The sequence below is a fragment of the Hydra viridissima genome, unplaced genomic scaffold (genome assembly GCF_058129835.1).
Source record: "Hydra viridissima isolate aposymbiotic clone 2 unplaced genomic scaffold, HvirCarnegie_v1 scaffold_7, whole genome shotgun sequence".
In the NCBI taxonomy this organism is placed as follows: Eukaryota; Metazoa; Cnidaria; class Hydrozoa; order Anthoathecata; family Hydridae; genus Hydra; species Hydra viridissima.
In genome coordinates, this window is record NW_028324306.1 from 3063143 (window position 1) to 3207321 (window position 144179).

A 144179-nucleotide genomic window follows, 5' to 3' on the forward strand; every position below is an offset into this window, starting at 1 on the left:
CACATCGTTTTTGAAAAAGTTTAACTTGTCACTTATTTTGTTCATCAAAGTGATAACAGCAATTCCTTTGTCAAAACTCAGTCCAACGGACAACGATATTGTCGTGAGAGAAAGAGCAGCAAATTTGATGTCTTTCTGAGCAAAAATCTCATGGTGACCTTTTATGTCATAACAATTTGGATGATCCAACTCTTTTTTTGCCACGACAATATTTTGCGATGTCTTTTTTTGCTTGTTTTTTATTGTCTCAACCAAATTTTCCAGCTCTTTGATCCTTTCTACCATGTTTTCCAAATTTTTGGTTCGATCCGACTCTTTGAATTTCTCCAACACTTTGATCCTCTCATCCATGTGTCCCAAATACATTTTCGAGATCTCCAAACTCGAATCCTCTGCCGAGGAGACGTTTTTGAAAAACTTGTGAGGGGCGTGCATTTTTTAATATGAAAAGAAAATGTTTTAACTCATTTTATTTTCATTTTTTCGTGTTTTAACATTTCGCGTTAATGTCTGCTCAGTTTTGCAACAGCAATTCGGCAACTTTAAGATGACCGTTCAGAACGGCCAAGTGAAACGGAGTTTGATCGTCTTTATCTCTCGCGTTGATATTGGCCCCGTTTTGCAACAGAAGTTGGACAATTTCAAGATGACCTGCTTTAGAGGCAAGATGCAACGGCGTTTCGTTTTTGTCTGTTTGTGCGTTAATGTCGGCTCCTTTCTCCAACAGCAGTTTGGCAATTTCAAGATGACTGTTTTGAGGGACATGCATTTTTTTGATATGAAAAGAAAATTTTTTTAACTCATTTTTCTTCGTGTTTTTCACATCTCTTCCCCTGGTTCCATCTCATCGCCTGATTCAATCTCTCCCAAATCCAAATCAGCACCCATGATGCTTTGGAATAAAGTCTCATTTTTTGCAATGACCACTTCCGGAATCCTAACCTGAATGGACTCGATCTGAGAACTAATGAAAACACCTTCAATTCTCAAAGACGCAACAGCAGAACACCTTTGACGAACATATGCCAATGGATCTGTTTTCACCAACTTCTTGTTCTCCTTTTTGAAAAACAAAGAAGAAACCTCAATGTTTTTTTCACTTTTCTTTGTGAACAATTTTCCGAAAAAAATGGGCGCTGCATGTGGCATCTCAGATTTGTTTTTAAAAATGGACAGATCCTCCGTCGCTATTTTTTTCGTTCTTCCTCCTTTTTTCAAAGCTGGAATCATTTCCTTGACTTTTTCGTGAAGAAATTTTGATATTTTTTCTGTTGTCTCGATGAACTTTTTCTCGGTTTCACTCATTCCGTTTTTTTCGTTGAAACCGAGAAAGGACATCGAATATCCCTCCAGCTCGTTCGTTCCAAAACTGCAGTTCTCAAACACACCCAGAGAAAACAAAACGGGGGTTCTTAAAACAAAAGGACCTTTTCCAGAGTGGTACTCGTAAAAAAGAGGAATCTTTTGGTACTGAATGGGTTTGGTTGCGGAATAAATCTCTCCAACCGACAATTTGCTCTCATCAAAATTTTCAATCGTCACGAAGTTCATCTTTTTAATATGAAAAGAAAATTTTTTAACTCATTTTTTCAAACGGATCAATTCTTTGTTGTTCACCCATGAGTTGAACGAGTCTGGATATCCCTTCCATTTGACCAATGATCTGCTCTTGGTTTTGCGAACAATTTTTTCAATTCTGAATATTCTCTGATCCGTCTTTTGCATCTCTTGCTCGTAAAAAGTGCCTTGAATGTCTTCACCGTTGACATCAGTGACTTTGTACGTGGGTGGATCCGTTCGCTGAATTTTTGACACTGTGAAAACCTCCTCGGTCCATCTCGGCGTGTACCCTTTTTCAAAATGGGGCTTCTTTTTTGTGATCCTCACTTTGTTTCCCATTAAAAACTTCGGTTCCGGCCTTTCTTTTGGCATCTTTCCATTCAGATTCATCCAGACATCATTTTTGTTTTTTTCATCGCTGGCTTCAACTGGAGTCATTTTGATGGACGAGTGCTTTGTGCTGTTGTATTTTTTCACCATCTCATCCAAGACGTCAATGTATTTATTGGTGCTGTTGGCTGAAAAATATTTAAACATTTTTTCTTTCATCCTTCTGTTCCATCGCTCAACGACACAGCTTTTTTCCTCGTTTTCAGTGGAATACAATTGAACACCCAGCGCTCTCACGTGCTTGTTGTAAAACTCTTTTCCTTTGTCCACCCACATTTTGACACACTTTATTTCACCAAAAATCTTTTTCAACGCTTCAGCCACTTCAAGACCCGTTTTGCTTTTCAACGGAACGATCCACCCATACTTTGAAAACACATCGATCATCATGAGCAAATATTTTACTCCCTTGTTGAATTTTGAAAACGATTGCATGTCAACCAAATCGACAGCCCATATTTCATCGATGTCGTTCACAAACACTTTTCTTTTTTTAAAATGACGAATGACCGGTTTGTGAAGCTCCTCTGCAAGCTGATCCGTCCATTTTTAACTTGAAAAATTTTTTTTTTTTTCGCAGAGACACCCAGTCCAAATTTGGCTTTGGCTTTGATGATGGGAGCGATAAGTTTTCTTTCGTTCATTTCTTTTTGAGTGGGGTTTGGAATGGAGTTCATTTCTTCAAGCATCATTTGATCAGCCAAATTTCTGCTTTGAACATCGTTTAAATATTTATATGCCAAATCGTGGTGGTAAGCTGCATTGTCCACTCGGTCCACCGGTTTGCTCCACTCCTGATACATGTCGGTGGACGTCAGCCTTTTGTCCAGGTTTGTGCCAGGCCCTGCAAAATTCATTCCTGGAATGTGTATTTCTCCTGGAAATTTTGCCCACGGAAGCTTTATTTTTTTTGAAAAATTGTTGATCAATTCGACCAAGTCTGCTCCTTTTGCCTCCGAAGAAACAAACTTGCATTTGGTCGTTCCGCAAGAGTCGCAAGTCCCTTTGAGCATTTTTCTGTTGTTTTTTGACACATCGTTTCTCAAATGAATGGTTTCGGTTTCTCTTCTGCATTTGACACAGTACATTTTTATTTCAAAAAAAATTTTTTTTGTTGAAAAAAATGGAAGTGACCGATTTGTCATGGAACATTGGAAAAAACAAAAGGAATAACAACGAGCTTTTACCTAGAAGCATTCGAGGAATCATCGTTGGAAAGTCCGGTTGCGGAAAAACAACGTTGCTGCTCAATTTGCTGCTCAGACCTGGATGGTTAGATTACAATCATTTGCAAGTCTTTGGAAAATCCCTTTTCCAACCTGAGTACAAAATACTGAAAAGTTCGTTCGAAAAAAAGTTGCCAAAAAACGTCATCCTCGATTTGTTCAAGGTACAAAACGAAATGGAAAAATTGAATTTAAACCCTGAATGCGTCATCAATGACCTTTCAAAAAATTTTCAAGAAACCGATGACATGGAGTGTCAATTTTTTGAAACGGCTGACGATGTGCCTGAACCTGAAGATCTCGATTCGTCCAAAAACAATTTAATGGTCTTTGACGACTTGCAATTGACCAAGCAAAACAAGTGCGAAAAATATTACATCCGAGGAAGACACTCCAACGTCGACTGCTTTTACCTCGCCCAAAATTATTTCATGCTCCCAAGGCAAACGATCAGAGAAAGCACCAACTTTATTTGCCTCTTTCCTCAAGACTCAAAAAACGTTGACCACATTTATCGAGACCACGTTTCGAGCGACATGAAAAAAGAAGAGTTTAAAAAGTTTTGCAGACATTGTTGGTCTGAACCTCACGGATTTGCAGTGATTGATTTGTCGTCGAAAAAGTACGATGGAAAATATCGAAGCGGATTTGACAATTTTTATTTTCCAAAGGAGGCCATTTAAAAAAAAAAAATGACGCCCAATAAAAATGTCAGGCATCATCATCGATGTGGATGGAACATCCAACGTAATAATCACAGATTTTTTGGACAAAATTGTTTTTGAAAAAGACAAAAAATATGAGATGGCTTTTCTCGGTCTTGAGACATACAACAGCTTTCCAAACATCACCAGCAAAAACAATTCTTTCCGGTTCAGCATGACCAACGGTGCCAGTTGGGAAAACGTCACCATTCCAGAAGGAAGCTACGACATCATCGACATCAACAATTATTTGCAAAAAACCGTCTCAAACACGATCAAAAATTACGCGTCTCAAAGCGCAAGTTACGTCACCACAAATAAAATCAGTTACTCTCCCGAAAACATCAAAAATGGATCCAATTCAAACACTTTAAAATCAAACATCAAACTTGGATTGAACTATATGATGGACCTGAACGTCGAAAACAGCATCGCATCCCTTTTGGGTTTCACAAAAAGACAATTAGACTCCAATTCCGAATACGAGTCCGACGACATTGTCAGAATCACGAACGTCAACACGATCAGAATCGTCAACAACGTCATCGGGTCAGCATACATCAACGGCTCACAATTAAACTGCATTTACTCCTTTTACCCCTCTGTGGGTCCTGGCTTTAAAATCATCGAAAGACCCACCCATTTGGTTTACCTCCCTGTCAAAGTCCCCGAGATCTCAACGATGATTACACGCGTTGTCGATCAAAACGGGAATCTGATCGATTTTCGCGGCGAGGACATCACCATCCGTTATCACATTCGAGAAATCAAATAAATATTTTTTTCCGACATTTAAAAAAATGAACAAATATATCACTGTCAAATTAAACGTGTCTCAGGGCCAGATCGAAAAAATAAAAAAAATCAATGATGGAAGGAAAACCCGTCAGCATCCGGATTTCGAGAGAAGATTTCCACGGAAACGACGTGTTGCTTGTGACACAAACACAACACCAAAAAATTTTGAACGCTCTCCATCGAGGAGTTGGAGTCACCATTAAAATGAGCAAGACTCAAGTGGAACACAACGCAAATGTGAAAGGAGGATTTATCGGAGCTCTTTTACCTTTATTGCGAATGCTTGCTGCTCGAGCCGCTCCCGTTGTTGCCACTGGTTTATTAGGCGGAGCTGCCTCTTTGCTTGGGTCCACTGTGATCGATAAAATTTCAGGAAGGGGTATTGTTTACGTCAAAAAAAATGGATACGGAATGAAAATGGGCACCCACAGAGGAAACGGATTATTTTTAACACCCTGGATCAAAGGAAGCTCAGTCAGAGACGGTATTTACATCAAAAGCGGAAGAAGATACGAATCCATCGGAGCCGGATTGCTTCTCGGACCAAACTCCCCATTCTCAAGCATCCCTTTTTTAAATTTAATTCTGTGAAAAAATTTTTTTTCTTGGCCAAATAAAAATGAGAAGCATTGAATATTTAAGGAACAAAGGATTAGGTCAGCGCGAAATTGAAATATACAAATCCATTCTCGAAGAAAAACACGAACAACAACAAAGACAAAAAGAAAAATTTCTTTTTCGCGAACGATTTCAACACCTTTACAACCAATAAACTTTTCATGACGCGTTTTCACGTCATCAAAAGAACGGGCATCAAAAAATTTTCATCAACCTTCAATCATCAAAAAAATTTTCATGCCCTCAATCATCAAAAAAAACACAACGGAGAGAGAAAAGCAAAATGAGCCAGAACTCCCCTTTTATAGTAGTACTTGATAACTTTTTAATGGCTGGAATAAAAAAAAAAATGAACAAACTAAAGCAATTAACAGTGTAAATAAAATGCATTAAAACATTTTTTGATTCAAAACTTTCCACATTTACGTATTTATAATTTGACTTATATGAGGATTTACTGTCTGTAACATAAAATTGTTATTTCTTTTTATAATGATAAAAAAAATTGTACGAAACCAAACAAAGAATATCAGATACATTTTATTTAAAAATAGGGAAAAAAAATCTCATAAAAGCAACAGAGCTAAATGAAATTTGTATAAACTGTAATACTTTTGCAAACAGATTTCTAAGAGGTTTTTAATACTCAAAATGCAGTTTCTTTGCCAGATTTTAGAATGACAGTGGTTCATAAATTTTTTTAAAAAATGTTGCTCAGTATTATACAATTATATTCTTCCGTATCGAATAAATATTAATTTGATATAGTCATAAAAATATTATTTATAAAAAATTTTTAGGTCTATGTTTTTATATAGTTATTCAAGTGTATATAGAAGCATAGACCTAAAAATTAACGGAAAGTGCTTTAATTCAAAGTCATAGTTTTAAAAACTCCCACTAAAAACCATAGGCGCTGGAAGTGTTTAAAGACTGGGGGGGGGGGCAGAAATGGGTGGGGCTTGGGGAGTGGTACCCCTCCCTAAATGGGGTGTTTTGGGGGCGTTATCCCACTGAAATTTTTTTAGCCATAATTAACCCTGCTAAATGCAGATTTGCAATACTTTTTAAATCATTATATTTAAATATTTGGTACAAAACAAAATCTACCAAAAACAATTACAGTTACTGTAAAAAATGCCGAAATACGGATGAACGTTCATGGGTTTTAGCCACTAACTCCTCCATGAGTGCTGTAATGTCAACCTTGTCTAGGTAATCTTTGTTAATGTGCATTAAAGCGAGGTGAGTGAGACGACTGTGTGACATTATTGACCGCAGCCAAGTATTAAGCCGTCTCAATGCACTTAAGGACCTTGCAGAACCAGCTACGGATATTGGAACAGATAAACACAACTACCAGTTCCAAAAGCGGTTTCACAAGCACAATCACCAGTTTCAATTTGGCCCGTGTCTGAACTAATGGATTTGGATATGGATATTACATACATTTCACCTCTTAGTATTTGTTAAAAAAAAATATTTTCAGTAGTCTTGCGATTATGGAATGCTGCCGTTAAAATGATCACACTGCGTATGCTAGCTAACCTAGGCAGCTATTTAGTACATTCGTCTGTTCCATGATTTAAATTTAACATATTAAATGCTTACTAACCTCGCTCTTGAAAAGAAGACGTCTATAGTTTTTAAACGGGGTTTCTTTGCTTCTGACATTTCATTGATTTGTTAAAGAATTGTGCGATTAAACATTAAAACAAATTTTGCTTTTTTAAATTTTATCTCATTTTCATGCAGTCTGTACTCTATACTCTGTACAATGAAATTTTTTTACTAATCGAATTCTATTGAAAAATTCTTAATTTAGTTCTCTTTTTTGTCATGGAATTTGAAACAATAAATTTTCAAAAGTTGCGTTTTGACATTTTCAAAACTGAAAATATTTTTTTTGCGACTAATTTATATGAGGGCGATATTTTCTTTTATAACAGAAAAGTATTTGACTCTACATATTTTGGTATTAAAACTTTTTAAAGCTGAACTCCAAACTAACATAGGAAAGTTCACGGTAATACACATCAACATCAGGAACTTAAATACAAATATCGATATGCTAAAATACTTTCTTATCGAATACAAAAGTTCTTTCAAAAAAAAAGAACTTTTGCATTCTTTTGAATGCAAAAGTTTTTTTTTTTCAGAGTGCATAAACTTATCGCTGTTTGAACGCGGGTAGTGACATTTTGGAAGGGGGGGGGTAGAAAATATCCTCTGCCCCCGGTGCAGAAATGTTGGGTGGGCAGTTGCCCATCCTGCACCCTATGTTCCAGCGCCTATGCTAAAATCCCTAATATTCGCCATTTTGAGAATAATAAATTCTTCACGTTTAAGAAAAAAGCTACACACAAACAGCATGGTTTTTACATTCAAAAGTATGTTTATCTTGCGCAATTCGCCTAAGTTCAATAAAGTTTATCTGGCGCAAAGGAAAAAATTCTTTCGTCCTAAAATACTACGTTGCAAAATCGGAATTATGAAACGAACTATAGCAAACCGTTTATAATAATTTATGAGATATATAGTACATATAAACAACAATTCGTTTGTAGGCTAAATACTTATCTTAAAAAATTTTACTTTTTTTTAATTAACTTAAAAATAGTCAGTATGTCTATATTTTAATATTTTTTTTAATTATCATAAAAAATTCTATCATAATCAATCATAAAAAAACAAACAAAAAAATAGGGGGGGAGGGGAGAGGAGAAGCAATAGCGCTGCATTTTTTGGTAGACGTTTTCCTCCACGCACTGAAAGGGTTTAAAAATTTGTAGGCCAGTATAACAGTATTATTGGTAATAACCACATTGGAGTTAGGAAAACTTTTATCCATTTTTATCGCTTAGAATCATCACTTGAAAATTGATACTAATACTTTACAAGCTTTATCGATGTATCTATTTTTTTTCACTTAGATAATTCGTCTGACAAGCATACACACAACAATTTTTTGCCATGATATATAAATTTAATCTGAAATTTAAAAATATAAATTATTTCCTTTAAATTAACTCTGAGACTCCACGTTTAAATTATATAAATTTATTTAGATTATATTATGTAATAACAATTTACAATATATCATATTCGACGTTACAGTTTCTCTTTTAAAAACTGAACGTGGAGAAATAATTCTGTGCAACCGAAAAACAATTGGCCTTTACAAAAAAAATTCGGTTGCACAATGAATAGGCCAGTAGTAGAGAACGCAATGCATTAAATAAATTAAGACATATTTCTTACACAAACAAAACTTGAGCTTTTCCAGCTGATAAGATTTTATTATTCTGAGAAATATGATTCTGCGAATAAAAGTTTAATCACGCGCTTGTTATTCTTGCTTATCTAAAAGGTTTTCGAGGTGTAAACATTGAATCAAGCGCAGTTATTTGAGTGAAAAAGAATTCAAGTTTAACCAAAACCAAAACTTTACAAAAGAAAGTTATGAGTGTCGATATTTCTTCGGTGCAATACGACGACGAAAAATCAGGAGAATCGGTCTTAAAGAACCATTACGGTATTCTTCAAAAGCTTGTTTTGGCTTTCACCCAGTTTGGACAAAACAAAATCAACGTTGATGCTGCCGTCGCTGTGAACAAGCGCATTGAGTTTCTTGTTTGCGGTCCTACTAGAGTTGGAAAATCAAGCCTTATAAAAGCATTGACTGGTTGCAACGTCCCTACGTCAGCCAGTCTAAATCCGAACACAAAGTTTGCAAAGGCATACAGTTTTCAAAATGAAGAAGTTACTTTTTGGGATACCAAAGGGTTTGAAACTTGGGACAAGAGTGCATTAGATGACTTCTGGCGAGAACACTTTACCGTTAAACGCATTTTACCTTCGTTTTGTCTTTTCTGTGTTGGGACAGGTGCGCATGCAGATTTGAAATTGATACGTTACATGTTTCAGAGTTACTTGTTCCGCTATGAAATACCAATATGTTGGGTAATTACAAAGGCTGGAGTGACAGACATAGACCAAACAAATACGTATATTGAAGAAGGGATTGCGTTGCTCGGTAAGGTTACTGCAATAATTCGACAAACAATTGCTTGGAAGACAGAAAGAGGTTTCATAGTTCGCGTCAACTCAGTTACCACAAAAATAGCTATTCCCATGCATCCACCGGTAACCATAAAAAAGTTTGGAGTCAATACCCTTGTGTACGTACTAGCCACGAACATATCTGCTTCATCGCAGCAACATCTAATGAAGTTATATAAAGAGAATGAAGGTTACTTGTCATACTTTGCAGCTGGTTTATTTGAAACTGCATACAAAATCGGAATTCCAGTTTTAAATTTTTTGGACGATGATAAAAAAGAATTATTTGAAAAGGCGTCAGGAAAACCAATTCCTGTTGAAATCAGTAATTATATTGCAGAAGTATTAGTTGAAAATGGCTATGAGATAATATCGCTGATCAAGAACGATCGAGAACTATGAGATATTATTGCTGATCGAGAACGACACGCACTGAAAACATTTTTATTGATCATTTTCTAGTGAAATGGGTTTGACAATTTATTTCAGAAAACTTATCTAAAATCCTGAATCAATATAATTCTCTTGAACTTGTAACTAAATTTTAAAAAAATATACTATCCATTTGATTTTAAATGTAAAATTACATCATTTAGTTGGACAAAACTTAAGAATTATGACAAATAAATACTGTTGGCTCTCGACATCTCGAATATTTGACATCGAACTTTTTCCTAACCTATCGGCAATTACGTACTTGTTGATTGCTTTATTTTCAAAAAATTGCAGGAAACCTTCCGCAAGTACTACCATGAGTGAAAATCCTTTTAGACCTGAATCTACAAGTTCGTGAATTTCTTCATTCCATAAAAAATAACATTTATATAAACACAGTTCTATTAATAATTTTATTTCTGAAACGCTTAGTTTTGTTTAGTCTAATAGCTTAGCCTAATTTAGGAAAGCAGGTTACAGGGCAGTCTTTAAATCCAGTGCAAATCTTAAATCTTTGCTAACTTCACGCAAAAAAACAAAACTACTATTAAATAGCCATCCCGGAGTATACCTAATAGAATGCGAGTGTAAACAAAAATACATCGGCGAAACAAAAATGAAAATAGCAACAAGAACAAAACAACACCAAAAGAATGTTTTTGAAGAATCATTAGAACAATCTGCAATTAGGCATCATAAAATTAAATGTTCATGCAATATAAAATGGGATCAAGTAAAGACGTTAGAAGTAGAACCCAAAAAATTTGAAAGTAAAGTTCGAGAGGCAATCGAAATTCAGTTCAACAAATGCGGACCTAAAAATGGAGGTATGAATTTAGATCACGGTCAATATGTAAAAACGCAATTCTGGACGCTATATTTTTTATACCTGCGTAATATTAAAGAAGCCCAATTAAAGCGAACTTTAAAGAAGCCATTAAAAAGTGACGTTACCGTTAAAGTTTGTTTGTAATTTAATTTAATAATTTGTAATTAAAGCTGAAGATGCCAGTATCAATAATCTAGCGAAAATTTCTTAGATAAAATAAAAAATTAGTATTAAGAGAATTCGTATTTATTGATGTTCATATGTAAAAAAAAAAGTTTTCTAGGATGTTTCTAAGTACTACCGCATTTTATTTAAAAAATCGTGTTTTTACGCAAAAATATCACTACAAAAAATTAGGTGATGTGGGATTGGGAAACATTTAGCATCTATTCCAAATGTTTAAAATGCTTTAATAATCACACAAATTATATTTTAACATTAAAAAACTAATCATTTATTCTATATAACCAAGGTGCTATCTGGTGCAGTGATGCATGGTATAACGGAAATTGTTATTTGAATTGAACTAAGTCAGAGAATAACTCTTTCTTATTGAAATAACCAACAAGTTTTCTATGATTTTCAACGACTTCTATTATTTCGTTTCGTACTTCCTCATCCTAAAATTAGCCAAACATTCTGTATAAAACATCTGAATAAAATTTTAAATACTTTTTTAAAATACCTTTGTCTCACCTTTGTGAGTATCTGAAGATAATCCGAACATAACTTGATTGCTCGCTCTGCAACATCGTTTGTAACCTTGACTGTTTTAATAAAATGTTTCGTCTTTAAGAAGTTTCCATCTTCCTCCCATTCTAAAGGAGGAAGTTTGAGCCATTTACCGTTATCGCTTAAGTTATAAAAGAGCAACCAAGATCTTTTCTCAATATATGACAATATCTCTGAGTTCTTGTGAATAGATGGAAGATTAGGTCTTCCAGAGTTGATAGCAAGTGGCTTTCCCGCATTTATCATTTTTAACGCAATATTAGCCTTTTCTTTAGCAGAAACCTTATTAGAAAAGAGACTGAAGACCGACACCTCCTCAGTTAGATACCATGAGTGCCTGTTAAGAACTTTTTGAGCTTTCTGAGCTGCATTAGAGAAGCCTGAGATCTGCCCCAGAGCGCCTAGATCATTTCATAAATGAATATTGTTAATTGGTGCATCAGAGCCTTTTGTTGTTTCTAACCAAGCTTTAACATATAAAACTGAGCTGAAAGTCAAAAATATTTTTAACTTTGCTACATCAGAATCGAGTAAATCTTCTTTAAAGATGAACATCTTTGGTGCATATAACAAGTGTGACATCCATGTGGCATGATGATTTGCTCTACAGGTTTTCCAGATTTTAGGTTCTGGTCTGCCTAAAAGATAAAGTGCTAACTCTGCAGCTTCCTTATAATCACCTCGGCGATGCTTACATTTTACTTGTTTCTCTAAGAACACACGAGTTTTGTCTGCTTTTGTTTTAAGGAAAGAATTTTCAAGATCTAGAAACCTGTTTAGTTTTTTTAGTGGAGCCTTCTCTGTGCATATCCATTCTTGTTGAAAATCTTTGAAACCTATATTATAATTAGCTTTTTTTCTTTTTTAAATAAGGAGTTCCAAAATGCTCCCAAGATCAATTCTAAAATGTGATGGCGACAAGCCAGCCAAAGAAGAATTTTCATTGATTTACAATCCTCTAAAAGAGTTGCAGCTCCATTTTTAACTTCTGTATTACATGCAGTCATACCAAAAACCTGGGCAACAATGTTGGTTTTCTCTAAGTCTTCCAAGATTCCTTTGCAAATAGAAAGTCCTGTACCAGACTGTATAGGTTTTATTGATAATATTTTTCCTTCAACGCAATTAGGAAAACCACTGACCAAAACAGGTAAATACTCAAACCTTTGCCCTGAGATTTGTTTTAAAAGTTTTCCATCCCAATGAAGTGTCAAATAATCTGATTTAATCTTATTTTGAAATTCTGTTGTTATTTTCCTTGCCATTACTTGCCTATTTAGCTTTCTTGATCTTCTTATAGTATTTATTGAAAGGCTAACATCATCAGGTTTAACACCACCTGTATAAAATTAAAAAATATATATTTCTTTTTAAATTTGTATACAATAATCTTGTTTATTTATTAATAAAAAACGAGCCTAAAACTAGAATTGCAGAAGTATTCATCATCAGCTGAGGATTTGATAACTTAGTTCTATCTGCTATCATTGGGTGAGAAATGAAGTTTTTTGGCAAAACCAGTGTGATATTATCTGATCCGGTATCTTTTTTTTCTCCTTGCTGCTTTTTAGAAATATTAAACTCAGGATCATTTTTAGGAGAGTTTGGAGATGCAGAACTCATAGAATGGCTAGATTTAGTGACATGAGAATATTCATCTGAGTCACTATTATAACCAACCAACTTAACAGTTTCTTCATCATCTATTTTTCTTCTTTTTTCTTTTTCAGTTGCCACCTGTTTCTTTTCGACACTTTCTTTTTTTCTCCTAACATTAGAATGTAACAAATTATCTTTTACATCAATTCCTCCAGTTTTTATTCCATTTTTAAGAGCTGTAAACCAGGCAATATCTTCATCTGCACCCTTAGCTGATCTGGTTTTTCTAATGTCATCTTTCCAACTAGGAGAACTAATATCAAAAATGCCATCTAATGATTAAATAAAGTTTTTTTCAAGTAAACTCTTCTTATTAGTAATCCTATTTTTAGATTTTGCAAGCAACCTCCATTTGTCATGTAGCCTAAAAATATTGTCAATACTGTACTTGTCTTGTTTATAAGGAATGCCAGCCTTATCCCAAAAGAGCTTGACTGATTTAAAAGTAAGCAATGCAGCTAACTTAGATTTCCAAATGTTTCTTTGAGTGTGCAATGCCTCCCTAACTTTAGTAAACACTTCATAAGAGCTATCGATAACTTGCAAGTGATACCTTGAAATGGATGATGCAAATAATTTAAAACTTTAAATAAACTTTCAAAAACATAAAGTTATAACTTCAGTCTTAATACAGTATTAAGCCTAACCTGAAAAATTTATAAACATTTCTGGTAGTGGGCAAAGAGCTTGTTTTTAAATCTTCTAACGGATATCCAACCAACCATATTTTATTATTTCTTTTTTAACGACTTTTTTTAATTTGGTTGGTTCAATGTCATTTTTCTTTGGTTTAATTAGTGACATTTTCTTTATCAAATATTTACTTTGAATTACATAAACTGGAATTATTGAAAACAAGATAACCGGGGACCCGGCAAATCGGCTGTTTTACCGGGTACCCGGTATCGGCCATTTGTTGCAGTACCCGGCACCGGGTATCTTCTTTTTTATCTTAAAATGATTTTTCTTTTAGTTTCTACCAATAAACTTCTTGATATAATTCTAAGAGCGTTATGTAGTTGTTAACCACAAAGTTCTATTAACTTAAAACAATCTCACTTAAAATATTTCTTAATATATTTTTGCAAAAAAATTTATACGAATACAAAAACTGTAACGCTAAATAAAATAATTTGAGAATACGAATAAAATGAATGGGAGTAAAAAATATTTAATGGCTTCTTTTTATTCTGTTAGAACACAAGATAATTTTTCTTCTTTCGAATGCTGATAGGGCTTTTTATTTGTAGCGCATTTCGAGCGTATTGTTAAAAAAATTATCGTTTTATTTAAAATAATCGAAAACGTACGATATCAAACGTACTTTCATTATCTTTATAGAAATTTTATTTGAAAGAAAAATTATGAATAGCATGGAAGTTTTTTGATATAAGCACGACTCCTCATATGAGCAAGTGCAAACTATGTGATAGCTTAGTTACGAGAGGAGGAAAATCTTTAAAGTTTTATGGAGCTACAGCAATGGTAAAACATTTGCGTTTAAAGCACCCCAAAGAGTTTGAACTTGCGGGAAAAAAAAAGGTTCAATCATTTCCGTCTATTTCTGAAACCTCAGTTGTTTCTACCACCAATACAGTACAAAGTAACATTATTCATGATTTAAACAAAAAAAAATTATAGAATATTGATGACCACAGATCTATACGAATCCATAAAATAATAAGCAAACTTATCACATTGGATATTCAGCCATTTTCTATTGTTGAAGATACGGGATTTAATGAACTGATTAAAGATGCTTACCCCAATTACAACTTACCATGTAGAACATATTTCAGCCAAAACGTAATCCCTAGCATGTATGATGAACTGTTTGAAGATATAAAAATAAAAATCTCCGCGGCAAACTATTTGTCTCTGACGACAGATATTTGGACAGAGGATACTGCAAAAATCGCATTCTTAAGCATTACTGGACATTGGATAGATCCAACTAAATTTTCCTAAGAAACTGCTGTTCTTCGAGTAATTCATTTTCCAGAAAATTACACAGGTGTTCATATAAAAGAGTATTTACAAAAAGGTTTAAAATCTTTTAAAATCCCGTTAAGCAAATTCATCTTATTGTTACCGATAATGCAAGCAATATGAAGGCTACAGTAAAAAACATTGGAATGACATCAATTCCATGCTTTATCCATACTTTGCAGCTATGTATTCATGACTCTATATTTCGCCAAAAAACCATCAAGGAAATTTTAACTTTATGCAGAGGAATAACGATCCATTTTAATCATTCACCAATAGCATGTGCAAAATTAAAATCAATTCAGCAGCAATTAAGTACTGAACCTCACAAAATGAAACAAGATGTTCCAACCCGCTGGAACAGTTAATTTGAAATGCTACAAAGAACGTTTGAACAAAAAGTTCCTTTGGCCACTTATGCAGCTGAGTTTGATGAAATTAAACATCCTACTAATTATCAATGGGGAATAGTCGAAAAACTTGTTTACATTCTTGCTCCATTTGAAAACTTAACAAAAAATGTGGTAGGAGGGACGAAACTTGCGCAATAATTATACCATCTGTTCTTGCATTAAAAGTTTTATTACAAAAAGCCTCATCAAGTGATAAATACGCTGGGATTATGACGATGATTGATGAACTAATAGAATCTGTTACCAAAAGACTTGATAAATTTTTGCTTAATAAAATGTTATGTGTATCAACATTTTTGGATCCACGAAATAAATTACTTTATCAGCATGCAGATAAAAATGTTATTATAGAGTGGGTTGAAGAAGCATTGATGATTGTTTTAAAGATGTAGCTTTTATGAGAACTGGAAGAAAGCAGAGTGAAAAACGTTCCGAGGCAGAAAGAGAACTAATAGATATTGAAGTTGCTGACATAATTAAGAAGCAAACAATATTAAGGTCTGCAATTACTCAAGAAATAGACAACCATTTATCTCTGCCTCTTTTAGAAAATACAGGTTGTCCGTTTTTGTGGTGGAGTAAATGTGGAATGCAATTTGAAAAACTAAAAAAGATGGCATTAAAATATCTTACAGCACCTCCGTCATCAATAGAAAGTGAAAGGTTATTAGTGCTGGTGGGGACATATACGAAGCAACAAGGAGCAGACTAAAAGCAGATAACGGAGAATACCTAATGTTTGTTCATTACAATCTAAAGTTAATAAAACAATTAAAATAAGATACAGCAAGTAAGTGTTGTTTAAGTTCTTTTTATTTGCTTAAATTTGTTTTATTTTAATCACACTACAGGTGAGAAAATCTACCCTTTTTTTTCAATTCTTTGTCTCTCTTAATCTTTTACTTTCCCTAATAAAACTTTCAGTGGCAGAACTTCAAATTTTGCCCCCTTCCACACAAAATATTATTTAGGCCCGAACCACCAGGAGAGAAAAATAATTTTAAACTAAGTATAGTTATTAAAAAACTGTTACACAACTTTTAAAAAAATTTAGACCCCTACAACTCAGGCCCCTTACCCTGCATTGCGGAGTTTTGCTAAATGGAAGTTCCGCCACATAACTTTTGGTTAGTTAGCGTAAAAAGCGTATTTTGTGTGAATAGTTCAACCCTAGAGATTTCACAGGTTTGTATTCCAACTTTTAAAAAAAAATGGATTCGGTGCCGGGTACCCGGAATCGGACCCGGTTTTCAGCCGGGTAACCGGTGTCACGTTAAACAAGTAGCCCGTTAAAAAATAGACAAAATGTTGTATCTGCGCATGCGTTAATTTACGGATACTTATTTTACGCCTATAGGCGTTAAATAGTATCCCGTTAAAAAAGTAGACAAAACGTTATATCTGCGCATGCGTTAGTTTACGGATACTCATTTAACGCCATTATAAGCGTTAAATAAGTATCCCGTTAAAAAAGTAGACAAAATGAGCAATCTAGACAATATTTTTAACACCAAACGTAATTTTAGTTAAGTTAATATTGAGTTAAAGTTTTATAAAATCCTTATTGAAATATATATGACTTTAAAAATAATCTTATAAGAACTTAATATTTGCAAACATATTTAACGTAACAATACGATATATGAAAATTCCTAAATTAGGAGCGCCGCACTTCCCTTGATTAACGATCTTGTATTGCATTGTGTCTTATGTTTATAGATTGTGATATAAATGTTACAATAAGTTTGTATTTTGTTATCTGGCGCGCACACCACACGGTGCCTCCTGGATAAGTAATGTTATCTGTTAATGTAATAGTATTTCTAAGAGTTATTTTAATTAAAAAAATTTTTTAAAAAGCAGCTTAATCTATAAATTTTCTGCTGATGAAAATTTTCGTATAAGTGTGAAAAGTTTAAAGTCTATTAATAAACACTGAATAAACCTAGGAAGCTATTTCTGATCTGAAAAACGAGTTAAGGGTTTGAAATTTAACGAGTTCTAGGTTTTGATCTAAATATGATCTCAAACCTTCCATAACGTTACAATTAAAAACCAGCATTATCCAAATTAAACTGTCCAAACACACTTACATGGGATAATGTGTAAGCGATTAAAACATGTAGAAGATTACAATTACGAGGAAACAAAATGAGAAATGTAAAAAAAAAGACATGATAACATTAAATTGTTAAAAATTTATTTTCCAAAATAAATTTACATTCAACTTTGTATTGTTATTAAACTTGTGTCCATTTAAATATACCTCTCCTTGATTGTCGGTTGTTTGCCTTCTCAAATAAACAACAGGGATTGAGGTTTACCTATCAAATATACTTGGAATCTTTTTCTTTAATTACTCCTAGCCATAAGAGCTTAAGTTGTCATACCTAAAACTCAATAAAAAAAAAAAAAAAAAAAAGAAGAAGAAAGTTTTCATTATAATTATAATCAGAGTTATTTACCAGATAATTATAATAAATTGACAGATGAAACAAACAAAAAAGACAATTATGTTTAAATTTAAAAAAGTACTTGTAACCTGAAATGTAATCAGGCAATCTAAAGTGACAATAAACTCTAATATAAAATTGTGTAAACTCTAGTCTAGTTCCATCTTTACTACTATAACTCTAGTTCTAACTCTAACTTATAACTACTACTTGTAACTCTACTTGTTGTATTTCTACTAATAACTCTAATCTAAAACCGAATCAATCAAAGACACTTAAAATTAGTTTTTGTTTAAAATAAGTTTTTGTTAAGAAATTATTTTTATGTATTTAACAAAAAGATTTCAAGTCATTATGCTCACAAAACAAAAATTAATAAATCAAATATCTAACTTTTATTAAGGTTTTTAAAAAAATTATTATTGCAGTGACAGAAATTATCACATTGAAATGATAATGAGCATACTTTTTTACTATATGATAAAGAAATGTAAGGAAATATCTCCGTTTTTTTTTCTCTCAATACACTGCAGGAAATGAGAGCTCATACAAATTTTATCCCAGATAATTAAACTTGAATCAAAACCATTGCATAAAGCAGTAGCATTTGCAATAGCATAAAGCCCACAATCATTTCCATTGTCTTGCTTTTGACATCTTATGACCTCCACATTCAAAGAAGAAATACATTCATTTATTAACAACGATCGTGCAACTCTGTGTACCAGTAATGGAGCAGTGCCTTTATTAAATTTAGTAAACAGTGAATCATAATACTGAACAGAATTAGAACCATTTTCAGATGTTAAATTACTTATTAGAACCCAATGCTTATTTCTAACATTAAGTATCTGAACAAACTTTCCAGATTAACTTTGAAGATTTACTTAACGGAACAAGGCTACTTATTTAACGATAGATTTCACCTACCTAATGGAAACTTAACTTCATATCTGCGCATGCTTATCGCATGCGCAGAGCTATCTGTCTACTTTTTTAACGGGCTACTTATTTAACGTGACAACGGGAATTAAATTTTTGGGGCTTTCCAATATGGCGATTTTGGCGTCAAAAAATTAAAAGTTTTGTTCGGAGTTGCGCTATCCAATCATTATAGAGATCAGTGGAAATTAGACGTTAAAAAAGTTGCATTGTTTCATTAGGGTATGTAAAATATTTAAAATTAGCTTATACTTTACATTAAAAATGTTTACTGTCCATGTTTACTCAGTTGATGATATTATTTTATACTTTATATTAAAAATGGCTGTCAATGTTTACTCAGTTACTGAATTCATAAGCTTTACTACTGATATATGGACCAGTAGTTCAAATGAAAGCTTCATGAGCCTGACAGGTCACTGTTTAGACAATACATTTAATCAGAAAACTGTTGTACTTAGAGTAGCTCCATTTCCTAAGAGGCATACAGCAGCAAATATTGCTGAATTGATTGAAGATATTATGGCTGAATTTAAAATATCACCTTCAAAAATTCATTTATTAGCTAGAGATAATGGTACAAATATTGTTAAGGCTATTAAAGATAGCCCATATGATTTTATGGCTTGTTTTTACACACACTGCAACTAGTAATTAATGAGTGTATTTTTGAACAAATAGTTGTCAAGAATGTCATTGCAAACTGCCATTCAATTGTTGGGCATTTCAGCCATCCTCCCCTAGCCTGCCCTAAACTTAAAGCTCTTCAAGAAGCAAACAATGTTCCTAAGCACAAACTTATTCAAAATGTCCCAACAAGGTGGAATAGTACCTGTCATATGTTAGAACGAATTTATGAACAAAGGAAACCTCTAACCGTATATGCACCTGAAAATGGTAAGCTTCCTTTATTAAATGCAAACAAATGGATGATTATTGGACAGTTTTGTGTTTTGCTAAAAGATTTCCACAAAACAAGAGTTCGCTTGAGTGAAAAAAATTCTATTGTATCAAATATTATACCACAGATACAGTTTTTGAAACATTTCATTAATAAAGCTTTAATTGATGAAAACTAATTCAATGGAGAATAGTTTCAAACAATATACTGATAACTATAACATCTTGACAACATTTCTTGATCCCAGATTCAAATTAAAAATGTTCAAAAATGAAAACACCTTTTCAGCTGCCAAAACAAGTATTGAAAACATAACCATTCAACTTATTAAAACCCATGAAAATATAAAAAACATCAAAGTTACTGAAAATGATTGGTCTGCAGCTTGTGACATTGAAAATATTGACTCAGAATATGAAAATAATGGTACAGTACTAAATGAATACAAAGATATAGTAGAAATGGGTTTTGACAATTGCTTTGAAGAACTTGTAGGATTTAATTCTAAATAAATCAGTCAATCACAAACTTTAATTTCAAATGAAACTTTATTAAACAAAATTCAACTCTACTCAAATGAAGACCTTATTGATAAAGAAAGCAATCTTTTGTTGTGGTGGAAATCATGGAAAACCAAAATGCGACTATAAGCAAAGCTTGCTTTAAAGTATTTAAGCTGCCCACCATCTTCTGTGGAGAGTGAAAGACTTTTTAGTATTGGTGGAAATGTATATACTGCAAAGAGAAATAGCTTAACAGGAGCTCATGGTGAAATGTTAATATTTCTGAACTATGATATGAGAAATTTAAAATATTTGATTTTGTATATATTATTGTAATTAGTATAGTATAATTCTTTTAGGAGTATCTATGTTCTATTTTTTCATGAAATATAATTTATTTAGGAGTTTAAAAGCTTTGATACTATGAGGAGGTCAAATGAAAAAAAAAAATGTCATGAAAATTGTATAACTTTTTAGAATTAGAAAATTATGGGGAAAAAAAATTGAAAAAAATAATTGAAACTCTCTTTGAGAGCTTTTGCTCAAAAATAAAAAAAAAAATGCCTCCCAATGTCTTAATCAAAATTTCAAAGCATACTCTGTTGTGGATTTGAGGGTTGCGCAAATAAAGAGTATCGTCAGCCAGGGTAACTTTGGTCAGTTTTGGCAGTTTTTCTTAAACATCTCTGAATCTTATTAATTTTTTACAGTTTTCTCTTGTGGTAATAACATTATAGGTCTTGGCTATAGGCCTCTATATTTAATTTTTTTAATTTTTTTATTACAAATATTTATTTTTAAATGCAGAAAAGTGACCAATGTTACCCCAGGTTTTTATCATGTTTGATCAATAATACCCCTGCTATGGAGTAACATTGGTCACTTTTTGGAGTTTTAAAAAATCATCAGTCCTTAAACACTTAGAGAAACATGAAAGAAACATTTAAATGAACAAAAAATTTTGCAAGCTCCCTGTTAATGTGCAAAAGTCATTAAAAGTCATTTTCTAGTAGGTCATTATTGTCATCTGAGGATGATGACACTTGTTCAACTTTTGCCCTTTTCTTGTTATTCTTGGTGTTACTGTTATTCTTGGTGTTATTGTTATTCTTTGATGTGGTAGGAGTTGTGTTATTCACCAGATCTTGCGGTGTTATCGCTTTGCCAGGTGTGATCTTTTTTCCTCTGGTGCGATTTGTTTTCCCACCCTGTCCACAATGTTTCACTAATAGACCTGCTATATCTTCATTGAATACTTCCTTATCAGTACTACCGGTACCTCCTCCAATATCTTTGTTAACCTGTGGCAAACGCTCTATGACCATTTCTTTATCGACGGGAAGTATTCCACAAGCCTTGAAGTCAGATCTCAAATTATCGCTTTTAAATTGACGTTGTAGTAGAGCAAGAAGACCGAGGAACTGATTTTTTGGTATTGATTCTTTGATGCGCGTTTCTATCTTTAGCGGACGGAAAACAGCAACGTCCAGCGGTTGAAGTAAATGGGAAGCGTATATTCCGAACTGTCGACTAGCCTTTCTCACGCTCATTCTTCCAATTAAACATTCTTGCATAGCATTGGACAACGTTTCTTGACTGTATGAAGTTGCATATGCTCTTGAACCACGCTTTCGCTTATATTTCCTCGGTATTTTCACCAGCTAAGAATTCAAATGGTTCAATAAATGTATCAGAAGTGTCAAAAAATGCAAAAATAAACTCAATGTAGTCTAAGAAGTAACTGTGCTATATGTTTAGATTTCAAATTCACATTAAAAATGAAATGCGGCAGTACTTAGAGATGTGCTACAAGAATATTTTCATAACAAAAAATGTTTTTTAGAGTAAAAGGAACAATATTCGAAGCAGCTAGTAGCAGAATTACCTATTTTGAAAATTTGTTTGATATTGTGGCCAACCCTAATATATATATATATATATATATATATATATATATATATATATATATATATATATATATATATATATATATATATATATATATATATATATATAAATTACCTTTCCGTCTCCTGCCAATACAACATAAATATATATATTTATATTGTGTTAGAAGAAGTGGCGTACCAACATGTTTTGGGGCCTAGGGCGGCACTGGGTAAATGGGGCCTATATATATATATATATATATATATATATATATATATATATATATATATATATATATATATATATATATATAGTTATATATATGTATATAATTATATTAATTATATTTCTTATATTAATTATATTTATTAAAATTATTATGATAATTATATTTATTATATCTATTATATTTATTATATTTATTATATTTACTATAATTATTATATTTGTTTTAATTATTATATTTATTAATGTTCACAAATAAGCTAGATATTATTTGGATTTATGAACCATAAGAATAATATGGGGAATTTAAAAAAAAACGATTTTAATTTTAATGTTTTCGGAATCTGGGGCCCCCAAAATGAATGTTATCATGGTCTCGGGCTTAAATTTGTCCATTCCACCTATGGTAATAGCTCCTTCCATATGGGAAATTCGCTAGGACGAGCAAATAATATCAAAACTAAATGTTTTCGTACTACTGATAAAAATTATTGTTTACCAAAATAGGCTAGGTCTACTCATTTTTAAGGTCAAAATTAGTTATTAAAAACCAAGTAATTAAATTGACAATACGGATAGTGTTTAAGGACAGGCCCCTTATGTGGCTTCAACATAAAACGACGTGTGATATAAAATTATAACCTGATAACTAAAATCTTTTCACGTAGCCTTGTTAGGCCTATATGCAGGAATAAAATGATAACTTACCATGTAACTTGGTGATGACGAGCTGAAGACGTGATTTGCTCTCGAATTATTGAGGTACTGAATGATAGAGTATATTAATCACATTAACGAAACAACATAAACATCTGTCAGTCTGCCTAAACCATCATGAACCATAGACTCGTAGGTAGTGCGGGCGAGTCTATTTATTAGTACTCGCGGGTTTGGGGGAGGAAGCTTCGCGGAGGGCCTCAAAAACAGTCACGGTGGTTGTTATTTGCCAAGATATCATTTCAATTTCTTACATCTCGGTTTGTTTTCTGTGGATGTTTATTTTCTTGGCAAGCAGATACGATCATGTTTCAGGTTCATTTTTGTTGTAAACAATTATGATTACAGAACAAAAATGTTGACTATTACAAAATCCGGCTGAAGTAAAAAAAAAAATAAATTGTATTAACATTTGGGGGCCTAATCCCAGACGGGGCCTGGGGCGGACCGCCCCCCCCGCCCCACCTTCGGTACGCCACTGGTTAGAAAGAGGCTGGAAGGTGGTTATAGAAAATATAAAGGTGTGAATATATAAACTATCCAAATGCAATAACTGAAAAAAGAGACACGATTTACTAAAGAAATATACTTCACAGCATCCACACAAAAAATAGTGCATGAGTATAAAATTTTATTAAGATTTTCGTGATGCTGGTGCGTTTTTTATCACACCCTGAATAAATTTATGGGCTGTCTTCTCCGATTCCTTTACATATGTCTTTCGGACAGCCACTAAAAAGAGAAAATTAATGAAGCAATAATAGATCAAGAAAATCATTGTTTTTTTGGAAAGCAGCGTTAGAAGACACTTACCAATTATACATTTATAAAGGTTTTATAAATGTATAATTGGTAAGTGTCTTCTAACTTCTTTAAAACTTCTCTATCCGCCTCTCTGTCTATCCATGTTGAAATTTATCATCAGCGAACAATGTAATTTCTAAATTCGATTAGTTTCTCAGAAATCTGTAAAATATGTGCTTGTAATAACCTAGCCATAGGGCTTTTACGGAAATAATTCAAAATTCTTTTGAACAATTAGTTGGCATATAGTCAACGCAGAAATCCGAAAACATATTTAATACCAGTAGCTATGAGAGGAGACTTTATATTTCTGATGTTACTTATACGACTGGCAACTAAAATCGTAATCTGTTTGCTTGCAAAATTCTTGTTCTTCGTTAAACTATTTTAAACTTCATTACTACTCTTCTTTCCCAAGAACCTTTGATAATGCACCTTTCACAAGAATAATATCCAGTATTAGCAACAGTCCATTTTAAAAATAATCTTGCTGGAACATCACAGAGAAAAGTTCTAACTTTAACAGTGTGCACAACTGATTTTCTTGTCAGACCGAATAACTTTAAACCACACAATTCTTGTCATTCTTCCGTAAATGGATATAAAGACGTAATTAAAAATACAGTTGAGGAATGAATTAAAGCATGGATGTATAAGAATGGACGTGCAACTTATTAAAGTTTAATCTTTAAGTATTAGTTTAAACTTGTATAGCATTTGTTCAATAATAAAGTAACTACTTCACGTGTTGACAAATTACTAAACAAATTACATCAAGATAAAGAAAATTAGTTGTCGGCACGAACAGATTTTATCATTTTTTCAATGTTCAAAAAAAAAAGATGTATAAAAGATCGAAAGATCTTTTATACATTTTTACAATAAAAGTAGTCAAGCAGTGGTTTCAAGACAAACACCTATCGGTGATGGATTGGCCGCCTCAATCTCCGGATCTCAACCCTATCGAGAACCTGTGGGAGATCGTCAACCGCAGAATTAATCGTGAAGGTGTTCGTAATAAGGATCAACTGTTTGAACAAATAAAAAAGGCCTGGGCAGCGATTCCGCAAAGTTTCATTGATCACCTGATCGAATCTATGCCTCGAAGATGCAAGGCTGTGATCAACAACAAAGGACTCGCCACGAAATATTGATAGCGAAATACAGCTTGGTCAACATTTTGTCGAGTTGCACTTGTTTTGTCTAGAAGGAAATCAACTTTTTTTAATACTTTTGATTAATTTATTAATTTTCGTGTACAAATAATGAACTTTGTGATGAATAAAACTTGAAGAACTTTGTCTTTAAACAGTTACATAGTTATTTCTCTAAATTGAAAAAATGCAGCATTTTTATATAAAGAAACTAAATTAGCATTATTTGGTTGCAAATGTTTTGTCCTATACTGTATATATATATATATATATATATATATATATATATATATATATATATATATATATATATATATATATATATATACACACGTCTTTTTAAGCCGTCATTAATAGGTGTTAAATAAGACAACTTTAGGACGTTTTAAATAAGACGACTTACAGTTTTTCATTTGACAGCAGTTTAAGACATCTTTAATACCAATTTCAAGTCGTCTTAAATTTGTCTTTAAGACGACTTGTTGTTGGGTGGGAAACGTCAATGATTAAAGACATCTTAAACTGGTTGTTCCGACAGACGTCTTGTTCAGATGTCTTACGGACGTCTTAAACTGATTGTCAGAAGACGTCTTAATGAGGTGTGGAAAAACCATCATAAACACGTCTTTAACTAGTTGCAGACGTCTAGACTATTTAAATATAAGTTACATACGTCTTAAAGTTGTCTCATGTTGGGTGGGATCAGTTTAACAAAGATGTGGGCATAGCTAGAAAGAAGTGGAATTACCAATTCATGAAACATCACCCCTGCCTTAGTGTGTATTTTTAATAATAAGTTTATAGAACTTGTTAATAATCACAACATCAAAATAATCACAACTGCTGATTGGATCTAGTAAGTAGATAAAACTGGAATAAATACAGTAAAGGTAAAAATCAGAAGGTATAACAAGTAGTAAAAGAAATTTAAATACCACTGGAATATATTGTATGTATGCTTCTGGATCTTTCGTACCTCCACTTCTAATTTTTAAACGCAAAAGATTCAAAAACGAGCTCAAAAACAGAGCACCACCTTTGGCAAGTTCTGGATGCTCTGATAGTAGTTGGATAACAATAGATTTGTTTACTTCTTGGATTATCTTTCTCTTAACCTTTTAACAGAAAATTCAGAACAAAAGAAACTACTTCTTGCCCTTCACGGTGTATAGGAACATACTCTTAGACATTGCAACACATACCCAGAAATTTTTTTTTGATTATCATTAGAAAACATTTCCTCATTCAAAATATGTTACAGAAAACTTTTATTTGTGGGGGCTTGGGGAGAAATCACATATTTTAGGGGAGTGCCCAGGAATTTTGTTGTTCAAGACAGGTAACTAAGAGACATGGGGCATACTCAAATTTCTAGTATGTTGATACTGGTGTCGAATGAGGATGACTCGCAAAAAATTAGGGTACGTGGAGCTAAACCAACCCCACCCCGGCCCCTAACTGCCTCCTTCCTAGAACTACGTCTCTTTAAATCATAAAAAAAATCATCATTTTTTTTATTTCATTATGAACTAGATCAAAATTCATCGGCAGATTTCAAATTTCATCAAAAAGTCTCCTTTTGTTTTAGATTTATAACCATGCAAAGCTTAAAATTACCCTCAACTACCCCCTGAAAATCTTTAAATGGTCTTCATTTTTAAGCGAAAAAGTTTTTTTTTTTGATGTAATTTGAAATCTGTCAATGAATTTTGATTAATTTAACATAAAACAAAAAAAAATTGAAAAGTGTTTTTAAGAACCATACCATAAGGGAAGGAGGGGGTTTCAGGGATCTTTTTGAACACCACAAAATCGTGTCTATGCCCCTGTATTTATAATTTCAGAAATGCTTGTTGATAGATTTCTAAATTTATTTGTTAAAGTATTTTAAAGAGTTTGTTTAATATTGAAATATACATGCGGTTATCTAATTTTCAGTACTTTTTCTTTACATTTTTATTGAAATAAAAACAAAGCAAAGCCACCTTTAATTATTAACAACTAGTAAAAGCTTGCAGTTGCTAATTGTTAATAATTGCATAATAAATCCTCACACGTGTTGACATAGGAACTGAAAGTATGTTTACCGCTATTTTATTGACGTTTGATTGATATGGTTGATATATCATGCCAATATTATGAATCCATATCAGAAATTTATTATTTGAAGCATTCATTTAAAATGCCCAAATATGCAAAAAAACATGTTAATTTTGTTAAAAAGTTTTGCATTTGATGCTTCAGGAAAGGCAAGGATCAAGACCAATAGATAATCCTAAAACAACTAATTTAATGAATGCTCAAACCTTGTCAAAACTACCCAGCTAGCAAAAAACGTTCGAGTACTTTCGAAAAACGTTTTTAGAACGTTCTAAGAACGTTCTTAGAACGTACCCGACCGTTTCTAACGTTCTACGAACGTTTCTTGAACGTGTTGTGTTAGCTGGGTATATTCTAGGTAGATTTTTCAGCGGATAATGCTGACCTTCCTACCATGCTTTGCTCAAAATGGAGAAAAAAGCTTGCAGGTACTGATTCTTACTTCACAATGTAGTCGTGTTATGAAGGTAATTATAATTATATTGATGTTTAATTTTCTTTAGTCAAAGTTTAACAACGTTCCTTTGGTTTTCTATAGTTGCCATACATATGTTGTAAAATTTAGACCTGAATACCAGAGTTATCAGAGGGAACATCTTAGCTTTGGAAACTTTTTGTCCAAAGCAGCTTACTGTCTTCTGTCGGAAAGACTGAGGCTAAGAAACCTTTCTTTTCTTTAGATAAATTGAACAAACTTCAATTAAAATTACATCTAAGGCAAGTTTTTGTTGCTTAAAAATACTTTTAAAAACAAATTTGTTATGAGTTTAAAGCCATTTTTTATAATAACGTTATTATGATTTCTAAGTAATCACAACATGATTGAAGTTGCACAACTTCTGAGAAGTGAGGCGAAAAAAGGCCTGGGTAAAGCCAGGTGAACCAGGTCCATCACAACTCAAACGGAATATTCACTGTGCAAAGGTTATGCTGTGTATATGGTGGGATATGAAAGGTGTGGTGTACCATGAGCTTCTGACACTTGGTGAAAAACTCTGGTCATAAAACGACCAGATTGGGGTAACAAACATGATAAACTCATTTTTCAGCATGATAACGCTCGACCACATGTCGCAAAACCTGTCAAAAGCTGTTTGGAAAATATCGGATGGGAAGTGTTACCCCACCCGCCGTATTCTCCGGACATTTCTCCTTCTGGCTACTACTTGTTCGATTGCACGAATACCGATTTGATTGGACAGCGCTTCACTTCTTCAGAAAATATCGAAAAATGGGTCTCTGATTGGATCACTTCTAAGGATGAAGCATTTTTTCGACACGGAATTCGTAAATTGCCGGAAAGATGGGCAAAAGTAGTGACTAGCGATGGGCACTATTTTCATTAATGTATTCATCCATTTAGTTTTTGAAATAAACCTTCAATTTTCAATTAAAAAGCGCATGAATTAATTCCTAGACCAAATAGAAATTCGAATCGTAAAGTGGAAGTGGATCAAATGCTGGAATTTCTTTTCTACTATAATTAACTGTTCCAACAATTGATGTTTTTTTTTGCAAAAGTTTTGTTGAAAGATTGACACTTGTAAAAAAGTTATCTGTAGTAACATTATACCCGCGGCCTAAATAAGGTTCCATTAGTGACATGACCAGCAAAAGTAATATATAATCGTTATTTCCTTATTTTCTTTTTTTGTTTTTTTTTTTAGTTATTTACTCCTTTGTTTTCCAAAAATTTTACAAAATACTAAGTTTTAAAATTTGTTCCTTTCGGAGTTTTCAATATTCTGTATTTTTTTTCCGGTTACTCGGAATTCTTCACTTTTTGTTACCACGGAACAACGAATTGAGGCGCAATGATTTAAAATGGTTCTACTTTTCGTCTTCAGTTAAATTGCGCCTTTCCAGGTACTTTACACGAAACTTGTGCTGCAGTACTCTTCCCACATACTGCAACACAAATTTCTGTTCAAATTTCATGCAAAACTTTCTTAGTGTGGCGCATTGGCGATATTATACATTTACGATAGCAGTCACTCTCTTGCTAGATCAACATTCGGAAGGTTCAGCCGTGTAAAGAAGTAAATTTTTGAGTAAATAATTGTTTCTCTATAAAAATTGTGGGATTGAGAATTTTATTATTCAATTTTCCCTTTCGTCCCAAACCCTAAAAAGCCGCCAAACTTTAAAAATAAAAGAGTTGATAAACTTGATTTTGAAAGGGGCTTTACATGCTCTTTTAATAGCTTTTTTGTTAAAAGAATATGCAAATTTGTTTCTCGAAGAGAGAATATCCACTAAGAGTTTAATACATTCTTTTTCTCAGTTAACTTGTTCTAATGTAGTTATCATATGCTTCTCAGTTGTTATGCGTACAACAACTGAGAAAATCAGTACTTGTTTTAATGGGTAATTTGATGTAAAAGTGGGACAAAAAATTAAATTTTTTTTTAAAAAGTCTAACTGCAGGTCAAATACTGTCTGCTGAAAAAATGTTTGAATAAAGTCAAAAATTGATCAGTGGGATTAAGTTTGTATGTCACTGCTGAAGAAATTTTTAAATGAATAAATTAAACTAACGTTCTTACACGAAAGAAACTTGTCCATAGATTTTCAATACCAACCACTGTTACTGGGACAAGAAGTTTTCATCAATAAACACCTTAATCTACTTCAATCATAAAGATGAAACGGTTATTTGAAAATCTGAGGATGATGATGTTGCTCTAACATTTGATTTCCTCAATAAATAAAAACAATAGATAGTTCAGATTGACAATGTTACAATATCACAAAACCTATTGTGCAAATATGATGAACTTTACTGGCCTCGGTATGGTTTCCAATATTGATAAAGAGAATAATGATTTCCTTGTAAAGTTCATGCATCCCCCATTTTTCGAGATATAAAAATTGTATTTTCAAATTCTACACTTTAAAAAAGCGTAGAAGTTTGTTTTGAACATTTTGAAATTAAAAAATGATCAAGCTTTTGAATTGGGCTATTTTCTCTTTATCTTTGGATTCACTGCCCTAAAAAATGGTAAGATACCAATTTTCAGCCTATATCTTCTACTAAAACTTGAAAGGGTACCTCTAAATTATCCATAATAGAGTACATGGGCCCAAAAAATGGCATTTTCAGCCTAAAGTTTAAAACAGCACATCTTTGTAATGAATCAAAATACCAAAACTGTCTTTTATGATAAGGATTCAATTCACTTCCATTGATTCAGTTTCTCATTAGAAAAGAATATTGTATGTTTAACAAATGATGTTGCAGTAGCCATTTATGTTTAGCATCTCTTTTTTGTGAAAAAATTCAACCCCATGAGAGTTGGGCAACTTCAAGCATTAGTGAGAGTGTAACCATGATAAAAAACAGAAAAATTGTCTTCATTTTAAAATCAAACAATGACTGTCAAAGGATTTTATGTCATTTTCTCTGCATATTTGGATTCAGAACCCTCAAAAATGGTTAGGTACTAATTTTCAGCTGTTTTCTTCGACTTCAACTGTTTTCTTGAATTCTAAAATTCATCATAGTAGACGTGAATAAAAAAATGTAGCATTTTAAGCCAAATTTCAAAATATAACTTTTGAATCATATGGAGTTGGGATTTCAAATTTTGCGTTTTTTCATGTTTCATCGATAAGTACCAGTTGATAAAATTTAATGAAAATCTGAGGGGGGCGGATGGAATGAGTGTCCTACTTTTAAATGGAATTACCCTAATAACATTTATTCTTGATTGCGTCATGAGCTATCGTTTTTTGATTTCTTTTAAAACTTTAAATATATCTCCGCTCTGTATAGTCTCCTTGAAAGCTTGACCAAGTCTAGGCAATGGTATCTTTGACTATTAAGAGGATTGTTTTTATTATTAAAAAAATAGTTCATTATGCTATGTATTTTACTACGGATTGCGAGTAGAAACCAGCTGTTTTAAATAAATTTCTTTCTTTGTCATTTATGACCTCAATGGAAATCCAAACTTATTCAAGGGCTCTTCAGAGCATAATGTTAAGATAAAGAACCCTTTTTTTTCTTTCATCATTCAGAATCCTAAGCTATATCTTACTTGTTTTGTTTAATACATACTTAAAGTCTTATCTAATCGACAAAAAAAAACCCGACCCAACCTGGGAAACCTGGGAAAGAAATCTGGAAATATCATACTAGATAAAGTTGCGAAAAAATAATTTTACAAGATCACAATAAATTTACAAGATTACTTAAGGAGTATTAATAAAAATATGAATAAAATTGTATATAAAATTATAAATGTTGGTCACAAGATTCCCTGATAAATTTGGAATTGACGAATGATTATGTATTTTACATCAATTTCTACTTTCAATATTTTTAACAATAATGAAAAGAATTTGTCAGATGACCCCAAAACCAAACAATCTATTTTTAAGAAGGGGTGAGGTGATAAGAAATTATTTTTATATAATTAAAAGTGGAGAAATTTTTGTTGACAATTACGACACTTGAAGGAAAAAGAATTGTTATTATCAGGGTTTGAACAAGAAATATAGCGTGTAAAGAAAAGTAGGTGAATTAACATTAATAAGTTAGAGTACTATTATAACACAGAACCAAGAGGTATCCCCATTCTCCCATAAACCCAATGTCTGATCTATAAATCACAAACTCTCCACTTGCCTATAAATGCACATAAAAAATTGCTGAAAAACCCCGTTTCAAAATACTATTCCCTATTTGCATTTAAGTTTTGAAGAGTTTGAATTAACAAGTTTATCAGTGATTACCTACTTGCAAAAAAACTCCGATCGTTTGTTTTTTGCTCTTCCCAAACCTTTAGAAGTTTTTAGCAGAGTTTTTATGTTGTTGAATGCTACTTACAAATATCTAAATTTTAAATTCGCTAATTTTTGTGTTCAGAAAACAGATTTTTGGTAAACTTCTGTGAAAAACATCTTTTAATAAAACAAACCCTTTAAGGGTTCTTAGAGAAAAGCTGAGGTTCTTAAACCCCACCCTTTTTAAATATATTTGATTAATTCTTTTAATTGATTTTTATCCGAAATACCTTTTTGATCCAAGAAAAACTAATAACTATTTTTTAAAAAAGGATTTTTCGGTTGGACGCAATGAATTGCATAAATTCGGTTTAGATAAATTTTAATAGGAGCCGAAAATATCCGAGTATTAAACGCTGATGCTTTATTAGCATAATATTTAAATATTTGTTGAATTTTTCTCTTATTTTATTTTATTTTTATTTATAGTTACTTTATGTGTGTTAGATCTTCATAGTCGTTAATTGTTTTGTTTTTTCAGCTTTCACTTGACGTTGATTGCGAATACGAAACCAGCTTATGATTCAACAAACTGAATGAGTAAAACTCTAAAAAAAAAATAATAACAATAATAATGATACTTTCAATACAAAAGCTATATTGCAAACTTAATCTTTAAGTAAAAAAGGAAACTCTGTCGTGAGAAAATAACTTCGGATTTTGTCGAACATCGAGAGTGTCAGCTCGTTTATTATTTTTGTTAGTGGAGAGGCCACGCATGTTTCAAAAGTGTCCCAAATATTTAACAATTATGAAGTATTCAAAATCGAATATTTGATCGAAGATTTTGAATCGAAGATTGTAAATACGAGTTTAAAACCTGACTGTCTTAAATATTTAAATCATTTATTCTGCGAACTTATTTAGCGAATATCAATTAATTATGAAGTTAATACCAAATATTTATGACTTAGGGGAGAAAAATTTTTCTTTACATGACCAATATGCATGGGTACCACCAGCCAGATAACTTTCTAAAGCTGTTTAATTTGTGATGAAGACGCCGTATGAACATCATAAAATGTCCCCATCAATTCATATAAGGTTAGCACTTTGGCGATAATCATATTTAAAAAAGATTCAATCGAAGTTTGTTTTTAGATTTAAAAAAAACATTATATAATTTGAAGTTTTTAAAAAAAGTATCTTAGATTTCTGAAGTATTTCAAAAAAAAAAAAAACGTTATAAATGAAACTGTATAAATGAAACGTTATAAATGAAACTGTATAAATGAAACGTTATAAATGAAACTGTATAAGTTTTTTTATCGACACTTTAAAGGTGTTCTGGTGAGGGAGGGAGACCTCTCAAAGTTGAAAGAAATTTTTTTTTGGCTAAATTAAAAGTACATTATTTAAGAAATGAAATGGTGAAAACCTTATTTAACATTCCTTATTTGAGTATTTAATATACTGTAATTTGAAACATGCAATTACTTTGTTGATGCTTTACTTTTGAAAATCATTTTTGAGGAGCTTTCCTCCATTTCTTCAATTGTTGTTAAATCAGCTTATAAAATTTTATTATGTAGAGAAATGTGTTCCTGAGATTAAAAATTCACGCGCTTTTTATTCCTGCTTATCTAATAAGGTTTTCGAGGTGTAAACATTTAATCAAGCGCTTGTTTACATTCTGAGTGATCGGAAGAAATTTACGTTAAAAGTATTGTGAAAAACAATTCAAATTTGAACGAAACAAAAAATTTACGAAAAGAAGTTATGAGTGTCGATATTTCATCAGTAATTTACGATGACGAAAACAATAAAGAATCTGTCTTAAAAAACCTTGTTAAAACTGATGATACGAGTGTTGATATTTCTTCGGTGCAATACGACGACGAAAAATCAGGAGAATCGGTCTTAAAGAACCATTACGGTATTCTTCAAAAGCTTGTTTTGGCTTTCACCCAGTTTGGACAAAACAAAATCAACGTTGATGCTGCCGTCGCTGTGAACAAGCGCATTGAGTTTCTTGTTTGCGGTCCTACTAGAGTTGGAAAATCAAGCCTTATAAAAGCATTGACTGGTTGCAACGTCCCTACGTCAGCCAGTCTAAATCCGAACACAAAGTTTGCAAAGGCATACAGTTTTCAAAATGAAGAAGTTACTTTTTGGGATACCAAAGGGTTTGAAACTTGGGACAAGAGTGCATTAGATGACTTCTGGCGAGAACACTTTACCGTTAAACGCATTTTACCTTCGTTTTGTCTTTTCTGTGTTGGGACAGGTGCGCATGCAGATTTGAAATTGATACGTTACATGTTTCAGAGTTACTTGTTCCGCTATGAAATACCAATATGTTGGGTAATTACAAAGGCTGGAGTGACAGACATAGACCAAACAAATACGTATATTGAAGAAGGGATTGCGTTGCTCGGTAAGGTTACTGCAATAATTCGACAAACAATTGCTTGGAAGACAGAAAGAGGTTTCATAGTTCGCGTCAACTCAGTTACCACAAAAATAGCTATTCCCATGCATCCACCGGTAACCATAAAAAAGTTTGGAGTCAATACCCTTGTGTACGTACTAGCCACGAACATATCTGCTTCATCGCAGCAACATCTAATGAAGTTATATAAAGAGAATGAAGGTTACTTGTCATACTTTGCAGCTGGTTTATTTGAAACTGCATACAAAATCGGAATTCCAGTTTTAAATTTTTTGGACGATGATAAAAAAGAATTATTTGAAAAGGCGTCAGGAAAACCAATTCCTGTTGAAATCAGTAATTATATTGCAGAAGTATTAGTTGAAAATGGCTATGAGATAATATCGCTGATCGGAAACCAGAAAAGCCATAACCTTATGAATTCAGTGATTTTTGCAAAAGCCATTTTTGAAAATCGCTCTGAAATTATATCCCTGATTAAAAACCTCAACATTGGCTAATTGAAATCTCAGATAATTAGGGACGACATTCATTTAAGCTCAAAATTAGAATACTTACGCGCTGACCAAACAAAAAATGTGACTTTTCCTCATGTTAAAAATTGGTTATCATCCTAAAACGTGGTCAGATTCCCCCTTCTATTACCTAAGTGTATGAACATGCAACGTTGTCCATCCCCCCCTCCCTTTTAAGAATTTCTATATGTGCCCATAATTATGAAAGTGGTCCAAGTCATATATTTCTTGTTTCGAGATATTTTATGATTCGCATTTGAATAAATTAAAAAATTCCGTATAACTTTGTAATTACAACCACTTTTTAAAGGTTCATTTTTGACGATATCGTAAAAATTACATTGAATATATTTAGTTTAAAATCATGTCGTGTGAAATAAGTAATAAATGCATTTTTTTTTTAAATTTTGACTTGGACCACTTTCATAATTATGGGCACATATCACTCATGTAGATTTGAGGGAAAGCAATGCTCCCAGCCTGTTTCCAATAACTTATTATAGTTTTATCAATAGCTAGAGAATTAGAAAAAAGGATAATAAAAAAATTTTATCTACTGAAAAAAGTTTCACTCCTTGCCTTCTTTCTAAATTTGAAATAGCATATCTCTCCCTTACAGACTTTCCGCTCCCTCATCGTATGGTAGGAAAAATTTGTCCTTCCCCAATACATACTTTTGATCAAATATCTTCCAATGGTTTAGGAAGGGTACGGATACTTTGTTAGTACATTCACTGAGAGCTGTGTCAATTTACAATTCATCATTAAATTAAAATATATAGAAAACTAAACAGTAAATAACTAAGCATAATTAAATGGTCAAAACATAACAGCAAGTCAGTATGTCAAGATTCAAAGCAGAGTTTTTTGGAGGCAGCTTGGATTTAAACCATATAACTAATTTGCGTGAACACGAAGAGCAAACACCCATAATGTATTTTAAAATTCAATTTTACCATTAAATTGAACAAATAAAAATGGTGGGTATCATTTCAATGGGATCAAATCAAAAACTGTGCTTCAAAAGTGAAACGTTTCTTACTATTCAAGAAAAGGTAACTTAGAGAAGCACAATTAGACTTAAATACTCGTATCATTTAATACGAATAAATTAAACATTTAAATCTGCTGTTGAAGGCGTAATATAAACATTTATTGTCAATTGTTAATGGACTATGTTCTCTAACATAGCATCTGTCTTATATTTGACTTTAATGCCCTTTGGAAATTTACAATGACTAATTAACTGCTCACCACCAAAAGACAGCCCCAAGTAAAAGCTATCAATTAAAACAATATAAAAACAAAGCAGTTGTTGCAGAACAGCAGAGGTAAAAAAAATATGAAATGAAAATATTAATCTTCGTTTATAAAGTACTTGGTTTTACTTACTTTTTTTTGTATTTAGTCATATTTAAAAAGAACTGGTATTGGACTATCAATTGGAAAAATCTGATGAAGAATTAAATTATTTTACCAAGATTTTAAAAAGTTAAATGACGTGAAGTAACCACACTAACCCTTCAACCATCGTAAAATATACTATCAATCAAGTTATTTGAACAGCTTAAAAACTAATTACTTGTAGTGAACTTAATATTTTCTCATGAGAAACCCATCATTAGACAATTTCTTAATTCAGAATATATATAAATAAGGCTGATTATCAGATAAGTAAAAGTTGCTTCGTATTGTAAAAGGTTCAATAAGTAAAAGGTTCGTTATCGTCAACAAAACCAAAAAAAAAATTTAACTCAATATTACATAATTATTACCATTATTACTTCCAATATTATTATTACCTTGCTAAAACATTTAACTTATCAGAAGAATATTAAACAAAAGGAAAAGATTATAGTATTTAGCATTTTTCAACTTTTTCTCTGTCTAAAATTAAAAAGTAATTTGAACTGCAACTATTTAAAAGCATCCTCAAAAAACAAAAGATTCTGTAAAGTTCGGGACGCTACTCAACTTTCTACAACCCAACCCCACCCAGCCCACTACTAAATGTCACTAGTAGCTGGGTAACAAATTTTAATTTTGCAATATTTCAAATTCCAGCTGTGACACTTTCACGTTTGGCCATTTTTTAATATTAATAAGCAGTCATGGAAAGATGAAAAGGAAAAAGTCGGAACTAAGGATGGACAATACTTTGAATAAAATAGATTGTACCAATTTCTCTAAAAGAAGTTTCAAAGTTAAAAAAAAATCTTCGAAACCTATTAGTACTCCCAATGTTAATTTTTATTATATCATTTATCCCAAGGTTGTTATATATTGCGCTCAATGGTTCTCAATCAAATGCATGAATTAATTGAACAGGTTACATATATTTGTTTTATGATAATTAAAAAAACTTACCAAAATAAAATTTTTCAACAGTGAACAAGAAAAGTAAGTTAAGTACATAGTATTCAGGGGGAGGGGGATTGTTTCTGATGTTAAAAGGTGGTTACAGGCCTTATTGAGGCCCAGTAGAAGGCAGCTTCTACCAATTTCTAACAATTACCATTTTTCTACCAATCATGCTCTGCCGAATTTGGCAAAGAGATGTCTTGTAAAACGCATTATAAGTAGGACTTCTACTTCTCATGGTATCATATAATATTTTTTTTCTTTTCAGGAACAAACTATTAATGAAGAGCCTTAATCAAATGAACAAGTTGACTTAGTGAAAAGACCAATCGAAAATCTCTTTAAAATTTACCTCATCAACTGTCTTTAAGTTGTTGATTTTCCTTTGTAGCAATTTGCTGAGCTCATTTAAAGCAGTGCAAGAAGCCACTGTACGGTTTGCCGAGGAGCAACATCAAATTTCACTAATGTGTTTACTTAAGAACTTTTTTATATAACGAATTATTGCATACATAAATATTTTCATTTAATTAACAAAATCGATTCTAAAAGATTTGGTTCTAAGTGAAGATATAATATTACTCGGCTGAATCAAGATTTTATAATTTAATTCAAAAAATTCGACTATAAAAGATTGTAAATTATTCTATCCTATTCTATTTTAATAAATGCTTTTAGATAAAGACTCCGCGACGGAATGTGATCTTTTTTGTGATCTTTTTTGTTTTGCTTATTACTTAAATTTAGCGTTACGTTATTAATAGGCAACCCTAATAAAAAAACTATTCAAAAATTCGATTTTAAAAGAATACTGAATTTTCTAGCCATTATATTGCAAACCAAAATGCATTTAACTCTTAATGATGTTTATCGGCGCGGCAAAAAAAATAAAATAATGAAATTTAGTCAGAAATATTTTTTTTCGCCGGTTAAAAACTGCAGAAAATTGAAAAAACTTTATTATAAAAGAAGAATAGAGGTAAATGCTAACCAATTAAATAAAAACGATCTTGCCTACCTCTCTCCCGATGAAAAATTCTCCTAGCGTAGCTCTTTCTTGACCCTCACGTATTCTTTTTGTGAAATGTTAGTCAATCTCCCCCTAAAGATTGCTTTAATAATCTTAAACTTCCCGCTCACATTATATGCAGAGTACAGAATATTTACAAGGATTTAACTTTAAAAGCTTAAGGTTAAATAAGATACGATAAGTTTAAAATAAAATGAAAATTTGAAAGACGCTAGAGGAAGATAGGGAAGGGCGGAGCTAGTTGAGTATAAAGGCAAGTTGGGCTACTAAAGTATCTCAAAAACTACGCATCAACTGAAAAAACATTTAATGGATGAAAGATAGGTATATATAATGGTAAAACAATGCGCATCAAGGGGTTGTTGGACGGCGATCAAGTGAAATGCACGGGCACTTTTTCGATTTCAGACCAAAAAAGTCTTACAGCTCTTTTTATAGTCGGGGGAAGTTGAGCAGGTTTGAAAAAAGTTAATAAACTGGCATCATCGGATTTAGAGAACCATTTTCGTTGGGTAAAAATTTATGGTCAGTACATACTTTTAAATTAACCATTATCAAATAATCTTAAAAATTTAAGATAAGATCTTAAGTCTTTTTTTTTTTTTTTTTTTTCTTTTTTTGAAATATATTAATATGGTTTAAAACTTTTAGATTTTGCTTCTTTTGAAAATATTTCTATTTAAATATTTACTTAGTCAATAAAATATACAAGTTAAAAAGTTTATAAATATAAATTTAATTTTGAATTACGCATTAATTGTTTTCTATGTTTATTATAATGTTATTGTATATCTGTAATATGTTTTGATTATATGTACTATGTATAAATAATTTATTTATAGAGTTATATATATTTTCGCTTATTATTAGTATATAACTGTGATGTGTACACATACACAAGATGGTGTGTATACAAAGCTGTATATACCCCATCTCGTGTATGCATATATATATATATAGTAGCGTGCAAAAGTAACCGGACAAACGCATAACTTGAGATAACTTTTGAATGAAAAGTCCAATTTCCTTCAAATTTTCACTGGAATGTCAAAAAATTGATTACAATTCTAAAAACAAATTACTTTTTACTAAATCTAAGCAATCAAATCTTAAAAGTTCATTTTATTGAAATATGTGCGTGCAAAAGTATCTGGACAGAACTAAAATAATAATATTCTAGTACTTTTGTTGGCTTTTATTTAATGTTTAAAAACGGTAAATAAAACATAAAGTATTTTTAATTAAAAAGAAGATTGTTTAGAATAAATTTTAAAAATGACAAACCGAATATATACAAGCTTAGCTGTCAAAGAAGCGGTATTGCGTGCAATTGAACAAGGCAGAACTACAAGAGACATAGAGGATCAATTTAATATAGGAAAATCAACAGTAGCAGATGCATATAAGAGATATACGGAAAAAAATAACAATAGAGTTTCTCTAAAGTCAGGAAGGCCTCGAATTACATCTGAAAGACAATATAAAATTTTAATTCGCGCAGTTAAAAATGATCCAAGCAAAAATGCTGTCTTGTTAAATGCTAAAATGAAATAATTTTGTAATGTAAAATGTATCAACACAACAAAGCGTTATTTGAGGTCTGAAAATCTATTTGGAAGACGTCCTTCAAAGAAACCTTTTATTTCTATAAAGAATCGAAAAGCACGCATGAGATTTGCAAATGAACATTTGAATCGGTCAAGAGAACAATGGTCGAAAGTACTTTTTAGTGATGACTCTAAGTTTATGTTATTTGGATGCGATGGTATCATATATGTTCGTCGACCAAAAGGCCATAGATACGATCCTAAATACCAGCTACCTACAGTAAAGCATGGAGGTGGAAATGTTATGGTCTGGGGTTACTTCAATAAAGATTGTGTCGGTTCTATCAATTTGATTGATGGCATAATGGACAAAAATATGTATAAAGATATCATTAAGGATCTTATGCTACCACATGCTAAAGATAAAATGCCTCGAGGAAGGATATTTCAGCAGGACAATGACCCAAAGCACACTTCAACCCTTGTAAATGGCCTTTGCAAAGTCCTAACATTAATCTTATTGAACATCTATGGGAACGCCTTGGTCGACAAATTTCAGGTCGAAAACCAACAAGTAAGCATGATTTATTTAAAATTCTGAAACAAGAATGGGAAAAGTTCGACAATAATGTGATTATGAAGCGGGTGGACTCAATGCCGCTGTCAAGCAGTAATCAATGACAAGGGTTTCACGATGAAGTATTAAATTTACTTTAAATTACAGCATTTTTGATTAAAAAAATGTTTAAAAAAAAATCTACTTCAAGCATTTTTTTCTGTTCGGAAACTTTGCACGCGCAATAAAATGAACTTTTTAGATTAGATTGCTTAGGTTTAGTAGAAACTCATTTAGTAGAAACATCATTAGGTTTAGTATCAAACTCAACTCATCAAAACCTCATGTTTTTAGAATTCTAATCAAATTTTTTTTTTGACATTCCAGTGAAAATTTGAATTATATTGGACTTTTCATTCAAAAGATATCTCAAGTTATGCGCTTGTCTATATATATATATATATATATATACATTAAATGATGCTTTTACTCGTAAGCAGCTTAATATTGTAGCAAGGTTTATTTCGGAGGTAAAAAAAGGTGTAAGTGCAGCTGCTAAAGGGTTTAACATCAAGATAATGGCATTAACAAGATACATTTCAAAACTAAACTCTGGTAGCTATTGATCCATGGGTCTTTTAAAACCTAGGCTAACTTTTTCCCATGAAAGCTTCTTAAAAAAATATTTATTGCAAATGGCGTCTATATTTTATGAATATACTCAAAAAGATGTATATTGTCTTGTCGAGGATGTGCTGTTCAAATACCATAATCTTAGAATCAAAATACCAGAATATTGGATTGAAAATAAGATGGCTGGTAAAGAATGGATAACTAGTTTTTTAAAAAGAAATCGTAAACTATCTATTAGGAAACCAGAAGCAACTACTCTTGGTAGAGCAACATCATTTAACACTGAAAATGTAAAAGTGTTTTATGATAAATTAGATCAAGTTATGGATATATAAAAATTCAGTGCTTCACAAATATGGAACGTTGACAAAATTGGTGTATCTGAAGTAGTAAAGCCTAGTAAAATTGTGGCTGCAAAAGGCAAGTGAAATGTTAGTGTTATAACATCTGGGGAAAGAGGCACCGATTCACAGTGCTAACTACTGGTATACCATAGGAAATACAGTGCCCCCATTTTGTATTTCCTTGCAAAAATTACAAAGATTATTTTGTTAACAATGGTCTTCCGGACTGAATTGGGTTAGGTAGAGAAAGTGGCTTGGTTACAGATGAAATTCAAAAAATTTATGCAACATTTCATTAAGCATGTGAAGTCTTCAAATGAACATAAAGTTCTATTGATTTTGGACAGTTAATCTTCTTATTTACATTTTGAAAAACTAAACTTAGCGAAGGAGAATGGAATAGCCATGTTGTCTTTCCCACCACGCTGCAGTCATAAACTACAGCCACTGGATATATCAGTAATATTTTGTTAAAAAGTGTGTTAAAGAAGTTTTGTTTAGTTTTAAGATTGAAAAGTATTATTTTGTTTTTAGTGTAAGTATCTTTTGCCTCAGAATGATTAATTCTTATATTCATACCTTAAATAGTCAAATCTTAAATATATCTTAAAAAGTCATGTCTTAAATATTCATGTCTTAAATATTCATATCTGAAATATTCATATCTTAAATAATTTGTTGAGATTATAAGTATATATTTAGTTTAAAGCAAAGCTTTATTTGGTTTTCAAGACCTCAATCGTCTGAGTCTTAGCATAAGAAAAACAACCTTCATTTTTTTATATAACTTTAAGAGGTGTCTCAAGGAATCAATAGAAATATTTGTTACAGTTAAATTAATAAGAGTATTAATTCCAAAGGGTTTTATAACTAGTTGTTCAGGCAATCGAGGAATAGCTATTTTTGTCTCTGTTGAATTTACAGGTACAAAAAATCCTTTTTCTATTTTCTAAGCAATAGTATCATTTATTAACTCAGTTACTTTACCAAGTAAAGCTATTCCTTTACTAATATAGGATGCTATTTGCGTTAAATCTGTAAAACTAGACTTTGTAATGACCCAACAAATAGGTATCTTAATTGCTATATTTGCTTTTATAATAAATAGCGTACTATTATTATAGTGCTTATTTCACAAGTTTTCTATTGAATAAAATTTTAATGAGGTTGTTAGTGTATTTGGCAAGCGAAAGATGTGAGACCGCGGTAACTGACAATTACAACAACGGAATAAATCTTGATGGCAACAATGATTTATATAGTTCTATGGTGACAATTTATCTTTCAATTTTGAGACTTAACGAAGTTGTTACAATATATTTTTGATTTAGTAGTGGACTCATTTTCTTTAACAACTTTTACTTCTGGTTAAACTTCTCTAAATCTCTTCGCTTTTATTTGATATAAAGTTATACTCCCTTGTCGAAACTAGTCAATTTTTTTGCTTATGTGTAGGGTTTTCGGTATATAAACATTGAATCAAGCGTTTGTTTACATTTGGAGTGAAAAACAGTTCGATTTTAGCCAAAACTAAAACATTTAACCACAAAGTAAAAAGTAATTGATATTTCTACAATACAACGACGAAAAATCTGGAACATTCTTTTTTTAAGAACCAATATGCTCTGCTTTTCATGATATTTATCCAGTTCAGACAAAATAAAATTAAGATTATTGTAGCGGTTGCTGTTAACAAACGTATTGTGTTTCATGTTTGTAGAGGTACTAGAGTTGGGAAATCATGCCTTATAAAAGCATTAACCGGTTGTAATGTCGCAATGTCAGCCTGCCCTTATCCGAATACATAGTTTGTTAAGGCATATAGCTTTGAAAATAAAAAAGCAGAAATAGACCAAACAAATATAAGACAGTAATACTTCATTGTAAACAATATATGCAAAAATGAATAATGATTAAAATATTTTATAAATTATAAAATTTTTTGACTCTTGTTAAATAATTTCTTATACTTGATATAAAATCAAAGATATGTTTGTTTAGTGACATTAAAAAAATCCAAAAACATTGTCACGTTCGATAAGCGTTCGTTTTATTTTTTTTCAACTAACTTGTGTCGTTTTCATCAAACTTTTGATTTTTTGATGCAAATAAAAAACTTCATTAAGTAATTCATTTAAATATTTTCATCGTAAATTTGTATATTTGTTTTATACATTTATCATATATAACTAGAATTTCAACCGTAGTTCGGATAATTTTTACATTCGTCAATATTTTAGGAATACCTTAGTTACAAACAAAAAAGTATTATTTGTCCAAGGTTGATATTGCTGTAAAACAAGGTTGATGTTGCTATACATACAAACAGCCTGCTCTTAAATGTATAAACAGAATTGTCACAAAGTCATGGGACAGAAAGAAAAAAAATTTTTAAGTTTGTAAAGAAAATAAAACAATTTGTAATAGTTTCCTTTTTAGCTTGCTTTTTAATTTCAAAAATATTAGAACAAAAAAACAAACAAAACAAAGTTTATTTAAAAAAGCTTTTGAATATATTCTTTTTGTTTGTTGAAGTACCATTTTTAACACCATTGCCTACCAAATTTTAGTCTAAGTCACAGTGTATTTGAAATGTATTTAAAAATTCATTTTCCTATCTAAATGTATAAACATTAGATAGAAAAATGAATTTTTTTTAGTCCGTTTATTCAAATATCTACAAGTTTTTTAAAAAAGGTCGTTTGTTTTCTTCTATCTAGGTAATGCTTTGTAATATTTTCAAGTATTAAGAAATACTTTGAATGTTAAAATATTACAAAATATTTTAAATACTACAAGTAATATTATATTTTGTAGTATTTTCAAACATTACATATTTTCAAATGTGTAGTTATTTGAGTTATAGTTAGCTTAACTGCTTAATCTTCACTGAAGATCAGGATGATGCAGATGTCCACTCTTGATTTAAAGAAACTCAGCTATTATCTTTCCATGGCTCACAAGTTGATGCCTTAACAGGAGAAGAAGCAAATTAACTTGACTAAGTACTTTAGTGTTAAGGATAGTTCATATCTTTTTTGGTGTCTACTGATGAAGCAAAAATTTGGAAGCCTATGATGCTACTTGGTTCTAAGATTGATAGTTATATCTAAGATTGATAGTTATATTTTTTTGGGAAACGGAAGTTATTAGTTAAGTTGAATTGACTTGAAATGAAGTGAGTTATATACATTTTTTCCAACACACGATTTTTTCTTATATGTAGCAAATATTCGTTATAAACGTACCATTTTCATTTTTTTTTTTTAAGAAGTTGATTTATTTTTCAAACTTGTAAATTATTTAATAAAAAGTACTAAGCATCTTCAAAAGTAACCAAACGTCAAATATTACATCTAATATACATCCAATATGCAGGCTTAACGTCGAACTACAAAGAAGTCATTGCTCGTCTGATTTATAGATTATAAATAAGCATCAAAGTGTCATTAAAGTTATATCAAGTTGCTTTGTTTTGTAAAAATTTTGTTTTTTGAACCTTTTGAGACTTGATTTAAGTTCCATACGAGGCTTAAACTGTGCTCCGCTTTTTTACACAACGATAAAATCATCAAATTTTTGTGAGCCTTAGTTTCAGACTTTAACTCGCATTAGCAGAGTGTAGGGACTTTTATTTCATTGTTCAAAACTATCAAGTTATCTGCCACGTTTTTTTTGTTTAAAAAAAAACTTCAACTTTGTTTCATAAAATATTTTCTGCTAAAAATCTAATTCCACTAGCGTAAGACACCATTTGGAGGGTAATATAATACTCGAGTTATCTTTTTTGATAAGCTTGTTTTGGATTGAGAAACTTTAAATTGTGCCTTAAGAATTGCCAGATCAGAAGCTTCCTTATTCCGAATTGCCAGATCAGAAGCTTCCTTATTCCACAAAAAAGCACGAAGTTTTTAAAGTTAATTTTGATTAATTTTTAAAGAGTTTTTTAAAACTTTAATTTTATAAAGAGAGGAAGATTTGTCCGTTTCAACTTAATTAGTACGTTTTATATGCGTAATTTGAGTCCAACTAAGAATATATCTCCTCTCTTTACGCAACAAGATTATGTTGCCTAAAAATGCGAGATAAAGCTGTACACTTATGCGCAATGGCTGTTTGAAAAAGAAAACCATGAATATCTCTTGTTTGATTCTATTTTATTCTTACCTCTTTGTCTATTTGTTTATGGTAACATACAGTTGCTTTTTTTTTCTTCTAAAGCTATATGTATACTATACTCCTTGATATCATATTGCTCAATTTTACAACTTTTTTTATAAACAGATGTAACGAGCTTTAACATCTTATTAAAGTTGTTAATTAAATAAATAAAGTCTTATTTTTTTTATGCACTATTAATTTTTTTTTAAAAAAAGGGATGAGTCATTTTTTGTTTTATATTTATAAACCTCTTGTTATTGTTATTGGTCTTGTTATTATCCAAAATATAACATGTTTACAAACAATTTCTTGTGCACAACTATCTCTAAATTAGAAAACATATAATTGCTCTGATTTAACCTTTTTAACTTAAGTTTTACTGTTTGATTTTTATTGTATCAAAAGAAAAGAAACAATAAAAGTCTCTTCAGATGTTTTAATGTTGGTGCTTTAATTATGAGCATAAAGTTGTAAATTATCAGTATTTCCCATCAGTACAAGGCATATAACTAAAGCATGTTTAATCTTTTAAATTAGGAACCTCAATACTTTAGGGAGCTAGATAGAAATTTTTACATAATTAGCTAACAAATGTTTAAAAGTGCTATTCAAGGTATTTGCACATATAAATTTGTAATCTTAAAGCACATTAGCAGGTTTTCGGAAGGGAAAATTTGCTTGCAAAAAAAAAAAAAGTAAAACAAACAGTAAGTCTTTATTTTTACTCTTTCAAAGAAATTTTTTTTAAAATGTTTGTTTTGTACATATAAGTGTAAAATATGTTTGAATTTGAAGTGAAATTTGTATTTTAGTGCATAAAGATTTAAAAGAAGTAAATCTTATAAATGTCATTATGTCACTCAAACAAAGCTTGTTTTGGTTTTAAAAAAAGAAACCAGTGAAATTTCTTGTTCAATTATTGTCTGAATCATAATAAAAATATAGTTCATTAGGAACCACTGGTGATGTCATCATAAGAGGCTTCAAAAGGAACACATATCCTAAAAAATAAAAAGTTAAAGTTAATACTGATGCATTAATAAAAAAAAATGTTTGCCAAGCTTTCAAAAACTTAAAGTTTTATGGAGTTAATTAAATATTTTAGGATTTTAACAAAGGCTCAACTATTTTTTATCTTATAATAAAAGAGATAGTTTTAAAAGAAATGTATTTTTAATTTTACTTGTGTCTAAATCCTAAGATGTTAAAGCTCTTTTAAAGATCAATCAGCTATTATTTGTTATTGTTACAGTAACAAGTAGTGTATAAGGTCATTATGGAAGTTGATTTGGAACGCGATTCAATTGAAGTAGAACTTCAAGCTGAGAAGAAAGGTCTTCTTCTTAAATATCGTGAATACATTGTATTTAGTAAGGTATAGTTTAAAAATTATCTATGCAATTTAATTTAAAATATTTCATTTTATACAAAAATTTTATATATCCATTTACAAGAAGTTTTGCACATATATATGAAGGTGTGCACCAGAGCTTTAGGATTGTTTTGAATGGTACTCAAATTTATGCTTTCAATCACATTTAGCTAACAAATACAAATGTTAAATGATTTTTTTTAATAGTTAGGTTCTAAGCTACAAAATCATTTAATGATGTTGTTTGTTTTTTTTTGTCGCTCTTTTAAATTTTTTAAAATAAAATATATTGAAGTTTTCCCATAATAGTAAGAGACTCTATTTAATAAAGATTTTAGTTCAAGAGTTATTTCACAATGTAAGTTCTTTGCATAAAAACGTTAAAGTTGTATGCATGTTCTTAATTTGTTTCATTTATTTTTGTTTTGTAATAAATTCTGTTTTTAAAAGTATGTTTTTATTAATTTTCTTAGAGACATAAAATTAGTGTCCAGCGTCGATATAATGACTTCAGTTCATTTTATGAAGTTTTGTTGATGCGATATCCATACAGAATTGTACCAAAGTTACCACCTAAGAAAATTGGAGGTAAGATCTTCGATTCAACAATTAAAATTGTGTAGGTCAAACAAAGTGATAGCATGCAAATGACATAGAAAAGATAAAAGCTTATATATATATGTATATTTATATGTAAAATATTTGAAAGGTATTCGAAAAGTAACACAATTTTAACAGGGTGTTTGAAAAGTAATGCACAATTTCAACATCAGCTAGCAAAAAGAAAAAATAATTAAACTACATTAAATTTCATTTCAAAAACATAGCTAAATTAGAAATATTTTTTGTAGTTTATAATAGATGCTCGAAATGGCCTCCATTTTTTTGCAAATAGTTTCCAAACAGGCTACAACAAAAATGGATAAATATTAAACATCTTGAAAAAACCCATCCAAACAGTGACTTTCTCTGAATGCAGTGGCATTGTGTAAGAAGCATTTGGATTTTCTTTACACCATATAATGCTTTTCTTTGTATTTATTTTGCAATTGATTTAGAAGTGGCATTCATCAATCCACAATACTGAGTCCAAAAGTTCCTTGTTTTGAAGCAACCAATTAGCAAAATGGAGTCAAAGTGGTAAGTATGGTAAACTTGTAATGAAAGATTTGAAGCTTTTTATCAAGGATATGATGAATGGATGTTTTAGGGATTTTAGTATCATCTGCAATTTGTTGAGTGGAGCAACAACCTGCCTCCAAAGTAATATGATGCAGTGATTCCATCACAACTGGTGTTTATTCTTCTAAAGATGAGTGACTTAATTTCTGCTGGTCAAGAACATTGCCTGTTTCTTCAAATTTGTCAACTAATCTTTTGATGCTGTGTGTGGTGAATGGATCTTTTATTAAATAACATGCTTGTTTGAACTTTCGTAGTGTTGCTGTTGCAATTTCACTCCCATTTCATAAAAGTATTTAATGATGAAAATACTGTCTTCCGTAAAAATATTGTTCATGTTTGTATTCTCAAAAATAACAATCTACAGCATAATATTCCTTCCTTAAATGTTTACAAAAAGAACATTCTAGAAATATTCTAATTGGCTAATTAGTAACAGACAGATGAAATTGTGCATTACTTATTGAACACCCTGTATATAATAATCCTTATATAGGCAAAGTATTAGTACTGATTTCCTCACTAGATTTGAAAACAAATCAAATTATAACTTAATATCAACTTGGCACTAACTGCCAGTTGATGGAGCTGACTAAAGGAGCTGATATTTCACTAATGAGGGTATGCGTAACAAATTTTTTTACAAATTTGTTGTGTTTAATATTTTTATGAAATCTATTACACATTAAGTAATCTTTTTATCTATATTTCCCCATTACCATTTTGTCCTAAAATCAAAAATACCTTATAATATAATTGTCATCCACAATGCATATCATGTATTCTTGTACTTCAAACTACATACTACTACAAATGTTTGTTTAACTATGTTAGCAACCGTTTTTAATTTTAATATTAACAGTTTTTTTACTTTTAAACCGTATTCCTAATGTGATAAGTATTTACATATAGTCAATTTCTTCATTAACTAAGCTATCAAACAACATTTCTTCATTATGGGTTTTCAGTTTTGAGATTAAGTTTTTTGAAACAAAATTATTTGGATTTTTTCTTGCTTTGTTAACTGACTAAATTTTGTGTCCATTTTCACTTTCTCTATTGAGCAATTTAATTTCCAGATAATAGTTTCTGATCTCTTTTTTTTTTATCCATTTTCATCTGCATTTTTAAAAACTCCTAATCCTCATTTCCAAAATTCTTTTTACAATTTGTTTTAATTCTTTGTTTTTTTTTTATGTGTCTTTATTAGTTCATTTTAAACAGCAGGAATGTAATTCACAATAATTGACTTTAATTCTTTTATAATGCCATTGCTTATCAAGAGCTCTCTAACTTGATATACAGATACTGTCATCTCTCAGAGGGTTTCTCCTAACTAAAAATCTGCTAAATCTACCATGGTAGGTAGGAGATATCATTAGTAAGGTCACATTTAACATGATAACATGTATCAGACATGCAATTTCCCATGTTTTCATTTTATTGGTGTCAGAATAATAGAACTACACTGATGGAATGGCAAACAATCTTTCAGCATCTTTTTTTGTCACTTTCTAGACTTCTTATTGGACTATGAATATTGTCTGGTTGATGCCAAAATCTGGCTCTAAATGACAGTTAAGAACATTCTAGGTAATTCTGCAAAGCACAACACTCCTCTGTTGCTCTACAAAAAATTTTATTAAATGATTTCTTAACAATCTCTTATTTACATTATCAAATGTGTCAGGTTTGGTTTTTGAAGGATAGAACCTATTTGAATTATAAAAGAAACAGTTTTCTTTTATCAGATGAAGCAATAATGAAAGTCATAACCTGATTTTCAATATCTTATTTCATTGAATGTTTTAACCCTTTCTCTGCCGGTGGCTCCTATAGGAACCAGCAGTTTGTTTGGATTTTTTTATTAATATAACCGAATTGAAGTAATCATGTTTGATATTATTTTAAAGTGTTAAGAATGTAGTTTGCTGCATAGTAAGTCTTTTACATTAAAAGTGTGCAAATAAAAATCATGTCTAAAAAATGTCTGTAATATATATTTCAATAAAATCCTCTTTTATGTGATCTCTATTTGCTGGAAGATTTCGATCAATTTCAGTTGTCATTGATCTACAATTAAATTATCCTTATCTTAACTCTTACCTATTCTACCTATAGCCAATGTACAACTGGGACCAAATGAATATATTTTGAGAAAATCTTTATGTTTTTTTTTGATAATCAGTTGCTTATTTAACTATAAGGAGACATAGAACCTTGCAGAGAATCAGACTTAAATTTTGGTGTGCACTTTATTCCAAGCTCGATGCACATAAGTTCTTTGTTTGTTTAATGCTCCTTTATTTAATACATAAATTGAACTAATTAAACCCAAATGAAATCTCACTTTGAAATCTCAGTTATGTGTTATGTAATTTAACACTAAAAAAAAAAATAGTTTTTTGTTAATTTAAGAAAAAAAAATCTTTAAAACAGAGCTTACAAAAATTTTATATTTTGTGTTTATACTATGATGAATAAATTTTATTATTTAAAAATATTTGTTAGTTTTCATTTTCTCATGTTTTTTTTTTTTGTCTTAATTTTAATCTTTTATATTTGTCTCAATAGAATTCATGTTGTTAAACTTATTCATGTAAAGCTGTTAAATTTCTTGATCATATGAAACTAATACAAGGGTTGGATTAAGGCATCGCAAATTGCGATATCTGTGAAAATATCTGGTCTTCAAAGTTTCAGTTTATGGAAATCACGAAATTTACGGAATAGGCGAATAAACTTTATTAAAGTTTATTCGCCTATTCCGTAAATTTCGTGTACCATAGTGCCTTACCGCAATTAAAATGCATGAATTGATGTGTTTTGAATATTTTGGTGCTCTGTTACTATCTAAGCGCTAGAGGAATTTAATTATCTTTAGTAAGGTTTAATGCACATAAAGATTAAATCTTAATTTTGTTATCACTGCATTAGTTTTAACATTGCAGAATGCTGCAAGCTATATAGTACATTTCTTATTTAGAGCTATTATGTTTCTAATTCATGTAATTATTGTTCAGACTACACAGAAAAGTTGAATTCAATACAATGGCTGCCTAAAACAGCTATATATGCTTTGAAAAAAAAAAGTTAATTAGAAAACTAGTTATAGAAATTGTCATTCTATAAAAGTTATATTAAATATATTTAATTACTAGTTTCAAAATTTCAACATTATTTTCTGTACTATCTTGCTATATGTTATATGTTATATGTGATCGTAGATAAAAGGTATACATTTGAATTTTTATAAAGCAAGTAATGAGTTCATTGAAGGGCGAAGAAGAGCATTAAAGCGCTTCCTAACACTGATCATGAAACATCCATCAATGTGTGATGATCATATAATCAGCTACTTTCTTTCATATACTGGATCAGTGAGTTGATTTTTAGTTTTGAAATTTATTTTTGTATAGAAAGTATTTTACTTTTTTTTATTATTTTTTTTTTTTAATTAAATGTTTTTTGTAAGTTTTTATTTTTTAATGAAAAAGAATTTTTTTTTTTTGGTATATGTTAAGCAACTCATTTAGCATTTAAGAGGTTCTTTTGTGCCTCACAAATAGATTTCTGTTTTACTGATTTAAAAAGAAGAAGCTATTTTTTTTTCATTATAAAATTTTAGATAAATCTAAATTTATATTTGAGGTGTTAAGTGTGTAGGTTTAAAATTTCTCTAAATAAAAAAAGAATTGCACATCGAGTTTAGGTCTAAAAGTTCCCTTAAAAAAAAAAAAAGCTGCACATCACATTTTGCAGTTTTACAATCTTATTCTGAAGCTTGTAAAGGTTGCTTCTTGTTTAGAAATTCCTAAATAACTAAATAAATATATATCTTCTTGCAATGTAGATAAAAAAATCTTATTTTTTCTTTTTTCATCAGGATGTTGGTTCAAAACTAAAAGAACAGTTCAAAGGCATTCCAGATGAATTTATAACTAACCCACTATCTTCAAAAGCAAAGGTTGAGCTAATTAGATTTAATTTATATCTTTTATTCATGCTATTGCTAATTTGAGCAAAAGATTTTTTAAAAAATGCTTAGGATCTGGTACCATCAGATACACAAGGAAATTTAGCAAATAGTCGACAACAGATATTTACCATACATCGGTGTTTGATGCAGGTAAAGGAAGTTATTGATAGGCTAGCTGATAGAACTGGTGGTAGGTACTTTTTAAAAGTTATTTCGTCTTTTTTTCTATTGCGCATTTAAAAAGTATTTTTGTATAAATCTAGTAGTGTTGTAACTACTCCTATATATACAAATTATACTACTCCTATATACAAATTGTTTCTAGAATTTTGGTAATAGCTTATAATAATGATGGCTACTTATTAATTTTTTGAATTAGGTGCTATTATGAATCTGATTCTGTCTAAAGGTATAAGAGTTTTTTTTGTTTTACTGACATACTTGCTGTTCAATATTAAGGAAATGCACAAGATATGATGATATTCAGTAGAAATTTGGTGTAAGTGTGAAGCTTTATTATGTTTACTATCTAATCAACTGTTGTTTTAACAGAAATTTTTTCATGTCTGATTTTGTCATAAATAATCAGTGTTTTGGTACATGATTAGAGGGATTATGAATAAACCAAGTGAGATAATTATCCTTGTTCTAATTTAGAATTATGTCAGAGGAGTCAAGTGCAATTACCAATTGGGCAACTGGCGGAAGGAATACGTGGCAACTTTTACAGAGAGGCTTTAAGTCTCTTGTTGTGCCATTTGCAAATCTTGCTGACAAATGTGCAATTTATGTGAGTTTGGTTTTAGAGTATATTTGAAATTACAACTAATATTATTTTGTACAGTTTATTGTTGGTTTGGCTGTTTTTGGGCCTATTTTAGCATTTAATTATATTTAATGAATAAATATACAAGTTACAACTTATGATATTGCATAAATAAAATATCATCATTTGTTGAATCTTATTTAATTACCTTGATGCAATCAAAAGCTTTGTCTGTAGTAAATGAAATGTAACTACATTTTTGATAAATAATATAAAAATGTACTGCCTCCATTGCAAAAACTAAATTAAGATTAATTTATGATAGCAGTTGTTAATTTTTGAAATTACTGAATTGAAAAATATTTCAAATATAACAGGAAATTAAACATTTTGTATTGGAAAGTTAAAAAAAACAAAAAAACTTCACTTCATTTTTTTAGAGTACCAAAGAAACTCAAGATGTCGCTGATTGCTTAGAAATGTTTCTTGATTTAACCAATGGCTATAAGGTTTTATTTGTTTTTCATTTCTGTTACTTTGTTTTTTGGCGACAAGTCATTTTAATTTTGTTTACTATTTCCAAGAAATATAATGTCAAAAATCAGATTGAGATTGACTTTGATATAACATTTTCTATAGGATTTGCTTGAAAGACATGAAAAAGGAGTTCTTCGTGACCATCAGTTAGCATTAAGTAAGATGCAGCAATATAAGCAAAAGCATCATATTGCAACTGTTAAAAATACTGAGTCAATTGATCAGCTGGAACAGCGGATTTATCAGCAAGAGGTAATTGCTATTATATTATTTGTTTGATTTTAGAATTTTTTTTTTGTTCAGTTTGCTATTTACATTAGTAGGAAGTTAATTTAGTTCAATGTTGTTGTAGATCAGTTCTAATATCAACAGTTGATTTTGTTTTTGTTTTTTTTTTTCTAAAGAAGCTGGAATAAATTACTAATTTTATTTGTTTCTAACCAAATCTACTTTGGTGTGATAAATAATAAATTGTATTTACTGACTTGCCTCTGGATAAGGGCATTGTAGAATGAGTTTGGGGGGGGGGGGGTGAAATGAGTTGCAGTACATTTAAAAATACACATTTATTTAAAAAAATATTTTGTTTTTTTTTTTTGCTTTGTTTTTTTTAATTTTTTGTAATAATAATATTCTTCTTCTATTTTGTGTTGCTATCATTTTAAAAAAATGAATTTTTATTTTACAATATATAATATTACCATATATTGTAAATAATACATTTAATATATGTTAAAATGATATTAATAAATGTTTGTGTTTGTACCAGTGTCCTTTTTTACAGTGATAGTTGCATTAACTCTATGACTTATAGTATTTTGACTTTATGACTTCTTAAAACCTTTATTACTGGGAATTAAAAATAGTTAAAATAATTCTTAACTTGTAATTAAAGTTTAATTATATCTTGAAATAATTTATCTGTTAAAAAAGAAATATTGTATCAATTTGCAAGTGAAAATAAAATTACCCATGTAAATTTTTCTTACTCTCCTCGGTTTTTGTTTTTGCATGTAAAATGAGGTATTTAAAATAAAGTTAATTATATTGAAATGATATTTCAGTTAAATATTTCTTTAAGCTGATATTTATTTTTGTTAAGGACGCTATTCACACCATGGAAAATAGAAACTACTTCTCTTTGTATTGCTTGCAAATGGAAACGCAACTTATACATTCCAACCTTAACATGCTAATTGAAATGTTAAGAGTCATGGTGGATGTTGAGATAAAAAAACACGTTGAGGTTGAATTTTTTTCGTTAGAAAAAATTTTTTAGTTTTTTTTGTTTTTTTTAGAGAAGTTTTTTTTTTGCTTTAAGAATCAATCGGTGATTCCCTTTGCCTGCACATATATGATGTACCTAACTTTTTGCTTTAAGAATCAATCGGTGATTCCCTTTGCCTGCACATATATGATGTACCTAACTTTTTGACAGTTTGTTTGCCACTTTCATTCTTTACTAATGAGATCATTCACTGTCAGGCTTCTAAACTAAAAAATAAAATTCTAATTCTAAAATTTTTTTTATGTTTTTTTTTTTTCTTTTCATGTTTGTTGAAAGTTTTATCATTTTCCTACCTAGCTTGGAGCACTATGGGAAGAGATCCGTGTTCCAGTTGATAATTTAACAGCATCAACCATACGTAGTCAATCACCACTTCCTCCCTCTGCACCGCCTGCCTTTTTTGAATAAATCCTATTAATTGTCTTTTTTTTTTTTTTTCATTATTTTTTTTTCTTCTTGAATCACTTAATGCTGAAATTAAGAGGTGTTTTCTATTATTTTCCTTTCAAGTCTTCTATTATATTCATTTATAGCTAATTAATGCCTTTTTCTTGTTTGTTTTATCTTTTTTGCTCTTTAAATTTTTGTGTATAAACAAATTCAATTTTTATCCCTTTTTTTATCTTCTTTTACATTTGCTTTTGTTTAAAAGGAAAAATGTGTATAAAATATTGTGAAGAATTTATATCTTTTTAAGTAGAGAAAACTATTGCTACTGATGCTAATTTTATGGATTTTGCTGGTCTTGACAGTTCTTTGAAACAAATAATCAGTTTATATATATAAATTGTAATTTTAAAAAGGAAATTAGCTGAGAAACATGTTAAGGACAGCTTTACTTTGAAAATAGTAAATATAATATAATTTTATACTTTTATATATTGTTAACACAGTTCAACTGCAATCAAAGTAGTGTTGAATATTTAGTTTGACTTTTTAAGATTTTTAGTAACTATCCCTCCTGATTGCATATTGATAAAGGTTTTTACATAGACTGTTTTTTTTATATATATATTTCTGTTTGCAAACATTCTAATGTTATAACTTCTAAAAGAAATTTATTTTCTAAAAAGGCTACAATTCTAGCAAAATCATTTTGAAACTTTACTAATTTTTACTTGTTAATGATGTTTTTGCACTGTAAGTGAGAAAGTATGTGAGAATTGCTTTTCAAAACAGTTTTTTAATCTAAAGTTCTTTTTCTTGATTAGCCATTCCCATCATTCTCCCTCATTTTAATTGTAGATAATAGTAATATGGGTTGTTGTCTTTAAAAATGTCAACTTTGAGTTACTCATCACCAGCATCAAATTAAGTTATTTTTCTTTGTGCTTTGTCTGTATGATCTGCATATCTATGTAGATACGCTATAAATTGTTTCTATATTCAGCTAAAAAGTAAGGAAAATGACTGATTCAAGAAAGCGTAAAAACAAAAGTTATTATAAGAGTGAAGGAAAGCGAAATCGATGGTCTGAAGAACTCAAACCAAACATTCGAGGATTTATAATAACTTGCAACAGCAATGAGAAAAAGGCTGTTCAGGAAAGTTATCGTTTGCTTAATGAGTATGCTGATAAAAGATATGGACCAGAGGTCAGAGAAGAAAACAATGAAAGTGAGGATGAGTTAGATATAGAGAAAGCACTGAAGAAAGAGGTAGATGAAATTAAAAAAATGAAAGATATTCAACGAAGGTTTAGTAGCGTAAAAAATAAAGCCAAGAATGTGATTTTTGTAAAAACTATATTAACAGATCCAACTCAACTATCTCTTGATATTTTTAGTGATATTTTATCAAGTCAGGTAAGAAAAACAAAGTTTTGTCTTCGACTTTTGCCTGTTGTTAAGACATGTTATGCAAAGTTTGATCAAATTATTGCTGCTGCCACACCTCTTATTGAAAAATATTTCCACCAATGCTCTAACCCATTTACATTTTGCATTATGTGGAAGGTTCGTTGTAACAATTTGTTAAAAAAGGAAGAAGTTGTTAGCAGGTTAGTAGAAATCATCTACTCTGAGGATCGAGGTCACACTACAGATTACAACACACCTAAGTATGTTTTCAATTTGGATATTATTGGTAACATTTGCTGCTTTGGTTTTCTAGAAGATTTCCAAAAATTTAAGAAGTACAATCTTGATTTACTTGTTGCTGATCATGTAAATTGTCAGCAAAAATCTTTTGAAAAATCAGAAGCTGAGAATCCACTTATTATAGGAAACATAAATGATGAAAAGAATTTAGTTGCTGCTACACCAGTAAACCATCAGAAGCTAGATGTTGAAAGTAGTGTATCAGCAAATCTAGATGCTAGGGAATCTGAGATAAAAGAAGAAAGCACTTCAAGTATTCCAGATTTTCTTAGTGAGGAAAGCAAAATCAATAACTGCACTAATGAGACTTGTTGATTCCAATCAAATTCAAGTAGAAGTAAGCTGTTCATGTGACAAGTGTTGAAGCGTTGATGTCCAGAAAATTTAAGTGCTTTGTAGTATCTGATGTTTTAAAATATACATTGTTTTATGACCTACTTTTAATGATTCATTTTTCTAAATAAAAGATTTATCTGAAAAAAATTTAAAATATTGTTTTCCTAATAGATTGTTTCTAAATAAAATTTAATTTTTGTATATTTTAACTAACAATTTTTCTTTGACCATTAGATTTGTATCAACAAATTAACAATGAATGCTTGCATGACTTTCTTGTTATAGAATGTAAATAATTTTTTAAATTTAAATACACTTGATTGTTAATCATGGCTGCCCCAGCTGAAAACAAACCTTACAAGTATAAAAGGGAAGATTTCCATTTTGGAAAAACTCTTGGGGAAGGTTCATATTCAACTGTATGTCACTACTTCCACAATTAGATGTATTTTTTGCAAATGATGAGTGCACAGTTTTGTTTATTAACAGCACTATGTGATTCTATTGTTTTTTAAATGTTTATGTAAACTTTTTGTATCATGCATAAACTTTTTTTTAAGGTAGTCAGTGCTAGAGAAATAAAAACAAACAAAGAATTTGCAAGTATGTCATCATTGAAATATATATGCAAGTATATACACATAGACACACGCACGCGCATTTATACAAAATGGCACTGGTAACCTAGGATGAACTTTTTTGTCTAATAGATTAAACATAAACACATTTAGATCTGTATGTGATATTGATTAAATATATTTATTACCTTTTAAAACCTACAGTAGCTAAAGCTATTAACATAACAATGTCCATTTAATATGAGAAGAAAGCTGCAGTTGTTGTTTTTTGTGCCGGAATAGTGCCCAAGGAGGTTAGGAAGTTCCTGAAGCTACAAAAAAGCTTAGTTTATTGAATGAAAAGAGATGATGATGCTGCAGAGTCTCAGGAGACATTCAGCCCATCATGTAAAAAACATGGCTTCTGCTAAGAAAAAAAGAAATAAGACTTTTGTCTCTATATTTGCTGCACAGATTTACTTGAAATCCAGGCAAGTTCATGCATGTTATGGCCAAATAACTTTATTTATTCTACAAAACCATCTCCAAAATATTCACAGAAGACCTGGGAATGAAGTCCTATGCCATGAGAACTGGTCAGCTCCTAACAGATACTATGAAAGAGAAAAGCAAGGTAAAAGCTGCCACTGCTAAACAACCTCAAGCACAAAACTGCTGGTCAGCTCCTAACAGATACTATGAAAGAGAAAAGTAAGGTAAAAGCTGCCACTGCTAAACAACCTCAAGCACAAAACTGCTGGTTTTATAAGGTTTTTCTCATTAAAGAAGAGCTTCAACTAAAACCAGAAGTTGAACAGAAGAAATGACTTTTGGATATGTAGAAGGCCAAATGATATACTAATTGTCATGCATACTAAACTCCCTGCCAAAAAGGTCTGTCTAACAAAGAATATGCCATTTCACTAATCACCTAAGTTGGTCACCTTAGCTCATCAGACTGTAACCTGTTCAGCTACTTGATGTGGGGTGTAGTTGAGGCAGAGTTCAACAAAGTCCCCCATAATATTGAGTGTTGAGTTGTATGAATGAGGACACCATCAAGACCTGTGGCAAATTCAGGTCCCATTTAGAAACTTTTGTGGTTGCTGAGGGTGGTCCTATTGAGTAATGGGTAAACTAATTAGAGACCGTTTGTTTAACATGTTTGAATTTGTAAATAAATATTTGTTTTATAAAAGTTTTTGTTTCATGGTACATTAGTCCTAATTTACCAGTGCCACCTTATGTGTGTGTGTGTGTATGTGTATATATATATATATATATATATATATATATATATATATATATATATATATATATATATATATATATATATATATATATATATATATATAAACACACACACATATAATTTCTTTTTTTTTCTTTTTTTGGTTATAAAATCTTTTCTTTATCTGTAAATTGGAATGTGTAAGTATATATAGGTTTTATCCTGACTAAACTACTTATATTTGCAGTTTGGATCCTTTAAGGCCAAAAAAAACAAATTTTATAGTACCATCTTTTCTACTTCCATAGTAAAAATACTGGTGAAGCAGCATATCATTCGTGAAAAGAAAACACAGTTTGTCACACGCGAAAAAGAAATTCTTTCTATGACCAATCACCCTTTTATTGTCAAGTTGTACTTCACTTTTCAAGATCAAGATAATTTATGTATCTTTACGTTGATGATTGTTTTTTTGTTTGTTTTTTTTGTTGTTTTTTTTTTAATTTTCATAAATGTTAATTTTCAAAAGTAATTCTTTTAAATATTTCAGACTGCTCTAAATATTGGTTTTACTCACCCAACATAATTTCCGCTTGTCCAGAATTAAACTTTAAGAAATTGAATTTTAAGTTGTTCTTAGTTGTTTTTTGTTTTATTAAACCTGTAAGATTAGATTTTCTGTTAACTCCATGAGATTAGATATTGGATTGAGTTTGGCTAAAAAAGGTTCTTTGCAACCTTACATTTTGAAGGTAAATTTTCTGATCTGATATTTTTAATGTAAGTTTTTCCCAGGATTGCTTTTACAGTTCTGTGAGGATTAACTTTTCTACTAAATAAAATTGAATAAGTGTCTAAATGATTTTAATTTTCATTGAGTTTGTGTGTGTTTAGTAAAAGTGCTGAAAATATAGTTGCCCTAATGTATTAAGGTCAAAATTATTTATTAATAGGTCTATACTAGGCTTTACTACAAGATTTTTTATAAAGTCCAATAAAAGAAGAAATCTTGTTGATTAACTGACTTATTCTATACATGTTTCAGTTGGGTGCATTTGATGAAGTATGTACGCGCTTCTATTCAGCAGAGATCATTGTTGCTGTTGGTTATCTTCATGATTTAGGAATCATACATAGGTGTTTAGATAATTGTTTTAATGTGTTTTATTTTCTAGATCTTTGCCCAATTTAATCATAATTGAATGATTGTTTTTTCAATCATTTTGTTAGTTAATGATAGAAGTCTGGTTATTCATACTTTAGAATAACTTAGAATGAATTTAGAATTAATTATTCTAATTTAGAATAATTCTCTTTATAATAATCCCTTCAGATTGCTGATTATAAAGTGTAGAAACCTTCCATTTCTCTCAACTCTAACCAACACTTTTAAAGATTAGAAATATGTTCAAAAAATGTTTATTTAAAAAGTCACTTCCAGTAGATGATGCTTGAAATTTTGATATATGTACGTGATGCTTGAAATATGTAGATAATGCTTGGTAAATTTAGATGATGTTATAAATGTAAATGTGTGATCTTTGAAATGTGTACTTTGTAGAGATCTCAAACCTGAGAATATATTATTAAGTGAAGATATGCACATCAAGTTGGCAGATTTTGGTACTGCAAAAGTGATTAATGGTTTACAAAAAGAAACAGAAAGTTAATATTTTTCATTTATATGTTTGGTTTTCTTTATGAATATCCTGACGATTTTAACTGAAAGTTTTTTTTTAAGAAATCTAAGTATAAAAGTGTTTGAAAATGTTTCTTTCAGAGAAGAAGAATTCGTTTGTGGGTACTGCCCAATATGTATCACCTGAGTTATTGACAGACAAGATATCAAGTAAAGGGTAAAAAAACGAGTTTTAAAGAGTCAATCAGTTGAACAAGTTGCTATGTCTTGAAATGTTAGATTTTAGTGTTAGAATTTTATTCAATCAAAGTATGAATGTTTTGTAATTGCATATTTAACTCTTTTTTTTTTTCAAATATGTTCTTTTAGTTCAGACTGGTGGGCTTTAGGTTGTATCATATATCAATTACGAGCTGGAAGACCTCCTTTCCATAGCGGGTAAGAAACTGTTTTTTATTAACTCTTTAAATTTGTTGTTAAATTTTGCTCAGTTTTTAAATTTTATATTTATTGAGTAACAAATTGAAAATTTTGCATTTGTTTTCTTTTCCTTTTCAGAAATGAGTATCAAATTTTTCAAAGAATTATTAAACTAGATTATACATTCCCCAAGGGATTCCCAGATAAGGAAAAGGAATTAGTGACAAATTTGCTTGTAATTACTTAAGTTCTTTTTTTTTTTTTTAGTGTTTTCATATATTTTATTTTTTTCATATATATATATTTTACATGAAAATTGTTATAGGTTTTAGATCCAGCAAAAAGATTTGTTTACAGCGACTTGATAAATCATCCATATTATGAAGGTATTTTTTTGTTCATGTTCTGTGTATATGACTACACTTAAAGCTAATGCCATTGTGGGTAAATTACACTTTAAGGTTTACTTTGCACTTTAAGGTAATTCTTGGTAAGTAAATCACTAGACTTTTGGTTTCAATTTCCTATCAGAATATGTTGGTGTGATATCTGACTCTGTAGCTGAAATCAGGGCTGCGGAGTTCAGTATAAAAACTACTGACTCTGATTCCTCTTTTTTTTATTGTCTCCAACTCCGTAGCTGTAGGCTCAGTTTATTTTTTTAAATCCTTTTCATGGTTCTCTATTTAGGCATTGACTTTGAAAACCTTCATTTAAAAATTCCTCCGAAGTTGATGATATTTCTTCCATCAAATATTCCAGGGCAGCCTGGAATTCATGAAGAAGTAAATGTGAGTACAAAAGAGTTTGTTTCTTTTGTTTTTCAAAATGAAAATGATGTTGTTAGTTATTTCCTATAAAACATTTTGTCTGATGGTGATGCTTTTCATTCTGCCCCAACATAAATTTTGAAGTTACACGATTCCTTTTTTTTTAGTGTAAAATGTTTTTGTTCAGTTAAATATGTTGAAAATTTATCAAATAATTTAAAGTGGGTAAACCTGAAAGCTGTTAAATTCTCTTGAGACTTTATTTTTTAGTTGAACAACGTATAGTTCAATGAATATAAGAGGATCTTTTTCTCTGTGCTCTCTTAATTAACTTTTTTTTCTTTCGCTCTCAAACTTTTTTTTTTGCTTCTCTCTACTATTTTCAGATAGACCATTTGTTAGACGAAGATTCGGAATTAGATTGGGTAATTGAAGGACTTCAAATTAGCAACCAAAATAATGTAAATGGTAGACTAAAAGATATTACAGATGAAAAAGTTAATCATGGAACAAAATGGTTAGTCAAATACGTTATCAACAAACCCTATGATCATTTTGTGTTATAGGCCAAATTTGTATGATTTTTTTTTTATTTTTAGATTTTATTTTGTTCAAATATTTAAGTACATTTCTGTTTCAAAGTTTTCAAAGATTTTTTTCTTATCTTTTTGAATATTATTTATTTCAATTTGTTCGTTTAAGGGACCAATTTGTTGAGGGTCATGCCATAATTAAAATGGGTATAATTGAAAAACGAAAGGTAATCAAGATTTTTCTTTGAATACTGAATTATCTAAATTTTTTAAATCAAAATATTGAATTTTCTAAACTTTCCGTATAAAACGTCGTTTATTTTCTAGGGTTTGTTTGCTAAGCGTCGTCAGTTCTTGCTTACAGAAGGTCCTGAGCTTTATTATGTTGACCCTAATTCCATGGTCTTAAAAGGGAAGATTCCTTGGTGAGTTATGACGTGCTTATTAAAATATGTACATGTCTAATAGGTAGCTTACCGTTCTTGATTAACCAGATAACTTTAGAATGAAAAGTATGATGTAATTCCATTTCGCTTACACTAGGACTAAAGAATTAAGACCAGAAGCGAAAAGTTTCAGAATTTTTTTTATTCACACGGTGCGTTTTTATTTAGTTGTTTAACTAAATTTTTTTTGTTTTTATTTTTATTATTATTATTATTGCTATTTTCTATTACTATAAACTTTGTGAAAATTTCAGCCCCTGAGTGTGCTTAAGTGCTTTTATTAGCGTTTGTATTTTTACAGCCCCGTCGAACATATTATCTGGAAGACCCAGAAAGTAATGCCATGGCTTGGGTAAAAGCAATCGAAACAGTTCACGAACGTTACTTTATGTCAAATAAATCAAGCGCGAACTCATTTATGGTATAATTTCATTTGTGACCTTTTTTTGATTTCTCGTGTTTCGGGGTTAAGAATTTTCGATCGGCGTCTTAGTGACTTGACATATTTGTTAGGGTGGCTTCATTTTTTATAGTCTAGCTTATCATCGACTTATTACTTGTCAAAATGAAAAATGGACCAAAGTTGTTCAGAATTTATTAAGGATATTTTAGATTTTGGATATTTATGTTTTTTTTTTGTTTGTTTGTTTTTTTTTAATTTATAGTTTTATAGAATAAATTTTCAATTAGGAAATAATACTTTAAAAATATTTTAAATGTTATAATTAATATTTTAAATATACATGGCTGTTATTATTTTTTAAATATACATGGCTGTTACTATTTTTTAAAAGACGTTACTACAGTTGTGAATTTAGTTGTTAAAAAGTAACTATGGTAGCTGGCACGTGTTTGATATTTATAGAATTCTTTATGTGACGTAGTTGTTCTGGCAATAAGTTTTTTTTTTTTTGAGGAGAAATATTGTTCTTTTTTTTTTTTGTTTTGTTTTGTTTTTTTTTGTTTTTTTATTGTTTTTTATTGCAACATGAGGTCGTTGTGAGTTTTTCCTATTAATAATTTGAAAAAAGAATCAACTGTAAATGAAAACTAAGTGAAGAAAAAATAGAATGAAAAAAAAAAAAAGAAGAAGCATTTTAAACAAAACTGAAGAAAAAAACTTTCGAACAGAAAAAAATCGTCATAGGTGTCTGTTTACTATTTTTTATAATGGCTTGCTTTAGTACTCATTAATGTTTCAACAATTTACAAATCTCCTTTTATCCAGAGTTGTGATGGTTGTTCTTTGTTTCTGAAAAAGACTGTCGGCACATAAGAACAAGTTTGAGTTTTAAATTTAGAACGAAAACAATTCTCAACTTAGAAAATTATTATGGTACATTAAATTATATATTTCCTATTTCTGATTTTTCTCAATCTTAAAGCAAGATATAAAAAGTAAACGTTAATGAAGATTTAAATACTTAAGGTGGTAGTATACCATTAAAAAAAAATCTTGTATTTCAACTTTTTTTTCAATCTTTAATAGTGCATAACATATATAATATGGTTAAAATAAAAGTTAAAATTTTAAAATTTAAAAAAATTAATTATGCGCATAATTATTGATAGACAAAAGCCTAAAAATGAATAACTGGCGACAGGGTTTTTTCAGCAACCGTAAATAAATTTGAACTGAAATTTTGGCTTGTGATCCTTTACTTATGCAATTACAACATACACTAAAAGTTTTGGATTTTGAGCAAAAAAAATCAAACTATATGCATTTTAGTCATATTTGGAAGTTTTGGTGATATTTGAGAACACAAAATCACTCACAAAAGCAGAACACAATTAGCTGTAAACATAATTCTAGAGGTTGCAAATACATGTATTACAAACAAGTATGCCAAATTTCAGATCAAATCGGTTATCGGTTTGAAAAATATCTCTGTCGCCAGGCTATAAAAGATGATTTTGAGAAAAACTAAATATAAAAATAAAAACAAAAAAAAATTGTTCAAAACTCCCCACTTCTATAAACTGCACCTTCTAATGTTTCGCTTTGATCACAAAAACAATTTTTTATAGCTCTTAGTTTCTTGCATCCTTATTTCACTATACTTGTACATTGTTTTTCTGCTTTAGAAATGCGCTTTGAGTCATTTATAAGACAAAAGTTATGTAGATTGCAACCTACTGTTATTTTAAGCTTATCAATTAACATAATTTACATGTTTTTGTTTCTATTTGAAAGTCAATAGATTTACCACTTTAAACTGAAATTGCAGAAACAACTCCATTATTTGAAGTAAAGCCACGCTTTTGCCATGAACCATCAAAGCTACACAAAATGTCTCTTGATGTTTCACCTGCAGGGATTAATTCATTAGCAGGATTTTTCATGTTATGGTCAACTAAACTCTGATAAACATCTAACAGTTTATAAAAGTTTTATTGTAGTTTTTTTTGTTTATAGGTGGCTTTAAATTCATTATTTAACAAAATTTTTCTGATGATGATAACCCTTTACCCATTTCACGAAAAGCCACAATGACACGTGTGTTAATATCAAATGATTTTTGTCCACTACATTTGCTTTTACTAGGCTCTTATTTTTTGATTAAATTTTTTTACAAAATGTAGCAGATGAAAAAAACTCAGTTTTCCAATTGCAACTGTTACAACATATTTTTAAACCAATACTTAACCCATACTTTTTGGAGGAATCAAACATTAAATAAACATTATCTTCACATAAATTCGGGCATTTCAGTAGCGATATAACGTTTTCCAACAGACCAAAGTTCATAACAAAGTTAAAATCTGTACTTTGAAAATCTTGAAAATCTCTATCAGCAATATTTAATTTTTTTGAAGAAGCAGAATGTGTAGCAGATTTAACAAAAGATAAAGTTTTCGTTTCTGAAGAAGAAATCTTTGTATATCTGTTTCCACGAAATTTAGCTTTTTTACTATTGTATATTCTGTTTGATAATTGTTTTCTCTTTGATTCACCCATATTATTTTTATTTTAAAAAGATAAAAGATATACCATAGCATAAATAATAAAGTTTGAATGCAGCTTGAAACAACAAGCGAATTACGTCAATAAAGTCATCATACTAAACTAATTAGCAAGAAGTCGTTGCAGTCTACAACTTTGCACTTAAAAGAGTTGACAAGGTAAGTATTTCATGGCTTTTTTTATGGTTTAACTTGTTTCTGCAGCGCATAACAACGGAATAAACAAAAGCGTTGCTAGGGGGAAAATAAAAAATATTTTATACCGATATATTATAAACAAGTTTTAACATGTGAAGCTTTTTTTATTTAATTAAATCAAATAAAAATTCGAAATCTACGATGATTATATTAGTTAAATTATAAAAGTAAAAAAAAAAAAATTTTCACTTTTATTGGTGTACTACCACCTTAATATATATAATATACAAATACTTAACATATAGAATAAAAAATATAAAGTAAAATATAAACTAAAAAAAGTCTACAAACTCGTTAAGAGATGCCCAAGTAAACCAAATCGATTTCGAATAAAGTTTACGGGGGAAAAAAAAAAGTCCTTGTTTTTTACATCCTTTCTCTTCAAAAGTTATTAATATTTTACCTTTAGAAAATCATTAAATAAAAAGATGCAGCACAATAGGATAACTAAATAAACTAATAGATCTTTAAATCAATAAATATTTGTGTATGTACGTACGTGTGTGAGTATATATACATAAATACATACATACATACATACATACATACATACATACATACATACATACATACATACATACATACATACATACATACATACATACATACATACATACATACATACATACATACATACATACATACATACATACATACATACATACATACATACATACATACATACATACATACATACATACATACATACATACATACATACATACATACATACATACATACATACATACATACATACATACATACATACATACATACATACATACATACATACATACATACATACATACATACATACATACATACATACATACATACATACATACATACATACATACATATATACAGTAGCGTTCAAAAGATCATAAACCGCTAACTTTTTTAAGTTTTTTCGTCATAACTTTTTGACTTTTCACTGAAAAGGAATAAAATTTTCAAAGATTGTTACTATAATGTGATTATATAGTATAATTTATTGAAAACATAATCCTGCAAAAGTTTGTAAATAGTTCCGTACCTCATTAAGAAAATCAAAACTTCATTTCAAAACGTCGTCTGCGTCAGCAAAGTTTGTTTGGTCATTGACCTGCCAAGAAACCTTTAATATTATCAAATAATCGCTGAGCCCAAAAAAGGTTTGCAAAAAATCATTTGCATTGGACTTCAAAAGATGGTCAAAAGTCTTATTCAGTGACAAATTAAAGTTTTGCATCTTTGGTAGAATGGTATCAAATACATGAGCAGTCCGAAAGGTGAAAGATTTGCTCCAAAGTATCAAATTTCAACAGTTAAACTAGGTGGTGGCAGTATATTGGTATGGGGATCTTTCAGTTGTGATTCTATTGATCAACTTCATCGCATCGAAAGCATAATGGATCAGAATGTATATTTAGATATAATCAAGAATGTTATGCTGCCACATAGAAAGGACAAAATCCCTCGTGGTTGGATTTTCCAGCAAAACAACGATCTAAAGCACCGTGCAAATTCTATAAAAATATTTTTCAACTTGAAAAAATATTCTTATCTTGGACTGGCTTTCTCAAAACTCAGATTTAAATAAATCAGAATATCTTTGGGAACATTTTGATCGTGAATTGAAAGGCGAAAAACCGAAAAATATTGTTCCAGGTGCTTTCATATTGTTGGGCAAATATCCCCATAGGTTCTTATCAACTTTTTTGACTCTATACCTTGTTGTCCTTAAGAATTAATATAATCTAGTGGCTATCCTATAAAATACTGATGTACTGTGATGAAAAAATGTGGAGGAATTAGAAATAATCTCTTTACTGAATTTTTTCATTTGTTTATAAACTTTTGCACAATTATGTTTTCAATAAAATTTCTTCTTTCCGTTACAAGTTATCATTTTTTTTACTAAATTATATTCTGTAATCACATTATAGGAATAATTGTTAAAAATTTCATTCATTTTCAGTGAAAAGTCAAATAGTTCACCGGAAAAGCTCTAAAATGTTAGCAGTCCATAAACTTTTGTACGCTACTATATATATATATATATATATATATATATATATATATATATATATATATATATATATATATATATATATATATTTATATATATATCGCACTTCCAGTTTAATATGAACATAAGTGCAAAAAATAGAAAATCTCAATAACGTTTTATCTTTAACTTTAAACATTTTAGATTTATGATGAAATATGACCACATATTAAAATATGTTTATGCCATCTAAAATTTAAAAAAAGTCTCTGTTAAAATTTACATTTTCATATTTGCAACAGAGTTGTAAAATTTAGTTAAATTGCCGCATTTAGCAAAACTCAGTTTATAGTATTGTTCATAAGTTTGCTAAACCCTAGTTATGGTTCTAGTTATGGTTTTTTTGCACTACGTATTCTAGTTATGGTTCCAGTGATAAGTACTACAAGTTACCAGCAGACTTCTGTGACGTTTTTTTACAGATGCCTGGATCAATAACTGAATATTTAATTAGTAATTTCAACAAAAAGGATCATTGTAAAAAGCACCTGATTTTTCAAATCCTGTAAACCAGGGTTTCAGGTATAAGTGAAGAAAATAAGCACTTAGTAGATCTTTAGTCTGTTTTGATCAATCCTTGAAAATGTAGATAATGAAGTTGTAATGACTTCAGAAAATCATCTGGCTATCATCAGATCAATCATCTGGCGTGCTACTCTGGTAATGCTAAATTTATTCCTCTTTTAGAAGTTACTCCAGAAAAGATATTCATAAGATTTAACAATTCTTAACAATAGTTTTCTTCAACGGATTGTTTTCATTCTGGTTCTCTACTTATTAAACTGAAAGCATTCATGTAAGCAACATGAAAAATTTAAAAGAAAATTTATTTTTCATTGCTAACATTCTCTAATCTTTTTTATAATTTAAACTTAAATATAACTTATATTTAAATTTAATAGATTTACTATTATTTAAATTTCTTTCTCAATTATTGTTTTGCAATTCAAGCAGTTTTGTGGATTTGTAAATAGAATTCTAACTTTGTACCACATTTATCCGTCTCCTTTTGTCAATAAATTTTGAAATTTTTTATTATTCAGTGTTATAACACAAAGTTGAACTTCATGCAATAAAAGTGTATAGCTTTCATGAATTTTTCATTGCACGTTATTAATTACAAATATTTTTGTGTGCCTCAAAACCGGTATAGCCACTTATCCAGTGCCTTACATGAGATTTTGATATGTTAGAATCTGAGATTTGAACAAAAGAACTGGGACATTTTAGCACGAATTACACACGTCATCCTAACAAAAACGTCCGTAAAACGTCTTGTGGACGATGCATACCCACTCTTGTCTGTTTAATTTTTTTTGGACAGATTTGCAGACAAAAATTGTATTTCTACAGTTTTTTCAAGATTTATATTATTATTATTTTTTTTTTTGCCAAAATGTATTGTATAACACCAACTGGAAATTAGTAAACATAATTTTTTTTTTGTATTAACTTCGTATATAAAAAATACTCGTATATATATATGATGATTTTTAAACCAAAACTGCAGATAGAACGAATTAAGATTGTGTTTTAAAAAAAGTGTACTAGTATGTTTTATCTGCAAATATCGGGGGATATAATTCACACGCCTACTACGTATTTAAACTAATTACTCTTAAACTGTGGTAAAAACTTAGTGAAATTGATACAAATCTGTAACGTTTGTATTGTTTATTTTAAATAGTTTCCAGCCCATTTTCAAGCTTTGAACTTGATTTTCTCAGTTCAGAAAAAACATGGAATTAGAACAAAACGAGTGTAACCTCGCGACTTGTGACGTAGTATTGAGAGTTACTGATTGGCTTTTAAGTTTATATAGTTATAAGTCTTTTTACAACGTGATTTTTTTTTTTCAATTTCGATGGTAAAAATTATGTATTTTGATTTTTATCATAAAGGTGTATTCGGATTTGATCTAAGTCTGATCTAATAATTACGTCAAGTTCTACAAGCCCATGAAAACAAAGTCAACTGCATTGTGCACCAGCCTGTTGGGTCTGTATAAATATTTACCGATACTCTCACGGTAATTCAGAACTTCCCACGTGTTACGTAAAAATCTAAAGAATAGATTAAAATATCTGTCATTCCAACGTGATTCTTTTTTTTTTTTTTTTTTTATGTAAATAAGAAAAGCAAAATAGTTTAATATGAAACTCGTGTTTTTGAGAGAATTTATGAAGTATCTATTTACTAACAAAAAATGGAAAGCTCTGAACTCTTATTTTAAATTGCGCTAACACAAATCTATTTTTGCTCTAATAGAAATGTATAATTTGTTTGTTTGAATTGAGGTCTTTTTATGTCAGTCTTAACTTCTGTGCAATTTAGAAAGAGAGGTGAAGGTCAAGATGAAGAGCTTCCATACGCTAAAGATATAATCTAGAACATATCAAAAACAGCCGACAATTGCTATTAATGAGTTTTCCCGCAATTTTTGCGAATGAGAACACTAAGAAATCCGAGATGACAGTTTACTTTGCAAAGAGCTAAAACTCATGGTTCAGGTAAAATTAGGAAATTATTTTGAAGTAACTATGCAGATTTTATGTAAACACCACAACACTAATTCTTCCACTTCAGCTTCTATCAACAGATTTTTAATCAGTACCTACCTATGTCAATAAGACGATGGTAAGGGGTGGTAAGCTATCTTAAAACTTCTTTTTTGATTGAAATGATACAAACGATGAGGATCATATTGGCGTGTTTACCGTTTCTTTAGCTTTGAGAAGTGACAAAAGTCTTAAAAAAAACCTCCTTTGTTTAATGTACCTTATATAACGGCTTTAAGGTGGTTATCGAGAAAAGTTTTCAATTTTAGCGATTATGAAAAGATGTAAACCATCATTTTTCTATGTTTTGTGTTACATATTTCTTTATTAAGTTGAATGCGATTGATTACTTTCAAATGAATATGAATGGCTGATTTTTTTTATGTGTTGAAGTAACTTGAAACCCTCGTTACATTCATTCGAAGTAAACTTTTTAGATGCTCAGAATTTTCAATTTTCTTTTGCTCCGTAACAATTTTACAGAAATGTGACGTGCTAGTGCAGTTTACATCAAGCCTTTTTACAAATAACGCTATTTCAATTATGCGCATTAATTTTATACAAAAGTAGTGGGAGATAAATAAAAAACTTTGTGACCGCAAGTGGGATTCGCGGTTTCTAGGAGAGTAAACTCCGTCGGGAGAGAGTAAGAAGATAAAGCATTCGAAAACAAAGATGGTAGATGGGCGTTTTATTATTCTAGGTAAAATATTGAATGTTAATGAAATTCTTACACTAGATAAACATGTTAAAGAATCTCCGGAGAAAGGCGCCAGAAAAAGATAAGCTAGGCAGTGATTTATTTAAGTTTTCGAAGGTGAGATATAAGTAATTGGTCAATTTTCATTAATCAAATGTATGTTCAGCTCATATAATTACTTGGCACAAGTTAGTATTTTGTAAACAAAGCAAAGTTATAATATCGTAGATCGTCTATGTTGACTTCTAATGCTTGGATCCTTTCTTTTAAGAGTTAGATAGGGTTGTTTGTAATGCATCACTTCTGATATTATTGCATTTAGGTGAATTTTCTGATTATGGTTGTTGATGAAAAAGTGAATCTTATTATTAGTTTAATTTCATTTAGTCTTAAAATGAATGATTCTGATCTTATTTTCTTTTCTTCTTCTTTTTTTTTTTTTAGGGAAAAGGGTTATAAAAATATATGTAAAGAAATTTATTAAGATTTTAAAGTGAATATTAATTAGGTTTCAGTTATTTTTAAACAAGGTTTGAATAACCAAAAGTCTTTATTAAAAGATATATAACTGAATGTTCTCCACAATTAAATAAACGTCCTTTTAAAAAATGGTTAATGAAAATTTGCCCTCATACTTCAAAGATAATAATTCTACTTAAAACCCAATCATTTAATAAACAAAGTTTGCATCTTTAAAATATACCACTTGTAACGTGTTGTTTCAGAAGATAAAATTTTTTAGTCTGTATCCTGAATGCTTTGTTTGATTTGTTTTTAATTCTCTGAGAAACTCTCACTTAAGTATGGTTCCAATCTTGAAAATGGTTCCAGTCATTAAAATTTGCAAATAAATTGATGTTCTAGTTTTTTTTTTTCTTATTAATTTATTAGAATATTTCAGATATTAAAATGTTTTCAAAAATTTTCAGAATAGCTCTTTAAAATAAAAAAAAATGATATACTCATATAATTATGTATTACTACTATTTTTTTTACTATGGTTATCATTATTTTTTTATTATAGCTATGTGAGCATGGATTTCCTCATAAACCAAGTGCAATTGCATATGATTCAAAGCTTAAACTATTGGCTATTGGAACACAAAATGGATATCTAAAAGTGTATGTTTTTTTTTATTGGTGGCTTTAGTTTTAATTTACTTAACTGATATTTGAAATATACTTTTTAATTACTAATTTTCAAATTAAGTATCACTCAATTAATTTTTTTTTATTGATATGCTTACTTTAAATTAATTTTTAATGGAAGTCTTAATGCTCAATGATACCATTTAAAATATGTGTTACATTTAAGTTTCTAATATATATTATAAAATTTAATAAAATGAATATGGCCTTAACACAATAGTTTTGTAAAGTTGTTATCAAATGCCTTCTTTGAAAATAAATGCTTTTAAAAAAGATTTTGATGCTGTTGTTAAGTTGCCACAAAACTGCTGTTGATATTGAGAACAAGGTAATTATACAATTTTAAGTTAGCCCTTTTATAAGAAAATTATGTTAAAAAAAATAGTTATTTAAAGTAACAGTTATATAAAGTTATAATGAATTTGAAATAATAAGTAATTAAAAAGAAATAAAAAGAGTTGCATAAAATATTAATATTATGATAATTTAGTCTGGAAGATTTTATTTTTGTATAAGTTTTACCAGTGATTTAATATTTTAGATTTGGCGATTCTTGTGTTGAACTGGTGGCAAATGAGCCTTCTTCAACTTCCTGTATAATTCAATTATATTTTGTTGAGGAACAAGTAAGTTCATTTGTAACTTTAGTAATATTGGTTGTAATTTTTTTAAAGTTTATTTTGACAATGCAAGTGACTAAAACTAATGAGAGTTTTATTGATTTCAGTTCTATTATTCAAAAGTAATGATATGAAAATTATTGTTTAATTTGATTTTTGTTTAACAAGTTCTTTCTGTTTTGCCTACAGAGAGGTTTGCTCTTTAAGCATGGATTATAACCTACTTATTTTTTAAAAAATGGGCTTAACTATGGATAATTTTTGTTTATACTACTAGTTAAAGCACTATTTATATGATCCTTTAGATATGGTAAAATGTAAGTAATAATGTTTAGTAATAAGGATTGTTGTTTCGACAATGTCTGGATAATACCAGTGTATAATTTGAAATTCTGCACTCTTAGTAACTTAATAAAATTAGCATGCATCTTTTAAGAGGACTTTGCAACTTGAGTTGTTTTTGAAGATGCTAGACTGCTATTAGGCAACTCTGAAGTTATTTAAATTATCAAGCCTTAGCAGATCTTTTGTATTTCAAGTGCGCACATTTTAAATGCATGTCTTTATATATGTATTAAAATCCTTGTTTTTAAGTTTTAGTTAAAAAACATTTTAATGGTTTTTTTAAATGTGATAAGACAATTAGGGTAAAGTATCAGCATCATTGTTGGAAAGCCTATATCTTTATTAAAACTCTGATGCTCTAAATGTTTTTAGGGTCGTATTGTAAGTGTATGCGATAATGGAGAGACAAATTCTCTTCATCTCTGGGAAATCAATACCTTAGGGGAACAGTCAATCCTTGAAGAAGTAAAAGCTTGCATGATAGAAGGGCGTTTAAAAAAAGTCTCTGTATGCTGTTTGTCAATGGCACGAGACTGTCTATATATTGGCACTGAAGGTGGACATATATATGTCCTAGATTTAAGTTCTTTCGAACTTCGGGAGCATGTTATATATCAAGATGTTGTGATGGATAGGTAAATATTTTTAGAAAATGTTAATTTTTTAAATGAATATAATAGTGGTAAACTTTGCTCTTAGTTAGGAAATCAAATAAAAGTTATTAAATATTTAATACAATTATATTTCATTTGAGTAATTTTAAGTTTAAAATTAGAAATTATTCTGTTTAGTTTATCAGATGAGAGTTCTAAAGCCAATGGTGGATCTGTTGAAGCATTAAAAGAGCATCCTTCTAATCCTGAAAAGGTAGCTTTTTAAATGTTTTTTCAATTTTTCTTGGTTAAAAAAAAAACAAACAAATTAAGTAGTATTTTGAACACTAATTTCAAATATGGCTTTATTTTTTATCCAGCACACCTAGTTTCTGAGATAAGACTGACTATTTTTTTTGGGGAATTTGTTTTATAGATAATATACTAAACTTACTGTAAATGTTTTCCGCTTAAAATATCTTTTGCATGCTGAGCTGTGTAATGGCTCAATCATGTTAAAATATGTAATATTTTCTGCTGTATTTGTGGTTCATTTAACATTTCATCACAAAAAAGGAACATAATAAGCTAATTGAATCTTTAACTACAGGTTTAAACTTCTAATTCACAATGCTATATTGCCATCTAAACCATTAGTACACACTTTTCTTTTAAAAGAGGCTTAAGATAATATGTTGCTTCAGATTATTAAATGTGAAGCTTTTCAGTTGAAAATCTATGGAAATCTTTAAGTTGTAGGCTTGTAATTGGGAAATTGTATTGTAATCATAAAATGGAAAAAAATGAAGTAGTTGCAATATGTAAACACAGAAATTTCAGGTAGCAAAAAAAGTAAAAGATGCAAAAAAATTTTTATTCACTACTTAAAATTAAAAATTTTTTTTAAAAGTAATTTATGAAAAATAATGAACTCACACTTTTAAAAAAATTAAAGTGGGTTGTTATCACTAGAATGCATTAACAAGAAAAAAAGCTAAACTGTATGTTTTACATAGATTAAAAAGTATTCAGAATAGATGAGAAAGGCAAGTGAGAGGATACTAGGATAAAAAAAATCGTAAGATATATAAGAATAGGATTATAGTTACAAAATTAATTTGTAAATGATTTTTGGTGAGTTTCATTCTTTACCCTAACACTTCTTTAATGAAAGAGGTAATTAGGTGAAGATTCAAACTCAATTTTTTATCCATGTCATAGTATTTAGTATAAATGTAAAAGTAATAGATGTAATGGATTAATATTTAAGATTTTTAAAAACATTATGTAAAACTTCTTTTTTTAGTTGTTAATTGGCTACAAGAAAGGAACTATTGTACTTTGGAACTTAGATAAAAATATTGTTGAAGAAAATTTTGCTGCTACTCAAGATGTGGAGTGCATATCTTGGAACCACGGAAGTGTTAATCAATTTGTTAGTGCTCATGAATACGGAAGTCTTTCATTATGGGATTTGTCAAGAGAAGATGGTGGGGTCATATTGCAAGAGACTTCAACACCTTTTGGACCTTTTCCATGTAAAGCAATCCGTAAAGTTGAATGGCATGACCAAATTATAGTTTTTTCTGGCGGCCTTCCTCGAGCCAGTTATGGTGATAAGCATTGTGTTTCGTTATATGAAAATAAAAGTATTCAAGTTGTTTTTGACTTTACTTCAAAGCTTATCGATTTCTTTACAATATTGGATGAATATAGCAATCCATTAATACTTATTGTTTTATGTGAAGAGGAAGTGGTATTTATTGACATTCAAAAATCAGACAAAAGGTGCTTTATAGTAAATATTATAGTAAATAAATTATTTTAAATATTCAGGAGGACATGTTTAACTTTTTTTCTGTTAAATCAAAACTGAGAGTTGTTTCTCCTAAATTTGGAATAATTTCAAAAATGTTATTTCCTTTTGTATATTTTATCCTGTTTCTATTTTGTTTTCTTTTTCCTTTTTTATACTTGTGCCTAAATGATATTTCTTTTGCTACCCCTGAGTTGAAAATTTGTAACATTAAACAAATTAAAATTTACAACTCACGATAATCAAACCTAAAAACAGTGAACAAAACAGAACTGTAGTTCACACATCAACATTATTTGTAGTATATTGAATACACTGGGTTTCAAAACATTTGAAAAGTTGCTATTTTCTTAAACAATATTCTGTTTGCTTCTCTAAAGATTTTCTGATATAGAAAGTATGATTGATGATTGATATTGTATCCACTGTCTAGAATAGTGAATTACTTGACTCATATATATGAGGGGAAGGTTCAGGCAGATACTAGGTTAGGATACTGACTTAGCATTATTGCTAATCCAGAAAAAAGATGCATTACTGCTAATCCAGAGTACAAGAGAAGCAATTGTCTAAGTGATTTTTCTGCCTCTCCTTACCAAACTCTTTTGTTTCCATTGGTCCACTGTCTCAATTTTTTAACACAAGAGCAACAACAAAATTTAAAATCAGTTTTAAGTTTTCTTGGATTTTAAGTCACTTCTATATAATCTAAAACTTTTTAATCATAGAAAAAAAAAAGCAAGTTATGAATAAAATCAAAAATACTTTTTATTAAGTATTCTAGAAATTTAGCAGATGCAAACTTCATAACATTATAACAAACAAGCATAGAGGATTTCATTTTCCTGCAGCTCTGGATATTAACTAAAACATTTTCTGACATATGTTGTCCATAAATATACAATTGAAAAGTCAGTTATAAGATAAAACAGGGGGAAAACATTTTTGCAGACTATTAAGTAACAATAGTTTAAGGGTATTCCAGGCCAAGCTTGATGTGGTAGAGCAATACTGTTATTAGATTTAAAATGACACTGGAATACTATAAAATTCAGAATAAATAACAAATAGCTTTAGATATTTGTATATTTCTTTTATGTTTTTAAGTTTTATATATTGTAATATCAGGATATAAATTGAAGGCAATACTTTTTTTTGTGAGTCTTAAAATTTTACATTTGCTTTTAAAAATCTGTCATCAAATGTCAGAATGTGAAGACGAACTAAATAACTTTAAATAATGTTGACTAGCTTACAAGTTTAAACAAACAAAAAAAGGCATTAATAGACCAATTTTAGCCATGTTATTATTATTGTTCACCTAAAGATGATACAAAAAGCCTTTAATATAATTGTGGTGATTTTTAAATTTTAGTTATCCTGTTTATTCAAAACCTTACTTAGCCTGCATTCATTCTTCAAACATAACAGCCTCAGCGCATGTGACAAACTGTCCTACTCCTTTATGGGACTTCATTGTTCAGGCTGGAAAAAATCAATCTACTGGCTGTATTTCTGAAAAGGTAAGCTTAAATTTTCTTGATCTGTTAATAGGTGTTCAGAAATGAATTTTCCTTACTGATGCATTCAGAAATGTGTTTATCTTCTTAATATTCAAAAATGATTCCATTAAATTTTATTATGATGTTGGATAGCATATTTATTGTTATTATCATTTGTTTGCAGAAATGGCCAGTGGTTGGTGGCAAGTGTTCCAATATTGATAAAAAAAGAAATGATCTGATGTTAACAGGGTAAGTTAATTTATTACTGAGGTGTTTTTTAAGCTTCTTAGCTTTAACAGTTCTCTTGATTAAGCTTTTGGTTCATGAGTTTTGGGAAATTCCTTCTCTGTGTGTACTTCTTTTAAGCAGCAATGTTTAAAATATATGACTTTTTTTTTACTAGTGCTATAGCCTACTTAATTACACAGTTGTATTTGTTATTTAGAATCCTGGAAAATAGTAGACTAGTTTTTACAGTTTTCAGCAGAGCAAATTAACTGAGAGTCTTCTAAAAATAATTAGTTATACTTATACTTGTAGTATCCTGCAAAACTAAGTATGCTACTTTCAAATGTCAATCTTTTTAAATTCGCTCATATTGAATCATTAATTATTAAGCAGTTTTTTTCTAATGGTACAATAAATATATTGTCCTTCTAACATTAAATGGTAAGGGCATCTGAAGCAAATTTTATTTTTTAGCACTTTAAGCTGAACTTTGACATGAAGATCTGAAGCCTCTTCTCAATAGCATTTCATATGTTTTTAGTTTACAGTTTAAAAATAGTTAACCTAAATTTTTTTTGTGGTATGAATATTTTACTCCTAATTGTTATCTGTCTCTGGTTTTATGGATCAGTTTAAATCTGCTTGTTAATGTACATACAAACTTATGTACATACAAACTTATGCACATACAAACTTTTGTACATACAAACTTAATCACTTACATACTTACCAAGAGCATATAAAAGTTTAAAGATCATTGGAAGCAGATCATTTAAAGATAATTGGAAGCAGATCATTTAAAGATAATTGGAAGCAGATCATTTAAAGATCATTGGAAGCATGTTTTGTTTGAAAATAACTTTGAATGTTTCATGGAAAATCTAAAAATTTGTTATTACCAAACTCAATGCAATTATGTTTTAAAACTTGATTTTTTTTGATAACCTTTGATAAAGTGAACAAATTTCTGCTGACTGTTAAAGTTTTTTAAATGCATAATTTTTAAAACAAAATTTAAATATATTGGTTGAGAGACTGTCTGTGGTTATAACCATTACATGAGTACTTAACCAAAATTCAAAATTAAATATCTTGAAAATTAAAAAAGTAAAGTTCTAATTTCATAAAACAAATAGGCAATTTAATTTTAAATGATGAAAAGCAACATTATGGGATATAATACTAGGTTTGTCTTTGCACCTCTCATCAGGTTTTATTAATTGATTTCTATTAGCTTAAAATTGAATTATTTGACTAATGCTTACTTAGACTTTGGAACAAATTTGTTTTCTCACACTTTGACAGCCAAAATGCCCAAGAAAATTTCAATTGCTCTTGCCTGTTGGACACTAATTGGATTGTTATCTTACAATACTGCTATTGTTTTATTTTCATTCTAGGAATACATTCTTACTTAAGCATAGTGTAGATAGTGCTTTATCATAAAATATGCTCAATGTCAAAATGGTATTTGAGAAATGTGTTGAGGCTTTCCTCTGAACATTCTACTCTAATAATATCCCGATTGATATTGCATGAACCATGGGTAAATAGGCATAAGCTTATGATAAAATCCCTATTGAGTCAAGTATTTTTGGGGATATTTTTTTCTCTTGTGTTGTGCTATTAATAGCAAATAAAAACAAAAAGTTTTATAAGTTTGAAATTAATGTTTGTTAGTATTGTCATTACCACATCAATATCATTTTGAATGCCATCATCTGTGTATATATTTTCTAGGATACCATTATCCAACCCTGTCATTTTTTAAATATTTTTAATTAGCAAATTTTTTATTTTAACTTAAAACATGTATTTTAATACTAATTTTAAATTGTTATTTGCATTAATTTTTATAGACCATTCCCATAGTTGTTCCTATGCAGCCCCATTTGGACTAAAACTTTTTTTTTTTTTGTTTTTTTTTTTAAGTCTTTTAAGCAACAAATTCAGCTGTAACATTTTGATGACAATGCTTAAAGTTGTATTTGATACTTTTTATTTTAGACATGAAGATGGCACAATAAAGTTCTGGAATGTTTCTGGTCTGCTTTTTAATCTTATTTACACAATATCTACTGCAAAACTTTTTCACAATGATGAAGTTGATGGTGAATTACCAGTTACAGATGGGGAAGAGGAATGGCCACCTTTTAAAAAAGTTGGAAGTTTTGATCCATTCTTAGATGATCCTCGTCTTGTTATTCAAAAATTGCTTCTTTGTCCAGTGTCAAATCTATTACTGGTTGGTGGGAGTGGGGGTCAGTTCATAATTTATGATTTAAAACATACTGAAACTCCCAATCCTTCTCAATGGGGAAAGGTAAGATATGTTGCTGTTTATTGATATAAATTATTCATTACAGCTATCAATTAAAAAGCATTTTTCAAATAAAATTATGTAAAGGTTTTTTATATTTTTATGTTTCAGATGGATGATATCTCTATTATTCAAAGTTTAGAAGGTTTTGAGTGGAAGGGTTTAGGACCTCTTTCCATGAGTTCAAATGCAGTTAATACAAATTTTGGACCAGTTCCAAAGAAAGTTATCCAGTTAAAACCTGCTGCCCCAATCACCTCAGTTGCAATGGATACATCTTCTGGATTGTATGTTAAATTTTTTAAATATGTTCACTTTTCTATAATTTAAAAAATAATATTATTTTGTTGCGTGTTAACAGATATTCAAAACAGATTCAGATATCAGAGATTATTTGATTTTAATCAAGATCATTAACTTTAATTTCAGAGTTGCTGTTGGAACTTGCCATGGTTTGTTGGTTTTTGATATGATTACTGACAGTGTGGTCATGGTGAAATGTACTGTCAATCCTACAGGTTTTAATTTTTTTTAAAAATTGTGATTTTAATGTTTAATATGTTTCAACTTATATTTTATATCTTTTTTTTTTTTCAACTATATTTTTACTTTTAACTTTTGTTTTAGATCTGGCAAACACAGGTGCTGGAATCCAAAGGAAACGCACATTAGCGAAGTCATTGCGTGATTCTTTTAGAAGATTAAAAAGCAGGCGTAGTTTGCATAAAAAAAAAGAAAATAAGGGGGAACCTACTTCACCATTAAAAAGTTATGAAGTTGCTCCTCAATCAAGATTAGTAGATGAAAATCGGGTTGATGAGGCTGTCTTAAGTATGGTCAGGTGTTTATATTTCGGTGATACATTCCTAGGCGATGGTAAATATAAGTTCTTTTGATTTAAATGTTAAATAAGTTTTAGCTTTTTTAGAAAATTTATAATGTACATCTTTTTTATTACAGGAGCACATCATAGTCTAACATTATGGGCAGGTACAAATGCAGGTTATATATATGTTTATTCAATATCAGTTCCTGAAAAGTCTCAACGTACTCATACCGCTATAAAAGCAGAAGTAGGCAAAGAATTAAAACTGAAACATCATGCTCCAGTTATGAATATTTTTGTTATTGACAAGAATGGTGTTCCTTTATTATCATCTGCTGAATCAGATGCTGGTCGCATGGCACCTGTTGATATGAGTGGTGGTCATTCAGTTGTTATTTCATCTGAGGAACAAATTAAAGTCTTTTCTTTACCTGGATTACGGCCTAAAAACAAGGAAAAAATTACAGCTGTTGATGGGTCAAGAGTCAGAAAACTGGGACTAGTTGAAGTAAAAGGAGTATCAGGTGAAAAATTTTTTGTTTCAGTTGTGGTTAAGAATGAACATAAAATGTATTGATTAGTTTACTATCAAAACTATTAAGGTCCAAATGCATCAAATAAATGACTTATTAGTTTCAAAGTTCTTGCTTTGAACTTAGAACAATCTGAAGAAATCATCCATCACTGTCTGCTTTGTTCAACCAATCAAGGTGATGTCACTGTTTATAGTGTGCCTCAGTTGAAACAACAAATAAAAGCTAAAGCCATGAAAAAGGAAGATATAAGGTTTGTCGAAGACATAATCTTTGATTTCTTCAACAAAAGTCTTTACTAATATTTACCTAATACTTTAAGTTTTTTCTTAAAGGTAAAATCAAAGTATGACCTGTTTTTTTTTAGTGCTATTTCATCGTTATTGTTTACGTACTACGGTGAAGGCTTTTTTTTGAAATCTCCTTCAGAATTACAAAGAATAAGTCTTGTGGCAAATTCAACGTAAGTTTTACTCTTACGATAATAGTTATGATGATTAAGATAATGAAGATAAGTCTGGTGATGGTAATGACGATAATTCATCCTGTTTGTTAATTTGAATCTTGTTTGGTAATTTGAAAAAACAATTATCATTTCAGAAACAAGGGTGTTGCAATGATAAAATTAGCCGATGGAGTACGCCCCAATCAACACAAGAAAGAAAAGCAACCATCTCTTACATCTCCAAGATCAGCAGGTTCTGTATTATTGTGACATAATTGGAATTTAGTTAGTAAAGTTTTGAGTTAAAGTAATTTACATCAAAACTGAACTTAATCAACCTTAAAAGCAATTCATGTTATGAACTGCGCGGGAAGATTGAAAAATTTATGCAAAATTTATGTTTTAGGCAGCAGAAAAAGTTGATGAAGTCCGAAGAGCAAAACCCAATAAAATTAACTTAGTCAATACGAGCAGTGGTTTAATTGTTTTGTAATAATTTGATGGAACATTCTGCTGGAGCATTCTGTTGCTAGGAAACGTTTTAACTTTTTTTCTTTATAACATTTTCCCTCCCATTTTTTTAATTTTTAAATCCAATCCTGATTTTTATTTGTTATAATATTTGTATCAATGACAACTTTTATAATGGTTTTCATCTTTGTTGAATTTTTCTTTTTAAATGCTCTTGAAATTGCAATAAACTCGTGAAATTTAAATTGCTAATCTATCTCGTCTAATATATATTGAATAGTTCGTATTTTTATGTCTGAGATATATTTCGATGAATTTATTGAGTGTAGCTTTTATTTTGTGGATATTTTATTTCTAAGTGTAAATATGTTTTTAAAACGTTGAAAGTTTTTTTTGTTTTTTTAAAGAATTTTTTTCGGTGGACGGTTTTTAACATTTTTTTTTTTAAATGCAACGAAAACGCTGCATTGACATTTTGTTTTTAATCTAGCTCTTCAAATTTAAAATGCTTCAAAAAATGTAACATGTCTATAAAATTGAATGTTGTTCATTTTGAAACATAAGATATATTTTGTATTAGTACATTTCTTTATTTATAAAGAGTAAAACAATATCTACAATAATAATATGCAATTTTAATATATCTTACCCTCGATTTGTATTTTTCTTTATCAAAATAAGTTTGTTACGAACGAATAAAATAAAGCTGGTTTTCAGTAAAGAAATTACCCCAATTAAAGATTGCGTATTTTTAAAATCAATTTCCAATTCAAAAATGAATAATATGAATAAAAAGACTCTTAGAGGAAATGAATAGAGGAATGCTCTTTTTTCAGCCTCTTCTGAGGTCTGGTCGAGGCTAAAGATATGGAAGTATTTGTAATACATTGTAATATTAGAAAAATACAGAGGTCTTAAACTATACCGACATTGTAGCTTAAGACCTCTTTTCCCTCAAAATTTGAAGTTTGATAAAAATGCTGTTGGTATTCATTTAGAATAAATGAATGGCAAGAAAATAGTTGTTAGAAAGTTAATTTGATTTATACCAAGACGTGTATGGATTGGTTGAAGTCGCATTTTCTTTGAAGGGTATGTTACAATGCGTAATAATATATGAACAGTTCTAACAATATATGATTCATCAGCATAAAAAAAAACAACATTTGATGCAGCAAAGCATCAATTAATCCATCTTTTGTTTTTAATCCATTTAATTCATCGTTCCTTTTGCTTCGAGAATGTTTATCAGTTGATGAATCTGTTTTGTCTGAAAACTGTCACTGAATTGTTGTCAATGATTTTTTCAACAAAGTTTAATAAGTTAGAAACTTCGAGGATGCTCAGTGTCTTCCATGTTTAGAATCTAACTATTGATTAGAGAGTTAATGAAATTGAAGGAACGATTAGTATCATCTGGTTGATTTAAAGACACAATTCTTCACAAAATTTTTTTTTCAAAAAAAATTCATATAAGAAAAGTGGGATAAGAAAAAATATGAGCAGGTCTTTTGTGATTGTCGGAAGGATTTACTAATATGAACTATAGAATTAAATAGGTGATCTCCATCAGTTGAATTATGTATTCTATTGATATTAATAATAGATGTCTTGACCTGTTAGAAATATCTTTCGAGTAAGAAGTGATCTAGCTTGAAATTATCTAAAAAATTTCGACAATTGACAACAATCTCTGAAGAAAGCAGTAGTCAATTTTCCAATATATGTTTGATAATTGCTATAACTTTTAAAGGTCTGCGTAAAGGCTAAAAAGAACTAGTTTTACTTTATAAGAGAATTTTATATAAGTATAGTCATACAAAAAATAGCTTTTTCTATTTATTTCTTTTACTTTCACCATTAAAAGTTACTTGCTTCTACTTTTCAAAAGACCTAACAAATTTCTCCTTACACAACCTTAAGGGGACTCATCCCCTTTTGAAAGTTTTGGTTTTTCATGTTTTAAGAGTAAAACCTAATGTGAAATCTGATTCTGATTTAATATTTTCAAAAAAAATTTCGGAACTTTTGCCCAATGACGTTTGTAGGTTTGCAACAATTTTCATTAGGTATGTATGATGCAGTTTCTAGCTTTAACATTAAAGCTAAAGGTGTAATTAGTTGGTATGAGAGACTAAATATGGTTGCAGATTTTTTACACTTAATTTCAATATAACAAAGTTGATAAAATTAAAAAAATGATAAAAATTTCAATTAATACAAACCGAAATATCAAATGATCTTTGTCGCCGCAAAATTAGAGGACGAAAAGATTGATTGAAATTATTTGCAGTATGCATTACTGACAATAAATTTCAATTTTAGTTATAACTACATAAGAACAAACTTTTGTTATTTTAAGAATATAAACAGAGTTCTTTTTCAAACAATATTTGTATGGATTTAGTGTTACTAAATAATGCTATAATTATGTTGGAATGTTTCATAATTATGTATAATTATGCTGGAATGTTTCATAAAAAGATAACTGAACAATCTAAGAAAACTAACCTTTTAAATTTCAACAGTTTTCAACGTTCGTCATTTTGAATAATAATCCATGGAAACAGCTGATTATTTTTCAATATGAAAATGTTTTTTTTTCTTGTACTATTATAATATCATTTCCGATAAATACCCCCAAAGGTATCTGAACTTGACGAAATTGTCGAAAAAAATTTGAAAAGGATGAGCCCTCTTAAGTTTGTAGCTTATCTTCGGTTTTCTAACGGCTTTATAAACGCCAATGTTTTTCCAAAGTAAAATGGTTCTAACTGCATTTGAAGAAACTCGTTTTCCAGAGTTTTTATTTAAGAATTTGGTAAGTTCACGATTCATAACCTTGGATTGGCTTTTCCGATTTATTCATTTTTATGTGTAATGTTTTTATAAATTGATTTAATATTTAATTGAATAATATATATTAATTATATTAATATATAATATATATTATTTAAATAATAGTTAAATGAACAAACCGGAAAAAGTTTGCAAAAAGAAAAATTAGTCGCCAAAATTTTAAAGCTGATTTCCGTTCCATTTTCTTCATAACTGTTATCCATTTTTTCAAAATTCAAAAACGAGTTCGAAATAAGAAACAAAACACAAATTTATTTAGATTGCAGCGGTTGAATCTCTGAACACCTATAACAAGCACTTTATCACATTGCTGTTATTAAAAGACCATTATACTCTCTTCTTTAATGTCTTCATACTTATATATATCTTCATAGTCAGAATTTACATTTTAAGTATTTACACTAAAAAGAACTTTTCCAACCTATTACGCTATCAAAATTTGTCCTACTGTTAAGAACTTGTGTTTATCGATTTTAAAAGGTGTGAGAGTGACGGGTGGGGGGTGGGGGTGGGGTAGGGTAGGGGAGAGAAAGTGGGAAGGGGGGGATTGCAATTGCCGTTGATAAGGGAAATCAGTAGAAAGCACTGACAATTCGGAAATTTTTCAATCTAAAAATTTAAAATCGAGTAATGACTAGTAAAAAATTAAGGTAGTTGGATCTCAACCATCCCCGCCCCAACTTCTAATTGGCTTTTCCTAGAACTACGACTCCTAAAATCATAACTATTTTTTTTCTATCATAAACTCGATCAAAGTTTATCAACAAATTTCAAATTTCATCAAAAAAAAATCATTTAATTTTATTTCAGAGGTAAATGGAGGAAATTTTAAGTTTTATATGGTAATAAAACTTGAAACGAAATGAAGTTTTGTAATTCAACCAAAAGACACAACTAATAATAATAGGTACAGTATATGACGTCAAATATCGTATGAAGATATTCTTGAGGCTTTTAAAACACATATGAGAATTTGATTTCGGTTTTCAAAAACTGCGCAACGGGAAACGCCTTTCAGTGACGCCACTGGTGAGAAGAGGTGGGACTGGGAGACAAATCCCCCTCCCCAATAACTTGTTTAATAAGGTTTTTTTTTCTAATTTAACTCTAAGAACGCGAGAGTGATAGAAATACGTTCAAGTCGAAGATAATTTATTGTCTCTTACAGTTGGTATTCGTTATTATTTCATAGCCAAGATATATATTGTAAATGTTCAAGCCCATCAACCTCTTACCTCCACCCCCTCCCCACTAAAAAAAATTAAGCGGCGCCAATTGTACACACCTTCAGCAGGTGTATTTGCTTTACAATTAAGTGCAATTCGTGCTTTCTGACTTTTATCTATACTTATCTAAATAGCTTTTAATTTCAAAAATATTCTCTTTGATCAGACTTTCTATATGGTAAAAAAAAATCCCATAGCTTAGCCTTGCTCACACTGTCGAAAACCATGATATTCGCAGGCGATAAATTTCTCTCTATTTCTAGCGGATGTTTTTTAAATGTTCCCTCCTGCTGTGATGAGTTAATCAAAAAGCAATTGAAAAACTGTAGCCTAAATTTTTTACCTGCTGAAGTAGCTTTTTATTTTGCCTTTCAGTAAAGTTAAAATCAGTTATGACTACTATTATATTATATATTCGATGTATTTACTCTTGTAAATAAACTATTGAGCACTCATGAATTAAGAAGTTGTTTATCATTTTTTGTTCATAATAATCATAATAATCAATATCATAATTAAATTAATACCAATCAAAGCAAAAAATTATTTTAACTTTTATTAATTTTGCAATATATATACATACATAGATATCTATGTATGTATGTATGTATATATATATATATATATATATATATATATATATATATATATATATATATATATATATATATATATATATATATATATATATATATTTATATTACACACACACACACATACACACGTACACACACATGAAATTGGTGATGTATGTTATAGTATTTAATATGCAACATGAATTAAGTATCCATTTTATCTGTATTTATATAGTTAGTTTAGACAAAAAAAACTAATTAAAAAATGAGTAGTAATAATGTTTTATTACCAGTGGATGGGGAAATTCCGACTAAAGATAATGCACCATTTGCTGTTCCATCATCCCCAAAACATATATCACCAAGACACAGACAATTTAGTATACCAAGTCCCATACCATGCAGGCGAACAAGAACAACATCCATGTAAGTTGTTTAATATTTTCAAGAGTTCAAGAGCGTATATGATAAATACAAATGATATACAAAAGTGTTTTAAACAAATATTCTGTCAACCCATACAAATATGATTTTACAACAGTACATTTCTTTGCCATCTTTTTGTTAAATTAGCTTTTTGTTTATTGCATGTAAAATATTTATAGTTTATGGCTTATTGCTATCAATATCTATCAAACTTAAAAAAAAACTTATGTATTTTGTTAATAAATTTTGCAGTAGTCTACTTAAAATTTTTCAACAACTTATGTTAAAATATATCATTACATACATATATACAAATTTATATACGTATGTATATACATACATGTATACTTGCATGCATGCATGCATACATACATACATACATACATACATACATGCATGCATGCATGCATGCATGCATGCATGCATGCATGCATGCATACATACATACATACATACATGTACAAACAAATTTTTAAAATTCTAATTAAATCTTATTTCCTTGTGCATCACACTGTTGCATTATCAACATTTTTCTCAGGCAAAATTTTAATTGACTCATGAATTGAATAAAATGCTGAATACATATGTGTTATCTGATTTTTTGTAACATACACCATTTTTTTTAGGTGAAGTTCTTTAAATTAAATATAAATTAAATGTAAAGTTTAGCTAAAATTAAAAACAAGGGAATGTAAAAGTAGCATAATACTTAGATATTTTTTTGTGCTAAAATTAATAAAATTACACAAGATTAGTTAACAAGAGGTTACAAAAATACCAAAATTTTGTCAAAGATTTTTACACCGTGATTTCCAGTCCTTTTCAAGTACTTTAATTGATGGTGCACTATTAACAAGCAGAAGTTTCAAGATGCATCCAGCAATTAAAATGTGAAAAGTTTAATATTAGATGATGATACTTGGAGGATTGTAGAAAGCCAAGTAAATGAACAAATCAGAAAAGACTGTTGTGAGTTCTTAGAGCTTTGAAACATGTGTAGGTTTAGTTGCAACAATTTTTAAGGCTCCAGGTGCAACAAATTATGCTAGATTGATGGCAAAAATCTTCTTTACTGCAATGCTAAAATTTTGCTGTGTGTGGTGTACTCCATTAACCATTTAAATACAGGGGGAGAAAAGTACACTTTCTGAAAAGCACCTGGAAATCAGCCTTGAAATACTAGGTAGAAACAACTTGAGTTGTTTTTTCAGCTTGAGAAGCTTTGGTAAAGTTTGCATCAAATTTTGGTTTCATTTAACTTGTGCTAACATTTACAAGGGAGAGCAATCCAATGTTTAAGTCATTTAATAAACATTCTGTAAGAATACATACCAATTTCCACAAGATGCATGCCAACATTCTTTTACATAAATACTAAGTTATGCTCTGATACAAAAAAGCTTAACTCACTTAAATGAGTTCTAACAAGGTTACCTCAAAGTGTTTAAAAATGTAATGACAAGCTTTGTTAAATAATGTAACAGAAAAGTATATGAAAGTTACAAAGAAATAAGTAACAAACTCTAGAATTTGTTAAAAGGTTTCTTCACAACAATCAAAATAATGCTTAAAATATATAAAAAACCAAGACAACTTAAATTTTATTCTTTTTATTTACTTTCAACATTTGCTGCTTCAACTAACTTTCCTAAATCTGCAGCTACTGCTCAGAATAGTGCATGTCACAATAGTGTGTCATTATTCAAAATGGAGCACATTATCAAATGAAAATTGAACTTCTATAGCACAAATTCAAACTAATTAATTTGATTGCTAAAAATTCATTTTTATTAAAATTTTGTTTGTTTTAGCTGCATCAACTTAATGCATTTCCATCTAATATGAGGTTATTATATTTTGATTAAATTTGCAATTAGATCAAAAATGGCTGCAGATAGTGAACTTTTGTTTGGAACTGTTGTTTCATTCTGTCGTGAAAAAGGTCATGGGTTTGTAAAGCCTGATAATGAGGAAAGGAACGTCTTTTTACATATCTCTGAGTAAGTAAATACTTATATCTGTTTAACATTTTAAATTTTGAAATATTTATGTGTAAGTATAAGAAAAAAAAGGCTAAGTTTCCGATTATAATACATATTATAATTTTTTTTGATTTATATTTTGCTCTAGCATTGAGGATGAGTATGTAGTACAAAGTGGTGATCGAGTCGAATTTCGCACCATTCCAATGCCTCCTAAATGCGTTGAAAAGATGGCAGTTGAAGTTAGACTAATCGAGTTGGATAAACATAAACCACATCAGAGATGGGACAACAAATCAGACTTGTAGGACTGTTCTAGACGTTGTCTTTACTTTATTTTTGTGACTGGAATTATCTATGTACTATATCTATCGCTGCGAATTTTAAGCTCTGTTTTCGTTTGCTATTGGCTTCTTTTATAACAGTATACGTGACTTTTATAGCGGTACACGTGGCTGTTGTAAAAGATTGCATAACAATAGAATAGGCTTGTAGGAAACAAAGCGTTTTAAAGATCAGGTTGGTGATTCTTTGATGAAGTTTTATTCCCCCTGTATCATGTTTTTAACAATGTATTGATCTATTTTTTCAACCTGAAAGAGATTTAGTTGTCTCCCAACTTGTTTTACATCGTATTTTACTTTTGTTTTTCATCTTGCAAAATCTTATAAAAATAAGGTGCTTTAATATATTTTTATATGGTTTTTTCTCTTTTCTTTCTTTCTGAAATGTTTTTTAAAGAAATAGATCACATTTTATCACGTTTGCATAATTTCTAATTCGTATGTAAACTTGGTGTGTAAATTCCATCTTCCATTGTCTGTTCGAGCAGGCAAGAGGTCATTCTATGCTTCGTTTACATAATGACTTTCTATTTTCCTTCTTACCTTTAAAGGTAGTTGTTACTCCATTAAAATATATTATCAGCAAAAAAATTTAAAAACTTTAAGAAAGTAAACTAATAAAGGACCTCCTTAACTTATACTTGAGAACTTATACTTGAGAACTTATACTTGAGAACTTATACTTGAGAACTTATACTTGAGAACTTATACTTGAGAACTTATACTTGAGAACTTATACTTGAGAACTTATACTTGAGAACTTATACTCTTGACATTTACTCTTGCTTTTCGATCGCTCCTGTTTCAAAAAAGATCTCGCAAATTTTTTAAAGCAACTTTTGAGATTTCATTTATTGTACCTCTGTTCTGGAATTTTTTATTGTATCTTTAAATCGCCTTTTTTTGTTAAGGCATAAAGCGAATATCCAGGGGCAAAAAATAAATTTTAATTTTCTTTAAGTCAACATCTTTTGCATGTTTGACTTATAAAACAGACAAAATCTGTAACATTTCTTTTAAGCTTCAAGAAAAATGGTGCGCAATCGACGATAACACCTATCTGTAATGGAACCTTCTACTCTGGTTATGTTGATGGAACTCCTGCCAGTGTAAAATCTCGGCTGCACAGTAGGATAAGATCTATATTTTGGATAAAATTAAATCTTTTCAGACCAGCAAATTTATTAGGTAGACTTAGTGACATGTAGCTCCGTGGATAACGTTACCTACGACAAATATATCTACTGTTACAAGTTTTATTCAGTAATAAATCTTCTAAAGTGAATAATTATCTTACGTAGGACTATTTTTCAAAAGTACAGCATCAACTGCGACAAATGCAGGAGAAATTTTTGCCAACATAACTTTTTTTTTTCAGTTAAAAATAATCATCTTTTGGTGACATGCAAAGTTTTTTCTTCTCTTATCTAATTGTACACTCAGCAAACATTGCATAGTTCCACTTACAAATTTGTACATAAAAAAATTATTAATTCATTTCGTATAACACAAAATTCACCAATATGTCAATAAAACACTCACATAAAGAAGTCACATGTCACATGTCACATGTCATATCTCATGCAAATAAAACATGAGAAATTCTATAGCTCAACCAAAAGAAAACGTTTATCATAATTGTTTTGAATAACGATTTCTTAATTATAGTTTTTAGTTAGGCGCAATCTTTTACACTAATGAACTCAAATATTCAATTTGTCATAATTTTTATGAGATTTTTTAAGAAGTTTTAAGTTCTTGTAATGCGTTATATTGTCTAGAATTTACATAAACAGTTCAATGTTTATGCCAAATGTTGTGCCAAAAAATGTTATGCCAAAAATCCAAATGTTTCCCACAAATAGGGATTAGATTGGGTAAACGTACCCGCAAAACCAAAATTCGTATATTTTTTTGTTAGAACCATTGATTACACTTCGAGCTAAGTGACTCCCTGTATTATCTTGATGATATAATTTTCACTAAATAAATCTTCATTGAATTAGTTTTAAATATCTTTTTATAGATCTTCGTTGAATTTGTTTTAAATATCTTTTTATAAATCTTCGTGTTTTCCTTGCGTTTAATTTTCGTTGTAATAATACAGAATTGAGTTTTTCCCGTGAAAACAAAATGCAGCCAATACCATAACTGTTCCTCTTCAATTTATGAATCATAGTAATGGCATCTTTTTTTGTCAAATCATGTCAGTAGTACATAAAACCGTTAGGCCCGTCTGTGTTAAGCTTTTTTTTTGTTATAAAAAATAAAGTTTTTTTTATTCTGCAACTCGTGTTATATAGCATTTGACAAAAAAGCATAAAGTTGCGAGACTCAAGTTTGTCAATGGTGGTTTTGTGATCATTTCTTTTCCTCTGGAGTTGTCAAGATATTGACAAAATTTATCGGACACTTCTTCTGGTCACAGGTAATTATTTCACATCTTTGTAAGCAATCGAATCAAAAAATGTGTTAGATTTGTTAGACTCGATTGAATTCAGAAGGGACTCCACAGGAATTTTTTTATTTACTAATTTCTCGTTTGGCCGTTCCGTGTTTCGCCGTAAAGTTTGAATATAAATTTTTGACATGAAACTTACAATCCACATGATATGTGAATTGATATTGTCAAAAGAGAATTCTCTGTTTGAACTATTCATGACTGCAGTTTTCATCAGGCATTTGGACTGAGTGTCCATAAAAATGAAGTTTGAAATGTTTTATATACTTGAATGAGTTAGAATTGCGCGCAGACCAATAGGGATATCTAACAATAAAAGATATTTTGAAAACTTTCTTCTTAACGCTGCTTTCACCTGCATGGAAACATTTAAATATTTATATTTTGATCTTTTAACGTAACTCATTTTTTTCGTTTTACGCTCAAGTTTTTGGGCGCAAAACGAAAAAAAAACAACGGCGAAATAAGAAACGGCAAAACCCGAATACCTCGAAATCGTTAATAAAAAAAGCGTTTGTTGGATTAATTTAACTTCCACGTTGAATGTGGGTCGACGAAAAATAATTTCATTTCGTGAAAAATGAGATCGTGTTTTTCTAACGTCGATAATGTCTCAAAACAATCAACAAAACGTTTTTTTGAAAATGTTCTTCTTTTTTTTTTGCTGAAGAGTGCACTTTTGTTTATAATCAGGTGAGCAATATAAAAAAAAAAAAAAAAAAATAGAATGATATTTTAGGTTCTTCTCATCTATCATCGATTTCTAAAATCAAAGACAAGTAAATTACCTAGCCGAACTTAAATCTCTTAGCTCTATTTACTGCGGTTGCCTAAACTTCAGCTTTATATCAAGAATTTTTTTTCACCCATCATCTTTCTCTCTTTTCACCCTTTCATCTTTCTCTCACTAATTTTAGTTTTCTTTAAGTACATAAGTATCTTAAAGAAGTTAATTTAGTTAGTATAAATTTTTTTCCAATTTTTTAGAAAAAATGCAAACAATATCTATGTAAAAAATAAACAAATTCTTTACCAAAAGAATTAAGAGTCAGCGTCTCGAAACAATTTTTATGCGGGACAATAAGATCCGAGACCAAGTCTCGTATCGTAAACAAGACTAAGCTAATAAAAATAACGAGAAATAACAAGAAATAACGAGACTTGCCTTTAAAACGAGACTTGGAATGATTTATTTTAATTTCATTTCAAAGTGCAAATACAAAGTCATTTAAAAAGTTTAAATGGGGGTCCATTTGATCATTTTTCACATTATTAAAATTTAAAGTTTAACAAACTTATCATCACTTAACATCTCCTGTCCTTTCATGCAATCCTCTTCAGTCCCCTAAAAATCTAAAAAAAAGTATTGTTGAGTCTTCTTTTAAAAATTGTGTAAAAAAATTAGTAAAGTATCGCTTGGTCTCGTTTTTAAAACAGAAGTATCGTTATCTCTTTTATCATATCGTATCGCTTGATTTCGTTTTTAACCTAAGAAAAAGTATTGAGTTTTTTTCAAAAGTTGTAAAAAAGTATTGGTAAAGTATTTCCTAGTTTCGTTTTTAAAAGGAGAAAAAGGAACTGTAAAGTATAGTTATTTATCGTTTCATTATTTTAGGAAAATGCATTTTTTTAGAGGTCGTAAAATCTTGATTCAAACGAAAACAATAGCCTAGTATCGATCTCTGAATAGCAAAGTTCCCAGATGCAGATGCTTAAAAAAAAAATCATTTGTCAGAGTCGTTAGTTAAATTTCTGAAATTTTTATGGCTTTAATAGGATTAATACAAATCTCATTAGTTAAAATTTCTATTACATCTGCAAAACCTTTTTGGTTGCAATCTTGGTACATTTAGTATAGATCAAGGCAAGCAACGAAACTACTAAACACAGCTCCAGCACCTCGTGCAACGTTAGGAGCGTTCTTTAAAGTGATATTGGCGATATCATCAGCAAGCTCTTTGCAAAAATACCCAGCGGTTGTTAACGCTGCTTTTAAAAACTTCCCTAAAGCCTCTAGATAACCCGCTCACTTGCAACACCAAGAGCAATCAAAGTACCACACTCAACCCCTCCTGTCATTACAATAGCAGCTATCAATCCAGCGGCCATGGCAGTATTTCCTGTAATTGATATTAATATCCTAAAGTAAAGACGTGTAGCTATATAAGTGATTAAATTCTTGTTGTTGTTACTATTATCATTATTATTATTACTATTATTATTATTATTATTACTATTATTATTATTATTATTATTATTATTATTATTATTATTATTATTATTATTATTATTATTATTATTATTATTATTATTATTATTATTATTATTATTATTATTATTATTATTATTATTATTATTATTATTATTATTATTATTATTATTATTATTATTATTATTATTATTATTATTAAAGGCTAAATTGAGCGCAATCCAGTAAGGAAGATGACTAAAAAAATCTCTATGAATGAGCACACAATTAGAAATATTGTTAAATATGAGCTGAAGTATAGAGGGTTTAAAGATAGTTACTGTTGATCTAAGTGACTCTGATGAATGTTCTGGCAAAATTTGCACAATACTTTAAACTTAGCAATTTTTGTAACAAAAAATAAAGGTTCACATATATATTGAGCCAAAAATTGAAATAAATTGTGCATTTATCATCTTGAGATGAGGATATTAACTTCATGTGCAATCTATCAAAAATGGAAAAAAATTAGTGTTTTGTGCAACATAGGAAGATTGGAGACCTAATAGTTTGATGGAACTATGGTATTGATGGAACGGACAACTAATAACACATGGATCAAAAAGTTCCGGGCCTAACCACCAGATGGCCCCTTAAATGAAATATCCGTATTTTATTTCGATAGCGCCAATTTTTAAAAGATTTCTGTCAAAATATCATAGCAATACAACTTTTAGTTTAGAAGTTTCAGTGGAGTAACACTGTTATTCCCGGAAAAGTGAATTCAAAGATTTGTGTGTTGATTTGTAATTCCTTTTTGATGGAAAAAAATGCCATTTCGCGATGGTATATTACAATCGATGAGATATGAGTCCACCATTTCATTCCAGAGTCCAGCCGGTAGACAGCTGAGTGGTCAACAGCCGATAAAAGCCGCCCAAAGCGACTAAAAACGCAACAAACCAGCAAGGTTATGGCTCCCATATTTTGGGATGCACAAGGTATAATTTTTGTCAACAGAAAAATTTTATCATTTAGAACATGGAAAAATAATTAAAAGTGATTATCATATTGGATAATTGGGGCATATAAAGCCGAAATCACCAAAAAGTGGCATTATTTGACGAAGAAAAAAATCTTGTTTCACCAAGGCAATTGGTGAAACAATAGAAAAATGCACGAATTAGGTTTTTAATTACTATCACAATCACCGTATTGTTCAAATCTGGTCTCCAGTGATTACCTTTTTTTTTCCAAACTTAAAAAGATGTTCCGTTGCACCATATTTGTCTCAGAAGAAGAAACCATCGATGAGACTGAAGCCAATTTTAAGACAAATGTAAATTGATCTACAAGGGCGGCATCGAAAAGTTAGAAAAGCGTTAGAACGATTGTATTTCCGCCTAAAGAGCTATTTTGATGAGTAAAGAAAAAATTTCGAAGACTTTTTGACCCATGTGTTAAAATTAACTAAAAAAAAACTCATCAAAAAATCAAAAAAAGAATTTAAGTGTATGCAAGCCTTTAAACCTCTTTTCTAAATCTTTAAATAACTCTGTAACTTTTAGTTGTTTAATTCAACCTCTGATAGCGCTAAACTAACCATCTCCTTTATTTTAGGAAAATGATTTGATATGACTGAAATTGGATAAAAATTTCTAAAAATCTTTTACCTGAAGAGATAAATTCACAGTTTGTAAATGTAGCACTATATCTGTGAAGGCCACTTGTTTTGTCTTTAAAACTTAATTCATTGATTTTAAACTGAGTTTCTGCATTTGAATGAAAAGAATTGAAAATTTCTAACTTCAATTTTAACAAAATTGCAAAATTAAAATATGTGAACGCTAAGTATTTTTGATGAATGCAGTTAACTAAGAGAAAACTAATAATATTTAGCATATTTACAAAGAATATTTAGAATGCTTCATCAATATCTTTAGACCTAAAATTTTGGCCCACTATTACTTGTGCCCTATTTGTAGCAACACACGAAAGTTTGTTAAAAGGTACATTTACTTGAGCCAAAAATATATCAAAAGCCTCTTCAATATCAATCTATGAGTGGGAACATTTAGTTCAACAAAATCTAGCAGCCCTTCTTTCATTTCAGTCTAGCATTCTGATGTAACATACCAAACAAAAAATGTTATTTCAGATTTATCTTGAGTGTTTGTTATTTTGTCCAAAGCTAGACTGAATACATGACAGTTTTTTATGTCATTTAGTAATTGCTCTTTATCTTCAGCATTGTTGCAAGTTATCTTTTGTTCAGCTACATTGTGAGAAACAAGAATTTGTGAAATTATTTTTCTTTGGATCTAAGATAGAGAAGACACCAAAAAAAAATCTGCTTTTAAATTTTTTATTGGTGTTAGGATGGTTTGCTGCTGCAATTAATGAGTTTTTTTTTTTTCTCTCTTTTGATTTGAATTTATTGAGGTATTCCTAGAAAGATATATTCTTGAGTAAAATCTTTTGAAATATGATACTGAACAGCACATTAAATTTAAAAAACCTAGGAATAACTAAAGCAATCTATATTATAGGCATGTATAAACCGTTTTTAATTTCTTACCTGTCAAAGAGGCAGTATTAGAGGCCACTTTTTTTCTCAATGCCCTTTTTTCGATATTTCTGATTTCATCACTAATACGTAAAAGTAATTTAACAGTCGCTTTTCTATTTTCGACCAAACGTTGGAATGAAGTCATAATTCTTTTGATGTTGCGGTTTAGTTCTGATTCTTCACTAATGGTCAATATCCATTCAACACAATTTTCATAAGTTATTTGCATAACTTCATCAATTTGCCTCTTGATCTAAAAATTTGCTTTGGAAATATTTACATACAAAAATTTTATGCTACTTACCAATCCCATTGTTCAAATTCCTTTACAAAATGAGAAGTAAACTTGCAATGAGGCATTTTCAGCTTAAATTAGTGTACCTCTTTAATTTCAAATTTTGCGAGGACTTCGTCTTTAGCAGGCCATAATTCGATGTTTTCCGGTAAGGTTGTGTATTGCTGCTATAATTCTTTTATGTCTGCATTCAATTTTTCCAAACCTTTACCATCAGGTTCTAAGTATCGATCAGAAACTTTATTCTTAAGTTTGCTCAATAGATCTGTCAAATTCTTTTTACATTTTTTCTCGGATTCATTCAAATTTTTTTCTTTCACATCCTTAAAAAATGTATCAATGCTTTTACCTAGCTGTTTTTCATATTCTTTCCAACTGTCTGATTGTGCCAGACTGAGAAGCTCGTATTCTTCTATAGCCAATTTCTTTCCTTTTTCAAAGATCTCTTGTAACTTATTTTAACTACAGTTAAACATTTATAATAAGCATCAAACAATAAAAAGAATTGATTAAAATATGGAGTTCGTTGGAGCAAAAAATGCAACATAAAAATCACCCTACCATTTTTCTTTTAGTGTGGCTGTTGCTTTTAAGATAGCTGTTAAATTCTTGCCACTCTCCAAGAATGGTCTAAAATTTTCCAAAATGATATCTTTTTTTATGATTGATTCTCTAAGCTGTTTGAACAAGGTGGGAAAAGTTGCATTTAGATATTGTTGAAGCTTTGGATCACTTTTAATGAACTCTTTTAGCCTATTAACTTCATTAATAAAGTCAGGCCTTAGCCAGGCTTTATTAATATTATGAAGGTGTTCAAAATGTTCCTCGTTACAAGGTTGTTTAAAAACGAAACATTTTCTTCTTGGAAAAAACTTTTTAATAACATTGCATTGATTATTGTCTTTTCTTAAGCTGTTTTCCAGATACTGATCTGGGTTAGATCCCTTTGGAAAACTGAAATAATAACATTTAAAAAAAAGCTTTGTTACTTAATTTGAGTAAACAAATGCATGCAATTATAAATTCAACTTATTTAAATGAAATAAGTAAAAGAAAACAAATGTTATTTTAAATGTTTACAATAAAAATTATGCTCATACCCAGCAAGCACACAACGTTGAAACAACGTTGAAATAATGTTGATCAACGTCAATCAACGTTATTTCAACGTTGTTTCAACGTTGTGTGCTTGCTGGGTAAAAGTTTATAAGAACTGTTATGCTGTGAATGGTATATATTTTAAGTAGCTTTACTTCAGAACATCTCTGATAGCCCAAACAAAAGTAGGAAAGTGCTCAGAGAATTGATCAGGATTTCCAGACTTCTTAATGAACTCAGTTGACTACTTGCTTGAATGATAAAGAGTTCTCAGTCCTTCGTCATTAATTGACCTCATGTTGTTCATAATTAAGACACTGCTGCTCAATACAGTATATATAGCAATGTTTACTATAAATTCTTTAAAAAATGCCAATGTGAATAAAGCACTTCCCACCCAATAACAAATTGTCTTAAAGACAAATTGAAGATGTCTTGAAATTGGTCTTAAAGATGTCTTAAACTGGTCTCAAATAAAACACAGTAAGTCGTCTTATCTAAGACATCTTAAAGTTGCCTTATTTAAGACATCTTAAAGTTGTCTTAAACTGGTCTCAAATGAAACACTGTAAGCCGTCTTAACTAAAACGTCTTAAAGTTGTCTTATTTATACATCTTAATGACGGCTTAAACTGGTCTGAAATGAAACACTGTAAGTCGTCTTATTTAAAACGTTAAAAGTTGCCTTATCTAAGACATCTTAAAGTTTTCTTAAACTGGTCTCAAATGAAACACTTCAAGTCGTCTTCACTAAAACGTCCTAAAGTTGCCTTATTTCAGACGTCTTAAAGATGGCTCAAATTGGTCTCAAATGAAACACTGTAAGTCGTCTTATTTAAAACGTCTTCAAGTTTTCTTATTTAACACGTATTAATGACGGCTTAAAAAGACGTGTATATATATATATATATATATATATATATATATATATATATATATATATATATATATATATATATATATATATATATATATATATATATTACCTTCCAGTCTCCTTCCAATACAATATAAATCTATATTTTTACATTGTGTTAGAAAGAGACTGGAAGGTGGTGACTGAATATAGGAAGGTGTGAAAAATATGAACTATCAAAATGCAATAAATGAAAAAAAGAGGCATGATTTACTATAGAAATATTTCACAGCATCCACAAAAAAGAGTACATGATTATATTTTTAACAAGATTTTCGTAATGCTGGTGCGTTTTTAACATGTTCTGAATAAATTTATGGACAGTCTTCTCCAATTCTTTTGGATATGTCGCTCGAATAGTCTCTAAAAAGAGAAAATTAATAAAAAAAACAATAGGTCCAGAAAATCATTGTTTTTTTGGAAAGCAGCATTCGAAGACACTTACCAATTACACATTTGTAAAGGTGGGTTTCTTTAAAACTTCTCTTTCCGCCTCTCTGTAGATCCATGTTGAAATTAATCCTTAGTGAACAATCTAATTTCTAAATTCGATTAGTTTCTCAGAAATCTGTAAAATACCCAGCAAGCGCACAACATTGAAACAACGTTGAAATAACGTTGAATGACGTTGATCAACGTTATTTCAACGTTGTTTCAACGTTGTGTGCTTGCTGGGTATGTGCTTGTAATAACCTAGCCATAGGACCTTAACGAAATAATTCAAAATTTTTTTAAATTATTAGTTGGTCTTTTGCATATTGTCGAGGCAGAAATCCGGAAAAACACATTTAAAACCAGCAGCTATAAGAGGAGACATATTTTTGATGTTGCTTATACGACTGGCAGCTAAAACCGTAGTCTATCCGCTTGCAGAATTTTTGTTCTTCATTAAACACTACCCTTCCTTCCCAAGATCCTTTGATAATGCCTCTTTCACAAGAATAATTCCAGTATAAGCGCAACAGTCCATTTTAAAAATGATCTTCCTGGGGTATCACAGAAAAAAGCTCTAACTTTAACAGTGTGTACAATTGATTTTATTGTCAGATAAAATTGTCCGCATAACTTTAAACCATACAATTCTTGTCATTCTTCCGCAATTGGAATTAAAGACTCAATTAAGGAAGGAATTAAAGCATGGACGTATAAGAGATGGACGTGCAACTTATTATTATAGTTTAAACTTTTAGTATTAGTTTAAACTTTCATAGTATTTGTTTAATAAGACTGTTCAGGATAAAGTAACTACTTCACGTGTTGACAAATTATTAAACAAATTACTCCAAGGTAAAGGAAATTAGTTGTCGGCACGAACAGATTTTATCATTTTTTCAAGATAAACATTTGTAAATTTGGACACGTTTTTTCGTGTAAACAAAGTCTGTCAATGATAAAATAGACCTGTAAAAACAATTTTAAAATGACTAAAAAAAGTATAGCGAAACATAAAAAAGCTTAAATATAATTTTTTGTCAAGATCTGGTTTCATTCAACTCCTTGGTCCTTCGTTCACCAGCCTTAAATTTATGTATTTTTTAAGATTTATTCCCATATGCCGCCATTTTTTGCGTCGACTACTCTATAAGCTCACCAATATATATTCCACTGTGAGTTGTTTATTGGTAGGTGCATTTTCTAATGGGTATTTTTTAACTTATTTGATAATGCAAAATCTTTTAAAAAGTAATTCAAATTTATAATTATCTTGCAAAATGCGCCAGATATTTCATGTTTTCGTTTTTCATATTTCATATATTATTTCATTTATTATAAAAAGCACATAATAACCCATTAGTTTTTGCCAAATAAAATTTAGTTTATATATAGCTGGTAAATCATGTTACGTTAATGTTAAATACTAAGTTACTCTTGCGGTTTGCCATAAACTGGTTTTGCTAAATTCTTTAAAACTGTGACAAATTATTTTTTCTTTCTTGTATTTATATTCATTTTATGTATAAGTAATTTATCCTTAACTGTATATATTCCTGTTGTTAAACATATATAAAGGGTATTTTTTTTAGAGGTATAGAACTTTAAATTGCAATAAAACAACGATGGATTATTCAATTGACAAGAATTTTTTTTTATTAGAAAGATAATCTTGTAGCATTACATTTTAAATATAATTTCTGGCATATGACCGCCACGGCTGGCTCGGATGTAGTCCAATCTGGACGTCCAATTTTCGATGACTTTTTCCAACATTTGTGGCCTTATATCGGCAATAACACGGCGAATGTTGTCTTCCAAATGGTCAAGCGTTTGTGGCTTATCCGCATAGACCAATGACTTTACATAGCCCCACAGAAAGAAGTCTAGCGGTGTTAAATCACAAGATCTTGGAGGCCAATTCACAGGTCCAAAACGTGAAATTAGGCGGTCACCAAACGTGTCTTTCAATAAATCGATTGTGGCACGAGCTGTGTGACATGTTGCGCCGTCTTGTTGAAACCACAGCTCTTGGACATCATGGTTGTTCAATTCAGGAATGAAAAAGTTTGTAATCATGGCTCTATACCTATCACCATTGACTGTAACGTTCTGGCCATCATCATTTTTGAAGAAGTACGGACCAATGATTCCACCAGCCCATAAAGCGCACCAAACAGTCCTTTTTTCTAGATGTAACGGTGTTTTGACATACACTTGAGGATTATCTTCACTCCAAATGCGGCAGTTTTGTTTGTTGACGTAACCATTCAACCAGAAGTGCGCTTCATCGCTAAAGAAAATTCGCTTATGAAAATCGGGAACAACGGCAATCTCGTTTTGGGCCCATTCGACGAATCTACGCCTTGCTTGATGATCGTTTGGCTTCAATTCTTGCACGAGTTGGATTTTGTAAGCACGCATACCAAGATCCTTCCGCAAAATCTTCCATACAGTGGATGGACACAGATACAATTCCTGTGCTCGATGGCGGATAGACTCATTCGGGTCTTCCGCAATGCTACGCTCTACAGTAGCAATAGCTTCTTCTGTACGCACCGTACGGCGTCTCTGGGGATGCGAGTTATCAATAAGAGTAAACGTGGTGCGAAAACATTCCATGGTTAATCGAATTAACTGCTCTGATGGATGATTTTGTCGAGGATAAAATGGACGTAAAGCGCGATACGTATTCCGCACAGAACCATTATTTTCGAAATAAAATTGAACTATTTGCAAGCGTTGTTCAGACATGAGTCTATTCATGATGAATTGCCAAACCAAACTGAGAATAAATCACTTGTCACCTGTTAAATCGGTCGCCATCTTGAACAGTAATGCCAACTTAAAGTTCTATACCTCTAAAAAAAACACCCTTATATATATATATATATATATATATATATATATATATATATATATATATATATATATATATATATATATATATATATGCGATAGATATGCGATATTAGAATCCATTGGAACTAAAATTAAGGGCTATTGTGTCTAATGGAGCAAGCCCAAATAGAAAATTCATTAATATTCATAAACCAGAAGACTGCAGCAATATGGTAGATGGAGTAGTTCACTAAACATGGAACCATTGTGCTCTAGGTAGCTACAAAACTTCTTGATATTTCGTATTAACTATTACCTCTCAAGTTATACATGTGTTCAAGTAAATAATCTCAATTTCTTTTTATCATCCGCGTTATTTCTTAAAATATTATTGTTTATAACAATAGATTTTTAAGAATGCGCAACTAGCATGGTTTGCAAAAAAACAAAAATTTTGCACGTCCATCTCTAATACTTCCACGATTAAAGACATCTTAAGCTGCTTATTCCAAAAGACGTCTTGTTAAGATGTCTTAAGGACATCTTAAACTGGTTGTTCCGACAGACGTCTTGTTAAGATGTCTTAAGGACGTCTTAAACTTGTTGTTCCGACAGATGTCTTGTCAAGATATCTCACGGATGTCTTAAACTGATTATTCCGAAAGACGTCTTGTTAAGATGTCTTAAGGACATCTTAAACTGGTTGTTGGAAGATGTCTTAATGAGGTGTTGAAAAGCCGTCTTAAACATGTCTTTAACTGGTTGTAGACGTCTAGACGAGTTAAAGACAAGTTACATACGTCTTAAAGTCGTCTTATGTTGGGTGGGTTATCATAAATTCTGCTTTTTACATAAACGTTTTGCCTACTCTGATTTCCTTTGGTTAAAGATGGTAGGTAGGATAAAAGTGATTGCGCATCTTTAAAAAAGAAATTTTAGAACTTGTAATTTTTAATGCACACTTTAAGAACACTCTTGTGTACTTAAAGTAATGACTTCTAAACATTTTAAAGATATCTATTTAATTTATTGAACTCTAAAACAAAGTTACCCTCCTTGATCTACAGGAAAATCACATTTTGAGATTCAGAGACCTTTTGTTTTTGATGTAATTTCATGTCCAACTGCAAAACCATCTAGAAAGACTTTATAAATTAAATAAATAGATTTTATAAATATTATTAAAAAGAAAATTTTTTAGCTTGGTCAATAATGTGACTTTTTAAGTAATTTAAACATTTAAATTTTAAAAGTGTGAAAAAACATAGTGCGAGTGGTAAAGGAATATTTCTTTAATGCAATGAAAAGTTTATCTTGTTTGAATTAGTGGATTGGTATTGTGAATATCTTTTCAAACCTCTAAGCTTCAAAATTGACCCTAATACAGCATAAACAGCATAAATTAACGTAAAACAAAAAAGCAAAAAAAAAACACCCCATGTAAAATTATTCCGATTTCTAATATACATGTTACAGTTGTACTACCACGCTACCACAGTTTGTTATAACAGCTTTAATAATTCATACTATATTTTCAGTCTGCATTTTCTAGAAAAATATTAAATTTTAAGAAACAATAAAGCTTTCCGTGATAACTAGAACTGAGTTTTTTACTGAACTAAATATAGATTTTGTCAATTCAACTAGAGATATTATTAAAAACGTGTTTATAGTATCTTAGAAAATCAGAAAGCTTACTTATACGCATTTGAATTAGAAAAGCATTTATCTTTTTTTATTGAAAAGTCGGGAAGGTTGAAATTTGAACTAAAATCATGCAAATAATGTCTAAAGTTTGCAACAGGTCTATTTTACATGATACTAAAGATCATTTTAGAAAATTAAATTAATAGTTCCTTGTCCCTACAATAGCTATAGCATTCAAATAACTTTTTATCTAAAGTAAATAAGAAGGTTTGAAAAAATAGTATTCTGCTAAAGTTACAGAAAATATTCACACAATAATTAAAGACTGTCAATGCAGCTAAGTTTGGAATAAGAATATTTGCTTCGGTATTCAATACACTGATTTAGTAAAGAAAAAGACCCCATTAGTAAAACCAGACTAATTACAAAGTTTGTTTAGTTGGCTTAACCTTCTTCAGAGATACAAACAAAATTGTCAATGGCAATAAAATTCTAAGACTTACTTTTCAGATTTCTTTAGTTAGAAAAACAAAATGAAAGATAGATAGTTCATTTTCATCTTATAACAAGAATTATAAATTTATGATTTTGACAGGGGTAGATTGATCTGCCGGGTGACTATTAGCTTAAAGGACTGAAAAACAAATGTTTAATTTTATAAAGATCTTTAGGAAACAGAAAAAAATAGTTGATTTCTTTACCAAACTTTATTAAAAACTGGTGTAAAGTAACAAAAGATTTTTTGTCGGTAAGGCATTGATATTGTTCCTGTGGCTAAGTTAATTAAAAGTTGGTTCATGTATTTAAAATGAATTTATGAATACTTTTAAAAAATATCTAAATGTTTTCTTATATACCCTAACCTGATTTTTCCTTTAACAGATTCATTAGGTAACTTTTTCCAGAGCGAACTGGGCCAATAATGGTAATAACGGTTATGGATCTTTTTTCTGACTCAAAAGCATTGAGAATGTCAGTTTGAAGCTTGAATTCGAGGCCATTGTCTCCAGTAGTCAAGAGATGATGATGAGTTATCAGATCCTTAAAAAGAAAAAGGGATAAAAAAAGTTAAATTGAAACTCTACACATTTTTAAATTCTATACATAGCAACATTTTAAATTTAAAAGAAAAGTAACTTCACAATTACATTTTCACTTCACTTTCACTTTGTACAGCTATTATTAGGCTGTTTTTAATGCATTTTGAAGCAGAAATTTTTTTTAAGCGCATAGCAACGGAGTAAACAAAGCTTTCGCAATGGGTAAAAATTTAAATCAATGTATTTTAAGGTTGTTTTTTTTAAATTATTTAACAACGAAATATGGAATATGCAATATTTGTTTTGCTTAACAAACGAATTTTTGCAAAGACGATTTTTTCAATTCTAATCACTGTACTAACATCTTAAAAAGGGCGAATTCCAAGATTGCTTGTTTTCACAAGGAAAATAAACAGTAATAAATAGTTTTTCTTCCTCTGAAAAAAATTAACAGTAGAAAATAACTTTTCTTCCCATGAAAATAATAAAAGTATCTTTTAAAGAAGTTATAAAAAGAAGAATTTATGTAGAATGTGTTTCATGAAAAATAAAACTCATAATCCAAATGATTCCTACATTATTTTGTTTTTATGACTTTGAATCGCTAATTAATACTAATACAGTTAAATTTATTAAGTTTTCTTAAATTTCTCCGCAAAATCTAAATGGGGTTAATTGATTTTGCGTAACATACAGTGCTTCCAGAAAGTATTAGCGCACTCGTAATTTTTTTATTATGGACAACTTCAAATCAATATAAATTGTAAAGTAATTTAAATTTTGAACTAATTTTTTTTTTAAATGAAAGGTAAAAGTAATGAAATTAAATTATAATGTCAAATATTGTCAACCTGCTTGTTTTTTTATGAGTTAATTAGAAGTTTAATGATTACTCGGAAAAATGTCTGAAATTAAGCGTGCAAAAGTATTAGCGCACTCATTTAAAATGTATTAGCACACTCGTTTAATTCCTTTGAGAAAAACTTTTTTGGTTAATTTTTGTTAAAAACTCTCTGCTGATTAATAATAGTCAATAAAAAAATATAAGAGGAATAAATTGAAGTGGCGGAAAATCATTTGAAATACAGCTAGTTAAAACTTTAAAATTGCAACAACAAAAATATGGGTTTAAGAGCATATCAATTGAAACAAAGTGGCAAGTTGTTGGCCTGAACAAAAGTGGTCTCAGCAATCGAGAAATCGGACGTCAACTTGATATCAGTGAGTGCAGCGTTAGAACAACGCTCAAAAATTATAATGCGTTTGGAACAGTCAAAGACAAAAGTCGCTCTGGTCGTCCCAAAAAAATGTCAGAAAGGGACGAAAATAAAGCAGTTATGCTCGCTAGACGCAACCCAAACATGAGCATAGCCGAAATCGACTCAGACCTGAATACAGCGTTGGGTGCACATCAAGTTAGCCGATCAACAATTAGCAAGCTTATGAAGAAAAAACACCTCTATTCATACCTTGCAACAAAGAAGCCACTATTAAGCATCAAAGACCGTCTCAAGCGTAGAAAATGGTGCAAAGAGAGAGCTGCATGGACTGTAGAGCAATGGAGAAAAGTAATTTTCTCGGACGAGTCAAATTTTGAAATTATTAATCGCAAGAAAAGGGTTGTTGCGAGGAGATACAAAAACGAAAAATATAATCCTCGTTTTATCATGTCAAAAGTTTAAGGAGGAGGAGGTTCAATTGGCATTTGGGGCTACATTGCTGGATCTAGCAATGGACTGGCGCATCTTTACACTGATCGCCTTAATCAACATCGATATAGAGAGATATTAGAAGATTATTTAAAGCCATCAATGGACGTTTTCAAGGCTGACTCCACCTGGCAATTTCAACAAGATAACGCTCCTTGCCACACAGCACGCTCAATAAAGCAATACATGGAAGAAAAACGGTTGAATCTAATGCCTTGGCCCGCTCGCTCACCTGATTTAAATCCTATTGAAAATCTTTGGAGTTGGATGGACTGCAAGTTACAAAAAAGCAAGCCCACTAACTTGGTGCAGCTCAAAACGCAAATCCAAGAGTTGTGGAACACCGTGCCACAAGAACTAATCAGAAAACTTATAGATTCTATGCCGCGTAGAGTCTTAGCATGCCTTAAAAACAAAGGTGGTCACATAAAGTATTAAACTTTCTTAGAATCTTTGAAAAACTGTAAGTGCGCTAATACTTTTGCACGCTTAATTTCAGACATTTTTCCGAGTAGTCATTAAACTTCTAATTAACTCATTAAAAAAACTAGCAGGTTGACAATATTTGACATTATAATTTAATTTCATTGCTTTTACCTTTCATTTAAAAAAAAAATTAGTTCAAAATTTAAATTACTTTACAATTTATATTGATTTGAAGTTGTCCATAATAAAAAAATTACGAGTGTGCTAATACTTTCTGGAAGCACTGTATATATTCATAAGCAAAAATATATTCATGTACATTAAACCAACCCCTAAAAGCAGGCTGGTCTAATGTGCATATAAATATATATGTTTATCTGAATATATATGCAAATATATAAATTTTTGAATGCAATTTCTTCAGATGCCTTATTTAAGCGCATAAAGGGGTATTTGAGCTTTAGACCAGAATACAAAAGCTAGCATACAGAAGCTCCTTAGATAAAGAAAAAAGTAACATGATAGAAATGTTACAGTTGTTTGTAATTTAAAAATTTTTTTTATATGCGAGAAATAAAAAACTCACTGGTGCCATTGCACTAGAAATACTTAAAATAATTGAAATAATTTCAGGTCCATTCATAGGCGCCGATTTCACGGGGGCAACAGGGGCAGTGCCCCCCCCCCCCCCAGAAATTTTAACTAATAATATATAATCACGGACTATTACGGGAGCGAATAGATACTCTCGCCCTCATGATAATCTGTGATAATATATTATTAGTATAAATTTCCAGGAGGGCCACTGCCCCTGTTGCCCCCGTGAACTCGGCGCCTATGGGTCCATTTACGTTCGGTCATTGAAAAATGACAAATCTATATTCTAAGCAACTATTACATGCTCTAAATGATGCATAGCTACACCAGTCTAGTCGTTTCCATTCTTATCTGTACTAATATATAAAACGTTTAAAATGGAAGATTCAGCGAATGAATGAAGAGGATTTAATTAGTTTTAGACTTTCTACTTTTAATTGCCTGAAGCTGATCGTACGTAATTGTAGACTTGACGAATGTTAATGGACCTATAAAAACTCAATCTGTAACACAGTCTCTCTAAAAATAAATAAATTTCGATATATGTTTTACCTTTTCTTTCTCTTCGTAATTGTTCTTTGTAATTTGTTCTAAATTGCAAAGAAGGGTATTAAATTCTGAGATCAATACAAAAAATGCCCAATATATAAACAATGCAAAAAAAAAAAAATTATAAAATCAAAAAAGGATTTCACAAAAAAGTGCTCTTTTTTTATATAGATAATATTATCATATTTAATTCTTTCTAGCGTTTATAGCCAAACATAGACAAATACTTCTAGAAATTTCGGATTACAACATCATTAAATCAAAGTTATAGTTTCCGACATTTTATGGTAATTCTGAGAAAAATCGATAATCCTAATAAAACTTAATAAACTGATCTCCCGAAAGTGTGGTACATGTTAATTAGTTTCTTTAGTTTCTCTAAGTGCTTGTGTGTGCATCTTCTTTTATCTTTTTCGTGCGTTAGTGTTAAACACGTTTTTGAACAAATAATTTAAAAGTTTTTAAAATGCAAAAATGAGAGCCACCGAGTCAAGAGAAAGCCTTGTTAATATTGCTTTCGATCATGAAGATTATTTAGTGCAGTTGAATAAAAAAACTGTGCAGTTGAATAAATTAACCTTGTTTTTATCAACAAAACTTTTGGTGAAGATTTTTTAAACAGTTCTCACATGTTTTCATCCGACTTTGACTATTAAAATTTAACCATTAAGCTACGTTTAAAACTAACCTGAAAAAGTCCCAACATGCATCAGCAAATGTTTACATTTGCTATTAGCTTGTCTTATAACGGTATTTGTGATTTTATAGCGGTACACGTGGCTGTTGTAAAAGATTGCATAACAATAGAATAGGCTTGTAGAAAACAAAGCGTTTTAAAGATCAGGTTGGTGATTCTTTGATGAAGTTTTATTCCCCCTGTATCATGTTTTTTAACAATGTATTGATCTATTTTTTCAACCTGAAAGAGATTTAGTTGTCTCCCAACTTGTTTTACATCTTATTTTACTTTTGTTTTTCATCTTGCAAAATTTTATAAAAATAAGGTCCTTTAATAATATTCAGACAGAAAATTTGCTCTGAAGATCCTCGTATGACAAGCGATTTTGCTCTTGAGGCCTTAAGAATGCTTCATTTGTCACTCGAAAAAAGTTTTAAAGAAAAAAATAGAAAAAAAACCATATAAAAATATATTATATTTTTATATGGTTTTTTTTCTATTTTTTTCTTTAAAACTTTTTTCGAGTGACAAATGAAGCATTCTTAAGGCCTCAAGAGCAAAATCGCTTGTCATACGAGGATCTTCAGAGCAAATTTTCTGTCTGAATATACTTAAATTTGTTGCTAACATAGACACCTTTTGACCGAAAATATTATTGATGGCCGGGTAACTGTGAGAAATCCTTTTTGCAGTGCGTTTCGTCGTTCTTATTTATGCATAAATTTTCTCGATCGAAAAGTTTGACAAGTTTTCTTGCTTTTAATTCTCCATCTTTTGATCTCTTTGGAATTTTTTTTTTTTTTTTTGTGTTTTTTTTTTTGTGTGTGCTTTCAAACGCTTGATCTTGAATACTTTTCTGACAAGGAAAGAACAAAAACGTTTGACACTTTTTGGCGAGATCTCTTTGAGTTTGGCATGGATTTCTTGTAAATGACCGAATGATCGAATTCACTTTGTTTTTATCAACAAAACCTTTTTTTCTAACACCGCCTAATTTTCTTCCGATAGTTTGAGCCTCCTTGTATCTCCTAAATGTGTCTCAATACCTCCTTAATGTCTATAACTGAAGATTTAGCGACTTTAGACAATTTTACAATTTTCGAATGTGAGTAGATTGGATTTTGAAGAGAAATTTCTAAATATTTTTTCCGATTATTCAGTTTTTAACTCATTTTGGGCTGATAAACTGATAGTATTAGTAAAACACTAACTAAATATATTTATAAAGAGCGTCATCATAAAAATAAAAACTTTGAATTAATTTGTTAAGTATTTCTCGAGTTATTGCTAATTATATCCGACCGGATTTTTAATCAATAGTTGTTTCTTCATAAAAATATTTTGCTGAAATATCAATTAAAAAAAAAATATGGTTCTTAAGAAAAGTAGAGTAGTAAAGGATCTCCCTTATCTGGTATTTTTTGTTGTATTTTTTTTGAAGCGATTTTTTTTTGTTGAGGCATAAAGTGAAAATGCAGGGGAAAAAACTTTAAGTAGATTATATTCGTTTTCTTTTAGTGAACATCTTGTCTTTTACATTTTTTAAATTTTAAAAATAGACAAAACTTGCAACATTTCTTATTAGCTGTAAGAAAAATTGTGCGTAATCAACGATGTCTCATGTTTATATTCAATTCTTCTTCTCTAGATATGTTGATAAACTACTGCCAGTGTAAAATATCGGCTGCACAGTAAGATAGGCTGTCTGTGTTTTGGATAAAATTAAAACTCTTCACGCATCACCAAGTTTATTAGGTAGACATGTAGCAACGTGGATAGCGCTACCTACAACAAACATTTAATAGTACAAATTTGATGCAGTAAAATATTTACCAATCTAAATAATTATCTTAAGTAAGACTACTTTTTAAAAAGACAACATCAACAGCGACAAATGCAAGAAAAATTGACGCCAAAGTAACTTTTTTTTTTCTTCAAATGATTGTAGGATTAAATATCAGCCTTTTATCAAGCAATATTTTATCAGAATAAATCTGGATGTACACTTGGTTTTTTACGGGTTTAATTTTAAATTGTTTACCAAAAAGTTCAGAAAAAAAAAAAAGGAATAAAAAAAAAAGAGAAAGCATAAAATATTATTAGTAATTAAGAAACGTAAACTTCTGTTGAAGTACTACAGTTAAGTTTTTTAACTCAATGCAGATAATCAGCTTTAGTTTCAATAATTAGCAAGTACAATCTTGATTTTTTCATTTGAATTACAAAACCAAGTCCGTGCCCGTAAACTTTGCTACACGTTGCTAAAACATCTTTGATGTTTCTCTTTTTAGTGAAGTAGAATGACTTTTGTGTATAACTGTTAATAGCTTCCGGTATGATACTTTGTAGTAGTTGAGGTGAATCCAAATCGGTCTTTTCTTAGAATACTATAATTACGTACGTATTTATTGCTAATTAATTCACTCGAGTTAGCACTTTGAGCTGATAAAATTTTCTCGCTAGTAAATTTCCTGATACTTTAATCATGATTACCGATTAATAATCATGATTACCGATTAATAATCATGATTACCGATTAATAATCATGATTACCGATTGCCCCAACAAAATATTCTCAGAATGCAATAGTAGCTGCTGTTTTAGAGTACAAGAGCAACGACAACTTGATCATTTTCTGGTAAAATGATAACATGAAGAAGTGCTTGGCTCCATCCGAGCATGCGGGATGTATATTAATATAAAATTACGTTAATTAAAAATGCATTGCAGATTATTGAATAAACGTTCTAGGCAAGCATGCAGCCTCAAAAGTTGGTTGACTTTAGTTAGCCATATTGCATGATTAATTGCACCAGGTTGAGCAGCCTGCATGTAGGAAATGTTATTATCACAGGCATTGTAATCGCGTTGAATAAGGAGACGTAGTTTAAGCAGGTACAACTAATCTATACTTAAACCATTGAGCATCTTATCTTCAACATCAACAACACTGAACAATTTATCAATCATTTACATCAATCATTTGAATCATTATTGAAATTATTTTTTTACATAAAAAAATCTGAATCTGGAGAAATTTCAATGATACAGCTAATGATTTTTCAAGAGAAAGAGGTTTCGGTGCTACACTTTCGAGCGCCAGTTTGTAGCCAGTTTATTAGTTTTACTGCTCTCATTGGAGATTTTTAAGTATCCTGTTTGATGATCCATCTTTGTAAATGACTTTCATTTTTGTTGTAGCTGCATCAATAATCTCATCAGCTTCTACTCTATCTGCTTTTATATGGTTAATGTCTATTTTTAAATTGTTCTTCTGCGGAAAGCACATATTTGAGCAACCTAATATTCATTTAGTTTAAAGTAGACACATACAGCAACACTTTAAAAAGAATTTTCAATGGGGTCATTGAAAGATATTTTTTGGTGTGTCACTTTGAATTACTAAGTTAAAAAAAAAAGTTAATTGAACTTGAACAAGCTCCGAATATACTTCGTCATAAAAAACTGGTGATAATTTAAAATTATATAAAAGTATATATACTTTGAATTTTCCAAATTACGTTTTTACCACATGCACATTTATTTCCGGTAAAAAAAAGTTCATGGTAAACTAGTTTTTTCCTAATAATTTTTTTCCTCCCACAAAAAGGTTTGACTTTAATGGCTTAAATTACGTAATAAATTTGCATCCAATTTTTTACCTGTGTGGTTTCAGGCTCTTTGGTAATCTAACAACAAAACCCACATGCGAAAATCCCAATTAAAAGTAGTCGCACTTTATCCAGATTCCCATCTTTTTTTTTTAAATTGGACACTGCTCAATTGCAGACTTGATTAATAAAAAAAATTCTGGAAAATGTAAAGCTCTGGAAAGTGGTTAATAATTTGTGGACTACTTGTGATACTGAATTCCCTGTCCCTATTTTCCTCCTCTTTATTTTAAATGTAGTTCCCATCAATATCTGCGTCATGTGAACTATCCTTTACTTCAAAGTATTCTGAAATAGCATTTACCCCCTTTTTTTTTTTTCTTGTTTTAGTTTCATGTTTATCAGCTTTTTTTCTTCAGTTTTTACAGCTTGCCTGTCACAACTGGATCAATTTATTCAATCACCATTTTTCTAGAAGACTTGATTTATCCAGAAATCTCACTCAATTCTAACAATTTTACAATCAATTGGGCATTTACAATATGTATTAGTCACAACTCCAGCATCAACACTTTTATATGGACAAATATTAAGCAGACAATAGAAACTTGATAAGCCTTCTTTATAAGTCTTTCTTTCTAACTTTTTATGTTTTTATTAGTTATTATTTTTGTTACTTTATCATTTTTATTTGCTGTTAAAAGCAATAGTATGCAGCTGTTTCATATATACCGATCAAATCAATCGCTAAAATTTTACAAATGTCATTAACAGCCTAATACTCCCCTTTTTGCTAGTAGAAACAATATGTCATGAAAATATCTTCACATGTTGGTAAAGCGTTTCAAAACTGCCTTTGGAAAGCCAAATACTCAATGTCAATTTCAACTTCTCGAACAAAAGCTTGCCATAATTTTGCACTACTTATATATACATTATGTATTATATATATATTTTGTATATCCATGCATATATGTTTGTGTATACACACATATATATACATGCACATATATAAATATATAAAAGTATTGAACATAAAGGAGATAGCATCTATTTCCCACTTTGCTGCCTATTTTGGGAAAAATATGAAAAAAACACCAAAAATGCTTTAATTGTCTTACTCATAGAGATTTCCCCTTGAGAAAGTATAAAAAATATTCTTTTAAAGTAAATATATAAATATGTTCTTATTAAACTCTTTTTTAGACATTTCAAAGATCTATTTGCAATGGGTTACTACGAGAGAAAAATCCGAGAAATTAAATCAAACATAGTTAAAAAATTCTCGCCTATTTCATGAAAAATATCCAAAAGTGTTAAATTTAAAACGCTGCTAAGAAATTGCTTTACCTGATTTTGAATGTTTAAAATTCACATACCAACTCACATACAACTCAATTTCAAAAATATAAATTCACATACTAATTGGTCAATTTTTATGATGATTGTTTATTTTTTTACATAAAGAAAGGTATGTTTGTCAAGTCTTACTCTCAATGCAACTAAAGTTTACTTCGGCAAAGTACTAAGTGGCCTTGTTTGGATTTATTTATTGCTGATTCCTTAAATTAGAATAAATTCCCTCCTTTTTCCGGTCTTTTATATCTTTCTAGTTAAGTCGGAATAGGTAACGAATGTAAAAAAAAGTCAACACAATTTTCTTAAATGTTATGGAGCAAATTGTGCAGTTGAAAAACTGAAGTTATTGTTAAATAAATAAATTTAAAGTAAATTTTAACTCCACTCAATGCAAATGGTTTAAATTTTTACGAACAATTTTATCCACTAGTTAACTAAACTCAAAAAGAATACTCCAAGCAATTATTTAAAGGGGAAGTACCCCATAAATTTAGCAAAAATTGAAAAAAATTTTTTTGTTTAATTCGGAAGCAAAAATTAATGAAGAACACAATAAAATAAAGAGATCTTGTAAACAATGTCAGAAAAGTATTTGGGAACAATTTTTTTTGTGACAAAAACAGCTATATCACTATATCTTTATCGAATCATCCTTGTTAAAATTGTAAATCGAGTTAGAAAAAAAAATTTTTTTTTTTTCGTATCTGGTTTATATCAACTAAAATACAGGAAATGATAAAATTCAAGGTTTAGGGTTTACTGTTACATTAAGTCCGTATAAATGTTAAGGTCGATTATTGTAATTCCCAATATAATTGAAGACTATGGGAGAAAAAAAACGGCTGTCACACTTATTCGTTTTTGTAATAAAAGTTCTTTAAATTTGGGTTACGGATTCTTTTTCCCATTTTAATTCGGAATAACACCGGTTATACTTCTTTCATTTAGGTTTATGACATTTGGTTTTTAAAACGGAGCCGAAATTAACTTTGTTCGGATCTTGTGTAAACACTTATCTTCAGGTTATGTTCCGTCTGCTTACCGCAGAATCTTCTGGGGATAGCGATGGTAAGGCAGCGCCAACTTTCTCATAATTTTGTAAAGTGCTTGCTTAAATTATTGTTAAATGCAGAATTGAAATTTTTACTTAAAAGTTTTTTTTTCAAAGCATTATTTATTTTTCAATATTATTATATCCACAAAATGTGATATTACTATGCATTTAAAAGCATGTGATATTGCCTTACAGTTCAAGCATGTATCATTTTTATTCAATAAACCTTTCAAATAGAAAAATGATAATAAAAATATTTGGATAAATTTGTTTAAAAAAAGTAAGATAGTTGTTTTATCAATTTAGTTTAAAATTTGTGTTTAAATTTTTTGTTCCTAAATGTTTGAATAGAATGTTATTTTCTTTGAGTAGAACATCAATTTATAACTGTTTTCATACATCTCTTTATAAAAATAGTTTTCATATATCTCTTTATAAAAATAGTTATAAATTGACTTGCAAGTTATTTGCATCTCTTTCTCAAATTTTGAATTAGGAGAGTTGCAAAATGTAAAATGTTACAGTATATTTAAAACTATGGTATTACCTTACCCATATGTACAAACCTAAAATTTTATATTTTACTTGAAGCAAACATTATCAGCATTGTATATATTATACATACATATATGTATGTATATACACACATACATATATACATATATATATACATTCATGCATACATACATACATACATACATACATACATACATACATACATACATACATACATACATACATACATACATACATACATACATACATACATACATACATACATACATAAGGTAGTTTAAGTGTTTAAAAAAATATAAAGTATAATAGCACCTATCAGTTTTTATGGTTAGGGGTTAAGGGACTATTGATTAAATTGACCAATAATATTTTTTGGCTTCTATTTAAATATGATTTTTTCCCATTCAACTTGTATGCTAAATAAATACTGATATATTCTTCTGTATTTTATAGTCAGATCCTACAGTTCTTCTTCAACGAAATAACAAACTTGAAACAAGGGCATATTCAAGTTTTGAGACAGCTGAGGATTCCATGGAAGGTCTGGAATTTTTATGGGTTTATAAAATCAAATGACTATGCTAGTTTTGAAAAGTTTTTAAGATATCATGAACCATATTTTATTTATTTTTTTTTTTAATTTCTCGAATATTTAAAAAAAAAATGTTGTTCTGTTTATGGTGTATGCTTTTCTAAAACTTTCAAATGTTTAGTGTTTTCTTCTTTTAGTTTTTAAAAATTGAAAACAACTGTTGTTACACTTTTGAAATTCTGTTTAAGGAAAGTTGGTTTTTTTTTTTCCCCTTAATACTTTGGAAAAATAAGTTTTTCTAAGAAAACTTTTTTTTTATTAAGGTCTTATTTTACAAAGGTTTCTTTACAAGACTAAGCTCAACTACAAATAAGCTTTACTGAAGTTTTACCTTGGGATTTTTATTCAAAAAGTGATAAAAAGAGAGTACATCTTTTATCATCATTTTTTGTCTTTTAATTTTGAAATTTACTGTTAAAAATTTATGGAAAAATCAATTCAGGTAGTTTTTAGTATTAACTGTTGTTATTGATTTGATTCATTATCTTTATTGTGGCTCACAGAGTTTAAAAACATTTAATCATGTTACAACATGGAAAAAGAATAAGCTTTTTTTGAGTTAACTATAAATTATATTAATACTGGTTTGGTATGGCTTTCTTTTATATTATCTGAACAAATTTCCACTTGCTGGAAAATATTTTGGGATGTTATCCTAAATGTTCGCTGTGCCACTTCAGGCTACTGACTATTTATATATAAATTGTACTTATATATTTGATGGAAAGTGACCTCAAACTAGTAAACATAATGGATATACTCAATAAAGAAATATAAAATATTATGTTAATTTGAAGTATGAATTTTTTGATGTTTGAACCAAGTTTACTTGCCATACTTTGTTTTGCATTTTTTTAAAATTATTTTAAAGTATTTAACAATTTATACTCTTGATTTTTGAAATTTAACTGATAATATTTTTCTTGTTTGTTTTACAGAAAACCCTCTATTTAGATTCAAGACACAGAAGTCGGTCAAGGAGCCGTGATAAAGAGAGAAAGCGCCGCAGTCGTTCTAGAAGTCGTGATCGAAGACGAAGGAAAAGTCGCTCTAAAAGTCGAGATCGTCGAACAAGTCGCTCAGCGCCAAAGACAAAGAGGTGGATTTGCTTTGCGGTTGACTTCGTGGCTCTTAGTTTTTATTGAATAAAATTATGTTTTAGATAATTAAAATTATATAATTAGATTTCCTAATTATTTTCCCTTTAGAAATACACTTTGGGATGTACCTCCAAAAGGATATGAAGACATTACACCTGTGCAATTCAAAGCTTTAAGAGGTTTGTTGTTATTGCTTAACTTTTTAGGATAAGGTTAGGGTTAGAGTTAGGGTTATTGGTTAAATTTTTTTGATAAGTATAATCTTACTATATTGGTTTCAGATACAAAAGAGCTGCTATTGCCAATTCATATTGAGGAATATTCATCTTTTCCTTATATAGTTATGTTAAATTAGGGTGAAAGCAGTTGCTTCACATTTACATATAGTTTATTTAATTTTATCAAATTACTGTGCATGTTTCTTGTTATGAGGAATTTAACAAATATCAAACAAAATTGCTATAATATTAACTTTATACTTTATTTTAGAAAATAACTGGTTTAATATATCTCCAACAGGATTATAGTTTTGATTCAATATAACAAGTGTTAACAACGGATTAACCAATCATAACAATAAGTCTTGACTTTAACTGGTTCAGGCAACTTCAAAAGCTTGTCAAATCTATTACTTGGTAGTGCAATAGAAGCCATTTGAAGTTAAAAATTAGGAATTTGTTGCATATGTTTGAAAAATGTTTTAAAATATAAGTTAAACACTTTTTGTATTGTAGCATCTGGGCAGGTTGAAATGCCAACACCACTTTCAGGTGGTGTAATACCTGCTACAGCCTTGCCACAAGGAGCACAAATGACCATGCAGGCCAGGCGGTTGTATTGTGGAAATTTACCCTTTGGTATCACTGAAGTAAGTTTTTTTAATTGTTGGATTAATAATAGGGATGATAGTTTTAATTTAGTAAATAATGTTTATTTATTGTTATTAAATTTGATTAAAGAAATTAAGATAACAGCAGCCTCTTACTTTAAAAGCTCTATATATCTAGGATCTTATGGTTGATTTTTTCAATGCAAAAATGAGAGAGTCAGATATGGCGCGACAACCAGGAAATCCAGTGCTAGCTTGTCAAATAAATCTGGAAAAAAATTTTGCATTTTTAGAGGTACACTTCATTTTTCAATTTTGTTTCAAATATATTTAAAATTTTATTAGATTTCAGTTGTTTTATCTTAAGGTTTTTTACTTCTTTTGGTAATTTAGTTTCGCTCAGTTGAAGAAACTACACTAGCAATGGCTTTTGATGGCATAATGTTGCAGGTAAAAAAATTTTTCATCAAGAATTTAAAACCTTGAAAAAATTTTTTTATATACAAAATTTCTTCTTTTTCAGAATTTCTTTAAATTTTTCATACAAAGTTAACACAATTGAGATATTCAATAAGGTTTCTTAAATCTTTATGATGCTTCTTGCAATCAACATTAAAAAGAAGTATTTTCTCATTTATAAAGTTGCTAAGGATGAAACTTCTAGATCAGATTATTGGCAAATTTAACAGCTTTTTATTGGAGATTTTTTTTTTTTTTTTTGTCTGATTTTACCAATCTATTTTAATTTTTTTATTTTATTTTTTATTTTTTAGATTTTTACATATCTTATCTGTTTAAAGAAATCATATTTAAATCTAAATTATGTTAAATCTAAAGATCTAGTATAAGTATAATAATATCTAAGTTAATAATCTCAATTATAAATCTAATAATCTCTAAATCTATTATAAATCATTTAGCTTAAGTCAGTAAAGTTAAAAAATTTGATAAGTGGTTTCCACATGAACTGAATGAAAATAAAAATAAAAGCATTTGAATGCTTGGTTAATTATGCTTTTTCATCAAAAATCTGATCCATTTTTAAATTGATTCATTACTTGTGATAAGAAATGGATCCAGTATGTCAATCGTAAATATTTAGCACAGTGGTTGGACAGGGTTGAATCATCAGAATACACTGAAAAGCGAAATATGAAAATAAGCTGATGGTGAGTGTTTGGTAGTCTACTGTTGGTGTAATCCATTATGATTTCATGAAACTTAGGTCATTAATTACAGCAAAAGTATACTGCAACCAACTGGATAAAATGATGCAAAAACTTAAGAAAAGCAGGTTATATTGGTCAACAAATCATTCCTATCTTATTTCATAGTAATGGTAGACCACAACCTGCAGAAATAACTATTGCAAAATTACAGGCATTTGAAGTCAGAACTTCATCATCCTTGATCCTTGCCACACCTAGCTACCCTACTGGCCAGACCCCCTACTGGCTACCACTTGCTTAAAAATTTTCAATAATGCTGTATAAATGGCTTTCCAGGAATAAAAAAATTGATGCCATTTTGTTGGTATTAATTGATTACACTATCTTAGTAAAGTTATGGTTTTATTTAAATGTCTTTGCTGCTTTTGGGATTTTATAAAATTGCAGGAGCATTGAACAGTTGAGTTTGCAGTAGGTTTCATTATAAATTATACTGCACTTACGATTTTCTTGAAGCTTTTAATCTAGCAGTTTTGGACAATGTTTGACCTTCACTGAATTGCTGCTGGGATCTTCCAGAGAATTTCTGCTTCCTGTATTTCTTGTAGACATAACTCTTTTTGATTTCTTGAATTGTTGACTTGGAACACTAGTTTTTTTTTTCCCATATCCTGAACTGAGATGAACTTTAGATTTGCATTGATCCCCCCAACTACTTTTCGATCAAGTTTAAAACTTGATGTTCCTCTTTCTTGGTTTCTTCACTTTCTTTCCAATCTATAACCTTCACTCCACAATTTAATGATAGCCAACACTCCACAATTTAATGGTACAACTGATAATTTTCCTTTGAACTTCACACATTTTTTTGCTAGCAAATTAATTATAACATAATTTTTTTTAAACCACTTGTCCAAAATAAATTTTCTTCTAATTGCGAATACATTTTCTTTGCTTACAGTCAACTTTTTTAAAACTAGATTTAAATTATTTGAAAAGGGTAAAAGTTTGATTTAAAACCATAAAAAAAAAGATCAAAATTGATTGGTTCTCAAAATATTTATAGAATCCTTTGGTTCATTATCATTTTGGACAGTCAAAACTTGGATGAATAAAGTAGTTTCCTATATTTAAAAGTTATCAACAAACATTTTTTTTTTCTACAATTTTCATCCTTGACAACCTAATAGCTTCCTTTTTTAATTACTATAAATTTGATAATTTTTTAATTACCAAATTCAATAATATAGTAATACTATATTAGTAAGATTTTGAAATACAATGCACGCCTCATGACCTTACTGCTGATATGTTGAATGTCTTTCATACATTATAGCATATAGTCTAAAGGCTCCAAATCAGAACTATATGTTGGATGTTACTGTGGGCCAACTATTTTTCTTAATTTGACAGACTTTAATATTTTGAGATGTGAAGAACTGGTTAATTATTTTTCTGCTTGACTAGAGACAAGATTTTTGAAAAGTCATGTCTCTTAGCTTTTAAATCTATACAACATGGCCTAATGCACCTCACCTATTTCCTTTTTTTTTTTTTTTTTTTTTTAATTTTACAGGTGGTAATCAGAGGTATTCAAAGTAAATGATTTTATATTAACTTATATCAATTTTATTTTTTAACTCATCTTAGGGGCAAGCATTAAAAATTCGAAGACCAAAAGATTATCAACCCATCCCAGGAATATCTGGTAAGTCCCTGATGCAAATCTAATATGTGTACAAATTTAATATCTTTAAAAGTAATTAATGTTTTTCAGCACTTTTCAAGTAATATTAATTTATGTTTAGAAACACAGGCTACTCATATACCAGGTGTTGTTTCAACTGTTGTATCAGATACTATAAATAAAGTTTTTGTTGGTGGTCTACCAAATTACTTAAATGAAGACCAGGTATTAAACAGTTTTTATTGAAAGTTTAAATTGTTATTTAAAAGTTTTTTTTAAATAAAAGAATAAATTATTTATAATGCTGTAAATAAAATATTTTTTACATATTGTAAAGCAACATTGCTTACTGAATGCTAGTTTTTTTGTTTTGTATTAAGCTATTCAATAAGCATTAAGTTGACCATTATTTATTATAAATTTTATTTTAAATTTATTTAACTTGCATTTTACTTGCATTTTACTTGCTTTTTTGATTTTTCAGTAGCTAAACACTAATGAAACTTGGTTTTTTGAACTAATTATGAGTTGCATATGAATATAGACATTTTAAAAATAACCCTAAAGTCAAGTTTCTTTTATTACCATTTTACTAAAAGTGCACCTTAAGTCCCAGATAAAACTTTTTTTTTTTTTTAAACTTTTTCAAAAATCTTGCAAAAGCATTTATTGAAAAATCCGCTTTTAATATAGGTAAACATGAATTGAATTTAAAACCTCTACCTGTTTTATTTCTAATTATTGTTTTAACTGTTTAGTAATTTTTACACTGTGTCTGATTAATTATGGTACATTTGTGCCAGTCTTACTTTTTTTAGCCTCATTTTATAGGGCTATCATTTGTTTTTACTGTCTATTATTATTTTGTTTTATTTTTGACTGAAGTCCTTTAGTTGTCTAAGAGATTTTAAGAAATTGAGCTTATAGCATCATTATATTATCATCATTTTATTTATTTTCATAAATTAATAATCAATACAAAATTTTTGTCTTATCAAGTATTTTATTTTCTTACTTATCTTTGCATCAGGACCTAATTTACTTTTACACTGTTGTTTGCACCACCCTTTCAAATTATTAATTTGCTAACAATTTTACATTCCAATAAAATTTTTTTGTTTATAACAATTGAAAATGGTGTTTCTATCTTGAACTCTTCACAATTGATAATATAAATAGTTCTCCTAGATTGAGGAATTATCTACCGATAGTAGCAGATAATCCTTCAATAATTAATTCATTAAGTTAGATACTAGATTGTTAAAGTTTTTAACGTGTTTAAGTTAACCATGTACTTAAAGTATAAGAGCTTATCCTTTTTGAAATACTATAGAGATATGGTGACATAGATCAAAATTTCTATGTAACCAAACCAACATCAAAATGCATTCTGTGGTTTTATAAATTTTGGCGTTGGTGTTAAGGCTCTTAGTTTTTCACTATACAGGATAAGTTTTTAGTATAAGTTCTCTCCAGTTTCTCTGGCATCTAACGCATCAAGAGGTAGAAATTCAGTGTAATGATTACAAGTTTCCTTACTTACAGGTATATGAGTTGATATGATGTTTGAAAATACTTTGTTTATATTTATGTCATGTCATATCTTTCGAAAAAATCAATAATTTCTCCTTTTATATAAGAATTACTCATTATTTTTATATCTTAGTAATTATTTACATTTTTTTCTAGGAGATTTTCTTATAGATGTTAGCTTTTGATGATACTTGTCTGAAAACTCATTCTAATAATGAGTTTATCTCTTTTTATGCTGAAGTCAGTATTGAAATTTTGAAGTTGGCTTATTAAATTGTATCAAATTTTTCTTTATGCTGTTTAAATGTAAAAATTCTAACTTTGTTTAGACTTTTTGGTTTGAAAATCCCAGGTTTGTTTTGATTATAACAAGTGCTAGCTTGTTTTTTCAAACTTACCAAAATGTTTGAAAAAAAGGTCAATGAACAGCTATTTGCTGACTGTTCATGAAGTATTTTCCACACAAAAGTTGTCTTTAAATTTTATCTAAGTTTTATTTAGCAATCCATAATTTGTTATGATCCGGTTATGTGAAAAGACAACTTACTTTTTTAAGGAAGTTAAAATTTGGTTCTTCAATTCTTTTTGATTTTTTTTTTTTTTTTTTTCTTTTTTTTTTCTTTTTCAAATTTCAAAGAAAACTAAGTTTCTTTAGTTAGTTTGAAATATGAATTACCAAACTGAAGCTATGAAAATAATTGTCATCAAGAAATAATTTAAAATAAAATATCTGAAGTAGAGTTATAATGAAAAGATTTATTATTCCAGGTTAAAGAGTTGCTATCAACATTTGGCGAGTTAAGAGCATTTAATCTAGTAAAAGATTCAGCAACAGGGTTATCCAAAGGTTATGCGTTCTGTGAATATGTTGATATTGGAATAACCGATGTGGTAAGTTTTTTTTACCATTCTTTAAAATGGAGTTCTAAAGGACTGGTTTATCTAAAAATAAGTGCTGCATATTGTTTTTTTTTTTCTAATCAGGCCATCGCTGGTATGAATGGAATGCAATTGGGTGATAAAAAGTTAGTTGTACAAAGAGCTAGTGTTGGTTCTAAAACTATGACTGCACAGGTAAGTCAATGTTACAATTTTGGTAATTTAGAATTAGGTACTAAAGTCTGTTATGCTTGTTATCTTTTTTGCTTTTTGTGTTATTTTTTGGCATGTTCAAAAATTTTTAGTAATTTACCACTATTTTTTATTATATATAAATGACCTAAGAAAGCGTTTTAATTCCATGTAATGGAGTCTCCATCATCACCTTATGACATCTTTACATTAATCACACAAACGTTTTAGTTCCATTTCAAATCGATGAGCTGGTAGTGACCTGAACCGTTGGATTGCAGCCTCTTTAATTTCTTCTACACATATATAATCATGTTGTCAGAGAGAATTCTTCAAATCTTTAAGCACCTACCTGTCGCATTGGTTTAGATCAGGGGCTATAGGCCGATTGACTGATCAATGGGACATCGATTAATTTTACGTTTTTTCTATGATTTCACAACAGTGCCGTAAACGTTTGTGTTTGATTTTGATTTGAGTTTTCTAGAAATACTATTCAGTTATTTTTACAAATTTTAGCTTAACATTCCTGGTTTTGACTTAAGCAAGGAAATAACAGCAACAAATATTCTCTGTCTAATGAACATGGTTGTTGCAGATGAACTAATAGATGACGAAGATTACGATGGTAAATCCATGAATATTAATAGATGTATTCTGTGAACAGTTTAAAATTTTTGATAAGAGAACTTTTCTTTTTTAAGAAAAAAGATTAATAATTTTATTTTATTTTTTTTTGAAGAAATTTTCGAAGATATACGTGAAGAATGTTCAAAATATGGACGTATTCGAAGTATGCAAATACCTCGACCTAACAATGAGTTTTTGGTCTCTGGTGTTGGAAAAGTATGTTTTATTTTCATTTTAAAATCTCCCTATAGTTCGAAAATTTTAACCAAATTTACGTTTCTTCTCTCTAGGTTTTTATTGAATATGCAACTTCTGGTGAATCGAAAGTTGCAAGTGAAGCGCTTGCTGGCAGAAAGTTCGCTAACAGAGTTGTTGTTACTGCATATTACGATCCAGACGCGTATCATAGACACGACTTTTCGTAATTCAGGTATTTTAAATTGCTGCGACAAGGACTGAAAATGTTTCAGTGGAAAATTTACTTGGCGTGCCTATTCTGTTGCTGAAGTATTCAACTTTATCATCGAATAATTTTGTTAGGTTGGCCAAATAGTTTCCAATACGAACATCTTGTAAATGTATACTTTTAGATATTAAACCATCTCTATTATTCTGAACCAGTGTTGTTATTTTTCGAATCAGTTTTAACCAATTTGTTAATTATATTGATATTCTCTTGTTACTTTATTGATATTTGAATATTATTTTATTCAATGGTATTCTAGTGTTATGATACTCAATTTTTATTTTTTATTAACTTAGTTTTTTAAGTAAATTTAACAATTAATTCGTGTAAATGTAACATTCTTTTTAGAGCCTATAACCTTTTAAGCTTGGAAGTTTTAACGTTAATCGTTCGGATTGATGTCTCTGTATCTACATTTATTTTTTGACCTTACCTGGCATCTTACGCGCGATGTTATTTGGGTAGTCTGATAGAATAAAACTAGTCATAAAAAATGTTGCTATTAGCCAATCTTGAAGATTTCACACATCTGCTTTTTTTTTTTTTTTTTTTTATTATTTTTTTTTTTTGCAACAGCTGTCGTTGCAAAAAAAAAATTGTTGTAAAATCTTAAGGTAATTAAATATACCCTTTACTTTTGTTTTGGAATTAGTAAGCTCTTTAATCTGAAAGTACTTTTATCTTTATGGGCATGCCTGATGAAAATTGTCCTATTCTTCACTAACTTTAATAGGGGAAATGCAAAAGGAAAAGTCAAGGCAACACTCGACAATGGATGTTAGATAATGGCCACCATATGGTTATTTTTTTCACTAAATCTTAAGATAGATAATGACCTGAATTTCGATGATGATCTGAACTTCAATTCTAATCTACAAATCCAAAATCCATTTTGGATTTGTAGATTAGAATTTGTGGATTAGGTTTTTTTGGATGCGATTCTCTAACTTGGTACTTTGTGTGAGTTGATGACCGGATCGGATGTTAGCAAAAGCATGTTCAGCTAATCTACATTTGTGGAAATACATGAGTTTTTTCTGGAATAGTGCTCGCGGAATCGACTAAGATATTTATTGTAGACTTCTTGAGACTTTCAAGAGTTGTCCAATAGGAAGAATGCATATTTTAACATTTTCCGAGCTATGTACAAGAACTTCCGAGCAATTGTACAAGAATTTCCGAGCTATGTATAAGAATTTTGTGCACAGTAACTAATAAGCATATAGTACCACAGATATAGATTTATACAAAGAGTTTTGGTTTCAGAACAAATTTTTAAAATTTTTTTAAATAATATCAAGGCTGGAAGGCAGCATTCTTTAATAAAATACTGAAACTTTTGATGAGATTTTCTTCCGCAAATCGCTGCATAAATCCGGCTTCATAAAGACCCTGCGAGCAATTTACCTATCTTTTTCGAAGTTTAATTTATAGGTGCTGTGATCAGAGATTCCACCACACCCCTATTTGTAACAGACGCTACAGCTCGCTATCACCGAGTGTAATTCCTCAAAAAGATGGAAATTACAACAAACAAAATAAATACACGAAAATTGAGATTTCATGAAAAAATTCTTTATAAAGTTTGAGTTTTTTTAGTTCATAAAAAACAAAAAGCAACATCTGTTTCTCACTAATTACTGGATCAGAAAATTTTTAAAATCAAAAATCAGTATATAGTAGAAATTGAACAAAGAATACAACAATTCAAGTTACTTAAAAATCCTCAAAAAATCAAAAAGATGCTCAAAATTGGTCTAAAAAACCATTTTAAAATGTTGTCTCGTTTAGTATTTAGTTTAGTAGTAGTTAAGTAAAATGTTGTCTAGTAGAGACGGTGAATATTCAGCTAGTTCGGAATTATTAAAGAACAGAATTGAATTAAGGTAACAAAATAGGTTTCTGCTGAATTTAAAATAAAATATTCTGCAAAGCCTTAGCAAAAGCTGTTCAATCCAGGATAGCTGTTCAAATACACATGTTGAGTAGACAAGTCCGCATAATCATTCATGCATTTAGGCTGAGTACTTGGATCAAAGAAATACTAAAATAGTAACAGAAAACAATCAAATACGCAAATATACCTTTCTATTTATAAAGATGTTTTTCTTTTTATCAGCAATTTAAGCATACGCATGGGTAATAAATTTAGAATTTGGATTCAATGAGGTACTCTTAACATTCACCATTCAATGAAGCACTCTTAAGATTCAGATCTTTGCATAACATTTTATAATATCAATACCTTGAAGTAATCAGCTTTAGGATGCTCAAGGTTATGGTTATCCATAGCTCCTCTTGCAGTAAATCCAAATCCAGTCAACACTTTCTTGTTATACAAAAGAAAGATTGGAAAAAAGTCATCGCAGTCCATATCCTTAGTGATATTATACCAATAATGTTGACCTAAGATAAACATACTAAATCTCGTATTCAAGTAATTCAGTTATTGAAAGTGTAATTAATCAAAAATATGTGTTTTATTTAACCAAAAAGATTTTTAAAAAAACTTTAACTTATAATAAATTATGTGTTTTGGATCTATTGTCATATACCTGAGAATTAACTCAATCGACAACTATATTATGTTTTTTTCGTATTGAACTACTAAACTAGAAAATATGAGGGAGACTCATTGACATTTATCGGCCGAGGTAGATTCACATCTATAGATGTGATACTGATTTGTGAGAATCAAAATCTAACACAAACGTAATTCTTTTTTTGAATAAACAATCAAATTTAATAACAAAAATTATTATAATTAAAATTAATTACACTTAAGCTTCCCATTCTTCTTTTTGATCGTTTCATTTGAATTTTTTACTGAAACCTGAAAGCTTTTGAGGAGTTATATCTGTAAATGCCCATAATACCAATTTTTAATTGATATTGATAATGGTATGATAAAGGTATGATACTAATTTTTAAGCTTACATACAGCTAAAAAATTGGTGTCATACTATTCTCTATAGATGCAACAATTTCAAATTTTCTTCGAGACCCTCTGAAAAGTACACTTTAAAGAAGTTTAATGGAAATCGTGAGGTTCATGAGATAAAATTTATAAAAGCTTGATACGAAAAAACTATTTTAACAAATAAAGCTTACCCATTCCAAAAAAACACTTTCCCTTCGTCCAATTTGTAGTCTTTAAATCCTCTTCCTTTAATGGCAAGTTCATCAAAGATCTTTCTTTTCCCATGAAAATTCCAAGTTTCTCTCCAACATATTCGTTATTTCTTTCAGCATTTTTATTGCATATATTATTTAGATCAGTAAAGTACGCCGTAATGTACTTTGACTTCCCATCATTTTGAAGTACTATATCTTTCCAACGATTTTTTTCTTCCATGTGATCTGGAATCTAAAATATTTTTTTAAATGTTCGTTTCAGAAGGACAAACGAAATATGTGGTAGTAAAATAATTTGCAAAACATGCAGCAAACAGAGAAACGAATTACAAAGTTCTAACCCATATGCGTAGACCCCCCTAACACATCTTAACAAAGTAACAGTAAACTTACCCCCATTTGAATTCCTGCAATTATGCCATTTACATCAAATATTAAAACAGTAGCTAAGTCATTGTTGAGTGAGTAGCGTCTTCCTTGAAACGGAGATTCTGAAACTTAATGTAAAGAATAACAATAGTTTTTTAGAAGATGTCTTAGGGCGTTTAATTATATTGTTAGGGTGGAGCTTGTAACTTTTTGTTTTTAAATTATTTTAACAGCTAATGACAATAATTTAGTTGTTAAGATACCTAAAGCAAAAATTTTGAATTTTTAGTAGAAATACCTGAACCATAGCATGTTTATAGGTTTCATATATTATAAATATACTTCAAATACCAAAACGAAATCGTATTTAAGCTTTGTTTCTAAGTTAACGCTTATCTCATTCTTGAACTTCTCTGGTTAAAGAGGCTTTTACCCGAGTAATTTAAAATAATTGAAAAAAGCTGAAACTTATTTGAATTTGGAGATCAACAAAGTTTCAATAACTTTCAATCATTTTTTTAAAAATATAAAAACACAAGACTATCATTTTATTAAACCTTACCTTTGCAGTTATCAGCAAGCAATTTCCAAGAATTCTTAATTGCATCACTCTCCGAAATAGGCATTCTTCGGTAAAAAGGAAATTTCACTAAGAAATAAAAAAAAAAGAAGAATTGATCATAAGCATACCATGAATTTTTTTAGTTCAGAAAAAATGTAATCGTTGAAATTTGTAATTTTATCGATTGTTCTTCCTCCTCCCTCCTTACAGATGAAAAAAAGGCAACGGGCACTTTTTTTTCAACATGCAAGCAGTTCGTATTATTTCACAGTATTTTAAATGTATATTTGTTGATCTAATTTATCTAAAAGAATACTCTACCCTGCTAGGGATAGGGAAACTTTAATTAACTGTATTGCCACCTCTGATTCAATTGAAAGCATCTTTCATCATCTTTCATCATTCAACATTTTGAAACTGCACTCTTCATTTTATTTAGGATTTGTTAAGAAAACAAGAAATACAGTTTCCTGATTCTCGCAAAAACGATGTAAATGATTGAAGGAGAAATAGCTCAAACTATCGCTTTCTAACTTTCTGCGATCTTAAAAATATTTACGAACAGTATACATCATCCTTTTACCGCACTGGTTTTGAATTTGTTTGTCTCTGCAGCCGATGCACCATTTTCCGTTTGCATACATATTTGCCCTGTGTAAAACTCCAAAAATCTCCCAAACTCTGACATTTAAAGATATTTATCAGTTGACAATTGTTAATTTTTGTTTAAAATACTCAAAAAAGGTGTGTATCAGTGCTTTTTCTTAATTAGCAATTAACTCAGTATTAATGTGGTATGTTTAGGATATTATTAACTTAATTTGACGTACTAAAAAATATTAGCCAATAAAATTAAGATTAAAAATCGCTGATAATTATAAGCAGTGATAATATTTACGGAAAACTCCATAAATATCTCTATCTTCTGCATTAATGTTTTTCGGCTTTAGACTTCATTACATGACAATCAGTAAAACTCCTTTTGGTTATAAGATCTGGTAGATTGATTGATTTAAAAGAGTGTTTCATTACCCCCTATTCCCCACCTAGCCTCCTATAGTATTTATTTGAGGTACTTCTATCGTTTTATTAGTTTTTATCTCTAAAAAAATTTCGTGTGGTTTGGATTTGTTTGATAAGTTCCTGTAGAATTTAACTGGGTTGCTAAGATACAATTCTATGAACTCTAAAAATGGCCAGCAGTCTTTTTGTATTGCTCGTCGTTTTATTTGTTTCTGTATTTTGTTCGATACGTACATAGCAACTGCTTTTTACAAGAAATGTTTATTACAAAGGGAGAATTAGAAAGAAAAAGTTAAATAAAAAAAATTTAAACCGAAAAACGAAAACAATTTTTACATTTTCTGGAGAACTTTTTCATGAAAAGTTTAAAAAATTGAGAAAAAAACTTACCAGAGAGACTTTTCCAATCTGGAAAAACTAAAAATGAATAGTAAAATATTAACTTATACAACTATTTATATTACTTCATATATATATATATATATATATATATATATATATATATATATATATATATATATATATATATATATATATATATATATATATATATATATATATATATATATATATATATATATATATATATATTATTACCTTTATCATCCCGGCCAAATAAAAAGCAGCGAGATTCAGTCACAGCCAGAGAAAAAAGCAGGAATACAGCAAGAGCCTCCATTACTTCGAAAAGTCTGTCAACATCTATCGTAAAAACAAATTTTAAAATGCGTTATTGAAAAGCGCCTGTATAAATAATCAACAATTGAAGGTGATAATAGGATTTACTCAAAACAAACCAGGCTTATATAAAAACTTGCGTGATCAAAAAAACCTCTCTTTCCTTTTGTTTTAGCAGGTTAAACGTTGAATATTCATTTTTTAGAAACAAGAACGACTTGAAGGAGGACGGCAAGCCACGCAGTTTTGACATACAAAGAATTTTGCTGTGACGATATTCAAAAATTCTTAAATAGATAAAATACTCTTCAAATCACCAAGATTAAGCTTTAACTGTTTACGAAGGATGTGGAGTACTGTGCAAAAAAAATTAGACCGCCACCAGCTTTGTTATTTTAGCAGCGTTTTAACGAGCGTCCGTTTTTCTAAGCCGCAATTTTTCCATCATTCTCTTTTGTATTGTCGACAACTGAGCATTTTTCAGTGATTTCTTTATTCAATTTTAGAAAACTTGAGCATATCTGAACCTTTCAATCTTTTGCTATTGCGCAAAGAGTATTTTTTTTTTGTCTATTACCGTTTAACATGTCATTCCTGATCGAGTGTTTTTTCGGACTGTACAAATTTTTCGGACAGTACAAGTTTTTCGGACTGTACAACTTTATATCAAGAAACTTAGTATCCTTTTGGTACTCAATCATTTAACTTTGAACAAATTTCCTAAAGATTTTAACAGTTTTATAGTCCTTCCAGTTCTCTCCTCTCAAATTGATTCTTCAAATATCTTATAGCACTTTGAACTATCAGCGCGTGTTCATGGGCAGCAAAATGAATGCAGTTAGCATAAACGTCCAGTTCTCCCGAAATAGGTACTTAAAATTTAAAAATAAGTAAGCCATGACGAAGAGTCTATTTCGTATTTTGGATCCAATCGTAGGCGGAGACGGGATGGTATCATTGTCAAATAGCATACTGCCTATGCTGTTAGATAATTTTCATTTAACCCACGATTGGAGCCAATGATCCGAGCGACATGTTAGCCAATATTTTTTTGGTTTACCCGGTATTATTTTTCTTCTTAATGAAATAAACAAAAGTTCACCAGATGAGCTTAATCTAAGAAATGGTCAATAAGACAATAATAGCTTCCTGGATCTTAGGGCGTTACTCACATTATAGCTAACTTTGAAAGCGCATTGCTTAGTTTTTAAAAACTCTTTCTTAAGGGCTTTTTATTGAATAAAGTACAATGAATGAATAATTTTTACGTTGCATGAAAAACGTTTATCTTGGCTTTAGGGCTCTGGCACTGACCCTGAATCCATCTCTGATAATAAAGTATAAAAATAGATTATCACATCTTTGTATTTAAAGTATGGGAAGTATCGCTTTAGCTTGATTTAGAAGGAAATAATATTGTTACGTCCATGCGATGCATCAGGGAAAAATCAAGATTACTTGATTAATTTAGTTTAAGTAATTAACCCACAACTTGAACAATTTCCCTATGGGACAATTAAACTGAAAAATAGTGGCATCTCTTTCTTTGTTTGTGCTGTTGTAAATTGTTTAAAATTTTTTTTAGATAGTGTGTCAATGTAATTAAGTTATAAATTCAATTGTATATCTCAACTATAAAGTAATATTTATGCAACTATGTGTGTGCAAAAAATAAAGCAATATTTTGTTTATGACTATAGTACAACAAAAATGATGAACGATCGCTAAATTTTTAAAACTCTCTCCACAGATTTAAGAATGTAACAAACTATTCAATTTAGAAGTTTTAGTCTTCCTCCCTGATCCTTGATTCTCCCTGATCCAATTGACCTTACCGCTATGATGATAATTCTTCACTTATCTACTAACAGTTGAGTTTTACCATTTTTTATGCATTGCAATACTTCTGTAAGATTTTCCTTAATCTGCAGCTTTAATGATTCTTCCAATTTCCGTCAATTTTCAGTTTTCTAAAATATTCATTGTCGCCATATGACTTCTTTTTTTCGAGGATTTTGATGATATAAATCTCATTTTACTTACTTAGATGCATCCAGAAATAATAAAATAATAAATTAAAAGAACAAAAGAGTAAGATATTAATAATATTTACTTAACTAAATGTTCAAAGTATTCGTCCTTGTTTACTACGTGTAAACGCATTTTCTCTAGATATTTCTCTAGATATTTATCTTTTTAACCTGCTTTTTAGGATTTTAGACGTTTTATTGTCAATCAAGTATTCCTTAATTTTGCTAAAAACCCAAAATTCATAAGGTATCAAGTCCGAAGAGTACGGTGGGTGGTTGATTATCGCAATGCCCACGTTGTTCTGTTACTCTTGGACAAATGTTGTAACATAAGGTTTTGCGTTGTCACGCAAGATTTTCAGGCTTTTGATGCCTGATGTTAGTCAATGCTTCTCAATGGGACTAAAAATGGGCTTGATAAATTCTTTTATATATTTTTGTGTACTTATAATTTTTCCCTTATCCAGCCAGTTGATTAAAAGGGGGCTTGTCGGTTTAAAGATAACAGTAACCACTCATTAGGCTTATATCGGGTTCGATGAACGGCTGTTCTCAGGGATTCTCCGTCACTCGCTCCTGGATGTAGCAGTAAACAATACAGACGGAAGAGGCATGTATAAGCATACCTCTTCCGTCCTGTATTGTTCACTGCTACATCCAATATATAGTATGTAGTTATATATTGGATGTGGCAGTGAACAAAAGTCTAGTTATTCTAAATTACCTTTTAAAAAATCAAATATTTTTATTTATTGAACAAATGGACATGAACAAAACAGAACAAAAAAAAACAGATTTATTGAAGTCTTCTTTTTTTGTACTTCTAAAGATCGAGCAGAAAACATTTTGACTTTTAACTGACTTATTTTCCTGCAGTCTTTTTAATTCAGGGGACGATGTGGCAAAGAGGTTATTTTCTTTCTAAACAAGTTTACTGAAGCATTTCTTAAAAACACGCATGACCTTTGTACTCCTCTGACTACTTACTTTTACATAATTTAAAATGTCGGTAAAAAGTTTGCTTCATAAAATAACAAAGTATAATTATCTCCTTGATAATTGCGATGCAGAGTTAGTGAGATAATGCTCAAGCCGTTCAGGATAAGATTTAGCCTTCGTTTTTGGTATGATGGCAAATCCATCAAAGTTCCGCAAATCTACCAGAGTCTAGGTTTAAGTTTGTTTTAAGATTTCAATGGCTGAAGCAATAATTTGATTGGATTTTCAATGGCTGAAACAATACTTTGATTGCATTAAGTCTTTCAAGCTCTATAAAGATTAAAAACTTCAATTTCATCTTTTTTGACTGATGAAATAAAAAAAACTTTTCTTTGCTAGAAACATCCGTGGTTTCGTCAGTCAGAATGCTTTAAGTGTAGGCTTCTTTAACCCTTACAACAATTTGTTCCTAATTTTATCACTAGATGGATTAATAAAGTGATTTTGTATGATAGGTTATCGGTCTGATGCGTTTTTTTTCCTTTCTACTTGCTGACCAATCGCGAAAACAATATTTACAAAAAGCAAAGTCAAATAAAAATTAAACTCAGTGCGAAAAATGTCTTTAGCGAGTAGGTTTCAAAATAATCCTATAACAATATCTTTAAGTAATATGCTATTTTCTTCGATCTTTCGAGTATCAAATATCACAAGGTCCTATTTTTTGTTTTAACAAACTTTAAAGCCCAACATACACTTTTCAAATTTTATCAACAACTGATACTTTGTTATTATAAAATCCGAAATTAGCAAGAATTAGTATACCAACTCCAATATGGGAATGATTGAAAATAATGGTGAAGTAAACTATATTCAAAGTTCAGCTTTAAGATTGGTTTTAAAATTGGAATAGTTATAAACCTTTAAGAGCTAAAAGATAAATCATCAAGATTGAACTTTTGATTTTGAAACACAGCAATCTAAAGTTTAAGGTCTAGTTTAGAAAATTTATATATATGTCTTTAAAAAACTTCTTCAAGTTAAGATTAATCTCTTTTTTCAAAGTGGTAATTTTTAGTTCTTACAAAAAAATTCTAATTACCTACCCAGTTAATGTACAAGTATTTAAAGAGGAGGAGGTTAGACTCGGTGCTGAAGAGGCAAAAAGTTTGTTTACAGTTTTCGAAAAATGGTGGACAATTGCCGTAGCCAAGAAGAAATCTCAGCTAATAAATATAGTTTCTCCTATATTTATTAGCTTACTTTCCAAATTATTACCAATTATTGTGATGGGTTTTGATGATCATGGCTTTAAAGTATAGTGGAAATAATAAGGTATTTACAGCGAAAAACACGCACAGAACGTGTGTAAATTCTTATATTTTTATTTTAACGCATACCTGCTTTAAAACGTGTATTTGTATTTAGGTACTTTTAGCTACTATGAATATAAAGCTTATATAAGTCTGATTCATAGGAGGATGTTATAATTCCCTTAAAGAATTTTTTTTTTTCATATTACAAAATCAACGTAGGTAAAAATAAAGCTATGCAAAAAACCTATGTACGTATTTATGCTAGTATGTAAGTAGGCAATCAACCAGGTGGATTGACAGAAAAAAAATGTTTATAATTATTTTTCATGGATTAAGTTGTATTTTAGTTTTTTTACGTCCCCAATATTATTAGTGCCATGCTTTATATGTATAAAATTAAGTTTAAAAAATAGTTAAAAAGTTACTGTTTTTGATGTTTAATTTAAGTGATTTACTGATTGTTAGAAACAATAAAAAATTCACATAAAAAAAAACTTTCCACAAGTTTTGAAAATGATGTTAATGATATCTTGATGCAGTTTATTTATTTATCAATATTTGTAATGTTTACTTAATAAAGTAAACAGATTTTAAAAGTTTAAAATGATTAAAAAAAGGAAGATAGTTTTGGATGGTTTAACAGGTTAATCACGATACCAATTTGAATATATTATTTCTAATAATTACATTGTCATTAACACTTTATTGTTATTTTCGTGTTAATTTTAGTCTGAGCCATTTACCACTGAATCTTCAGATATTAGTAATGCATATGATGACTATTTACTTCTTTTACAGCAAAGAAATAGGTATGCTACATTTATATATTACTTGGTTGTCATTTTTTGTAGTGTGTGCTGTTTTTTCTTCTATTTAAACTTTAACATATAACATTTACTTAAGATTGCTGAAGAAGCTAAAGGAGAAAGATGAAGAACAGCTCAAGCTAGAGCGCAGAGAACAAGGTTTTTCTCTTTTTCTTAATGGAGCTAATGTTGGACTACATCTAAGTGGAAGACATAAATCCAGGAAAAACAAAAGTGCAGGGGGTAATGTCACTTTAAATTAGAAGTGTGTTTCATTGAAAGGTTTTTCTTAATGTAAATCAAAACTTTTTAAATATTGGTATACAGGTTAATAGCATTATGTTAACATTTAAAATATTTAGTTATATTTTTCCTTAATTAAATTTATTTACTCAACTTTGTTACCTTCTAGATGAACACACCAGACCAGCATTTGGTGATATGTAAGAGCTTCAGTTCACTTTTCTTTTAATCTTTCAAAGTTAATTGGAGTAAATATTTTTATTAATTCATGTTATTGGTATTTTTACTATATTATTAGTTTGTGCTTTTATTATTTCTGTTTTGTTAAAGCATGGATTTTCTTATAGTGATCCCAGGCTTAAAACTGCACCTTCAAAATCAAAAAGAAAGGGTTGGAATGAGGTATTTTTTAAATTTTGTGAAAAGTGGCCTGAAGTAGTTTTTTTTAATATTATTTAAATATCAAATGAAACCAAAGTTTATAAATTTCTAATATTTAAAAAATTATCATCATTTAATAGTATTATAAAGGAAATAGTAATATACAGGTTTAGGTGTTTGGTAGTGGGGGGGGGGGGGGACTTGGAGTTATTTTGATGCAATATTATTGTACATGCTGGTATATACAAATTTTCTGTCAAAGAGGTAGAAATCATCAAAATCTTTGTAAATGTTTTGCTTTGTTTTTGAAGCAGTGCTTCAGTCTGATAACCCAAACACTGAACCATATAATAAACAGTTATGGGTAATAAACAGCTTTGGGTAATAAACAGTTCAAAAAAGTTTTTCTAGATGCAATAACTAAATGCTTAGCTTATTATGTTGCTTAGTTTATTGTAAATACTTATTTTATATAAATCTTAGTAAAAGTTTAACCAACTAATTTAGCTTTCTAATTTAATTTTTTGTTCTTTATTTTTAGGAGCCAGTTGATGTTTTAAAAATAAAATCACAAAGTGGTGAGAAGCTTCAAGTGAATATCCCAGGTATTTACCCCAGTTATAACATGAATTTACAGTATTATTTCAACTGTTTTTTTAAGCTAAAAAGGCACAAAAAAATTGTATTTAAATGTTTTATGAAGATTTTCTCAGTGGAAAATACAGTGAGGACTTTGAAGTTGATGATAGCATTAAAGAAGAACCAGATCATGAGGAGAGTGAGTGTGAAGAAGAGATTGAGAAAGAAATGGTATAGAAATTGTATTCATAGTAGCGATATATAGTAATAAAGAGGAATAGTTCCTTTTTTACTTTGAAATTTTTCTTTTTTAGTTAAGTCAAGATGAGTACTCCTCAGAAGATGAGCAAAATAATTTACAGCTAACTTTCACAATAGAAGATGCTAAGGTAAAAAATAATTTTATGTTATTTTAAGTATTTCATATATTTTATTCACTTAAAATTTTTTAAATTGGTTGTGCTTTATCAGTAATTAACCATCTTGCATAATAGGAACTATTTTGAAGTGTTTTTTATGTTTAGGTTCATTATGTGTGTAATTGATATATAATTAAGATGACAAATCATTTCTAATTTCTTCCTATAAATTGTTTGATTTAAAAGTAAATAGTAAATAACCTAACAAATAGAATGTCCTAAAAAATTGATTGTTTACTGATTCTGTTTTTTTTTAACTTTTGGCTTAGTTGCTGCGTGCAAGCTTGCAGACAGATTCGGGAGTAATAAAAAGTTTAAGAGAGGTGGGTTTTAAAGGTTTCATTTTACCATTTTGTATGCAATAAATAGATGAATTTGATGATATTCTCTTTCAAAATCTTATTACCTTAACAAAAAGTAATTTCAAAGTAATTAGTTTTTTTAGAAATTCATTTTTTGAAATATATTAAAGATATGCTTTTCATTTTTAAAATTGAAATAAAAAGTATATGTAAAATAAAAAAATAGAAAGTTAAATTTGTTCTAAAGTCTTAAATATCAAAATATCTGGTATTAAATACTTTTTTATTCAACATACAGGAAGTGTATGATAGTGACAATAACAGCTTGTTGGATATGGATGAAGAATATTTATCTGAAGATGATCATCTAAAAAGTGGCTCAGAAGTTTCTGATGAAGATATGCTAGTTGAAGATATTGATGAAATGGATAGTACTTTAGATGAATGTACAAAAAAAAAAGATAATGATATTTTAGAACTTACATCAGGTGAATATCTTCTTTTTAAATTTCTTATCATATTTTATTACTACCATACCATGTTGTTATGGTATATATAAAGATAAAGTATATTGTTTTAGTTGTTCACAAATATCGTCCTGTTTCTTCAAGTGAACAACGAAAGCCTAAAAATGATTTTCATACAAATCTCTCTGCTGATGTTCTTTCTGCAATTGAAGAAGAAAATAAGAAGCTTGCAGAGTTCAAAGGTTTTTTTTATATATATATATATAGTAAAGTTAGGAATATCTACATTTACTGTTTAACAAACTGTTTTTTAATTTTAGAAAAAAGGAAACTGCAATCCCCTCTCCGGACTACTCAGACAGCACCAGGATATGTTCAGGTTTTAGCTTTTATCCTTCTTAAAGTAAAATAACATTTTTAGTTTTTTTTCAAAGTATCTTAATGATGAAATTTCTGTTTTGATATATATATATATATATATATATATATATATATATATATATATATATATATATATATATATATATATATATATATATATATATATATATTGTTATTCAGGCTGTTCATGAAAATAAACCTGAAGTTTTAGAGAGTCGTCCACAGACTGTATCTACTCTAACTGAAGCTGACATTACTTCTATAACACAAAAAGTTCGTCAAATGACAGGAAGGTCTCTTTTAATCACTATGATTTTTTTTGCCTTGTTCATTGTTTTATACTTTGTCTTATTTGTTTTACAAGTTGTTTCAGAAGCTTATTTCTTTTTTTCTTATGGCCTTTAAATATATCTCCTTAAAGGCAGCAACGAAAGTTGCTGAATATGTTAGCTGAGTTAGAAAATTCTGAATCATTGATGAATTCTTGGAGTGAAGTTGCTCCTGCAAAGGATCCTGCTAACAAGAAGTCTCTTCATTATAGTGAATGTTCAGCTCAAGGTAAATTTCAGTATAAACAAGCATTAAATCATGCTTATGTTAGCATATCTCTTCGTCATCATCATCATCATCATCATCATCATCATCATCATCATCATCATCATCATCATCATCATCATCATCATCATCATCATCATCATCATCATCATCATTATAATTTCCATCTTTATCATTATTGTAACCATCATGGATGTGAGGTTTAAATATAGTTTTTTTAAATTTAGTTTACATCATTATTTAGTTTTGTAAAGTTTATCATGTTCTTATTCTTTCCAGATAATAAAATTGTTGGATCAGAGACTAGTGCATTCACCACTAATTTGAAGAAAAAATCATTAGATGACAAGCATTTGCATTTAAGAATTGAATTCTATAGTAACTGGGGAAATGATATGTACATAGGTCTAACTGAGGTGAGATATTGATTTCAAAAAAGAGGATGACAAAAAAAGCATTCATTTCCATAAAGGTTTTTATCTTTTCTGTAAAGAAAGTATTTGTTATGATTAAACTGGGGGAAAAAAAATTTGTTTTGGCACTGGTTCTTACCTAATCTGGATATGCTGAATTTATGTCTGCAGACAATTTTTTTACTACAAGCTACAGATTTTTCAATTTTATGTTTTATCCTACATTTCATCCAAAAAGTATTAATGAAAATATCATATACACTAGCACATAATGGTAAATCTGGTACCTCAGTCATCAAATTTGATATTCTAGCATTTGGTTGTCAGGTGTTGGTCTTAATGTCCTTGGTAGCATTTTTCTAATGTCTTATGATCCTGGAAAAAGTGCTCTCCTTACTAATTACTCACAACTCCATGATTATTGGGATTTTTGGTCAATCATTTTATAAGTTCAAAATCATCAAAAGCTTCTTCTTTGATTTTCTCAAATGACAAATCTGGTGATTCTAAAATTTTTGCAATTACTATCAGTTCTCAGTGCCTAAACAAATTGTTTCATAAATTCAAGTAAAAAAGTTTGGTTTTCTGAAAAAGTAACAAAGGGCAGCTTTCATTCTGTGTAAAACTGTAAAGAAGCTGAGTTTTGTTTAACTTCTAGGTTAAAAGAAATAGCTTAACCATGTACTAAGTTATTCAATTTCAACTTATAAAAACCTTTAAATTTGAGAAAAACCTATAAATTACACATTATATAAAACAAAACTTCAAATTTGAAATCAGCATTAATAAATTACAAAAAAAAAAAAAAACATTTGAAATATCTCATTCAAGGCAAAACAAATAAATTGTTCTTGAGTGTTTTTTATTTGATTTACTGCATCTGTTTTGTTTTTTGTAGCTTGAATTCTTTGACATAAACAACAAGTATTTGACTATAAGAGAAAGTGACATCAAAATTGCTAGTTCACATTCAGTGCTAACAGACATAAAGTGTTTGATTAATAACAAGACAAAGGTAAGCAGTTCTAACTTATTTTCAAAGAAATGCTATAAATATATATGTAAGTATGCAATATACAAATATGTGATATATCAGGGTTCCCACTCCTCCTTATAAACCTTAAATATCCTTAATAAAAAAAAAACTCCTTAAAAGTCCTTAAATAACCTTAAAAAACGTTCAAATTTAACTGCTGTCCTTAATTTCTCCTTATTTTCTTACATTATCTTCAAGGAAATTTTATTAAAGTATATGGATTATACTTATCAATAGAGAAGCAAATAGTTACTTCTTTGATGATTTGAAATCCTACACCTATATATAAATATATATATATATATATATATATATATATATATATATATATATATATATATATATATATATATATATATATATATATATATATATATATATATATATATATATATATATATATATATACACATACCCAGTTGGCACAAAACGTGTTTTAAACGTCTAAAATATGTATTAAAACGTTTTAATACCTGTTTTAGATGCTTATATATATATATATATATATATATATATATATATATATATATATATATATATATATATATATATATATATATATATATATATATATATATATATATATATATATATATATATATATATATGTATGTATAAGGGTGCATCACAAAACAACAACTTAAAAAATATGATTTTGTCTGACACCTAATTGTGTTCTATATATTAAAAAAACACTGACTTTCAATATTTTTTAGAGGTCCCCCAACACCCTTGAATATTTGACCGGTCCCTAATAATTTCAAAAAAATTGCTTTTCAAAAGTAGTTCATGTTGGGTCTCAAATTAAGTGATATTTTATAAAAGTTTAAAAAATAATCATCATTTTATTTAAAAAAATTCACATTAGACTTTACTGCAATAAATATGACATTTTTAAAGGAAAAATGAAAAAGGTGCATTTTTTGTAGTTTTATATATACATAGCAGTGAAATAAAAATGTGTTTTTTTTTAAATGATTATTTTTGAAATTTTTTTAAAATTTTGCTTAATTTGAGACCCAACACGACCTACTTTTGAAAAATTATATATTTTTTAATTATTAGGGACTGGTCAAATATTCTAGGGTGTTGGGGGACCTCTAAAAATATTTCTTATTCTTAAGTTTTTGAAAGTCATTGTTTTTTTAATATATAGAACACAATTAGGTGTCAGACAAAATCAATATTTTTAAATTGTTATTTTGTGATGCACCCTAATATATATAAATATATATTTATATATAGAGAAAGCCCACTTTCTCCTTTTTTTTAAAACACCTGTTTGATTGAAATTATTTTGAAAACTGTTTAATTTTTTCAATATTATATTAGTGCTAATTAATAAGTAAAGTCTTTACTATTTAATTGACATGTTGTTTCCTTAAAATTTACTTTGTATTACTAAATATATATAATTTTAAAACATCTACTTTATAATTTTCCTTTTTTTAATGTTGGCCAAAAGTTGAGGCTTGCTGCTTTATTTGATAATTTTCTTTTATAATTTTGCTTTTATTTTCATCAGCATTTACTAACTCTAAACTTTTGTTATTGTTGTTTGAAATATTACTAACAAAAACTTAAATTAAAACAAGTAATAAAAAAGTTACAAAATGAGCTATAAAAAAATACAGCATGAAACTCCAAAATTACGGTTGACAATCTATGAAAAAACATGTTACGAATCTATTTTTCTTTGAGACCAAAGACTATCTCATCGTCAAAAAAACAGTTTGAAAAAAAGTTAAATATTGCATATTCAATTTTACATTAAAGCAAACCAAGTAAAGTAGTAGCACATGTATGCATTTGGGCCTGCATGAACTATACAGAAGTTGTATGCTATCAATTAGCAAGCTCAAGTTGAACGAGGGTTCAGCAGCAATAAAAATCTGATTGATGACAATATGTCCACAGACACCATCATCTCTTTACGTTCTATCCAAGATTACCTTACATTTTATGGGCTCATGGCACATGAAGTTGAAATAACTAAAGATTTGTTGGATAGCTGCAAACAGGCAAGAAAGAGGTATTTTGATGATCAACGATCAAAAGCCCTGTCTGCAGAAAAAGCAGAGAAAATGGAAGCAAAACAAAAAGTAATTGAGGATATTGAAATAGTCAATACAGAAATTCGACAGTCATTATGTATGATTGAGAATTTAAAGAAGTCGTCTGATGAAATTGGATTCCATGCTGAAAAAAGGATAGCTTTAGGTTTGTGCCCTTAATATGAATAAATTTTTAGTTCATATAATACTAAATGAAATGTCATTATTTAATGATTCTCTTTGTATTTAGATGACATTAAAGCTGACATTTCGAAATCTAATGCATTAAAAAGAGCTGCTTTTGAAAAACAAGAGTTTCTTGAAATGCTTTATGTTAAAAAAAAAAACCTTGTTAAAAAGAACAATGAACTTTTATAATGTTATATATATATTTGTGTATAGTGTATTATATTTATAATAGTTTATCTATTTGGAATTAATGTTTATTGAAAAAAGAAAGATTCTGTTTTTAAAGTAATCATTTTCTCCTTAATTCTCCGAACGCCAATTTTTTCCTTGAAAAAATTGGCATTTGCGACCAAATATCCTTATAAATTGGGAAAATATATCCTTAATTCTCCTTAAAATCCTTATTTTTAGCCTCAGTTTTAATAGTGGTAACCCTGTATATGGATGAACAAAGAATACATAAACAATAAATTTCTACTGTGTATATATAAAGATATAGTATATTTACAATATTGTGATTAAGTTTAGAAACAAAAATATTTTTTCAGTTTTAAAGCATAACTTTTCACAAACTGAAATCAGCTGAAATTTTGTGCAAAAGTTTGGAAACAACTGAATTTTAATAAATTTTTCTTTTTTCAAAAATCATTAAAATATAATTTTTTCAATAAAATAATTTAAATAAGACATATTTTTGTAGCATATCAATCTTGATCTTGTTGTAAGGTTTGAATCTTTATCTTGTTGTAAGGTCCATCTTCATGATATCTAAATAAACTCTCTAGTCCATAATACCTTCTGTGTAATGAATGCAACCTACATTGTTATTACTAAAACATACTCAAACCAAAATATTTCAGATTATTTTGATGAAATCAATCTTTATTCATATCAACATTACAGTTTGTGCCATGAAACTGATGCATAATTGTGTTAAGTTCAACAGCACTCTTGCTTATGCCAATCATCTCTGAAATGCTGCCAAGTGAAGTGAATGAAGTTATCTTAAAATGGTTTGAGAGCCAACGCTTTGACTCTCAATTCAGTCTAGGATGGCTTCATTCACTTTATTTATAGTCACAATATAGATAGACTACTCAACTGAGCCCCAATATTTACCAAATCTCTGAAACTGCTAAATGTTTGATCTATTACATGATTCCACCAGTGTGTCAAACACTTTTGACACTATTAGTTTGATGATGCCTACATACTAAGTTATTTTTCCAAAAGTTTTATTTAGTTTTTATTAAGTTTTAATTAGTCCTGTGTTGTTAGCTATATTGTTAAAACATAAAGCCAGAGAACTTCCAGTCTTGAATTATATTAAAGATTGCTGCCTCTACCTTTTAGAACTTCCAGCAACTTGATTGTTTTATTTCCAGACACCATAACTGCAACTCATAACATCAACTAGCTTCTTTAACATTAAGTGAGCCAGCATCATATGATCCAAACTGCTCATTTCAATTCACTGTTAAGGAGCAATCTGGATCATACACAGCTACTACACCATTAAATAGAGTTTGCGTTGGTTAATTATCATTCTGTGGTGTATTGGAGTCATTTTGTCTCTATTCTTCTGCTGAGCTTCACATTATCTTGTTGTAGCCAGTTGACCTCCTTTTTCACATGTTTAATTCTTCAAAAGACCCTAATTCCTCTTTTGCAGACAACAACTGCTGCTTGTCATGTTAATAAAAGAATAATATTCTATGCTTAGTATTATGATGTGTGTAGTTTGCCACAACTACGTTTCATATTATGCAAAAGATTAAATTATATTATGGTAACAACAGTTCAAGATATAATTAGACTGCTTTATGGTCAATTGCTGTAAACAAAATATTAAATAAGCAATTCTACAATCACCTGAAATTTCAATAACGTTTTTCTAATATTTAGACTACAAAAGA

The 144179-nt window shown here is 29.6% G+C and overlaps 12 protein-coding genes, 1 long non-coding RNA gene and 1 pseudogene across 20 annotated transcripts in view; 10 read left to right on the top strand and 4 right to left on the bottom strand.

The window, feature by feature from the left end:
- Positions 1 to 8639: 8639 nt before the first annotated feature.
- LOC149885636 (uncharacterized) lies at positions 8640 to 10410 on the top strand. Its single transcript, XM_090094027.1, has one exon. The coding sequence runs from the start codon at positions 8759 to 8761 to the stop codon at positions 9758 to 9760; it is 1002 nt and encodes a 333-aa protein (XP_089950153.1). The 5' UTR covers positions 8640 to 8758; the 3' UTR covers positions 9761 to 10410.
- Positions 10411 to 11000: 590 nt separating this feature from the next.
- LOC149885637 (uncharacterized) lies at positions 11001 to 13878 on the bottom strand. Of its 3 annotated transcripts, XM_090094196.1 has the most exons (3): positions 13661 to 13878; positions 11319 to 13566; positions 11001 to 11242 (listed from the first exon to the last, which is right to left on the bottom strand). In XM_090094196.1, exons 2-3 carry the CDS (start codon positions 11598 to 11600, stop codon positions 11135 to 11137), a joined length of 390 nt encoding a protein of 129 aa, XP_089950322.1. In that variant the 5' UTR covers positions 11601 to 13566; positions 13661 to 13878; the 3' UTR covers positions 11001 to 11134. The 3 variants fall into 3 exon arrangements, with proteins under 3 accessions (XP_089950322.1, XP_089950321.1, XP_089950323.1); XM_090094195.1 differs by having other exon boundaries at positions 11048 to 13566; XM_090094197.1 differs by lacking the exons at positions 11001 to 11242; positions 13661 to 13878 and having other exon boundaries at positions 11325 to 12693; positions 12773 to 13566.
- Positions 13879 to 19131: 5253 nt separating this feature from the next.
- On the top strand, positions 19132 to 19889 carry LOC149885638 (zinc finger BED domain-containing protein 4-like). Its single transcript, XM_090094230.1, has 2 exons — positions 19132 to 19438; positions 19492 to 19889. Exons 1-2 carry the CDS (start codon positions 19132 to 19134, stop codon positions 19887 to 19889), a joined length of 705 nt encoding a protein of 234 aa, XP_089950356.1.
- Positions 19890 to 46662: 26773 nt separating this feature from the next.
- LOC145184784 (sorting nexin-8-like) lies at positions 46663 to 55742 on the top strand. 3 transcript variants are annotated; one of them, XM_090092047.1, is made up of 11 exons: positions 46663 to 46806; positions 47277 to 47391; positions 51244 to 51365; positions 51872 to 51952; positions 52034 to 52154; positions 52424 to 52463; positions 52622 to 52754; positions 53171 to 53239; positions 53370 to 53519; positions 54370 to 54513; positions 54853 to 55742. In XM_090092047.1, the coding sequence occupies exons 1-11, from the start codon at positions 46708 to 46710 to the stop codon at positions 54961 to 54963; spliced, it is 1185 nt and encodes a 394-aa protein (XP_089948173.1). In that variant the 5' UTR covers positions 46663 to 46707; the 3' UTR covers positions 54964 to 55742. The 3 variants fall into 3 exon arrangements, 2 of the variants coding, with proteins under 2 accessions (XP_089948173.1, XP_089948174.1); XR_016453869.1 differs by lacking the exon at positions 54853 to 55742 and having other exon boundaries at positions 52344 to 52463; XM_090092048.1 differs by lacking the exons at positions 46663 to 46806; positions 47277 to 47391 and having other exon boundaries at positions 51248 to 51365; positions 52344 to 52463.
- A 219-nt stretch (positions 55743 to 55961) lies between these two features.
- On the top strand, positions 55962 to 57091 carry LOC145184737 (THUMP domain-containing protein 1-like). The gene has a single exon (XM_080060486.2). It carries the CDS (start codon positions 55962 to 55964, stop codon positions 56967 to 56969), a length of 1008 nt encoding a protein of 335 aa, XP_079916612.2. The 3' UTR covers positions 56970 to 57091.
- A 39-nt stretch (positions 57092 to 57130) lies between these two features.
- On the top strand, positions 57131 to 63206 carry LOC145184524 (3-phosphoinositide-dependent protein kinase 1-like). The gene is made up of 16 exons (XM_090092046.1): positions 57131 to 57409; positions 57551 to 57593; positions 59087 to 59224; positions 59478 to 59530; positions 59824 to 59915; positions 60340 to 60443; positions 60559 to 60634; positions 60787 to 60855; positions 60976 to 61072; positions 61163 to 61223; positions 61528 to 61628; positions 61994 to 62124; positions 62310 to 62367; positions 62468 to 62565; positions 62684 to 62738; positions 62888 to 63206. Exons 1-16 carry the CDS (start codon positions 57320 to 57322, stop codon positions 63011 to 63013), a joined length of 1392 nt encoding a protein of 463 aa, XP_089948172.1. The 5' UTR covers positions 57131 to 57319; the 3' UTR covers positions 63014 to 63206.
- A 1540-nt stretch (positions 63207 to 64746) lies between these two features.
- LOC149885639 (uncharacterized) lies at positions 64747 to 65630 on the bottom strand (annotated as a pseudogene).
- On the top strand, positions 65566 to 82555 carry LOC145183986 (lethal(2) giant larvae protein homolog 1-like). 3 transcript variants are annotated; one of them, XM_090092050.1, is made up of 19 exons: positions 65566 to 65712; positions 69703 to 69799; positions 70136 to 70311; positions 72084 to 72181; positions 72750 to 72834; positions 73546 to 73808; positions 73965 to 74040; positions 75073 to 75554; positions 76958 to 77105; positions 77269 to 77336; positions 79323 to 79638; positions 79747 to 79922; positions 80065 to 80153; positions 80263 to 80511; positions 80596 to 80985; positions 81121 to 81247; positions 81362 to 81457; positions 81595 to 81692; positions 81846 to 82555. In XM_090092050.1, exons 3-19 carry the CDS (start codon positions 70303 to 70305, stop codon positions 81860 to 81862), a joined length of 2787 nt encoding a protein of 928 aa, XP_089948176.1. In that variant the 5' UTR covers positions 65566 to 65712; positions 69703 to 69799; positions 70136 to 70302; the 3' UTR covers positions 81863 to 82555. The 3 variants fall into 3 exon arrangements, with proteins under 3 accessions (XP_089948176.1, XP_089948177.1, XP_089948175.1); XM_090092051.1 differs by lacking the exons at positions 65566 to 65712; positions 69703 to 69799; positions 70136 to 70311 and adding an exon at positions 70827 to 71062; XM_090092049.1 differs by lacking the exons at positions 65566 to 65712; positions 69703 to 69799; positions 70136 to 70311 and adding an exon at positions 70938 to 71176.
- A 4210-nt stretch (positions 82556 to 86765) lies between these two features.
- On the top strand, positions 86766 to 89606 carry LOC145184708 (cold shock domain-containing protein C2-like). The gene is made up of 3 exons (XM_080060451.2): positions 86766 to 86996; positions 88874 to 88996; positions 89127 to 89606. The coding sequence occupies exons 1-3, from the start codon at positions 86836 to 86838 to the stop codon at positions 89284 to 89286; spliced, it is 444 nt and encodes a 147-aa protein (XP_079916577.2). The 5' UTR covers positions 86766 to 86835; the 3' UTR covers positions 89287 to 89606.
- Positions 89607 to 99055: 9449 nt separating this feature from the next.
- Positions 99056 to 108728, bottom strand: LOC149885640 (uncharacterized). The gene is made up of 5 exons (XR_016454427.1): positions 108669 to 108728; positions 108094 to 108131; positions 104633 to 104810; positions 99295 to 99371; positions 99056 to 99212 (listed from the first exon to the last, which is right to left on the bottom strand). It is a non-coding gene; the product is annotated as an uncharacterized LOC149885640 (long non-coding RNA).
- Positions 108729 to 108862: 134 nt separating this feature from the next.
- LOC145184053 (splicing factor U2AF 65 kDa subunit-like) lies at positions 108863 to 124537 on the top strand. Of its 2 annotated transcripts, XM_090092273.1 has the most exons (15): positions 108863 to 108934; positions 114688 to 114807; positions 115763 to 115850; positions 116856 to 117000; positions 117110 to 117180; positions 117736 to 117869; positions 118009 to 118125; positions 118224 to 118280; positions 120650 to 120707; positions 120808 to 120911; positions 122988 to 123110; positions 123204 to 123293; positions 123810 to 123918; positions 124033 to 124136; positions 124211 to 124537. In XM_090092273.1, the coding sequence occupies exons 2-15, from the start codon at positions 114805 to 114807 to the stop codon at positions 124343 to 124345; spliced, it is 1338 nt and encodes a 445-aa protein (XP_089948399.1). In that variant the 5' UTR covers positions 108863 to 108934; positions 114688 to 114804; the 3' UTR covers positions 124346 to 124537. The 2 variants fall into 2 exon arrangements, with proteins under 2 accessions (XP_089948399.1, XP_089948400.1); XM_090092274.1 differs by lacking the exon at positions 108863 to 108934 and having other exon boundaries at positions 114786 to 115073.
- A 1402-nt stretch (positions 124538 to 125939) lies between these two features.
- On the bottom strand, positions 125940 to 130177 carry LOC149885641 (uncharacterized). The gene is made up of 7 exons (XM_090092275.1): positions 130073 to 130177; positions 129866 to 129892; positions 128453 to 128539; positions 127915 to 128018; positions 127498 to 127753; positions 126632 to 126792; positions 125940 to 126430 (listed from the first exon to the last, which is right to left on the bottom strand). The coding sequence occupies exons 1-7, from the start codon at positions 130152 to 130154 to the stop codon at positions 126323 to 126325; spliced, it is 825 nt and encodes a 274-aa protein (XP_089948401.1). The 5' UTR covers positions 130155 to 130177; the 3' UTR covers positions 125940 to 126322.
- Positions 130178 to 133940: 3763 nt separating this feature from the next.
- Positions 133941 to 144179, top strand: part of LOC145184089 (katanin-interacting protein-like) — a 22995-nt gene continuing 12756 nt past the window's right edge. The window contains exons 1-18 of the mRNA XM_090094028.1: positions 133941 to 134114; positions 134233 to 134457; positions 135168 to 135247; positions 135342 to 135487; positions 135657 to 135687; positions 135835 to 135889; positions 136410 to 136473; positions 136572 to 136678; positions 136762 to 136836; positions 137136 to 137189; positions 137467 to 137656; positions 137749 to 137877; positions 137956 to 138014; positions 138197 to 138309; positions 138438 to 138574; positions 138851 to 138987; positions 139883 to 139999; positions 144169 to 144179. The exon at positions 144169 to 144179 is cut by the window's right edge and continues 124 nt beyond it. Of these exons, the coding sequence (XP_089950154.1) occupies positions 134422 to 134457; positions 135168 to 135247; positions 135342 to 135487; positions 135657 to 135687; positions 135835 to 135889; positions 136410 to 136473; positions 136572 to 136678; positions 136762 to 136836; positions 137136 to 137189; positions 137467 to 137656; positions 137749 to 137877; positions 137956 to 138014; positions 138197 to 138309; positions 138438 to 138574; positions 138851 to 138987; positions 139883 to 139999; positions 144169 to 144179 (1541 nt within the window). The 5' untranslated portion in view covers positions 133941 to 134114; positions 134233 to 134421. The remainder of the gene's footprint in view (positions 134115 to 134232; positions 134458 to 135167; positions 135248 to 135341; positions 135488 to 135656; positions 135688 to 135834; positions 135890 to 136409; positions 136474 to 136571; positions 136679 to 136761; positions 136837 to 137135; positions 137190 to 137466; positions 137657 to 137748; positions 137878 to 137955; positions 138015 to 138196; positions 138310 to 138437; positions 138575 to 138850; positions 138988 to 139882; positions 140000 to 144168) is intronic.
- Positions 141796 to 142532, top strand: LOC149885642 (uncharacterized). The gene is made up of 2 exons (XM_090094029.1): positions 141796 to 142240; positions 142325 to 142532. Exons 1-2 carry the CDS (start codon positions 141928 to 141930, stop codon positions 142450 to 142452), a joined length of 441 nt encoding a protein of 146 aa, XP_089950155.1. The 5' UTR covers positions 141796 to 141927; the 3' UTR covers positions 142453 to 142532.

Coding starts and splice junctions, on each gene's coding strand:
- LOC149885636 (XM_090094027.1), top strand. CDS start 8,759: ATGAGTGTCGATATTTCTTCGGTGCAATACGACGACGAAAAATCAGGA.
- LOC149885637 (XM_090094197.1), bottom strand. CDS start 12,977: ATGAGTTCTGCATCTCCAAACTCTCCTAAAAATGATCCTGAGTTTAAT. Junction 12,694..12,772: donor TTCTGCAATTCTAGTTTTAG/GCTCGTTTTTTA, acceptor AATTTTATACAG/GTGGTGTTAAACCTGATGAT.
- LOC149885638 (XM_090094230.1), top strand. CDS start 19,132: ATGGCTGTCAATGTTTACTCAGTTACTGAATTCATAAGCTTTACTACT. Junction 19,439..19,491: donor CCCATATGATTTTATGGCTT/GTTTTTACACAC, acceptor TTGAACAAATAG/TTGTCAAGAATGTCATTGCA.
- LOC145184784 (XM_090092047.1), top strand. CDS start 46,708: ATGGAAGTTGATTTGGAACGCGATTCAATTGAAGTAGAACTTCAAGCT. Junction 47,392..51,243: donor ACCACCTAAGAAAATTGGAG/GTAAGATCTTCG, acceptor ATTTTTATAAAG/CAAGTAATGAGTTCATTGAA. Junction 51,366..51,871: donor TTCTTTCATATACTGGATCA/GTGAGTTGATTT, acceptor TTTTTTCATCAG/GATGTTGGTTCAAAACTAAA.
- LOC145184737 (XM_080060486.2), top strand. CDS start 55,962: ATGACTGATTCAAGAAAGCGTAAAAACAAAAGTTATTATAAGAGTGAA.
- LOC145184524 (XM_090092046.1), top strand. CDS start 57,320: ATGGCTGCCCCAGCTGAAAACAAACCTTACAAGTATAAAAGGGAAGAT. Junction 60,856..60,975: donor AGACCTCCTTTCCATAGCGG/GTAAGAAACTGT, acceptor TTTCCTTTTCAG/AAATGAGTATCAAATTTTTC. Junction 62,739..62,887: donor GAATTTTTTTTATTCACACG/GTGCGTTTTTAT, acceptor GTATTTTTACAG/CCCCGTCGAACATATTATCT.
- LOC145183986 (XM_090092049.1), top strand. CDS start 71,105: ATGTTAAAGAATCTCCGGAGAAAGGCGCCAGAAAAAGATAAGCTAGGC. Junction 73,809..73,964: donor CAAGATGTTGTGATGGATAG/GTAAATATTTTT, acceptor TATTCTGTTTAG/TTTATCAGATGAGAGTTCTA. Junction 77,337..79,322: donor AATGATCTGATGTTAACAGG/GTAAGTTAATTT, acceptor TTTTTATTTTAG/ACATGAAGATGGCACAATAA.
- LOC145184708 (XM_080060451.2), top strand. CDS start 86,836: ATGAGTAGTAATAATGTTTTATTACCAGTGGATGGGGAAATTCCGACT. Junction 86,997..88,873: donor CGAACAAGAACAACATCCAT/GTAAGTTGTTTA, acceptor ATTTGCAATTAG/ATCAAAAATGGCTGCAGATA. Junction 88,997..89,126: donor GTCTTTTTACATATCTCTGA/GTAAGTAAATAC, acceptor ATTTTGCTCTAG/CATTGAGGATGAGTATGTAG.
- LOC145184053 (XM_090092273.1), top strand. Junction 117,870..118,008: donor TACCCTTTGGTATCACTGAA/GTAAGTTTTTTT, acceptor CTATATATCTAG/GATCTTATGGTTGATTTTTT. Junction 124,137..124,210: donor TGGTCTCTGGTGTTGGAAAA/GTATGTTTTATT, acceptor TCTTCTCTCTAG/GTTTTTATTGAATATGCAAC.
- LOC149885641 (XM_090092275.1), bottom strand. CDS start 130,154: ATGGAGGCTCTTGCTGTATTCCTGCTTTTTTCTCTGGCTGTGACTGAA. Junction 129,893..130,072: donor ATTTGGCCGGGATGATAAAG/GTAATAATATAT, acceptor ATTCATTTTTAG/TTTTTCCAGATTGGAAAAGT. Junction 126,431..126,631: donor CTAAAGCTGATTACTTCAAG/GTATTGATATTA, acceptor TTACTATTTTAG/TATTTCTTTGATCCAAGTAC.
- LOC149885642 (XM_090094029.1), top strand. CDS start 141,928: ATGTCCACAGACACCATCATCTCTTTACGTTCTATCCAAGATTACCTT. Junction 142,241..142,324: donor TGAAAAAAGGATAGCTTTAG/GTTTGTGCCCTT, acceptor CTTTGTATTTAG/ATGACATTAAAGCTGACATT.